General features: G+C 35.8%; 1 protein-coding gene across 3 annotated transcripts; it reads left to right on the plus strand.

Moving 5' to 3' along the window:
* The first annotated feature begins 3,803 nt into the window (after window positions 1-3,803).
* On the plus strand, window positions 3,804-114,810 carry cps1 (carbamoyl-phosphate synthase 1, mitochondrial). 3 transcript variants are annotated; one of them, XM_073912971.1, is made up of 39 exons: window positions 3,804-3,831; window positions 3,905-4,023; window positions 6,314-6,423; window positions 6,763-6,907; window positions 8,014-8,103; window positions 8,185-8,241; window positions 8,320-8,412; window positions 8,499-8,588; window positions 9,647-9,775; window positions 10,394-10,500; window positions 10,674-10,815; window positions 12,526-12,603; window positions 12,798-12,896; window positions 12,995-13,090; window positions 17,633-17,822; window positions 21,170-21,327; window positions 21,490-21,618; window positions 23,410-23,554; window positions 24,890-25,100; window positions 26,932-27,130; window positions 28,798-28,974; window positions 32,549-32,667; window positions 36,456-36,597; window positions 37,980-38,045; window positions 40,713-40,776; window positions 40,923-41,104; window positions 60,313-60,507; window positions 69,436-69,503; window positions 74,722-74,797; window positions 76,592-76,669; window positions 80,477-80,584; window positions 83,344-83,433; window positions 83,703-83,873; window positions 99,125-99,199; window positions 99,771-99,869; window positions 107,982-108,041; window positions 108,169-108,281; window positions 113,232-113,361; window positions 113,436-114,810. In XM_073912971.1, exons 2-39 carry the CDS (start codon window positions 3,931-3,933, stop codon window positions 113,586-113,588), a joined length of 4,527 nt encoding a protein of 1,508 aa, XP_073769072.1. In that variant the 5' UTR covers window positions 3,804-3,831; window positions 3,905-3,930; the 3' UTR covers window positions 113,589-114,810. The 3 variants fall into 3 exon arrangements, with proteins under 3 accessions (XP_073769072.1, XP_073769074.1, XP_073769073.1); XM_073912973.1 differs by lacking the exons at window positions 60,313-60,507; window positions 69,436-69,503; window positions 74,722-74,797; ... (8 more) ...; window positions 113,232-113,361; window positions 113,436-114,810 and adding an exon at window positions 55,206-55,430; XM_073912972.1 differs by lacking the exons at window positions 60,313-60,507; window positions 69,436-69,503; window positions 74,722-74,797; ... (8 more) ...; window positions 113,232-113,361; window positions 113,436-114,810 and adding an exon at window positions 55,206-55,430 and having other exon boundaries at window positions 3,804-4,023.
* The last annotated feature ends 29,369 nt before the right edge of the window (window positions 114,811-144,179 follow it).

Here is a 144,179-nt window from a genome sequence, read left to right on the forward strand (position 1 = left end):
TATGAGCAATAAAAGCTTCAACAATAATCCAAAAAAGTTGGATATATTGGCTAGACCAAAATATATGTGAAATAGTTTCATTAAAGCTTTCACAAAAACAGCATTCTAACTCAATATCAATTCAAAATTTTAGTTGATTTTTTTATTTGTAAGATAAACTTTATGAAGGAATTTAAATTATATTTCTTTAGCCTTATTTGTAATAAAAAATGTTGAGGTAATGACCATACTTGAGTCCAGTTAACATTATTAAAAATACTGTTCCAGTAAAAAAAAAAAACATGTGAGGTATAGATGTATTTTCCTTTAAGATTAAAGATCTAATTTTAGATTATTAGGCTTAAATCCAGAGTAACAGATAAAACCGACTGAGGTTCAGGTTTAGGAGGTCAAAGAGAAAGTTCTGATGTACATGCACTGCTAACTACATCACTGTTTTCTGTCGGGTGAAAACTGACACATATAATTTTTAAAGCGCCAAACATTTTGTTATTGCTTCTGGAAAAAAGTTTCAGAATATATAAATTCCTTCCTGATGCAATGACTTCTCAATTTAGAACATTTTCATGAAGCTACATCTTTTTCATCATTCATTGGTATTACTAGAACTTTCTATTCATTTTTTTTAATTTATGAAAAAAAAAAAATGGAACAGAAAATACTTTCTACTTACTAATTTGCGAAAACTTGTATTATACATGGTGTAGGGTCTTAAAAAGTCTTTAAAAATGTTAGGCTCAAAAACATCTTAAATTCACTAAAATAATGTCTTGTGGGTCTTAAATAATTTTGAACGACTTAATTTTCCTTTGCTTATGTAAAACATGATCTATTCAACACACATCCAATCACCAACAACACATCTCAATAAAACTGTTAACAAAACTGTATTCATAACAGATATTATAACAGTCTGTTGTGAGGAAATTTAGTTTTTAAACATTTTTTAAAAGTTTTGTTGTAAAAAATATCTAAAAAAGAATCAGTCATGATAGCATGTGTTTTTAGTTTACTGTAACTTAATAAGCTAAGTTATTGTTCTAATTTAATTTGATAAGTTATGCAAGTGGTTTTAAGTCAGTTTAACAAAATATAAGATCAACAAACTCATGAGGTTAATTTGATTCAGCTTAAAACTTAAGACAACCAGGATTTTTTTTTACAGTGTAGTTAGAATTAGTTTTTTAATGGGGCAAGTAATGGTTTTTCTGCTGGGCCATTAAAAATCCTTAAAGTTTAACCCTATATAAGTCTGAAATTTCATTTTTTGGGGTCTTAAAAAGTCTTAAATTGACTTGGTTATAGCCCTGATTATAGCACTCTTCTCATTTGCTGGTCTCTCTGGTCTTTGGATTAAACCGTCTGCCAAATAAATAATTTAATGTAATAAAACGACAACTAAACTACATGAGTTTCTCTATAAAAGTTCTGTAAATTATTTTTCATAAAAGTTGACCACTTATAATTTTAAGAAGGATGGATGGATGGACGGACGGACGGACGGGCGGGCGGGCGGGCGGGCGGGCGGACGGACGGACGGACGGACGGACAGACAGACAGACAGACAGACAGACAGACAGACAGACAGACAGACAGACAGACAGACAGATAGATAGATAGATAGATAGATAGATAGATAGATAGATAGATAGATAGATAGATAGATAGATAGATAGATAGATAGTGGGTTTTTGGTTTGATGCCATGAGACTAATTTTGAATTACTTTTGTATAATGTGTACAGATATTTTTTAAGTGTGTATAACCAATCAGATAAATTGTTAGTGGGACCAGTTCACACCAGTTCACGCATGAAAATTCTGTCAAACAGGCCTTGACCTAGTTTGTATTCAAGTTGTCACCGCAGATGACCTGCCATAGTTTTGACCAATCACCTCAGCATTTCACATGGCATGTTAGCTCAGAGGTCATTTAAGTCACACAGAGTTGATCCATATTGTTTTTTGCTGAATGGTGCTACACATTATGTGCTGTTTCTGACAGACTGCTGAATCCACTAGAGTGGCGGCCTTGGCTATGAGCTTTCCCAGCATGCTCAGCAAAGTCCTGCACTAACTTTAATCCTCTGATGGGGGCTCTCGCTATTGTCTGAAGAAGAGGAAAAGAGCAGGGATTTGCTCACTGTAGCGAAGTTGCGAATGCGAATGCATGGTCTGGGAGTGCTGTAGTTTCATCAGTCTGTATGCTTCTTCCTTAGAATGTTAGAGTTTACTTTTAAAAATACCAAATCAATAATTTATATTTTTATTTTAGTGCTGTGGCTTGCATGGCTATTAACATAAGTCACTAAAGATTAATGGTCTGAGCTGTTTATTGGTGTTTTGAACTATGATGTTATGTCGCCATATTGCATGTATTTTCTCTCCATCCTTTTTTTCTGTTCAAAGCACATTACATTGTTTTTATCCAATTTTCCCCCTCCCACAGTGACACACTATGATTGAAGTCTTCTCAAATTGCACTAGTAAACAGATTAACATATTAGATGTTACTAGTCTGTATACACAACTGAATATAACTTTAATTTTTTAGAAGTTAAACATAATATTTTAAACTTTGCCTAATGTTGTAATTTACATCTAGATAATGTCGATGATTCCATGTAGTTACCGCAATTAGACCTGTATAGCCAGCCTGCTGAAAGGGGTGGTTCTTTTTCTTAAAATATAGACATTTTTGCTGTTTTTTTGCCTAATTTAGTATTTAATTATGAGGTTTAAATAATTTTTAAACTTTTTTTTTTGCTGGATTAGCTTGTCGGATGATCATCAACCACACTTTTTAATGTACCAAAAAAACAAATACGAGAATAATAGGCTACTTTTTTCAAATCACATATCATAAGAAAAAAAGGATGATGTTCAAGTTTTAAATTAAAATCTAGCCTATTGTCTTTTATTGTCATGTTATGTCCTTTACAAACACAAACTGGGCAGCACATTTAACTTTCCTCAGTCACGCTGAAGCAACAGCCAAAAGAGGATTCTGCTTGGTCTTGAAGCCTTCATTCATTTATTCGTTTTCTTGTCGGCTTAGTCCCTTTATTAATCTGGGGTCACCACAGCGGAATGAACCGCCAACTTATCCAGCACATTTTTACGCAGCGAATGCCCATCTAACCGCAACCCATCTCTGGGAAACATCCACAAACACACATTCACTCACACACTACGGACAATTTAGCTTACCCAATTCACCTGTACCGCATGTCTTTGGACTGTGGAGGAAACCGGAGCACCCGGAGGAAACCCACGTGAATGCAGGGAGAACATGCAAACTCCACACAGAAACGCCAACTGAGCCGAGGATCGAACCAGCGACCTTCTTGCTGGGAGGCAACAGCACTACTGCGCCACTTATTCGCTCCCTTAAAGCCTTCTCCAATGCATATTTTCACAATTTATTAAGGCATAGCAGTCGAAATAGGACAAATTAGCTTGTGTAGGGGATAGATTCTGGACCTTTGTAAGTGAACCCCCTCTGGCTACGAGCCTAGCAATTGATTTTATTAATCAGCATCATCAGTGCTATATAGTTAAATTTAAAATCCTCTAATAAAACATTAGCTTAGCCTACATTAGTTGTTTTAGCATCATTAGAAGATTCATATTTCTAATTCGCTGTTTTACAAAGAGGCACAAACATGATTTGCAGATTTGAAACACTGATAATAATACTGTTGTGGAAGATCTTTAGCCATCGACGTCACACCGACCAATCAGAGCACAGCTCGCTGAGTAAGCGCTGAGCGTGTCAGGAGCTCTTTCTGTCAACAGATACTCAGTCAAACTTTACCCACGGCGTCAGCAGGTAAATAGCGGTGCGTGAAAAAATTGATACACTCTCTAAATTTGCATCTACATCTAGTCTCACATATTTTAAGGAGGATATAACAGTTCTGAAAAGAATATGTCAAAAATATTAACAATATGTGGAGTTGCCAAATCACTGAGGCTGGGATGGAGAAGCTGGAGATCATCGACGCGGCTGCTCAGCTTGAAGGTGTGTGTGTTATTTGGTTAAACGGTTTATTTTGCAGATTCAAGGTAAGAAAAATAAGGTTAATCATTTATTTATGTCAAATGACAATCAAATATTCTGGAAGTTGTATTTCAACTTGCAAAAATACTGTATGTTCATTTTATTCAGTGCGCCTTATGTGGCTATAACTACACTGTAAAAAAATAACCAATTAGTCATGACAGCATATGTTTTAAGTTGACTATAACTTATTAAACTAAGTTAATCATGTTTTAATTGAATTTAAAGTTATGCAAGCTGTTTTAAGTCAGTTTAACAAAATATAAGTTCAATGAACTCATAAGGTTAATTTGATTCATCTTAAAAATTTAAGGCAACCAGGATTTTTGCTACACTGTGGTTGAAGTCTACTCAAATTGCACTAGTAAACAGATTAACATATTAGATGTGATTAGTATACAACTTTGGATATAACATACATTTTTTAAAGGTTAAATCATCATTTTAAAGTTGGGGTTTTATCTAATGCTGTATTTTACATCTGGACAATGTGGACGCTTCCATGAACATTGTAATATGTGATTAGTTATATAAAGCGAGTAAACCAATTGCCTTAAAAGCAACAAGTTGACTTTTACAATAATAATGTAAATAAACCCACTGTAACTTGGAACTGTAAGTTAACTTAATTTTTTATAATTATGCAAGTTGTACTAACTTTTTAAAGTCACCTAATCCCTTTTTACAGTATTAGACAATTTTAGCACGTCTGTTTTCAAATAATTACTTAATTATCACAATATTACATACTTGGTGCTTTATTACATCGATAAAATCTGCAATTAGCCTGTATTGAATTTAGAAGACACACTGGAGTCTGGAAGAGCAAGTTAATTTTAGTTACTGTTATTTTGCTAGAAACAGAAAAGCAGGAGAAAAACAAATATAATAAAGATGAATTGAAAAAAAAGTTATTAGTTTTCTTTTATTTAAAAAAAAAAGTGAGTACATTTTGCATAATTATAAAAATTAAGTCAACTTACCAGTTCCAAGTTACAATGAGTTTACTTACATTCTTTTAGTAAAGTCTTTACTTGTTTGCTTTTATGGCATTTGGTTTACCTGCTTTAAATAATGAATCACTTTTTACAGTGTATAAATTCTTTTAATCATTTTCATCAGTAGGCTACTTATCTTTATTGATAAGAATGAAAGTATGAATATATAATAATCAATTCAAAATATTATTAATACTCTGGACGGAACCAAAGTCTTTGGCTGAACTGGCCCACTACTGCACAACTTTTTGTAATATTTTTAAATGTTGTACAAGTAGGCTAGCTGTTGTAAACTTTATTACTGTTTTAAATTTTCTAGTTTATACTAATAGCATATTACTTTAAAGTTAAATATTTCTTGTTAATGTTTCAGTTTCGAAAAGTAATTTTTGAAGTAAAGTACAGATTTTTATACCTACAGTGAAGTGGAAAATGCTAAAATGTTGATTGAGTAGAAAAGGCTAATTTTCTTTACGTGAACTTAACATACTTATTGTTTACTGTTTATATATATTTAAAAAGAAATGTGGTAAACATAACTTGACCATACTTTAAAATCTTGTTGCACAATGTAAATTAGACACCAAAAATGTGAGTCTACATACAGCATAATTCTAATAAGTAGTACTATGTGTGAAGAATGTGTGGGATGTGAGAGTGTGCAGTTTTATGTTGTAGGTCAAAACATTCAGCTAATGCTTAGTTTTGTTTACTACAGACATGATTATGCTCATAAATGTTGATTGAAAATGTGATTATGAAAAGAAAAATCACAAAAAAAAACAATAGCACATTGATCTTTCATGATTTAACAATTGACTCTGTTTCTTTGTGCACTACCAAACAAGATCATGTCCAGATGCACATTTATTTATTCTAAGCTATTCCCCCAAAGCCGACTTGTTAATATATAAACTTGAACATGTAACTTTTTTATAAAACTATATATAAGTTGTCTGTTCAAGACAAGAGTACACACAGCTACTGGAGAAGTCAAGTAGAATATCTAATCTCTAATATAACACTAAGTATACTGTAGGCTTTTCAAATTTTCTTATGTCAGTGTAACTAAAAAACTATGCATGTGTGTAATTGTAAGCATACTTCTGAGATCTACATAAAAAGCAGACTAAAAAGTATACTTACATGTATTTATCAGCATACTTATATATATTGAAAATGATGGGTTATGAAGTGTCACATTGCATCTAAAGAATACATCTGTTGCTTTTAAATTCATTCTACTGTTTTAGGCTCAGACTGCACACCTGGTGCTCGAAGATGGCACAAAGATGAAGGGCTACTCCTTTGGCCATGATCAGTCTGCAGCTGGAGAGCTGGTCTTCAACACAGGACTAGTTGGGTGAGAAGGCATCCTCTGAATATGGTCATGCATAAATATATTGTTTTGTCAGCAGTGAAAGTGCAGAGGTAACAACTTTCCAGATGACAAATCTTGAGACCAAATATTTCAGCTGGAACTCCTGCTAAGATTTTAAGCCAGTGCTTCAGACTAGCTTCAGTCTACCAGCCATTCTTGCAACGCTCTTGCAAATACAGTTTTTAAACTGAAATCTCTTCTCAAAATTTTAACGACTCCTAAAGCTTTAGTCTTTTAAATCAATATTTATAGTTCCACTCTGTTATTTTTTTGGTTACTATCATACAGGTATTAGCTTTAAGTGTTGTGTGTTATCTCCAGATACCCTGAAGCTCTTACAGACCCCAGTTACAGGGGGCAGATCCTGACCCTCACCTACCCTATCGTGGGAAACTATGGTGTCCCCAATACACAGGAGCTGGATGAGCTGGGACTCAAGAAAAATGTGGAGTCTGATCGGATTCAGGTAATCTATGTAGTTTAAAAAGTAAAAGCAATACTAAGATCATGTGTTGGATGCACAAACTAATGAAATACATGCCTTAAATACAATATTTTGATAGAAACCTCTTCCAAAAAAACAAACTTTTATGCTTATCAAAACTGAATGTACAGTTAAAGTCAGAATAATTAGCCCCCCTTTGAATTTGTTTTCTTTTTACATTTTTTTCCAAATGATGTTTAACAGAGCAAGGAAATGTGCACAGTATGCCTGATAATATTTTTTCTTCTGGAAAAAGTCTTATTAGTTTTATTTTGACTTGCGTAAAACCAGTTTTACATTTTTTTAAAAACCATTTTATGGTCAAAATGATTAGCCCCTTTAAGCAAATCCCCCCTCCCCCCGATTGTCTACAAAACAAACCATCGTTATACAATAACTTGTTTAATTACCTTAACCTGCCTAGTTAACCTAATTAACCTAGTTAAGCCTTTAAATGTCAGTTTAAGCTGTATAGAAGTGTCTTGAAAAATATCTAGTCAAATATTATTTACTGTCATCATGGCAAATATAAAATAAATCAATTACTAGAATTGAGTTATTAAAACTATTATGTTTAGAAATGTGTTGATGGGGGGGGGAGGGGAGGGGCTAATAATTAACTTTAACTGTATTTGATCAAAAGCAGTATAATATATAATGTATAGTAAGAATAATGTCATGTAGTGATTGTTATAAATTTAAAACAACCAGTTTCTATTTTAATATATTTCAAAATATTTTTACTCATGTGATGGTAAAGACATCTAAATTGTTCTAAAACTACTACTAAAAGACCTTGTAAAGTGCATCCCAGTTTTCTACATATACTGTATGATAATCTTTTTAACGCCATATCATTATTATCAATTGTATATTATCATTTCTTGATTTAATTTCTTAATAAGTTTTAATATTTCACAAAATATTTTACAAATTTGATACTGTATTTTGAGTTAAATAAATGTAGCTTTGCTGGTCATAAGATCGTGTAGAACATTACAACATTGAAAATATTCAAAACAGTTGATTGTGTATGTTTATCCCTTATCTCCAGTAATAATTTGTTTCAATATATTCGTTTTTGGAAGGTGTCAGGATTGCTGGTTCAGGATTATAGTGCTGAGTACAGCCACTGGAACTCTGTGAAATCCTTAGCACAGTGGCTTCAAGAGGAGAAGGTGTGTTTATCTTAATAAATGTTCCTAATTTCATTTACTTTTACAGTAAGTATTAAACAATTTGTTTTCTTGTGCCTGCAGGTGCCAGCACTTTTTGGCATAGATACCAGGATGCTGACAAAGATCATTAGAGATAAGGTTTGCATTGACACTACTTTTAAGTATGTACAATGTATCCTAAATGTATCATAAATGTATTAATTTGTTTCAAATAAGGGTACTGTTTTGGGGAAGATTGAATTTGATGGACAGCCAGTGGAGATCACAGACCCAAACCAGAGAAATCTTGTTTCTGAGGTCTCAACCAAGGTAACCAGCATACTTTATTATCAGCAGTGTTCATTGCTGTGCATTGCAGTTTCAGTGAGTGTTCACCCTCTTTCCCCTTGATTAAGGATATTCAAGTGTTTGGGAAAGGTAACCCCGTCAAAGTGGTTGCTGTTGACTGTGGAATCAAACACAACATTATAAGACTACTCGTCAAGGTAAGGCATTTTGGCTGTGACAAGGCCTTTCACGATAATTGATATATCAACTTTTTGCACATGGACTTGACCTCAGTCAGTTTTGGTGATGCAATATAAATTGTCCATACATAAAAACCAGTTCTAGAAACATTTAAGCTGATTGCACAACATCTCTATCTCTATTGGAGGTGTCAGTGTCAGTATGGTTAAAAAACACTGTAGTATTTATTATAAATTACTATAGTATATTTTTATGTGGGTGCCTGACAACTGAAAATAGATCTGGTAGCAGATATCACAGCCTCTGTTACTTTTTACCTTGCACTTTTTTGCTAACATTAATTAATATTTATTTAGGATACGCATTTTCACATTCTAATTCCAATGTCTAATTATTAAACTGTTAAAATGACTATAATTTAATTTAATTTTCTTAAGAATAAAATATGATGTGTTCTTTGGGAGATTGTACTTGCACTGTGATGATATTACAGGGTGGGCCATTTATATAGATGCACCTTAATAAAATGGGAATGGTTGGTGATATTACCGTCCTGTTTGTGGCACATTAGAATATGTGAGGGGGCTTGTTAATAACACATGAAAGAATAAAGTTATGTTAAAACCAAGCACACCATTGTTTTTCTTGTGAAATTCCCAATAAGTTTGATGTGTCACATGACCCTCTTCATATTGAAAAAACAAAAGATGGATCCCCGATGTCTGACTTCAAAATGGCCACCATGGTCACCACCCATCTTGAAAAGTTTGCCCCCTCACATATACTACTGTGCCATAAACAGGACGTAAATATCACCAACCATTCCCCTTTTATTAAGGTTTATCCATATAAATGGCCCGCCGTGTATATTGTCAGTCTGGCATTATAGAATGAGTGGCTTAAAATGGCCCTAAAATGACAATAATATATTTTATCGCAATATTTTTGGTGCATTATATCGTACAACAAAAATAGATATTGTGACAAGCCTAGCTGTAATCTTCTTCTTGCAATATTTTGAAGCAATAGACACTACAGCTTGTCATATTTCAAAATTATATTTGTTTCATCCTAGCGTGGAGCAGAGGTCCATTTAGTGCCGTGGGACCAAGACCTGATGAGTTTGGAGTATGATGGTCTCTTCATTTCCAATGGTCCAGGAGATCCTTCACTGGCAAAGACCCTGATTCAAAATGTTCGCAAGGTATGCGAGATAGATAGTATCATTCTGAACAACTGAACAATTTATTTGTATGCATTATTCCAAAATAAATAAATAATTAAAATTAAATAAATAACATTCAAATTTTTGTTTGACACTTGCATTTTGGGACACAGTTTTACTATTAACATGCAGGTTGTAAAATCTTGATTTTCAGGAAATCAATTGCCAGGCAATAAATAGACTTGGGTTTCGTTCAAATAAAAGATGTTTACTAAATTCTCATGCAGTAAAACAATAAACTCCGGTTTTGCTCCGTCTTTCTTTCTTTCACTTTCGCATGTCCTAATATAACTTAAAACAGTCCAACAAAAGAGTGAAGTAGGGGTGAAATCTGCGAATATACACAAATAAACATATCAAAATATGTAAAGTGTACATGTATTTGAGCACTATTTTATTCAATCAAATTATGGCTCTGGTTTTCCTGGAAATATGTCACATCATTAAAGTGAAGTGGATTACAGTAATTAAATAACTTCTTTACACTGAAAAACAAGCGAAAAGGAATTCAGCCACAAACTAATATGGATATTTTAAGATCAACAAATTGTCATATTATGCTCATAATTCACACCCTGTCATCATGTTGTCTTTCAGGTACTGGAAAGCGACCGTCCACAGCCAGTTTTTGGTATTTGTATGGGAAATCAAATTACAGCCCTTGCGGCTGGTGCTCAGTCTTATAAACTACCAATGGGAAACAGGTACAAGTTATTATTTGATATATTTTATTGTATATAAATCATAATGTTATAATTATGTGTCATATTTGACTTAATGTGGGAATCAAATGCAGTGCAGAATTACTATTGCTGAAGAAGAGAAAGCATATTTCTTTTGACACTAATTAAAAAGACTTTGTTCTCATTTGGTTCAGGGGCCAAAACCAGCCTGTTGTCAATGTGATGACAGGCCAGGCTTTCATCACAGCTCAGAATCATGGGTATGGCATAGACAGCGAGTCTCTTCCTCCAGGCTGGAGTCCTCTCTTCATCAATGCAAATGATGGAACCAATGAGGTCTGTGCCTCTCCTTTTAGCCGAAGAGGGGTGTTGCACTCGAAAAATAGTTACAATTCTGTCACTCACATTTATGTTTTAGTTTTTCCAATCTAGCACTTGTGAAAATGTGAATAATAGAAAGAAATGTAGTTTTGTGATCTTAAAACAGCAAAAATAGACTTGCAATTGTTGTATCACTTAAAATGGGTGGTGTTTAAAATTTAGTATCACTTGGTATAAGTGACACTGGTGGTCATTATGTGGTCACTTATTGCTGGTGCTTGCAATTGTGCACGTGTAATCCATCTAAAAGAGATTGAATATGATTTAATTACCTGAAATATTTAGTGCAAATTTTTTTTCTCCAATTTTTGATTAAAATAAGATGATAAGATGATAACAAACTACTAGACGCTGCCCATCCTGCTGGAATTGATATGTTTCCAGTCTTTGAATATGTGTGCATTCCTCTCAGTAACAAAATAACACAATTTTTACAAAAGCAATAAGAAAACAACATTACTGAAGACTTCTAATCACAGCGAAAGAGTTATGTTTGCAATTCCTTTGGCATTATTTTGATAGATGAGGTCATTAAGAGAGCACTCTTATGAAAAATAGATAGAGACTTTAGACTATTGTATATATCTTCAGTATAAGGGTGTGTGTGAGATCTGAAGAGTGAATGGCAACATCACGGTATCAAGACATTTGATCAGCCCATTAAATTACAAAGCACAAGAGAGGGCAAATTCTTCAGCACGATAGCAGTCCTTATACTTTACCCTCCACATTAAAGTTTGCAAAATTAAAGAAGGTTCTCCAGGATTGGCCAGTCTCGTCACCAGTCGTGAACATTATTGAGCATGGGGTAAGGCATTGAAAATTAATCCAAAAAATCTTGATGAACTTTTTTATTTGAGTTATTGCAGAGATGTATGGATGCAGTCCTTCAAGCTCATGGGAGTCATAGACAATTTTCGTTCTTTTTCTACTGCACCATGACTTTATATTTTATACAGTACATTATTTCTGTTAAGTGACAAGTCTTTTGTCTAAACAAAGTCAGACCTTACTGTCCTAATTGTATAATTAAATAATTAAAAATCAAGGCATGGTCATATTTTATTTTGGTAAAATAAACGTAATCTAGAGGCTCTAATCTTTGCCTTTCTTATAAGCCACTTCCGAGACCAAATGATCAACTAGAAGTCAAGTTATTATTTACTGTTCCTAAAACTTGGACAGCGACTTTTTTCAGGTAGTGTATAAGCATTTGTTTCATCTGTCATAGAACGAAAGAAGGTTGTCTTGTTTTTCTCTGAAAATGCTGAGCCTTTGATATAAAAATCAGCCTACAGGCTTTCATAGACTATTTGCAATGTATACACTGTAAGTTTTGTTACAAGCTGTTCACGCATTCTCTTAAGCAAAAGATTCATGCATGAACATTCTTACAAATAGCCCCTTTAACTATGACTGACTGCTGAAAACAAATGTAAAAGTGGCCAAAAAGTTTTTAATGAATGCCTTTATGTTTGTGCTTTATCTGTTTTTGAGTAACACAACTCAACATTGTGTTTGGCTACTTTGGCATTTGTCTAATTAGGCTGTATATAAATATATATTTATATATAAAAAAAATATATTTTTTTTTTGTAAAAACCTTTGTTTTTTCTTTTTTTATATGAATCTGGGTTAACACTGTTTTCTCTATTTCTCTTCCAGGGTATTATGCATAACACCAAGCCTGTGTTCACAGCACAGTTCCACCCTGAGGCCAAGGGAGGACCCACAGACACAGAGGTACCGCGGCACTGTCAGAGGATCCTGAAGAGTCTGATCTTTCTGTTTTTCATGGCTGAATGTCCTCTCTTGATCTTGTTGTGTTGAAACCTCCGTAGGGACTCGTACTTGGCTGCCCTGCACAGCGGGGTACTGATTATTTCATTAAAAACCAGCCAGTGTACTTGAGCACTTTCTCCAATTATCTTTTTTAGTTCCTGTTTGATGCTTTCATCTCTCTGATAAGGAAGGGGAGGGAGGGGAGCATCGCATCCGTGATGCCTAAGAAACCTGCTGTTCCTCCCAGAATCCAGGTGGGGGAGACAAACTACACAATTTGGAAGTCCTTTCTTCTATGTGGCATGTTTGTGTTTGAGTGCTTACACTTGTCAGTTGTTCTTGCTTTATAAAGGTATCCAAAGTACTGGTCTTGGGATCTGGAGGCCTGTCCATTGGTCAGGCTGGAGAGTTTGACTACTCTGGATCTCAGGCTGTCAAAGCTATGAGGGTGAGATGAGTTGATAATCTTTGCTGATTGAATCTCTTGACATAATTCAATCCGTTTTAGATGTTTCTGGCAAATAGTTTCTTTGATCATATCAGTCCATCCGAGTGCCATATTTGTACATTCATACTGCAACTCATTTTTAGCGTTTTGAATCATATATGAGATATTTTTCACAAATTCTCTTTCTTGGTCCATAAGATGGGAAAGTGTCCATCAAATGCACATTTCAGAATTTTGCTAGATGTAGTAGGTCAACAGAGCAGTTGTTTTTTCAACTCCTACATGAGTGCTGTGAATTCACACCTACAGTACTTGTATTGTCAAATACTGTTTTTCACATGTTATATAATAGAAATGTATACAATTTCTGATGCAGCCACAGTCTAGTTTGTGGTCAATGGACAGGCAGAAATACTTTATGTGAAAGCTCGTTGACTGTTAAATACTTAAATACTACTAAACTAGCTGGGACAATAGCAAAACAAACAAAAAAAAAAAAATCATACAGGGCAATCTTTTGGCTGTTTTATAGACAGTGCCATATGTAAATTATTATGTAAATATATGTAAATTTATATAATAATATATATATATATATATATATATATATATATATATATATATATATATATATATATATATATATATATATATATATATATATATATATATATATATATATTTAATAAAATTATTAAATTAAAGTAACTAAATTATTAATTTATTTAAATTATTAAATTACAATTATTAAATTAAAGTAATTAAATTATTAAAAATTGCGAAACATTTATAAAAACTTTGAATAACTGCTTTCTTATTGTATGTAGCTTCAAATTAAATGATTACTCCAGTCATTATTGCGTTTATTACTTTTACCATTAATAGTATTAATAATAATAATAATAATACTAATAATAATGATAATAATAATTATTATTATTACTATTAATATTAGAGTGATTTCTGAAGGATCATGTGACTAAAAACGGGGAAATGAAGCTGAAAATTCATCTTTAAAATAATAATAGATTATTAAAATAAATTATAAACTATATTTGAACAGTTTTTTATAATGCAATAACATTCACAGTTTGTATTGTATTTTTTATTAAATAAATGCAATTTTGGTGAGCAGAGAAACGCTTATTTTAAAACATTTAATAATCCTACTGAACCCAAACGTTTGATAGATAGATTTATAGTAGAATATATATAATTTAAAATTGTACTAATGTAATAAATACTTTTTTTATAAAACATTCCTAAGACAGACAAATGCTCACAATATAAATGACAAATTAAATAAAATAAAAATATGGAGAACTTGAGATCTAAACTAAATTATTTAAAGGATGGTATGCTCATAATAATTCATATATGGCATTATGTCTGTAATACTGTAATACAGTTGAAGTAAGAATTATTAGCCCCCCTGTTTATTTTCTCAACAATTTCTTTTTATCAAATAGAATATTTCAACACATTTCTAAACATAAAAGATTAAATAACTCATTTCTAATAACTGATTTATTTTATCTTTGATGACAGTAAATAATATTTGACTAGATATCTTTCAAGTCACTTCAATACAGCTTAAAGTGACATTTAAAGACTTAACTAGGTTAATAAAAACTGCTTTTAATCTAGCCAAAATAAAACAATTAAGACCTTCTCCAGAAGAAAAAAAAATTAGACATACTGTAATTTTCCTGCTCTGGTAAACATAATTTGGGAAACATTTTAAAAAAAAAAATATATATATATATTTTTAGGGGGGGGGGTGCTAATAATTCTGACTTTATTTGTTGTTATTTGTTGTTATTTTCTTTTGCCATATTTATTATTTTTGTATTTCTATTTATCTTTTAATATAACGGCATAATGTTGCAACTCTCCTAACTGCAAGTAATGCCGAATTCAGACTGCACGATTTTTAAAGTAATCGTGTCACAGATGTTTTCACACTGCATGACTATCTGGGGTAGCTTTTCGTTGCTGCTTTGTTTACACTATAAGATGAATCAGCGACAGGGGTTTTCACATTGCATTCCTTTAAAATAGGAAGAATTGCTGACAACTTTGTCCAAACTGTCTCACAAAAAAACACACGCAAGAAGTGACTTGGAAACAACATGAGGTCATGTAGTATATCTTTTGTTAATAACTAAATAATGAGAAAGAAGCTTTTAATGGGGTAGAAAATGTACTTATTATGCTTACCTGGCTTTAAAGGGAATAAGCAATTTCTCCTCAAAGTTTTTCTCTTTTCGAGCGGTTGTATCGATCAGATGACGTCAAACAGCGAGGGTGCTCTTGTTAAATTTACACTAGTTTTTCCTCCATTTCTTGGGTCCATATTAACTGAAAATAAACTCTTTAAACTTTTTCCCCAAACTCCGTTGGTCCTCAGATACCCATACCAGTGGATACTGCACTCTCATCAGCTGTACGTAATCGCTGTTGTTGTCAGAACTAGTTCATACAGCATGATTTGAATCGCCGACAGATCCAGATATTTAGCATGCCAAAAATCTTACTGGTATCTGCGACTTATCTGCGATTCTCTCTTTGATTACGCCTTTGATAGTTCACACTGTGTTATTGTCACTCACGTGAATGAGCACCGATTTGCTTGTGATTTCAGGCATTTGTCTGCGATTTCTCAAAGCTTGTCAGCTAGTCAAAATCAGGGCTAAAATTTGAACTCTAAAGTCTGAACTCGGCATAAATGCTCACTTTTTGCAACCTTTTTTCGGCAATCTAACACAATTTTGGTTGCCCTGAGAATCTCATCTCCAGCCACTATCAAATATGCATTTTTAAGAGTTATATCCTGTAATGTTACTATTTTTAAACATGCAGAGCTATAAAATCATATGTTGGGGCCACCTTCTGTTGAACTTGCAGTATTTTTATATGCTGAAGCTCTTGTAAAAATTATTTGGTAGTGTTTTTAAATGTTAATCAGGAGCCATATTGAATGCTATATTAACAAAGTCCATAGATATTTACTAGAGACATTAGATGTCGACTATGCTACTGTTGCCTATTGGAAGAAATGCGTCAATAGGGGAGCCATTTTAGTACAGGGTAGCACTCCTTTGAAATGAATGTGGGACCAAGGTGCAGGGGAGAACTGACCATCCAGAGCCATATATATATATACATATACATACACACACACACACATTTACGCATATATATAAGATCAGGAGTTTTCCCGGTGGTCAGAATGCAAATTTTTTTTGGAATTATGAAAATTATAATTTTACAACACTTTTCTTCATCGATGGATGAGTGATTGCACGGGCATTGTCGACAAAGAGCGTGTGTTTGTGTGCATGGAATTGTGTTATCCTCCCTCCCTGTTAAATTTTATTGATCTAAACCGTGTCCTGAAAACAACCCCCCCCCCCCATATCCATTTCACTTCTCATTCAGATATAGAGGGAATGATTCGTTTATGAATAAATCTCTGTTATGAACGACTCGTTAACTTGCAATGACTCAAAAACAGTTTCCGACACAGCAGCATCTTTTTGTCTCATTTAATTTACATTGTTTGCTTATTTTATTCAACAAAACTAGCATAAGGCTAGTATTTACTGTGAGTTGGTGCTACTTTTTCTAGCAAAAACTCACACTAACAACTTGCACTGTCAGTGCACTATACAAATGTGGTGGTGCTATTGACTCACGCTCAGGGGCCATATGCGATATCTAGTGTATTTATCTATGAACAAAGTCTATTTTAATGAAAATGATTTTATGATGCAACAATAACCTAATATACAGTAGCTTAATGCATTTGTTTATGTAAACTATATACATTTCAATTGTGATCAAAACTGTGATGTATTTTAATGTAAAAAAGCTACAAATATATTGGAATCAGACAATTTTTTTTTAAATAAAATTAATATCGACCAAAAAATCCCTTTGATGCATCTTACACACACACACACACACACACACACACACACACACACACACACACACACACACACACACACACACACACACACACACACACACACACACATGTTTGTTTTTGTGAAAAGTGGGGACATTACATAGGTTTCCATTCATTTTATACAGTCCAAACTGTATATTGTATTGCCCTCACCCCACCCCACCCCTAAACCCAACCATCACAGGAGACTGTGTGCAGCTTTACTCTCTGATTAAACTCATTCAGTGTGATTTATAAGCATTTTGAGAAATGAGGACGTCACCAATGTCCTCATATTTCACCTCCTTTTTGTAATACCTGTGTCATACCCATGTCATTATACAGATTTGTGTCCTGATATGTCACAAAAACACGTACACACACACACACACACACACACACACACACACACACACACACACGCACACATGCACACACACACGCACACACATACACAGAGTATCTCTAGGGTTGTACTTTTCCAGAGTCATGTTTTGTACCACAGTTTGAAAACCACTGACCTATTTGAAGCAAAAGTACAGGTGTTCTATCTCACAGCAGTATTTCTTGATTTGTGTTTCTGTCTGCAGGAGGAAAACCTGCAAACGGTGCTGATTAACCCTAACATTGCCTCAGTGCAGACTAATGAGGTTGGCACCAAGCAAGCAGACTCCGTGTACTTTCTGCCTGTCACTCCAGAGTTTGTGACACAGGTGATCAGTGTAGAGCGACCCGACGGTATCCTGCTCTCCATGGGAGGACAGACAGCTCTCAACTGCGGTGAGCATTCAAACTTTCCAAAATTCAATCGGGTCATATTTTGTTGCGAACAAAAATTCATCTTCGATGTAATGCAATGTCTTTAAATGGTTTAAAGTAAAAAAAAACATGTCTTCCGCATACAGGATGTTATCATTGCTTGTATCTGCCCTGGCTTTTTTCTTTTCATTTTTACAAAGCTCATTGTTCTGATAAGTTCAATGTGTTCTGATTGGTCAGCTATCCAGGCATTGTTATTGATCAAATACTTCAAGCATGTAATAAAAATGTTACAAACTTAGTACTTTATGAATTAAAAGCTGAGTTTGATCAAGAAAATGCAGCTAACTAAGCTGATTGATCCAGTTTATTAGCTTGACTTGAGCAGAACAAATTGGTAAGGTTTTATTGTGCATAATAAGTACTTTTTATATCAAAAACTACAGCTTCTCCTCAACATCCTCAATGGAAACATTACTATAACTATGCACTCTTTGCATATACATTTGAAATCTGTGTTGACAATCTTCCCACCGAAGGATGTGGATTTATAGGGGCCCTGTTGGAATGATGTGTTTTAGGAAGTCATGGATGATTTTCCACATTTTTTTATGTTACAGACTTATTCCAAAATGGATTACATTAATTTATTTCCTCAATTCTACTCACAATACCCCATAATGACAATGTGAAAAAAGAAATTGTGGCAAATTTATTAAAAATAAAAACCTTGAAAAATCACACATAAATCAGTATTCACAGTATTCAGTGTATTGGACATGATTTGAATAGGCATACACCTCGAGGCACAAGGCTGGAGGAGGTTACAGAAAAATTTCTGCTGCTCTGAAAGTTCCAATGAGTACAGTGACCTCCATCATCCGTAAGTGGAAGATGTTTGGAATCACCAGGACTCTTTCTAGAACTGGCCGGCCATCTAAGCTGAGTGATCGGAGGAGAAGGGCCTTAAGGCTGATTTATACTTCTGCGTCAAACACCGGCGTATGCTACGGCGCTGACGCATAGCCCTTCGCCGTGGCCGTCGCCGTCACCGACGTGCACCTCTCGCAAGCTCTGTGATTGGTCGGCTTGGTAGCGCTGACGAGTCAAGTCGAGGCGGGACCGAGAGCCGTGTGAATTGCGCGAACCCAATGTAGCGATTGTTTACAAGTGTGGAGTCCCGTGAAGGAGCTCCGGATGGAAAGTTTTGTTTTGTGTTTACCTCATAGTTAAAGTTGCTGCACGTCCGCCGGTTCAAAATAAGCGAGTTTGAGCCACTTGTACATCCCGGAAGTGTTTAGGAATAGCAAAAAAGCAGCGAAGAAACTCGACACAGAGGAACATTAACACCTCACTGCCAACTAGCGTTTCGGAAGTGTTAATGCAGACCAACAAAGACAGCGTGCAGAAGTATAAATGCACAGCCACGCGCGTTGCATGCTCCGTAGGTTACGCCGGTCACTTGACGCAGAAGTATAAATCAGGCTTTAGTCAGGGAGGTGATTAATAACCTGATGGTCACTCTGTCTGAGCTCCAGCGTTCTTCTGTGGAGAGAGGAGAACCTTACAGAAGGACAACCATCTGTGCAGCAATCCACCAATCAAGCCTGTATAGTAGAGTGGCCAGATGGAAGCCACTCCCCGCCTGGAATTTGCCATGAGTCTGATGAGACTAAAATTGAACTCTTTAGAGTGAATGTCAGGTGTTACATTTGGAGAAATCCAGGCATTGCTCATCACCAGGGTAATACCATCCCTACAGTGAAGCATGGTGGTGGCAGCATCATACTGTGGGGATGTTTTTCAGCATCAGGAACTGGAAGACTTGTCAGGATAGAGGGAAAGATTAATGCAGCAATGTACATAGACATCCTGCATGAAAACCTGCTTCAGAGTACTCTTGAGCTCAGACTGTGGCGACAGTTTATCTTCCAGCAGGTCAATGAACCAAAGCACACCGCCAAAATATCAATGGAGGGGTTTTACAACAACTCTGTGAATGTCCTTGAGTGGCCCAGCCATGATCCAGACCTAAATCCTTATGAATATCTCTGGAGTGATCTGAAAATGGCTGTTCACAGTTGTTTCTCATCCAACCTAATAGAGATTTGCAATTGAGAGGTACTGCAAAGAGGAAAAGGCAAAAATTTCCAAAGACAGGTGTGCCAAGCTTGTTGCATCATATTCAAAAAGACTTGAGGCTGTAACTGCTGCCAAAGGTGCATCAACAGAGATTTGAGCAAAGGCTGTGAATACTTTTGCACATTTGATTTTTACATTTTTTTATTTTTAATAAATTTGCAACAAATAAAAAAATATATATATATTTTTTCACATTGTTATTATGGGGTTTTGTGTGTAGAATTTTGAGGAAATAAATTCATTTAATCCATTTTGCAATAAGGCTGTTAAATAAAAACATGGAAAAAGTAAATCGCTATGAATACTTTCTGGATAAACCATAAGTTTAATCTTTGAGACTTTACAGATCTTATACATGCACAAACAGCTTGTAACATTCCAAAGACACAGTATAACATGAAATTGCAACACATGACCTCTTTAGCCCCATATAGAAATCTTATACATTGCATTAATGCAAATTACATACAGTTGAAGTCAAAATGCTATTCATCCTCCTTTTAAATTTTTTTCTTTTTCCAAATATTTCCCAAGTGGTGTTAAACAGAGCAGAGAAGGTTTCACAGTGTTTACTACAATATTTTTTCTTCTGGAAAAAGTCTTATTTGTTTTTTTTTTGTCTAGAATAAAAGCAGTTTATTTTTTTAAAACCAATTTATGGTCAATATTATTAGCCCCCTTATCCAATATTTTTCCCACTGTCTACTAAACAAACAATTATTATACAATGATTTGCTTAATTATCCTAACTTGTCTAAATAACCTAGTTAAGCCTTTAAATTGCACTTTGAGCTGAATACTAGTGTCTTGAAAAATATCTAGTTAAACATTATGTACTGTTATCATTGCAAAGATAAAAGAAATCTGTTAATAGAAATTAGTTTTTACAATTATGTTTAGAAATGTGTTGAAAAAATCTTCTCCACGTTAAACAGAAATTGTGGAAAAAAATATACAAGCGGGCTAATAATTCAGGAGGGCTAATAATTCTGACTTGAACGGTACATAACATTGAAGCTTATGTCTGCATTTTGCACACAAAATATATGTAATGCAACAAATATTTTAAAATGTTGCAAAAAAATTTAACCATTGGAATTGCAAATATATACATACTGCATATATTTAAATATATTAGTCATACCAAATGTCAGATTTCCTTATGGGATAACGCTGTAAAGAATGATTGATGATGTTTTATATGGCTGTGTGTGTGGGGGGTTCAGGCGTGGAGCTCTTTCAGAGTGGCGTCCTGGAGAAGTATGGAGTGAAGGTTTTGGGCACACCTGTGGAGTCCATCATGGCCACTGAGGACAGGCAGCTCTTTTCAGACAAACTAATGGAAATCAATGAAAAGATTGCACCCAGTTTCGCTGTTAAAACGGTATGAGAGATGTTTTGTGAAACTTGAGAGATGTCAAATGTTACCTCATTTGAATTTTATGAGAAACCTTTCAATGTGTGTTTTTTTTTTATCTTTGGACAATATTTGAATAGATATTTGTTGGTTGATGATGTACTCGTGATTGTTTTTTTTATCTGGAAGGTGGCAGATGCGTTGAAGGCAGCAGATGAGATTGGCTATCCTGTCATGCTGAGATCAGCTTATGCCCTGGGTGGGCTTGGCTCCGGCCTGTGTGCTAATAAAGAGAAGCTAGAGGACACCGCTCACAAGGTAAACACTGTAAAACATTACACAACATGATGGGATTAGAATGATCATGTGACACTGAAGACATTTTGTTTCATAGAGAAATCAAGTACAGGCATTCCTCATAAAATACAGTACTTATCAGCTGTATGTAAAGTGCCTCATATTGACCACAAAAAATGGGCTTGATTAAACAATTTGGAGTCTTTGAGTTCCATTTTGTTTTAATATCCCTGGGATAGAACTTCCTAAAGTTATTTACAAATTAAAATGAGAAATGTTTATTCATTATCACAAAGGTTTAAGAATTATAATCCAGAAGAATATTTAGGTATTGAATATCTGCTGTAAATGAAGTCACATTTGGTTTTTGACCATAAGGCCCCGTTTACACTAACACGTTTTAGTTTTAAATTGCATAAGTTTTGCTACAGTTACGCCATCTGTCCATACTACGCCAGAGTTTTTTTTGGGCCTCAAAAAACTGAGCGTTTTGGAAACACTGAAGAGGCCTTTTTCATTTGAAAATGTGGCTGCTCCATATCAGTGTAGATGGGGGAAAATGGAGACATCTGGAAATGGAGGCGGGGCTTCAGACATCTGATTGGGGCTTTTTTTCTCAATATTAAGTAGCCTAAACAAAGTTCAGTGTTGCATCCTGTTCTTGTAAGTTCAGACTTCGTAAGTTTGATATGGAAAACAAACTCCCGAGGACACGCCATCTTCAGAGGAAACAGTTTACTTTATAACATCATTCACATCACCTTCACTTTCTTAACAATAAAATGAAAACATCATATAAGGAACCGCCTATTTTCATGTTGATATTAGCAACTAAACAGAACCAAAAATGTTAAGGCGTCTTGTAGCTATATATAAATATGACTGTCATTTTAACTGTATGCATATTTATAACAAAACGCAGCCTATAACATACCCGCCTTTTTTCATTTTCATTGAAATTGCAGCTCTCATCACTCAGTGCATGCCAGAGTGTGTGTGTTGTCACGTTATGTGCGTTTTCAGCAGTGTAATGTGGAAACGCCAATGTGGACGTGGATCGTTTTCATTCTAAAATGCCATTTAAAAACTAAAACTTATTAGTGTAAACAAGGCCTTACTCTCATGCTACATTAAAATCCCTAAATCTCTGAAGATTAAGCTTGCATGACTTTAATAGTAAGGATGGTAAAATAATAGTTTGTTGAAAATCTAAAGGGATATTTGATCTTTGAGTTACATGCATTTTTAAATGTCACTTTTGGTATATAATGCAACAATGATTGCTAAAGCCAACAGATTTGACTCATAGTGCTACTAGTCTCAATGTACTGGGCTGCTCATACATGCTCTTGACATCCTTGATTGTGACAGATCATAATCAATCTTCAGAAGATTCATTAGTTTGTTCTGCATGTTATATTTTTAATAAATTGATTAAAAACATTTTTAATAAATGATTAAAAATATTGATCAAAACATGAGTAAATTTTAAGAAAATATTCCATTACTTTTCAAATGAATGGTTATGCTACTTGTTTTTTTTTTTCAAATGTATGAATTGCTTTACTTAAAGGACATTTTTTTGTCAGGTTTAACAGTTCCCATTAATAAACTCACATTTTTGCTACTTAGAGTCTCAATAAATGTCTTTTTTTCATTGGGTATGAAACTGAGATCTGAATGCTATCGTTTGTGCTAATAATTACATGCTTTTATCTCAAGAAGATCAAGGAAAATTGAATTCCTATTGATATAGCCGCTTTTGAAATGGTGTGGCATGATAAAAATAGACTAAGTTCATTCTGTTTGCAGGCCTTAGCTATGAGCAGCCAGATCCTGGTGGAAAAGTCTCTGCTGGGCTGGAAGGAAGTGGAATATGAAGTGGTGAGAGATATTGCTGATAACTGTGTCACAGTCTGCAATATGGAGAACTTTGACCCACTGGGCATCCACACAGGTATCATTTTATATGGAGAACACGCAATACCTGACAAAAGTCTTGTCGTTGATCCCAGTTAGAGCAACAAATTATAACTTGGCTTCTAGTTTATCATTTGGAAAAGTGGCATAAGGTAGATTTTTTCTTATCGAAGTTGATGTGCATCCTAATAATCACAAATACTTCAGAAGACCTATTGAAACCCACATGGACCCAAGATTCTTACAGAAATCAGTCAAGTTTAGTGAAGGAAAAATCACAGTTTGGGGTTACAGTACATTCAATATGTGGGTGTGCGAGAGATCTGCAGTGTGGATGGCAACATCATCAGCCTGAGCTATCAAGACATTTGTGCTGCGCATTACATTACAAACCAAAGGAGACGGCAAATTCTTCAGCATGATAGCGCTCCCTCTCATTAAATAATTAAAAATCAAGGCATAATTGTAATCTAGAAGCCTTTGCCTTTCTTATAAGCCATTTCTGATACCAAATGATCCACTAGAAGTTAAGTTATTATTTGTTGTTCCTAAAACTTTGATAGGCGACAAAACTTATGTCAGGTAGTGTCCTCTTTCATACAGGTCCGTTCGTTGCATTCCAAAATTATTTGTTATATAAGTTATAGTATAATAAAATATTTCAACATCACCAAATAAACATCTATTCATTTAGATTGTCTTACTATTAGATTAATTTAGATTTGTTATTGAAATATACTTTTTTGAATTATTTATTCATTCATCACTCCAAACAGAAATGCTAACTGATTCAGCCGAGGGTCGAACCAGCGATTCCTGCGCTGCCCTACTGTGATTTAATTCTTTATGTTAATAATAATAATAATAATAATAATAATAATAATAATAATAATAATAATAATAATAATATAAATAATAATAATAATAATAATAATAATAATAATAATAATAATAATAATGATAATAATAATAATGATGATGATAATAATAATAATAATAATAATAATAATAATTATTATTATTATTATTATTATTAATATTATTATTATTATTATAAATATTTTGTTACATATGTAACAAATAAAAATGTAAATACATTTCTTTATAACATTTTATTGTAATATAATACTCTGAGGATAGTTTTTTCCCCAAATGCAATTACCCATTTAAAAAAAACTTTAATAATTAATATTCTGTTTTTGTATTCATGTTAAACGGGACTCCCTTTCACTGTCTGGTTCATTCTAGTTTGACCTTGTATACACAAATCCATATACACTGCGTAAATTTAACCACTAGTAACATGACATGAGGACATGCATTGTAAATCCTCAAGAGCTTCAGCTAACAGCCCTTGTTGCTTAACCCAAAGGTGACTCCATTGTGGTTGCACCGAGTCAGACTCTGTCCAATGAGGAGTACCACATGCTGAGAGAGACCGCTATTAAGGTGGTGCGTCATCTGGGTATTGTGGGAGAGTGTAATATCCAGTACGCTCTGCACCCATCCTCCCTGGAGTACTGTATCATTGAGGTCAATGCTCGCCTTTCCAGAAGCTCAGCGCTGGCGTCCAAAGCCACAGGGTGAGTTCATCTTAATAGTAGTTAGGGTTTTTACAGGACTTTAAAATGTTTAAATAGTAAAAAATAAGGAAAATACTAAGGCTTTAGGGAAATGTGTTAAACTTTAATGGTGCTTCATCTTCTTAATTGCGAGATGTTAGAGTTGTCAAAAAGTATAGATTTTGGTAACAAGTGGTATTGAAATGTAAAAAATAAAAGGTACAAGCATTTCCCGCTTTCCTTTTAAGTGTTGTTGAGTGGATTTTTAAAGACTTCTGATTGGTCATTGTGTTCCCTACCTCAACAGAATTGTCTGTGATTGGCTACTATGATCATAGCTTCACAAACCACTTACACAGATACAGGAGTGTTTTAAAACAACTTTTACATTTGAAAACAAGTGACAAGTTTGAAAACTTTTACATTCGATACATTTGAAAGCCACCTCTATTAGTGGATCCGTCTGTGAGCTAATTTACAGTAAAAACAATCCACTGATGGATCAGCTGATAGAAATACTAGAAATATTTATAGGATAAACACATTTTTCAGCTGCACTTCAGCTGAAATGAACTCACTGCATTGTATATCAATTAATCTAAGACTGTATGCTACAGATTTAAAAGTCTGGGATGTGATTTTTTTCAAAAGATTTCCATCTATACGGACCTCAACGTGGCGACCCCTGTAATTTGTGTAAATCAGAAGTTTTTTTTTTTTTTTCATTTTGAGGGGAGAGGATTAGTCAAAATCAAAGGGAGAGAGAATCGTCATCATCATCAAAGCAGTCAACCTGATAATCTTTCCTTTTTTTTTTTATCCTCGGCTGAGCACATGCCCAAGAGTGTACATTTTTTGTCTTGTTTTGAGATTTACCTGCAAAACAGACGTTTCCTGGTGATCAGCCGAAGGTGTCAGTTTCACACCATCTTCAGGTTTGTGTTTTTCGTCACCAAAATATTGAGAAGTGACTGCAGCCAAAGTTGTCTATGCCGAGAGCCAGAGTCTAAAAACACCCACCCACCACCCTGTCTGTTCAGTGTGAAATCAGTCCATATCCTTTGTAAGCTTCGATGCCACACACTCTGTAAGAAGACGAACAAAATGTGTGGAATCAACAGAACAGATTTTGTTGTCTTATAAAAAGATTAGTGTGAAGAGGCAGAAATAGTTTGAATACCTTGTGGGGCAATTATTATTTCTTTCAGAAAATCCTTATGGAGGGATTTTTGGAGAGAATGGCTGTTTAAGTTGTGTTGTGGTCAAGTTTAATGATCTTTTGGCAAGTAGAACATTTAAGTAATTTTATTAAAGTAAATTAATTAAACTATTAGATCTTAAACTTAGTTCTCCATAGATTCTTCATGAGAGAGATGCAAAAAGATCACTAAATTATGTTTCATTTTATTTGTGAATGATCAGATGGCCACTGAGCACAGAAAATGCTAATGATAATATCACAAATTACATTTTAAAATATTCACAATTCGTCACAATCATGAACTCTGTGCTTCCAATTAATTGTCATAAACATAATTGCAATTAACAATTTAATTGATTTCTCTATATGATTCTTACTGTACAGTTGAACGATAATGGTATTATATTTTCCTTGGATGGAACAAAGAACCATCAATAGCAGCATTAATACAAAATATTTAATTTAAAGTAACTCATATAGAACATAGAAGATATAGAATATATATATGTTCTATTGTTTTTCCATTTTTTCCCCCTTATAGAAACAATTGAGATGTCATTTTGGAGACTTTTAACAAGTTTCCTTCAGTTTGAATACTATAGAAAATTGTATCTGTTGTAATATGGCTGCTTTCTGAATCTTTCTCATTAGCTACCCATTAGCATTCGTAGCTGCTAAACTAGCACTGGGCATCCCTCTGCCAGAGATAAAGAACGCTGTTTCGGAGCAGACCACTGCCTGCTTTGAGCCCAGTTTGGATTACATTGTCACCAAAATTCCTCGCTGGGATCTGGACCGCTTCCACGGAATGTCTCGAGAGATCGGCAGCGCCATGAAGAGTGTTGGAGAGGTGCAGACACTGACGATTTATTGCTCTAATTAAACCAATCGAGTAGTAACCAAGTTATTATTTGATTCTTCCTTGCTAATTTCACGAAAGTCTGTGTCATGGTTAAAGGGGTCACGGACTACCTTTTTAAAAAAATATATTATTTTGTACTGTTCTCTGACGTTCATTTATAAACTCAAGATTTGTTTGCATCCAAAAGCTAACTCAGAAGTAATTCCTTATTCTAAAATAATAGGCTTTTCTCATTAGAACCAACTGAATAGGCATGGTGGATTATAGGAAAGTAAACACTGGTATGTTTGGATAACAGTTTTACATATTTGAACATTAATAATTCTAATTCTACTGTGGTTTAAAAATGCGTAAATCGACAGTTGATGGCTTCTTCATTTTAATGGATAAAAGCATAAATGATATTGGCCATTCAAACGGGGCGCCAGCGCTTTGGATAAAAGCATAAATAATATCTGCCCTTTAAACGGGGCCATCGTCAAGGCTTCCCATTCACTTTTAATGGGTGACGTCAGGCATTGGCGAACTGCATTGTGGATCTGTCGGCGCTGCTTCAGGGTTGTTGCTTGCTGCAGAAGTTGGGAATTTATTAACTTTTCAAGCGCCAATGGATGCTTTTCAAGCGTCAGCCAATCAGATTGCTTTAATACACCAGCTCAGACAGTAGTCAATTGCGGACCAATTTCATTGGCTGATGCTGCAATGAGGATCCCGTTAGCCCCAACATCAGACACGCCATCGGTTAAGTGTTGATGCTGAAGCCCCATGTTAATGCACGGTAAAGCTAAAAGCTCAGTAAATAGTGAACAGTTATTATATAAAATAGTTACACTTGTTTGGCTCAACATAACTGTCAAATCCAAAATTTATTTGGCTCAGCATCAGTCATCTTTTTTTTTTTTTTTGTTCTAAAAAATTATCAAATTGTGCCTTGTTTGTAAATGAACCCACTCTAGAATTAAGTGAACAATAAAATAAAATAAAATAATGTAAAATAAAATAAAGTAAAATAAAATAAAGTAAAATAAATAAAATAAAATAAAATAAAATTAAATTAAATTAAATTAAATTAAATTAAATTAAATTAAATTAAATTAAATTAAATTAAATTAAATTAAATTAAATTAAATTAAATAGCAAAATAAAATAAAACAAAATAAAATAAAACAAAATAAAATAAAACAAAATAAACACAACCAAAATTTTACTGATGGTCTGTAAATTCAATAAAATAACTTCATATACTCTTTTCTGATGTTAAGGTTGTTTCTTAGTTTCTTTGTAGACTTGAATGAGCAGCTCTTAACCATTTCTTGTATTTACCCCCTACAGAGCTACAATAAACAGATCGTTATGTAGTAGCAGGCATTGATTCTCCCTGGAGGCTGAGTTTAGACACACTCTTACATAATAAAGTGGCACAATCTACATCATTTCGGCAGATTGGCTCCAATATAAGCTGTATTTAGACTAATGAGAAATTCTGATTACTGAACTTTACAGAAAGTTTTTATAGCACAGTCAACTCTCATATGTCAAAAGATCAAGGGCATTTTGAGTTTTCAGTTTGCGACCCCTTTAATTCAGTGCTGTTGATTTACAGTAATGGCAGAGCTTTCATCTACATCCCATAATTCTGCGTCTTTTATTTCCAGGTCATGGCAGTCGGCCGAAGCTTCGAGGAGAGCATCCAGAAGGCTTTGCGGATGTGCCATCCCTCAGTGGACGGCTTTGTACCACGTCTGCCTCTGAAAAAAGCCTGGGCAGAGCAGCAGGACCTGCAGCGAGAGCTTTCCATGCCTTCAAGTACTCGTATTTTCTCTCTTGCTCAGGTATGTGACCCAGATGTGCAGTACAGACAAGATGATAGATTCGGAATGTGCTCAACTCAATATAAATGTCATGTTTAATTCAGTCTCATGATTTATGAATCAATGAGACTGCAGTTTTTACACCATTCATAACACTTTGAGTGCAGTTTGGATAGTATGTTGATGCTACTTTTCAGAAGTTTAACATCGGTAATTCATTCATTCATTTTCTATTTGGCTCAGTCCCTTTATTGATCAGGGGTCACCATAGTGGAATGAACCGCTAACTTTTCCAGCATGTTTTACGCAGTGGATGCCCTTCCAGCTGCAACTCATCACTGGCAAACACCCATTACTCACATTTACACACATACACTACGAACAATTTAGCTTACCCAATTGACCTATAGTGCATGTCTGTGGATTTGTGGGGGAAACCGGAGCACCTGGAGGAAACCCATACAAACATGGAGAACATGCGAACTCCACCCAGAAACGCCAACTGACCCAGCCGAGGCTCGAATTTACCTTGTTGCTGTGAGGTGACAGCGCTTCCCACTGTGCCACTGCGCCACCTTAACTTTGGTAATTAATTAAAAAAATGTAATTAAGACCAGTGCTTACTTTGTAAATGAATAATTTCCGGAACAAAAGCAGGGAATAAATACGACGTCTGCCCTACAATTTCAGTTTTCCCAGAACATGATGCCACTAAATGGTTATAGTGAGAAAAAAAAAACATCAAATTTCTGAACAGTCTTTAATTATTTTGTGCAACATAACGTCATGGGTCAACCATGGATAAAAGAAAAAACAAATAAACATGTAGCTTCAAACATAAATCATACGAAACATCACTGTTGAGGTTACTAACACTACAGGCATTCAGTTCACTTCACTATTATGTGTCAAATGAAAATAACTCACTGTGTCTAATCTTCAAGAAGAGCCAACAGTTACCTCTTCTAGGCATGGGCCCGTAGAGGATTCAGAACAAAATATCATGGTTTTGCGTATTGTAAATTACTGCTCTAAATTAAGTTCTATTTCCTGTATGGGTAAAAAACAAAAACTTTTTCCGCCTTTGAACACAATATATTTTATTTTGTGAAAGATTTCTAATATTTTGGAGCAGTAAATGTGTCAGGCTAAATAATTCAAATGAATCATTGACTTCTGCTTTAGTTTCAAAAACACAGATGTCTTTACGATTTAAAACATCATCTTTGGATATCTTTTCTGGTTTTTGTTGTCCAAAAAAAAACAAAAAAATGTGAATAAAAAAATCTTACACATACCTTAAGAATGGTTATACAGAAAATGTTGGCGATTTTAAAACCTTGACTTATTCAAACCGCGATATGCCTTGAAAACTGTTATCGTCCCATGCCTAACCTCTTCCATTATGCTTTCTGGTTGACTTCACTCAATTTGCTTCTGTCTCTCGTTATCCTGATCCAGGGACACAGTTTTATCTTCTCAAGATCTCCTTTGATTAAGCTCAATATCAGATTTACTTGTGATAAAAAAAACAAAAAAAAACTGTCAATATGCTTGACTTCCTCTTTGGTATTTTGAAAATACAAATATTATTTTGGTAGGCCGCTATGGCATTATTTTTTTTTCACCGTTCACTGCGTACGAAACAATAATCACCAACCAATGAGAGTAATTATAAATGTAAGAAAGCTGATTGGTCGGAAGTGACTATCTTTATGTATGTGCATGCACACAATTCACACAGCTTTGCTGGCTGTTTGTCACTCGCTTTCATTCACATTCTCTCTTTCTCTTTCTCTTTCTCTTTCTCTCTCTCTCTCTCTTTCTCACTCTCTCTTTCTCTTTCTCTCTCTCTCTCTCTCTCTCTCTCTCTCTCTCTCTCTCTCTCTCTTACCCACACACATGCAGGTATTCATCACGCAAAAGTTAATTCCAGATCAATTAAAATCAATACCAGAACACAAAACACGAATTACTGACGATTACTGAAACAGGATCTGGCAAGACCTGGCTCAAATTAAGACCTCATTAAGACTTATGTATCAAAGATACGTTTGATTAATCAAAACTGACAGTGAAGAAATGTTCAGCCTTACAAAAGATTTCTTTCAATAAATGTTTTTTTTATTCATCAAAGATGTACCACAATTTATATAAAAACATATTAAGCAGCTCATGTGTTTTATTATGTCAAGAAATATTTTCTGTGAAAGGGAAACCTGAAGTAATGACTGCTGAAAACTCAGCTTTGTGATAAAATACAAATACTATACAATTATAAAATTGTATTTATTGAAATAGAAGGCTGTTGATATAAGCTGTAAAATGGTTGACAATATTTCTGTATTATTGCTCAAACAAATGCAGCCTTTGTAAGAACTTAAAAACAATGTTTAAACATTTTTCTAATCACAGATTTTTTGTAATACCATTCTGTAATTGTTAACAAATTTTATGCTTTTGGGGTTGTTTTACCTGGAAGAGATGCCTAAAACGTATATTATAGAGGCTAGTTGTTGATCAGATGCATTGTGGTTTTAGGTGAAGCTATTTAGATATAACAATTTTATGAAATTAAAATGTTTCAGGTCTGAATGGTCCTGAAATGCAAATAACAGGATAATGCATTATGAATTGTCCAAGGCCTAAAACATTTAGTGTAATATTTGGATCAGAACTGATTCTTGAAGGCCAAGAAAGCCTGCCCTAGGAAATAGAAACTGTACATTTTCTAAATAAGATTAATATGCTGTGGTATATTACGCATAGCATACGATTAGGTAAACCACAGCTTTAAAGATTGATTCTGGCTGGCCTTTATTTTGATTAGCCAGTCTTGCTACATTATGTTTTATTTATTATACAATAAAGTGAATAATTGACCCATTGTGGCTGCCAACCAATTTTCTAGCTTCCAATTCCTCTGCTGCTTCTCCTGTTTCAGCTTAGATCAATTATTTATTTGTTTTGTTAGTAACTGTGAGTGTAGTACTATGGTAATGTACAGTCAGCCGGTCATTATCTCAAAACAAACCCCTTCAGGATAACACAAAACCCTTCCACGTCTCTTGACAATGATTGGAAATGGTCTGCCTCAAGTGAAGAAAACCTGCTCCTTGTCAAAAAGTGTGTCATGCGGGTGTCAAATGAACGCACCGATGCTGGCAGATATATTAAGGAATAATAGGCTAAATCCTTTAAAGACACGAGACATCAATAACTCTCAAGGTTGGTCTTGCTGTTGTACGGCTGGAGTTGGATGTTAGTCTCCAGGCACATAATTGTATTCAGAGCAGGTTATGCCTCCTATTAAGCAGACAGGCTATTAAGTGCAGCTTCCTGATTGGCCAGGGGCCTTGACCCCCTCCACTGCGCTACAGCAACAACGAGTTACAGCTCGCTGGGCTCTGTTCTGTATTCAAGGGACACCGCAGGCTAACAGCCAACAATCAGAAGCCATTATTTCTCATTTAACAATGACCTAACAATTTCTTGTAGATCACGGTCATTTATTAGAAAAGCCTGTTTATGTTCGAGCCATTTATTGTAGCGTCCGCTGATTTTAGACATTGTGGGAATTGTTTTGTTTCTTAAGGCCCTACACAGTGGTGTGACCGTTGATCAGATCCATGACCTGACTGCCATAGACAAGTGGTTCCTGCACAAACTCAAGCACATTACTGAGATGGAGCAGCGTCTGGGTCAGTATAAAAGGTGAGAGAGTGTAATGGTCACATTCCGACACGTTTAGAGTATTAAAGGGATAGGTCACCCTAAACCGAAAGTTCAGACTTCGTTCACTCAAATTTTACTTGTTCTAAACCTGTTTGACCTGTGTTGAACACAAAAGAAGATGTTTTGAAGAAATATGGAAACCTGTAACCTATGTACTATGATCAGTGGATGCAGGTCAGGCTTTCAGCTTTTTCAAAATATATATATATTTTTATTGTCGAACAAAAGAAACAAATGTATGACGGTTTGGAACTTCTTGAGGGTGGTCAATTGTGACTCCATTTTAATTTTAGGGTGAACTCTTCTTTTAAGGGGACCTGTTACATTGCATTCACTTTTGCATGGGCTTTGAACACAGATGTGTGTTAACAATGTGTGTAAACCAGTGTTTCCGAACCCTGTTCCTGAAGGCACACCAGCAGTACATATTTCTCCCTTATCTGACCCTTTAACTTCAGGTTTTGGAGCCTCTTTTAATGTTCTGGTTACTTAATTTAGATGTGTTTGATCAGGGAGAGGTTAAAAATGTGTACCATTAATGTGCCTTTAGTAACAGGGTTGGGAAACACTGGTGTAAACAACCAGCTTATGATGGTAAAAAAATCAACCCATGGTAAATAATTGCTATTACAGATGCCAGTAATTAATCAAAGATGTATTGCTGATAATCCATTTAATCTGCCTAGCTTGAATAAACTTGTATATCATGAATATGCATTGTTTTGTGGTGCATGTGATTGATCATGGGAAATTTATAGAAATTTACATCCCAAGCCTGCTCTTTTAACATAGATTAGAAAAATCACTGCATTTAAGAAATGTACACGTATTGTGATACTAATGTTATTTTGTCAATAGCAGTAAGATTTCTTTTTAATGATTAAGGCTGACAAAAATAGTCAATGCCTCATTAAATTACTGAAATTATATATGCTGTACAATATGTAATATTATTTATTGTGTTTATTATTTTAAAATGGGCATTTATTGCTTTATGATAGTAATGTTTGAAAGCTTATAATTATCTTAAGTTTTTAAATAACAATTGTTACTTTTTTCTCTGAATTGTAAGGAATACTGTCAGAATGGGTAGCTTGTAACTTGAAATTGCTTGATACAAACTCACAGTTTTCAGGAGAGTCTGATTTGTGACATAAGTAAAAATACATTTTGGAATTTTTATTACCCATGACAGAAAACAAAATAGTAATGAGAATTTGATTTGTTTTTATATGCAAAATTTTGGTGTAAATGAGTAATTATTTCTTATTTAGCAGGGTCTTAATTCTGAGTGGTCACTTCTGATGAAGTGAAATATGTATATTGCAGTGAAATATGTGTGTCTAATGACTATGCAATTGTATAATTGGCTGGTTTTGAAATAAGCAATATCACACTCGTGGCAGTGCGATATGGCTCTATATCTGCACTGATGGGAGGTGTGTGTTGGCTTAAGGTCGCACTCCGAGTGCTTTAGGCATATTCGCACTATGTACAGTTGGCTTGAACTGGGTCGAATCACGCTTGTCCCCCCTGCTTCTCCCCCAATGGGCTGCACTCACATCGCATTTGGGCCGGAGCACGCTTACGTCATCGATGATGCGCTGTTCAGTAAGAAGCACTCTCGCTCAGCACAGTGGAGATTTCATTAGTTATATTGTTTTAGTCGTTATTACGCCGAAAATATTTCGCCGAACAGATCAGCCACTTTTGACGCTCATAAACAATCATAACGTTCTCGTGCTGCAGGAACTAGGAGGTTTGCTAAAGGTGCAGTTGTCGTGCAGTGAGAAGTTTGCATCTTTAATAATATACGACAGTTTGCGTTCATTGAACAGTAATTCATAAATCCATATGAAACAGTCCTTTAAAAGTCATATCTCGTCTTCAGTTTCAGCTCAGGCGTGCTTTACAATCACACTACAAACCAAAGTGCCCAAGGTGACTGCACTCTGGCACACATCTTCCAACCGGGCCAGGGCCGGCCAATTAAACCGTGGCTGAGCCTGATTTAGAGCACTCACACTTCTCAAACGATCTGGGTATGGGCACGGTTCGGATAGCATAGTGTGAGTGCTCCCTTTGTATCTCACCAGTGACAAACAGCCATATAAACAGCCATAGCGTACTGCTTTGAGTGTAATATTGGATTTATATAGCAGTTTGATGGCATAATCATATATATAAAAAGAAAATCAAACATTGAGAGTCTCAAAGCACCTCCTAGACCGTGTTTGGACACCCCTGGTCTGAATTGATGACAAAACAGCTGATTTTGCTCACAATTTAAGATTATAAGGCTGAACGACATGAATTGCCATCAGTCTACAGAGATTTCCCAGTATTTTTTTGTTGCAATTGGGAGATCAAAATAATTAACCCTTAAAAAGCCAAAGCAAAGCAAACACTTCCAGATTACAATAGTATAAATACACCACTACAACAAACAAGAGAGAGAGATCGACTTACCTGTTTTATAATGATCTGATCAGTTTTTCTCCCCTAAGGACTTATTATGCTTTCTCTGTTGCCATGTTGTGGTGGATCATCAACCGTCTTTGCTCTCCTTAGTACAACAGGCTGATGGCTGCCAACACACTGAATCTCCGAAATGATAAATATTTTAAAATAGGCACTATCCTTATAAATAAACTGCATAGTTGCAGTCTAATCAACTACATTTGTGACTAAAAAAGCCTCAAAAGTATATTCTGTTTTCCAACAGCTGCAATATTTGTCAAACTGTATTAAGTTGTTTAGTCCCTCTTTAGTCCTAGTGTGGACGGAGTAATGCACAAGGGTGAAAAGGCTGTTCGAGTGCTGGTGTTGCTTTAATATCTCACAGCTATCAGCCAACCAGATTCGAGAACAGACAGAATTGTTGTATAAAAAGGCATATTTACTTCAGGCATGTTTTAACAATTCAATTTGAAGGTAAATATAGATCTATAATGTAGGCAGTCAAAAACGAACAAAAAAACAAACCTCCTTATAGTACATCAAGGTCTTCGGAAGTAAAATAAATAGTTTGTGCAAGAAACTGAACATTATTTGTAATTCATAATTCACTTTAACTGGTGAACTGTCCCTTTAATTACTTGGCTACTTTCAGTCGAGTACTGACCTTTCTAAGCACAATATGGAGTAAAGTCTCACTTTTGGTGTGTGGGATGGTGTGGAGTGCTTGTCACTGTTTGTCCTTTGCTACTGTCTCACACTCCTGCTGATTTTAATGCTATTTGCCATGTTGATAAATGCACTGAGGGCTTCTTGCATACATTGCTAAAAAAATTAAAGAGTGGTATTTTTTTAAATCAACATAGATCAAAAAGTTAAACCGATGTTTTGATCACCTGAATTGCTTTATGCCCATGCACAGCTAATAAAGCATCAATATCAAGGAAAAAAAATAACAAGTTTTAATTCAGTTTCCCTTTGATCTTAGTTCAAATGTTGTTTATTGATGTGAAAACAAGTATTAAGCATTTTTAGCGAGGGTTTATTTTGGAGATTTTCTTTCCTTCCATGTACACTGAGACTTGAACTCTGTGATGATCAAAGGTCTATGGTTTGCTATTTATCTCAAAAACATTTTCCCTCTGATAATTTCACATGCATTTACAAAAAAAAAATGTTTTAAAAGCAGATCAGAAAGTTGTACATTCTGTAACCGAGCAGTTCAGAGCAACATTACATAGTTAAGATTCTGCTTAGTAATTTTTCAGGTCAGTGCATTGTGTTGAGTTTCTAAATGCTGTTTCCTTCAGTGCCACAGTGCCGAGAGATCTACTACTGAAGGCCAAGATGGATGGTTTCTCAGACCGTCAGGTTGGTCAGGCAATGGACATCTCAGAGGGAGAAGCTCGAGTGCTGAGGCTAAACCAGAACATCCGACCTTGGGTCAAACAGGTTTGTACTTATTGCCAGTAATATCTTTATGACTAAGGCTCCTTTCCACCTGGTATTAGGCTGAATTTTTATGTCAGTCCTATGACAAGTGGACAATGCTAAATCGAGGTAGACTGTTACAGTTACAAAACAGGTGATGTAAGTCATAAAGACTGATTTATACTTCTGCGTCAAGTGCACACATAAGCGCACAGCCTTGGCATGGTCGCAGACCCCTGGTGCTAAAATGTTAGTAAAATCAATACAATAAGAAAAAAATAATAGTTTACAAAATAGTTCTATTACTTTGTATACAAGTTACTTATTGAAAATGTGGGCGAGGCAGTGGCGCAGTAGGTAGTGCTGTCGCCTCACAGCAAGAAGGTCGCTGGGTTGCTGGTTCGAACCTCGGCTCAGTTGGCGTTTCTGTGTGGAGTTTGCATGTTCATTCTGCCTTTGCATGGGTTTCCTCCAGGTGCTCCGGTCACGGTCCAAAGACATGCGGTACAGGTGAATTGGGTTGGCTAAATTGTTCGTAGTGTATGAGTGTGTGTGTGAATGTGTGTCTGGATGTTTCCCAGAGATGGGGTGTGGCTGGAAGGGCATCCGCTGCATAAAAACTTGCTGGATAAGTTGGCGGTTCATTCCGCTGTGGCGACCCCAGATTAATAAAGGGACTAAGCCGTCAAGAAAATGAATGAATGAACTTATTGAAAATGTAGCCTTTGTTCATATAATTAAGCACATTTTTTATAAATAAGGCACATAATACTGATGATGTAAGTTCTAAAAACTGATTTATACTTGTGCGTCAAGCCACGCATGTGGTCCAGCTCAGCCTTCGAGCAGTCGCCAACCCCTCGCGCTGGCTGACGATTTTAATTTTAGAATTAAGCTTTCTGTAATCTTATTTTAAGTTCTTACCCTAAAAATATTATGTTTTTTTGGTAATATAACATACATTTGTGTACGAGATATAGAACACACAAAGATGCGTACCTTAGCTTGTTTGTTAAGGGATAGAACAAGTTTCTTTTAACACTGTGAAAATGTTGTTTTGAAAGACATGTCCAAGGTAAAGTTTTTTTTTTACTATCAGAAAGGTATGTTTTTAATAGGAGTTGTGGACGTTAAAATACTGTACATGTGGTCATTACTCTGAACTCTAATAGTTACTCTGAACTCTAATAGAATTAAATGAATGAAAGATACAAAGTTATTACTTATGAGAGACTAGTTTCAACATTTGTAAAAACAAAGTGGAAATGGTAGTGCGTCTTGGCCGAAAACATGTGATTGGACTACTGGAAATGCATGGTAATATCAGGTGGAAGCAGGACCTGAGATACAGCAGTCATAGTGACCTTTGCTACATGATAAATGGATCTTGTGCTCTTTTTCAGATCGATACACTTGCTGCTGAATACCCTGCAGCCACCAACTATTTATATTGCACTTACCATGGTCAGGTAAACCACTCTACTCAGACCATATGTTAGGTCTTTCATGTGTCAGGGAGTTTTTATTCTTGTCAGGCCATTTTTATTCTTTTCCAGCCTATCGTCCAGCTTTTTTGTCAGTGTAAAAGGAAAACTTTTTTTAGCCTGACTATTCATATCTACTGCCAATTTGCATGTATTACTTACAGTAAATGTACAATATTCAGTATTTAGCAAGCAAAAAAGTTGTAGTAGGAGTAATGTTTTGAAGACGAAATGATTGTTTTAAGTGCATTATAAGCTATTATAAAGTTTTAAAACATATATTTTTAAAATTATTTATCATCGTTTCAGTGCTTCCCACAGGTTTGAAATATCAAGCGGTGGTAGCCGGATTGAAACACACCTTTTACCCACAGCACATAAATAGTTAACTAAATGTGACAAATGGGTTGTTTCGGGTGGTTCAGAAGACCAAGCCCCCTACTGACGAAGGTCCAGTATTTGTCTCATACATTAGCTCATTTGTCCTATTTTGACTGTTTTGTCATCCCAAATTATCAAAATAACACATCAAAACGGCTTTAAAACCTAAAGTAAGAAGTGGAAGTAAAGTCAACTTTCACTGTAATGTTGTTCAAAAGAGAAAACATTTTACAGGTAACTTTTATTCTAAATCTTGGACCTTACTTGAAAGAAAAAAAAGACTAATAAAATGGCCACCAAAAATGGCCTATATTAAAGTTACTTATAATACTGATTAGGCTAATGATGTTATCTATGAACTTTTCAAATGTACTTTTTACAACAGAGACTAGAAAAATAGAAAAATTATGAAGCTCTACGTTATTATCATTGTTATACATTTTTTTTTTTATTCAAATGCACAAATTCCGACTGGGGAAAGTTGAACGTGCTGGTCAGTTTGTTATATGACTAATAACCGACAATAGGCCACAGTTTTTAATTAAAAAATTTAACAGATTTTGATATGTGATGTTATGAATTTGTAAAAATATTTAGCCTATTTATCATATTTTGTTATTCTAAGTCTTTAGAAAATGTTTTTGGTACATCAAAAAGTTTCACTGTCTAACAAACTAATCCAGCAAAAAACATATATTTTTAAATGTCACAGTATTTAAACCTCATAATAAAATGAGGTCGAATAACTGCAAAAAGTCCACTTTTTGAGAAAAAAAGAACCACCTCTTTCACCAGTCTGGCTATGGGCCCAGTGTAGAAATATTTTGCAGCCAGTTTAGATGTAATTTCTTTTTTCTTTTTTTCTTAGTTGTTCAAATTAAAGAATGAATTATTTAATGTCTCTCCCACTCTCGTGGCTGTGCGTTTAAAATTAACGACAGCATAGAAAACGAAAGCAAAACCAAATCCCAGACATTTTAGTAGATTTAGAAACTCCAGTCGGACGCAAAAAGTTGCAGGTCTCTGTGGCTCTGCAGAGCACATGAGACTGTCTGTGGGAGTGTTGACAGTTCTCGCGCTCACAGAACGAGCAGTATAGACCATTTTGAGGGATTTAAACAAAAACAATGGTCCCAACGCATTTCCTGTTTCACATTTGTATTTTCTAAAGCTTCCGAGAATCCAAAAAGGGCCACATATTGATAACTAATGCCATGGTTGCTGTTTCAACATTAAGCTATGATTAAATTGCCTCTTGTTACAGTTATGCAATAGTTTGATAACAAGCACGAAATGTTCATGGCCCAACGACATCACTATTTTGAAATGGTCTATAAAACAGGTAAAGGAGAGAAGATTTTCCACTACAAACATCGCTCGCGGATGTTTGTTTATATTGGGCAGATACGAAAAAAGTGTAAAAGGTTGATAATAATAGTTTAAAAAGGTGTCACTAAATATACTGGGGTGACCGTTAATATACCTGGGCGGCCCGCCCAAGTGAAGTCTACAGTTGAAGTCAGAATTATTAGCCCCCCTGTTTATTTTTCCCTAATTTCTCTTTAATGGAGAGAAGATTTTTTTCAACACATTTATAAACATAATAGTTTTAATAACTCATCTCTAATAACTGATTTATTTTATCCTTGCCATGATGACAATAAATAATATTTCACTAAATATTTTTTAAGACACCTCTATACAGCTTAAAGTGATATTTAAAGGCTTAACTAGGATAATTAGGTTAACTAGGCAGGTTAGGGTAATTAGGCAATTTATTGTATAACAATGGTTTGTTCTGCAGACTATTGAAAAAAAATATAGCTTAAAAAGGGATAATAATTTTGACCTTAAAATGGATTAAAAAAATACTGCTTTTATTCTAGCTAAAATAAATCAAATAAGACTTTCTCCAGAAAAAAAAAATATATATTATCAGACTTACCGGAAAATTTCCTTGCTCTGTTAAACATCATTTAGGAATTATAAAAAAAATTAAAAATAATAAATAAATAAATAAATAAATAAATAAATAAAATCAAAGGGGGGGGGGGGGGGGTTGTTAATTTTGACTTCAACTGTATGTGTGGGAAGCACTGAGTTTTATAATTCTATTTTAAAAAAAATTATTGGATAATAAAGTAGAAAAAAATAGTAATTGTGAGCTAATAAAAAATCTAAATAAAAAATACAAGTCAAAAATAAAATAAAAGATAAGCATAAGAATAAACCCAGTAATTATCCAATTTTTCTTTTTGTCCTTGTCGACAGGAGCATGATTTGGATTTTAAGGACCATGGCACCATGGTTGTTGGTTGCGGTCCATATCACATCGGTGAGCTGAAATCTATTTTTTTTAACCCTAATAATCCTGTGATTTTTCAATTCACACCAACCCGTTAATGTACTGTCTTCATTAGTTTTAATGAGCAATTAGTGCAGGAGTGTGTCAGGCTAGCGTTTGGCTTCTCTCCCCCACAGGCAGCAGTGTGGAGTTTGACTGGTGTGCCGTGTCAAGCATTCGTGCCCTCAGACAGATGGGCAAGCGTACAGTGGTGGTGAACCATAACCCGGAGACGGTCAGTACGGACTTTGATGAGTGTGACCGTCTGTACTTTGAGGAATTAACCCTGGAGCGCATCCTGGACATCACACAGCAGGAGGTGAGAGGTCAAAGCTCAGTCTGGGCATCTGGTGCGTTTACTTTAACTGAAAGGTGTTATTGACTTTCATGTTTGACAAGGGCATTGTTACCATGCGGTCAGATTTCTGAAAATTACATGTAAAATCTGTATTACAAGAATAAGGCTACATTTGATTTTATGATGTCTGTGTTAAAGTGTAATTGTCAGTAAAAATTATTATTAAGTATTCATAATCTTCAATGATCATAGTAGTTTTTTGAACGATGTGTGGAGCATGCCACTCATTTTGCAAAAAGAATTAGAATGACCTTGTGATTCAAGTTACGAAAGTAAAAAATATCCCTTTTTATTACAGATGCACCGATACCATTTTTTTAGAACTGATCCAATCATGATGCCAAAATTCTGAGTATCGATCGATACAGATCCGATCCCGATACTTTGCCGTTATTTTAAATGTTTTTTTTTTTTTTTTTTGACATAATACAGTTTCCATTGTTCTAGTGCTAAACTCAAATAATATATCTTCTTTAGTAAAAATAACAGACCTACCGGCCTATACATGACAGACGGCACAATCTAACTAAAAACATGATGCTTGTTGTAAACTAGGCTACATTACTTGAGCATTCGTTATGGCTAGTGCTGTCAATCGATTAAAAAAATACTAATTAATCACACCTTTTTTTGCAATTTATCACAATTAATTGCGATTAATCACATTTAAAAGACTGAAACTTGTAATTTTGGCTATTCAAATTTAAAACTGAGACAAAAAAACTTATTAGATTTAAAATATAATTGTTTATTAGAATTTTTGTTTAACTTGTAACACAGTTTTCTTCATGTAAACAACATATCCACAATAAACCTTCAAGATCCTGGCTTGACAGCCACATTTATTACCGAAATAGAAACACAAGCATGTTAGTGCCATTTGAATTTCAAATCAATCAATGCCAATAAACAAAAAAAAAATATTTCCATGTTGGATTCTAAGTGGACTGAAAAAAAGCCAAAATACAGGCACTGCAAATATAGAAATTGGAAAATTATAATAATATTAATAAAGTATTCAATACAAACAATTGTATTCATTAAAAAAGTTGTATTGCTGATAGTTGAGAACATTATTTATAAAGTAGAGACAATGTAGCTTAGTCCTCCTTTACATTGAGCCAGTTGCTAAGACAGTCCAGTCAATGTGGGGGGACAATGTGGCCCTTTTCTTTTAAATGATGTGAGCTGAGAGAGAGAACAGTCTCTCACAAGCAGGATTACTGGATCAGCATACGCATTTCGTTGCCTATTTTTGTTGCCACTGGTGCTGCGACAAGGACGTAAGAAGCATCAAGCGGTAAATTAAAGGCATCCACAGGTACGCATTGTCTGGACTTTGGTCACACCATCTCTAAACATTTAAACAACTTTGAAAGAAATGGACACACAAACAACGCGCGCAGCACAGCACAGCCTGAATGACTCACTTCAGATTCAACACGCATGATCCCGCTCATTAAATTTGATTAAAATAAGCTCTTTAACAGCCCGCGACATTATCTGGCATTTTCGCTAAGTACATTTACATGGACACCAAAACTCCGCTTTTAATATGATTAAGGTTTGAGGTTTTTCTTTCCTTTTGCCATGCGGTATCAAATTCCATTAAAACAAATGTCGGAGGATTAAAACTTAAACATACAAAATTAGATGAAACTCTGGAGGAAAAGCTGTATAGCCTGGCAATGCAACATTAGTTGTTTTATACTGAAACTTTCCTTCTAAAAGTGCTTCCTTCGTCATATCCATATTTCTTTGCATGTTAAACACACGTAGACCACAACAGACAAAAAAAAAAAAACTGCAAATATTTAACTTTAATATTATATATAATAATATTTCTAATTAATTGCATGCGTTAATGCACTAATTTTGACAGCACTAGGTATGACATTCATTTGTTGTGGCCCAGCTTATGTTTCCTTTTTAAATATTAAGATTTTTCTTTGTCGTTGGTAGGCTACGACTACTGACCCTAATCAAAACACAAATTAGTCTTTAAAAAAAAAGATTGATATAAATAAAATTACAGTGAAATATTCACAGTTTCATAGTAGCCTATATTAGGCTAAATAATTTTTGTTAATGACAATCCATATTGCGCCTGTCAGTTTCATTTTTATTAATTTAATCTACCACCTAGACCACAATGATCCAGGCTTTACAAACTTTTGATAGTACTGAATGTATTCCCCTCAGAAGAATCAAATCAGTTGGAAAATTGAGATAACAGAAACTTTTAATATTACAGAATAATTTTACAGAGAGGAGCACGTTGCGTCTGCGCAGCCGGTTCGTGAATGAAGCATTTGATGCTTCACTAAGACACAGCACGTAGCCCTCCGGTATCTGCTGACACTTTCAAAACAAAAATATGCAGTACCGAACCAATATCCGATCGGGATCAGTGTATCCGTACTTTTTATGTTTATTACATAAATATGACATAATTAGTGCCACACAAGCAGAAATGCTGTTTTCTTGAATATTAGCATGTGCATGTGATTACAAATGTTTTCTTAACAAAAATACTTTAAAACAAAGCTGGAGAAGACCAAATGATTGGCACCTCAATTAAAGTCTGCTGTGTTTCATTTCTGAATGAATCTGTTTTGATGAATCAAGTAAGCCAATGATTCAATGATCCATTCATAAAGATTGAATGAATCAGCCTTTTTAAATGATCTAAATTATCCCTTCCTGATAACTTTAAAATATTTTTCTTTTATTTATAGAAGGATGAGAGAGCTGGCTTTGATTATATGCGTCAGAGTTCAATACATATTGAGTCATTCCGCTTGTGCAGGGATTTTATAGGATATATTCATGTTTTTTTTAGCATTTTTTATATTTTTATTTAATATTATTTTTCAGACGTTATTGTCCAAACACATCTTTATATAAGTTCAGTATTGTTGCAGATGAAATATAACAGAGAAAACATAACTTATTAATTAACACCCATACAAACATCTTTACCAAAGCCTCTCTACTTAATGTTTGGTCTTGCGTGTCAATCTTATTTGTAGTTTATTTAGATTGTTTACCCGCATTTGTAGTTCTAATCAAATTCACGTCCAACGCGAAATGTATCAGTGGTTACAGTATGGATGCTTCTAGACTTAAACCATCCAGGAACCTTTGACATATTCTTTTTAACACACTATAATTTGGGACATACTAATTCTATTTTCAAATACTATTTCGAATGGATAGTATGCCAATTGGGACACAGCTAATGTTTCAGATTTTCATATTAGAAACATATTACATGTAATCTTTTAAATTTAAAAGTAAAAGTCAAAAATTGTAAATAATTTCAGTTAGCAAAAACAATAATGGTTTTGGTTTGGTGGACGGGAGCTATGGAGATTTTAACATTTCTGTAGGGTATAGTACATTTATGTAGTATGTGAAATGTTATGCCTAATTTGAAACAAATACAATCCCATCAATTTGGACCTGTTTCTGTTCACCCCTCTTCAATCCCACATAAGAATCCTGATCTTTTATCATGCTGCATGCTACATCTCCAAACTGTGAAAAAAAAGATTTTCTCCAATTTTGCTGGCTGCCTCATGAAAATAACCTGTTTAATACAATGTTCTAAACTCCTCATCTTGTGTCTGAAAGTATATAAGTCAATGTATTATACTATTTTATGCTTGCTGTGGAAAGAAATAGCAGCATCTGCTATAAAAACAGGCCATAATCTGTAGAGGGCGAACAATTCCTCATTTTCTTTTTTTGCTGCTCAATGCGTGACTGTAGACAAGAGACAACCGGTCCACTGGTCTTATGAATATCACAGCAGGACTAACTCCACAGCTGTTGCCATCAGCGTTAGACGGTTTATGCAACAGAGTTCTGTACAAACAAGATCATGTGTTTCCACTGCATACGGAGCCTTTAATGCTTGGGCTGGTATTTTAAAATCTCATCATATTTCTAGCACAACGGTGATGGCCCACATTTTTAACTGCACTGGTTCTTGAAATTGTTTTTCATTCATTTTCTCCATAGGCATTTCAAAATGAATCACAGCATTTGATTCTAAACATTTTTTTTGTTTTTGGAAAGTCTGAAAATAGACATTTTTTATATGTATTAGATCACTATTCGTGCATTAGATACTAGTATGTTTGCTAACAGAGCACCATAGTTTAAAATGTGTAACCATCAGTTTAACCAGGGGTGTCAAACTCATTTCAGCTCAGGAGCCACATGGAGGAAAATCTATTCCTTATTGGGCTGGACCAGTAAAATCATGGTATATATAACTTGAAACAACAACTTCGGATTGTTTTCTTTGATTTAATATGATCAACATAAAACATAAAGCTGGAGTGTGAGGACAACACGTTCTCACAGAAATTTGTACCTTTTTGATTTAGTTTTGCAATTAATAGAAGAAAACAATATAGATGTAAATTCTAATGGTGTTTCTAGTGCATCACAATGCTAATGTGAATAATTCTGCATTGATACATGCAAACAATATTTCAATATTTAAAATATTTAAAATATTTATATTTCAATATTTAAAATAATAGAAATAATAATTCATTTATTAATTTTCTTTTCGGCTTAGTCCCTTTATTTATCAGGGGTCGCCACAGCAGAATGAACCACCAACTTATCCAGCATATGTATTACGCAGCAGATGTCCTTCCAGCTGTAACCCAACACCGGGAAACACCCATACACTCTTACATTCACAAACACACCATGAACAATTTATCTTATTGAAATCACCTGTACCGCATGTCTTTGGACTGTGGGGGAAACCAGAGCAACTAGAGGAAACCCAAGCCAACACAGGGAGAACATGCAAACTCCACACAGATATGCCAACTGGCCCAGCTGAGGCGCGAACCAGCGACCTTCTTGCAGTGAGGTGATCATGCTCCCCACTGTGCCACCGTGCTGCCCAATTATAATTATAATTAAATAGCATACAGATTTGATTACATTCATACATTAGGTGTCAATATAATAAACCAGCAGCTGTATTCTGTTTCGTTCTTTATAATGTTTGTTATTTGCGTATGTGTTATTTTAATAGCAAAGATAAAAATAAATAATTACTGTGTTGTGGTTGTTATGATAGAAATAATTATTAATAATTGGAGGGAGACAGAGTTGCCAAAACAGCTTTTGCAGGAAGAATTAAGGAGTGCCAAATCACACCTTGAAACACAGACTTAAAACCACCTATTTAAAGCTACAATCAACATAAATGGCTCATAGAATGAGATCAAATAATGTGTTTTTTTGAAATCCAGCCCTTAGAAAATGTCCTTATTCAATATTCAAGACATGATGAGGTTATTTATACAAGATGTTGTTTTGGACTCCTGGTCAATTACTTAAAGAAAAAGTTGCTCCATAATGGTAGAATTGCAATTACATCCCAATGTATAACTTTTGCTTTTGCAATGAGCTATTTTTAAAGCTACAAGACAATGGTTTTTATCTAGAAAGACTTCTTTGAATGAGTTAATTGCACGTTCTCCTCTCCTCACGTTCACGTGGGTTTCCTCCGGGTGCTCCGCTTTCCCCCAACTCCAAAGACGTGCTATGGGTGAATTGGATAAGCTAAATTGTCTGTAGTGTATGTGTGCAAATGAGAGTGTACGGGTGTTTCCCGGGTTTGACATTAACTTTTTTGATCACCAGCTATGGTGGCTAGTAGTTTTTCAACATTACTAGCCACTCGGCATTTTCACTAGCCACAATTTTGTTGTTAGAAAAATATATATTTATATGCATAAATTTGACTTTGGCATGCCAAAATTGCATTGCAATTAGTTCTAGTTTCACAAGACTTAATTTCCGTCTCAACTCTAAGGATTTACTTATTTTTTTCCCTGGCCACACCAAAAATAACAAATAAATAATTTCTTAGCCACACATTTAAAATAATTAGAAAATTTTCAAAACAATCAAAATATTGCTGTATATGTACACCCTTTATTCAACAACAATTTTCTTTAAAAACAAACAAACAAACAATTGACACAAATAATTATTGTCATGTATCTAGTGTATGCACAGTAGTTTTCTGGCTAAAGGTCTCAGATCACCAGTTCACAAATGGCAAGTTAATCTCCTATTAAAGCAATGAAATTGTAAAGGGTGAAAATTAAACCATAAAAAATAAATAAATAAATAAATAAAAAAAAAAACTGTAAAAGAAAGCAGGTGAAAAACCTACTGTGTGCGGTAATGAAAGGATAATTACCCGCACACAGTTAATTATAGGCCCATTAATAATCTGTTCAAAGAATGGTTAAAGTGAAAGTGGCAACCTCTGCTGCTTACTCTTGAAAGCAGGCAACGCGAGTAGTGCTTTTCTGTCCAGGAAATGAAAGCTTTAGCGAAGGTTCTACCAGGAAGACTGAGATGTCATGTCATTCATAATAATTATCTCGTCAGCCTATAACAAGCAAGCAAGCCATGTATAAAAGCTCATCTAAACAATCTGTTTCGCTGTATTCAGGTGACGTTGCGGAAGTTTCGGTCACGGTGCGGAAGTTTGAACTGCCAACGTTGTTTACGTCTCACAAGTTTGTTCATTTCTCTGTTCGTGTTCACGTAACAGCTCAAAGTTGAAGGTTAACAGCTTCGTCAATCACTTCATTTTCGCTATTGATTGATTTCACCATTTCGCTTTCATTATCCGCCGATCGTACATTTAAACATCCTTGCATCGGGTTAATGTCACTAGTTTTAGCACTTCTAACGTTAGCTCCTACTCGCAAAAATATACCTCATAGCTGGAGACCAGAATGAACATGGAATTTCACCGAAAACAGCCAGGTTAAACACTCTCAATCTGCTTCATTGGGATTTCACGCCATCTTCGTCTGCCATTCCATCTCGGTATACTCTGTTTATTACCTTAAATCGTTACGTGTATGTCTGCATGAGGTAAGTCTAACTCTTGTTTCATTAGCGTCATATGAAGTCACTGAATTATGATATGCAAGTTAATGTCTGAAAGAGCACATATCTAACGTTATGGCCTCTCATCATTTCGTTCTAAATGTTTTCCTAGCTGGAATCCACATTTTATAAACAAGTCTTATACCATAAAACTAGAGCCGCGATGCAGACGCAGACAATTCGGTATCGGTTCAGCTTTAAATCAAAACCGATCATTGTCACGGTAGGATACTATGGTAGGAAGATGACCGAGAGCTTCTGTAAAACACTGCAACTTAAAACAGAAATTGATCATCATTTACCGTGCGAGTGTCTGCTGGGCAGTCCTTCGCTGACGCGGAGTTACAGGTAACTTGCAGCCTCCATGTCACTGCGATTGAGAAGTAAAATCCATTTCTCAGACTGTTGCCTTTGTTAACGTGACGTTTCTCTCCTCACGGCCATTAAAGAGCTTTACTTGTGAATCCATAACATAGCGAGTTTTCTCTGTGCTTATCATTGATCTGCCGTAATCGCCGCTAAACTTTATCAGTGTCACTCATTGGCAAACAGCGCCAGCCGTTAGAACCAATGACTGTAAAAAATATGGACGACGCGACAGCCCCTTTTGCCATTGAACGCCTTGAGGGCAAAACGCCTGCTTGACGGGCACAAACTGTCGCAAAAGACTGCTGAAATTGGAGCCAGACATGCGCAGAAGGACTGTCTGATGGAGCCAGAGGAGGAGCCGCGATAATGAGCGGAGTCGAGCTTCCAACCAAACGCTTTATGTAAAATCAACCACGCCCCCCGAACTTCTCACTCGACTGCCGGTGTCTGCACTATAACAAACGCTCACTGATGTAAATAGAAGCACTTACATTAAAAAAACACAATAATATACGGTTTAAAAACGGTGTGATGTAAGCTGTTAAACTTTAATAAAAGCAATACATGGTGGACTGCAGAAATAAACGATCTTTTATACACTAGCCTGAATATGAGCACAAATAATATATTCTCTTATTGTTATATTTGTTGTTGGTATTTGTTATCTTCATAGGGGTAGAAATAACACTTGTAAAATATGAACAATAACATATAAACAACACATACATTTTTAGAAAGGTTTTTATTTTTAATTAGCCATCAACAGAACCCAAAATATAGCCTACCATAACGATTTACCATGCGGGAACAATCGTGCGTTTAGAAGATAAATACAGCAAGATTACTAAATATCAACAGGATATTTACACATCCCAACCCTGCAATTTGTCAATTTGTGCAAAAAAACTTTGCACTATTAATACAACGTCTATCTGCTGTAACATCACTAGTATATTGTTTATTCATTTTCGCTTGAATTGTTTATTTATTTAATTTTTTTGCCTCCGTTTTCATTTGGTTTATTCGATGCCTTCATTATATCTGGCAACGAGGAATTTACATTCATTTTAATGTTAGCTGGAGTGTTCAAATAAAACGCCAACAGTAAATGATGTAAATAAATAATATCTAACATTTACAGCTCTATTAGGTTATATAAGATTCGATTTCAAGAACCTTATAATGATTTATAACAGCAAATTCAGTAGATCACTTAATAACATGCCAAAACTTAAAATGCAGAGACGTGCAAGTTCAAATAACCTTACAGGAGATCAACGTGGAGATTATTATTTAAACACAAAGAGAATTACTGCTAACGATCTCCTGTATACCCCGTACTTAAATGGGTTTATTTTATTGTGCAGTTTTATTGTCATTTTCGTATTTATTATTATTATTATTATTTAATACTTGTGCAATCGATACAGGTTTATTGTTATTTATTTTGTCCTTTATTTAAATAATTGCTATGCTGTTTGCATCTTTATTCAAAGGTTAAACTCAGTGATACACTTTGCGTTCACATAGTAGCATGCGTTTGTTGTTATATCAACAAAAATGGGTGTAATAACGTTAACAAATGTGAGGGTTTTATATAATGAAGATTCAATCGCGCCAGCTCCGGGCATCAGCGCATAACCTAGTCGCGGCATCGCGGGCTGATTCCGGCTCGCATGCGGCAGCGCCTGCTCGCTCGGCCGCCGCATCTCAATTGACTCAGGCTGGAATCGGGCAGTGAGTCCAGGCATCCGGAGTAGGTCCAGCAGAGGTAGTCAGTCTGAGGGGTAAGTCTCCGGCAGGCAAGAACTGGCCCCAGTGTATTTTGCTATCTGGGTGGCTAGGCGTGTATTAGCAAACTAATAAAGCCCGAAAAAAGCTCTGACCTTAGCGAATAAACAGTGTTCCACCAGATCATGTATGTCAGAAACTGTAGTTTACTGCTAAACTCATTTTGTCATAGTAAAATATCACAGAAATCGAGTAATAACACTTCAGTCTTCTGCCGAAGCTCAGACGCCGCGCTTTGAGAAACTGTCAATCACAGCTGTCAATCACGATGACACGCCCAGCATTAAATTACTGCTAAAAACAAACTGTTTACAAAAACGAGGATCTGCACCTATTTCAGCACAATAACCAGTGCCTTAATCGACCAGAACCATCTTTCGGGACATTTTATTGCAAGTGTAATTAATTTTTTTATTTGGGCTCAAGTCTCCTTCATTAACACGGAGGAGGCGGGCTTTATGACTTGTACTGCAGCCAGCCCCCAGGGGGCGATCTAACGGCCGAGACCTTCACTCAAACGCAGGCTTGCGGCACACTTGGTTAGAACCAATCGCAGCCCTTTCCGTCGAGGATAGCTTACGCGTTGAGCCATTATGGAAGATCGTTGGGGCCAAAACGTCTTTACAAACTCTTTATTTTATATAATTATGTATAAAAAAAAAAAAAAAAAAAAAAACGTGAATTCACTAGATAAAGCGAGCAGGACATTCACTTTCGTTTATTTGCTATGAATGCTAATGTTGCCATGTACATGCTCGTTTTTTCTTAGAGTACAGTTCCGACTGTTCGTATTAAATGACAACTCGTATTACGAATAACACTTACAAATATAAATCTATTTATACTTTCGTTGTGCTATGAATCCTGTATGGAAAGCATCATCAAAATACCCTGACGTACCATAGTATCGGGTTGAACCAAATCAATGGCATAATTGTAAACGAACCGTAAGACCAGTGCAAGTTCACTCCTTGAGCAAATATGCTGTTTCAATAAACCAAGACGTTACAGGTACATAGTTCAGCCTAACGTGAGTCCAATACATACATTTTAAGTTTCAAACATTTTCTTTCATTTCAAGTAATAATCATCATGTGTTGTCTTTGCAGCTACTGGTGGTGGTGGTCCAGTTGGGTTTTATGGCACTTCGCGTTACATGACATCTCGGATTACCAGTTTCTATGGTCCATCGGGTTCTATATAGCTAGGTCTATTGCGGCCTCTTTAACCATGGCATATCGTTGCCTTTCATCTGCACTTAATGTGATCCTTCATAGTAGCACTTTTTCATGGACATAATTGTTCAATATTGCAATTTTGGCATCATCACAATTTAACTTTCCCTACATAAGCATAATTCGATTAATTTATGTATCATTGTATATAATGTGATTTAGCGCTGTATCACTGTAATTGATCTTGATCCGTATGCAAGCACCTAAGCTCTCTAACCCTTATCTAATAAGTATGAAGGTAGGCTACAGGTGCCATACTTTCTATATGCTTTCAAGAGGTTCGCTGCTCTCGTTGTCATGTTCACTTACAGAAATATTGAGGTCTCCTAATGAATGAATTTATTTTCATGCTAAACGGCGTTCGCTATAAAGAAACTTGTCGCAATCATAACTCTAAAATGCAATATGATTATTTAAATAATGTGCACTTTTGGTTTGATTTTCACGCTGTGTGCTGTTCATACTCCGCTCGCGGCTCTCAAACGATCACTCTGTGCCACAATCTGAATATTATTTACAAATTTATTACCCGTTTTTCACAGCATATGCAGGTTCTGTTCACTAAAGTAGATCCACGCACGGCAATCATTAACTAGGGCGTGCACCCGCACAATCAGCAGCTCGCGTCACGTGTGATTCCTATAATTTGGAGGTGTCCATGTCGCTGAGCAACGTGTGTGAAACAATGAAAAGACTCGTGCAGCCGCCTTTGCTTCTCTCCTAAATTTGAAAATATGTTTGGCAGAATTGTAGAAATGCTGCATTAAGAGTCTTGGTGGTCAAATCGAGATCGCAATTTCTTCCCGATTAATTGAGCCCAACGGGGCTTTGTCTCGCACAGCAAGCCCAACGGAGCTCCGTCTCGCACTGCAAGTCCAACTGGGCTCCGTCTTGCAATCTCTTTGGCCGGCCCGTCGGGGCACTCTCAATGTCTTCGGCCCGTCGGGGCACTCTCAATGTCTTCGGCCCGTCGGGGCACTCTCAATGTCTTCGGCCCGTCGGGGCACTCTCAATGTCTTCGGCCCGTCGGGGCACTCTCAATGTCTTCAGCCCGTCGGGGCACTCTCAATGTCTTCGGCCAGTTGGGGCACTCTCAATGTCTTCAGCCCGTCGGGGCACACTCTCAATGTCTTCGGCTCGTCGGGGCACGCTCTCCCTCCTCTGCCCGTCGGGGCACGCTCTCCCTCCTCCGCCCATCGGGGCACACTCTCTCTCGATTTCTTTTGATCGATTGTGCAGCTCTAAATTATACCATACTGAAACTTTCATAACCTAAATCCCCAAGTTCTGTTTAGCTCAACGTACTGCTGTCTCTGCTATCTTATGTACAACAGCGTGTAGAATGTGACTGCAGAGCAAGCTAACCGATATTGCTATCACATTTCTAGAAGAACGAAAGCAATGTAATCGACCATATAAAAACATCAGCAGGACAGGCCTGCGCTACAACTTATCGACTATAAAAATCCCAACAAAGAAAATCTTAACTGTTGGGTGTTTTATTTTTGGGGGTAGTCATTGCCTATTATCCTCAAACAGGACCCAATCATAATTCAGGGGATTCAATATTTACTCAGATTTTCTAAACAGCTAGACATTAATTGTCGTAAATCACAATAGATTGTTAATTTCATGGGTTTCATACAGGGTAACCCCGATCAAACCTAACAGGGCTCCATCTCGCACCGCTAGTCCAACCGGGCTCCTTCTCGCACCGCAAGCCCAACGGGGCTCCTTCTCGCACCGCAAGCCCAACGGGGCTCCTTCTCGCTCCGCAAGCCCAACGGGGCTCCTTCTCGCACCGCAAGCCCAACGGGGCTCCTTCTCGCACCACAAGCCCAACGGGGCTCCTTCTCGCGCCGCAAGCCCAACGGGGCTCCTTCTCGCACCGCAAGCTCAATGGGGCTCCTTCTCACAATGTCTTCGGCCCGTCGTGGCACGCTCTAAATGTCTTCGGCCCGTCGGGGCACGCTCTGAGGGTCTACTCGCACTATGCCATTTGTACCGTGCCCAGGCCCGTTTCCGGATAGTTGGAGAAGTGTGAGTGTGCTGAATCGGCCTCAAGCACGGTTCACTTGGCCGGCCCTGGCCTGGTTGGAAGAGGTGTGAAACACGCCAAAGCCAGAAACTGAAAGCGAGACGTGACTTTTAAGGGACTGTTTCATATGGATTTATTATTCAATCTTACTGTTCAGTGAACGCAAACTGCAGAAGCTTATTAAATACGCAAACTTCTCACTGCACAACAGCTCTGCACCTTCAGCAGACCTCCTCATTCCTGCAGCAGCAGCACAAGAGCTTTATGATTGTTTCTGAGCGCCAAAAGTGGCGGATCTGTTCGGCAAAATATCTGACTGCGTGTCACCGCATCCCTAAGGACTGTTTGGTGAAATATTTGACTGCATGTCACTGCATATCAAAACGACTGACACGATATAACTAGAGATATCTCCTCTGTGCGGCTGAGTGAGAGCGCTTCTCACTGAACAGCGCAGCAGCGATGACGTAAGTGTGCCGAGGCCCGTTCGTGGCGTGAGTGCGGTCTATCAGGAGAGACGGGAAGGGGGTCAAGCGTGCTTGGCCCAGTTCAAGGCAACTGTACTTTGTGTGAGTACGGTCTGAATGTCTTCGACCCGTGGGGGAACACTCCGGATGTCTTCGGCCCGTCAGGGCATGCTCTCAATGTCTTCGGCCCGTCGGGGCAAGCTCTCCTTCCTCTACCCGTCGGGGCAATCTTTCTCTCCTCTGCTGGTCGAGTCAACCTCTCTCTCCTCTGCCGAAGGGTCTCTCTCTCTCTCTCTCTCCTCTGCCCGTCGGGGCACTCTCTCTCTCCTCTGCCCGTCGGGGCACTCTCTCTCTCCTCTGCCCGTTGGGGCTCTCTCTCTCTCTCTCTCCCCCCTCTGCCCATCGGGGCATGCTTTTTTCTGCCTGTTGGGGGGCTCTCTCTCTCCCTCTCCCTCCTTGGCATGTCGGGGCACGCGCTCTCTCCTCTGCCTGTCTGGGCACTCTCTCGTCTGCTTGTCAGGGAACGCTTTTTCTTTTCTGCCCATCGGGGCAATCTCTCTCTCTCTCCCTCCTCTGCTCGTCAGGGCACACTCTCTCTCTTATGCTCGTCAGGGCACACTCTCTCTTATGCTTGTCAGGGCACGCTCTCTCCTCTACCCAGCGGGGTATGCTCTCTTATCTTCATTAGGACTTCTAGCATCTACTAGCCTAATCGCGTGCTTCGTTTTATCTTCATGTTGGATCTCTTATATACCTCTCTGCCCGTCAGGGCACTATTTAATCTCCATTTTACCTTGCGCGATTTGCATGAATATACAATGTAAGATATCTCATCTATTGTCATTCTGTTTTAGGATTGCTACAAAACTGAACCCTACAGTTTTGCCTTTTTGGGGTTGGCTTCGCCCTGCCTTCATCTTCAGGCAGGATCTGCCAGCTCATCCAGAGTTCTGCACTATAGACGGGGCTTACGCCAAAGAACTTTATGAAAGGACCGTAACGAACTCTCATTCATGCAAACAATTCACAATAAATGTTCAAACGTTTATCTGCCTCCTAGAGTCTTTCTGGTAGAAATGAAAGCTTTAGCGAAGGTTCTACCAGGAAGACTGAGATGTCATGTCATTCATAATAATTATCTCGTCAGCCTATAACAAGCAAGCAAGCCATGTATAAAAGCTCATCTAAACAATCTGTTTCGCTGTATTCAGGTGACGTTGCGGAAGTTTCCCTCCATCCTCCCCATCACCACCACCACCAGGTTGGCCTCGTCTCCACTCAGGGGGTTGGCTTCGCCCTGCCTTCATCTTCAGGCAGGATCTGCCAGCTCATCCAGAGTTCTGCACTATAGACGGGGCTTACGCCAAAGAACTTTATGAAAGGACCGTAACGAACTCTCATTCATGCAAACAATTCACAATAAATGTTCAAACGTTTATCTGCCTCCTAGAGTCTTTCTGGTAGAACTGATTGCATTGGTTGCATTTCAAAGCACGGTTGCTTCGCAGTTACTTTGCTTAAAAAAAATGAATGAATGAATGAATGACTAAATGAATATTACTTTCCACCTGTTTCAGGCTTAAGTACTGTGTCTGAAAGAGATACGACGTGACAGCATAAGATTGTTGAAAAAAAAAAAAAAAAGACGATTTAAGGCTCTAGCCAGGTGACAGCACCAAGTTGTTGGTAAAATAAAGATTTCAGTCTATCTGGGTCACGGCACCAAAACTATTTTGAATTTGAAGAAAGTACAAATTTTGGGTATCTTCAAAGCAGAATCCTTTAATGAGAACTTGTTGTCGCCATGTCGTTCATTGAAAAAATCTCGACTACTGCAATGGGCAATGCTTATTAGTAAAAACAAAAACTCCCAACCCAAGCACATTCTGAAAACGTACCTCTATATACATTTCTGGAGTGCACCAAATACGTTCCAGGAGCTAAATTTTTTTTTTGCAGTTTTTGTTTTTGCGAATCCACCAGAAGCTTTTTGAGATCTCAAATTTCTCTCTCGAGTGTCATTCGCGCCTGCTGTTCTCACGTAATTCCACCAGAGGCTGCTGTCAACTGACTGTTTGACTGACTAAATGACTGACTGACTGACCAATCAACTGACCCATCCTCCTCCTTCCCTAAACCCAAGCAATAGTGTTTTCAAAAGCACAGATTGACCCGATCACCCACTTCCCTAAAACCAACTACAATTGTAAATAAAAATCCAGAAAAAGAAAAGCCCTCGCTTGATTTTTACCACGATTTTACCACATTCTCACTCTGTTATGTACTTGTTTATTTTATTTTTTGCTCCTATTTTGACTTATCCACTTTCTGGAATTGTTCTTTACTTAACTCAAACCCTGTCGTCGTGGTCAACTTCTCTCTGTGCCACCTACGTACATGGTGAGCTAATAGGACAAACTGGTAACAGCGGGAAAGCCTTCAATACAGAGGTAAGCGGTCAGCTGTAAGCGATAAAAGGAATGGCATCATACCGCTTCGTAAAGTTTGTTTTAAAAACTAATTGCAGCCATGCGTACTTCCGGCCACATAATTTGTGATCTCCAGAAATATATATAGGGCTACGTTTTTAGAGTGTAAAACGTTTTAAAACTCCATAATGTTCTGCTATACCATTCCTAAGGCATGTGTAAGATTTTTTTTTGCATTTGTTTTTTTTTAGAACAACAGTATCTCTAGCAGAAAAGAAATCTAAAGATGCCATTTTAAATTGTAAAGAAATCTTTGTTTTTGACAGCAGTCAAAGATTCATTTGAATTATGTAGCCTGACATGTTTACTGTTACAAAATATGTTAAATGTTTCTCAAAACAAAAAAATATATTGTGTTCAAATTTTTTAAAAAGAACATATTTAAGAGCAGTAATCACAATACTGTGAGACCGTTATATTTTTATCCAAGGTTATCATACTGTCAAAATCTCATACCGGCCCATGCCTATATGATACTGTATTTCTCACGTAGGCAGTCAGACCTGATTTGCCTAGACCTTATAATTTTTATTACTTTGGAGAAATGATACTGTCTGTTACATAATAACAATAAAACCTGATCCCTCAGAATGCATCTTACAATGTAAAAACTAATTATATATTTAACATCCTAGGGTTTAGTGGCCACATACTGTACATGGACAGCACATTTTAGCTCTTAAGTGGCTATTTAAAATACCTTGAATGTTTTTTTTATTTTGTTACAGACATACAGTGTCACCCTGCAACTGTTTTGCAACATATGAAATGTCCCAAACACTATTTATAACTGTCTAAAATGGGCAAAAAGTGTTGTTTTTACTCTCTGAAAGTCAAAACATGTTATATATGCAGGACAGTCAGGAAATGGCGTTTCATATAAATTCGAACCACAAGTTCACATATATGGACATCATTTTTCTCTAAAAGGACATCATGTCAAAAGGTGATACTTAGGCTTTATTCTAGTTAGGTTTCAATAAGCCCAAATAAAAAGGGAAATGTATGTAAAAAACACCTTGGGCCTTAAGAGGTTAAATAAATTTGCAATCTAACACAATAAAAGATAATTTTTCCTGTTTGTCTGCCTAGTGTTCAACCTAGGTGATGGAAATTCATCTTTTTAGTCAGTGAAAGTCAGAGGATTTGATATTTGGCTTAGAATGGGAACCTTGTTTTATGAAGATATCATTATCTCAAGAGATAAACCAGGAAATGCCTCTGAGCATATAAGCTAGCTCATTTCTGTCCCCCTGTATTGAGACAGAGCCACTTTGATGATGCAAAATCTGACCTCTCTAACAGCCATTGACTTTTCCATTAAGTCACATTATAAGCTAGTTAAAGTGGTGATTAACGCATGGGTTGATCAAGTGTTTGTTGTTTTGCTCAGAGGTTGTAATAAATTCCCGGGTGCTGTGTAGGGGTTTATTATCATCATGTTAGCGTGATCAGATCAGCCTGAAGAGAAGAGCAGAGATTGCTTATGAATGGCATACATGCGGTTGCCATAGGAATGTGATGAATAGGATTTGCCAGTGTAAAATAACGCCATGTCATGTCCCAAAAGCTTCTGGATCCAATATAATGAGAGAGAACACCAGTTGATGAAAGTCTACATTGAGCAATGCTTATAAAGAGAGAAAAAAAAATCACTGTGAATTCATGCAGTGAATGAGCAATGATGATAGTCATTTCTCTGTCAGACCGGCGCTTTGATTAAAACATTCTTTGGTTAAAACAAACTTTTTGTCATATTATTTGAAATTCATAAGCAGCAGAATTTTCAGCCTTTGATCTCGGACTGATGAAATCCATCGTATGTTAAATTGCAGAGTCAAAACTGTAATTATGAAATGTACCTGTCATCTGGCAGATGTATGTGGACTTTAAGTAATTGTTATGGTTTTAAAGGAATATTTTTGAGGTGGTTTACAAATGAATGCCTGTGGCTAATAAATCTGTCATGGTAGTTTTTTCTATGTTATTTAAGCATTTTTCTTTTAAAATACAAAAACAGTACAAAGTAAATCCACTGGTATAAACCAAGCGGCAACCTCCTGTTCTCCCTCATAAAACAAATGTGGAAATAATTAAAACTGCAATTCATCGAAATTCCGCTAGTCTTGGCTCCATAATTGAGTTCAAAAGTTCTTTTGAGCCCACTGTTAAAATGGCCAACTTTAAAGCAGGAAAAAAAGGTGTTTGCAGCCTAGTACAAAGAAGAATTTTGACTCATATAGCTGATATCAGGGCTCGAGGATATTCTGAGCTCAGGGCTGTCTAACAGGACAGCATGCCAAATATACTTTATTATCAATCATCAGCTAAGTGTTTTGAAACTGAGGCCACTTCAATGGTTTGTGAGCACAATTAAGTGCACATAGCATGCCATATCATCTTTCTAAAAATGATTTTTCCTTTGGTTTATTAGGGAAAGATGTTAATATTCAATTTGTATTGAACAATATTCTAATTTTGGGGAAATTTTATATTGATAAATGCAAGTGCTTTAAAACAAAACCACTATTTTTAGTTTTCCAAAAGGAATTTTGGTTATACTTTAAATCGTTAAAGCTGCTACAATCAAAATGTGGAAGAAGACTGTTTAGTTTATTGATAAAATGTAAATTAATAAGAGACCTGGTGTAAATGTTTTTCTTTTCCTTTTAGTTGTGTTTGTGTGTCTATTCTATGGTTTAAGTGTATCCTTTTGTATTACTATTTTATTGATTTTATTATTTGTGCTCTGTTCTATAAATGTAGGTGAAATTTTGCCCTATTGTAATTGTGTTATAATGCAAAAAAATAAATAAATAAATAAATCTGATAATTGTAAGAAAAAATTTCAAAAAGCAATTGACTGTGTAAAGTCACTTAAAACAAATATACAATGTATATGCCGAATTCAGCGGCTAGTCAGCCGGAATCAGATGAGGTGAAGTGACGGCGACCAGCGAGACCTAGCTGTCACTCAATTATGCTGTCACTTAATTATGCAGACCTAATATAACTTAATATAAATGAAACAGATAAAAAAAAGTTCACCCACTCACAGTTGTCATGAAGTAATCAAATAAACAGAAAAGAATGACTACAACTATAAAGTCTAATCTGTCTATTTGATGATTAGTCTAGTTTTGGCCTATTCTTAGACGTCTGTTAGATTTTCACTGACAGCCCAAGTTTAGCCTTGTTTTAGCCAATCTGTCTACGTTTAGATGTCTATTAGACACAAATTTTTTTTTCTGGGTAAGATCTGATTTCTTTAAAAATCAGTGATCTTTACTTCCTGTTAGATATACAATTAAAAGTGGGTTTTAGACAGGACAAAAAGCACTGCATTAAATTCCCTTTCTCCCTGTCTTTATAATATGACTTCATTTTACCCTAGTATTTTCAATGAAGTTTCTACACTCGCCTGCTGATCCTGACGGCTTTAGTGGTTACACGGTCTAAGTCTATTTAACTGAATGTATTGTAGTTACATTACAACATGGATGCTGTAAAAGCAACCCTGTGAAATTAAAAATAGTCATATTAAGCTTTCACCGGAAGCTTATCATTAGCTGAAAAACTCTAGCTGTGCATGTAGCCCATTGTTGACAAAAAATGTTTATTTATTTATTTTTTTCTGCTCTTTATTTTATATATGTTTTTTCCCCCCCTGTGCTTCTCTATTGTTCACTTTATGGTCACTTAGCATGCGGGTCAGACTTTTTTCCTCACTGTCTGTGTGGGCTGCTTCTTGACCAGAATAAACTGCAGTGTTGATCAGAATTCATGTGGATTGTCAGTTTTATAAAAGAAAGTTTCCATCCCTCCACAGGGCTGCACCGGCTGTATTGTATCTGTGGGTGGGCAGATCCCCAATAATCTGGCCATGCCCCTGCACCTGAACGGGGTGAAGATTCTAGGAACTAACCCTGCTCAAATTGATCGTGCTGAAGAAAGATCTGTATTCTCTTCCATACTGGATGATCTGGGTGTTGGCCAGGCACCGTGGAGGGCTCTCAGCTCACTGGTAAGCTAAGCACAGTTACACTTGCTAAACAATGAATGATACAAATTATTGTGACTACCGGAAACCTTAATAAATAGACTTATAAACTGTCCTCCCATACATTTAGCATCTAAAAGGGAGAATTCTATAAATGCAAATGCTTGTACATGCCTTTTTATAGTGTTCTTAAAGAGCCCATAATCTGCATTAAAAAGGTCATGTTTTGGGGGTCTTCAGCAACAGGCTGATATGCATGCAAGGTCAAAAACATTTCATTGTCTTATAATATGCATTTAATTCTGCCTAATTATTCCAACAACTCCCATATGATTTGTTTAGCGATTCATTTGTTCCCAAACCCCTCCATAGCGCAATGCTAATCTGTGATGATTTGTCCGATGACCCAGTCTGTTGCGATTGGTCGACTGCGTTCAGCGCAAGACAGAGAGAAGCGCCCACCACGGCTTATCAACATTGTTGAAACAGTCAGAGTGCAGAGTATATGTGCCCAATGCAGGAGTGCACTAAAGCAATGCAGTTAAGCATCAGCATATTGTTCTGTTCTTAACCATACATAAAAACAACGACACACATTTAGTATTAATCCACACAGTGGCGAAAGCTGATCTATTTTGAAACTGGACCACCACATGTGTGTCGGAACGGTGCTCAAAGCAATGACAAACAGCAGAGGCTCACAAACGCATGTAATTCCTTAAACAAAGCGGCACGGACCTAATTTTTAACGAAGTTTAAGGCCCCGTTTACACTGCCAGTTAAATGTGACCCAATTCCGATTTTTTGCTTATATGTGACACAGATCGGATATGTTCTACTGTATGACCGTGTAAACACGAAAAAAAATGCATGCATTCGGATATTAGGAGATCGGTTTCAGGCCTCCTTCAAATGTGGAAATAAATCAGATATAGATCGGATATGTGACAATGCGACTGTCATGTAAACAGGCAGATCCGATTTATTGAGGCATTTCGTTCTGTACCTCATTAAACTTGCGATAATGTGGTGCTTCTCCGTAGTTTAATGACAGAAGGAAGAGCGTGTGTGGAGATACCGACGCGATAAACAACATTAGAGAAAACACAGTGGAGGAAAGTGGTCAATCGCCACAATTTGCTCCCACAAGACCTGAGACCTCTCTCCTACCCACAAATTCCATTATAAATTTGGGCGAACTTCGTGTTGTAACTTTTGCTTTTTGTCGCTATTAATACACGCACTGCGGGCTTCACATAGAACAACTTTATTCTCTTCAACACCAGTGCGCAGCACTGCGCACACAGGCAAAAGCTACATCTTCAACTACACACACACACACACACACACACACACACACACACACACACACACACACACACACACACACACACACACACACACACACACACACACACATCAGGGCCATACCATTACATAAACTGTGTAGGGGTAAATCTGGACTGAACCATTCACTGCTTTTACTACACTTCGCATATTTCGCAAAGCTAAAACAAGACAATTTCTTCCATCGTGGCTAGTCCCAGATAGCAGGTAGTAATCGGCCCAAGCTCGAGCATCGGCGAGTGACTACCGCACTCAGCTCGGTCGCGTACATCCATTTGTGATGATTCCTGTTAACCATATCTGGCCCGAGTCTGTGTGTAGAGTCCGGGCCGCTTCTGGCAAGGACTCGGCTTGTTTAACTGATGACAACCGATTAAATTATTTTATCTAGTAATTTGTTAGCTCCACATTTAATGACAATTTGAGAAAATATCCATGGTACGACAAATTAATACGAATATTTTGTGTGGATGTTTAGACGCAAACAAAACTATTATTTATAAATGGATTATACATATCATCATGGCACAGATGCTAGAATCCGCCTTTGTGCATGCGCAACATCGTAAATTGTATAAACGCATGAATTGGATATGGGTCACAATTAAAACAACGTGTAAACAGACAGGCAAACAAATTAGATTTAGGCAACAAATCGGAATTGGGCATCAAGACCTGACAGTGTAAACGGGCCTTAGACGTGATATGAGAATATAAAGAGTTAACCAGAAACAGTACAAGCCGCATTGAGCGATTACAAGTAACAAAACACAATTGAAAACATATTTAAACTAGAGAAAACAAGGAGGCAGCCATTTCAATCACACTTAATTACACTTGTGAAAATAGAGGAAGAAACTGATCCTTGAACTGTGTACTGATAAAGTTCCTGTCAAGCTCTGACAAAGTCCCGTACATCAATAGTCTTTTCTAATTCTTTCTTTTAACGAACGGTCAATGAATTGCCATTGCAGGGTAGATTATTGCATTAATCACTGTGATCAGTCATGATTAGTCCCACACACACCTTGACTCTGCTAGCATTTGAAGGAAAAGGAGCGTTCATGTTTTACCGGATCCGGCACAGAACATATTTGGTATTGTTTTGGGTGGACGTCGATACGAACAGGCAAAAGATCCGCACGAACGGACAAATCTTTTATTAAAAAATCTAAATTTTTAAACAAAGTGCACTTTCAGATTTAAACCTCAGCTGGATGTTTTCATACACTTGAAGCTGTATTGCAAACTGCGTGGAAGGTAGTTGTCCAAAGCCCACAATAGAGGCTCTTTAAAAGTAGTTTTTCATTACCCAAGAAGATTTGTCATTAGCATACTGTAAGTCTTCAACAAATCTGGCCCTCTGTGGTTTATTTTAGTATAGATGGAGGACTGATTCTTAATTTTACATGCTTTTATTTTAACTTTGGGTTTTTTATTGATGGTTATCCATCAGAGATACAGTATAAAATATACAAATAATCAGTAAGACATTAACTGTTCCAATCTAGAAAACTAAATTAGCTGCCGTTTTCTGACAATCTGAATCAAACACATTTATAACTTCAAGCATCAACAATATTTCAAAACAAACAATATTTAGAAGAGAAACGCAAATAATCGACTATAGCATAATAATAAAATAAATAAAAGAAAGTGATTAAGAAAACTGCAGTTAAATATGTAAATAATGTGGTTTTAGTTTAACCCTGAATAATTTCATTCTCTTCTTTCATCTTTACGATGCACGTCACGTTCCAGGAAAAAAGTAATGGTAAGGAGGTCAGTTGAGTAGATGCAATTTTGCAGTAATAATGAATACCACCTGCTTCTCTTGCGCATTTTCTCATTTAATGAATCATTCATTGCTCCATTCATTCCCTGCTTTCAAGAAATCACCCATATAGTTACTGTACATTTCTGGACTCTTCACTTTTACAAATGCTGCGTTCACCCCAAATCCTCCAGAGATAGCAGAGTGCTTTTAAACAGCAAACATTAGAAGTGCAGAAACATGTTGACTGGAAGCATGCTCGCTCGTCCGTTAGCTACATCCAGCCTTCTTGCCGCGGGCCATGGAAGCGAAGAGCTGAAGTCGGTGTGATGAAGGGGGAGAGAAAGGGCATTCTGCCCCACGGCGCTGCCCACTCACCCTCCGCTGGTCTCGGTCTTGCTGCTGAGGGTACATCCAGCATTTTAATGGTCTCCCTGTTGTTAAAACAAGCCAGAAGAGCAGTAGAGATCAGCAGAATCTGTTGGGATTCTTCGGTTTGTTCAGTGTGCTGTTTCTGGCTAGATGGACAGTGTTCTGTTGCTTCCTTATGTCACACAGTATTTCTATGGATTCCTAACTCGGGGTGCATTTCTTAATCTACTTCTCTTACTGCATAACCACTATCTTATGCATTGTTGAAGGCGCTAATTAGCCACAACTTTTGATAAAGTGCATAGCACATCTGTCATGTAAAAAGGCTTGGAACTGTTGGTACTGACGTCAAAGCAGGTGATGCAGTGATAAATTTTGCTCAATCAAAAGGTTTGAGTTCAAAATATTGTCAGGTATAAAGTAAATAACAAATATGTGAGGACTGGAATCTTAGGACTGCTTTGGCACACTTATAATATTATCAATATTTGATTATAGATTTAATTGCATTAGTATTGTTCCTTTTTACAAGATGTAAATTAAGTCTCTAATGTCTCTAGAGTGTGTATGTGAAGTTTCAGCTTATAATACCACACAGATAACATTTTATAACTCTGCCCATTTTAGGCTTTGATCCTAATTGTGCCACTTTGGTCACTGTCACTTTAAATTCAAATGAGATTGTTCTCTCAGACCTCTTTTCAAAAGAGGGAGGAGCTTTAAATGTCAGCTAGAGGATGATACAGGAGTGGGTTTTCACTCCTGTCCCGTCCCACTCCCACAGAAAAAAAAAAAATGAATAAAAATCTTGTCCCGTCCCACTCCCAGGCCAAAGTTTAAAAAATAATCCTGTCCCATCCCGCTCCAGATAAAATGACTCCCACTCCCATTCCACTCGTGTTTAAAATGACTCCCGGTCCTGTACCGCTCCCATATATATGTTATATGCATCTTAAATATATGAAAACATTCAGTATGATTCTGGTTCATAGAGAAAGTTAGGCACATTCAAAAGTTAACAGCAGATATTCCAGTATTCATCAATCACCACCATACATGCACACTATAATTCTAGTTTCAATTCAATCTACTAATGTACTTTAAATGAAAACGCTGAACCTATGACGGTTGCGAGCACTTTTGTCTGTCAGACATGACTTAACACCCAATGGACAAAAATATGCTTGGCTGATTTTTTCCTGAATTTGCCTTGCAAGTGTGCCATTTCAGACAGCTCGTCCCTAAATCACTGGTGTACTTGACTAAGATTAAGCATATTTTACTAGCAGTGTATGGCGTGCTATCATGGTCACAGTTTTGTCTCATGAACTTTATTAATATTTTTGACTTCCTGACTAGTTCTGTTAATTTAATGGACATGTCATTACCTCTGATTGGCTCCCTCCAGCACTGATGGCTTCTGGGTCGTGTAGTTCTTTTTTTTATTTTCGATGCTTTGTAATTGGAGGAAAACTCGAAAAGGAAACTACAATATGACAGTGCATGTTGATGTCATGGTGATGTCATCTTTTTTTTTTGATTCCCACTCCTGTCTGCTCCCATTAACTATTTTATCCTGTACCATTCCAATGCTGTGATTAAAAGCAAAGATGACTCTTATCCCGGGGGAATCCAGTTACCCATGGGATTCCCCAAAAAAATATCATCCTCTAGTGTCAGCATCGTACCAGATTAAAAAATCAAAACTAACATCCTATGCTAATGAGGGAGAGATTATCACTAGTGAGTGGAGTTTTCCCTCTCTGATGACACCTACAAAGAATGTCAATCAAGTGTTTCTGCATATTTTTTTATAAAGTGTGATTATAAAAAAATAAATTAATACATTATTACCATTAGATGCTGGTAGGGCAGAGGGATATGGGTAAAAGAAACCTATCAGGATTTTCCTGAACAATATTGCAATTTCAATTGTAATCACGATTTTGACACACATTTTACAGTCTGAATCTGAAACATATTTGCAAAGAAAAACAATTAGATCTTTATCAAAGACCTGTAATGTGTCTCTAAAACAGACATAAAAAAAAAAAAAAAAAATCTCCTAGTAAAGGTGCAACAAATTGTCTCCCTAGACATATGGCAAAAAATAAATATAAATAGACTACTGTGTGTGCGCGCCGTCAAACTTAAGTAAGGCTTTGATGTTCTGCTTAACCACATATCCGGTAGTTGCGTGTACTTTTCTGTGTCCACAGATTTTTTTTGTTATGCATAAATCATAGACCTTTTTGTGACCTTGCCCTTGTAAAAGCTGTTCATGTATTGTGTTTTTTGCACGCACTAGTCCGTTTTTCCGATGGAGATGCATGCGCATATTGGGAGTGACGCACTTGCATATTCCAGGCGCACTGAGTTACCTTTTTAAGCTTTGTTCACTCCAGATGCGGAACGCACAGATAAATTGTGCTATTCCCGTGTAAATTGACGCATGAACATTTTGAGTTTGCTCGCTTCATTCACGCATCAAATACGCTTTATTCGTGAGTCAAATTCACTGAGCAATATCGCGGATTCGTGTCAAGGGCAGGGCATCTGTCTGCCTGGTGACTGTAGTTTCATTGCCAAACGACTATCATGGATTTTATTGAGAAAAAAACTGTTTTTATGTGCTTTATGAAGTCTGAAAAACAGCGTTGATTCATTTAGATCCGTGTTTGAATCCACTAGATTCGTTCAGAGGTGCATCCAGCTCTGTGAGCTCAGAAACTTAGCCTGGATGATGGAAGCATTCAGCGTTGCTTCTGACTGAGCTGAGCTCAGTTTGATGAACTGTTGTTGGTGTAGGCAGGAGGATTTTCCTCCGGGACACCAACAACAGGTGCTACGTCATAACTACGGCATAATCATGCCCCCACAAGAGCAAGCTCCTGATTGGTTAACGTGGCGTGAATGTCCACTGAAGTTCAGATTTTCAAACTCGAGCGTCTTTCACAAAACACGTGATATGCGCATCAATCGTGCAAAACACGCTCAACTTGCGCTGCTTCATTCGTGCGAATTGTGTCATTCGCGCCATCTAATTCGCACATATCGCACCGCAGAATGTCTGTTCGTGTCTTTGCATTGACTTAACATGTAAATCACTCGCGCTTGGTGCTTCTTCCGAGTTTGGTGTAAACGCAGCATTAGAATGCCGCACTGCGATTTACGTAACAAGAACTGATTGATTAGTTTCATACTTTGTATAAGATAAACACATTTCAGTAGAATAATTACTTCAGACAAACACAAATCACCCAGACACCCAGTGCTTTTCTATTTTCTCCATAAAGAAAACTTGTATAGGAACTGCAGCATTGTTCTATTAGTTTGCTCACACTTTCCACACGCTTTTAGACACGATATGTGACTGACAGGTGTTTCAAATTACCTGGTTCTGCGTACATCAGCTTTCCTGTATACAACGTAATCCCACACCACAGATGTTGAACTTTTTTGGGCACTAAGTCAAAGTCCCATTAAGACAAGTCATTTCACTTGGCGTCCAACTTTGAAACGCCTCTCGGGCAGTATGCTCGGCCATTCTGTTTGACTGAGGAAACATCAAATTCTCCAAAACTGCTTATGATTGAATTTCATATTAGGAATCACCCATAACATAAAACAACAACTGTCTCTTTAGTTTCATTTCTAAACATCTGAATCCCTCAAAATCTGCAGAAACGTCTGGTCTGAGCCCCTCTCCCAGAGTAATCTATAGCGATTGATGATTGGCTACTGTACTAGAAGGCAGGCTTTATTCTCAATATAACGATCGATGATTGCCTCCTGTACTCAAAGGCAGGCTTTTATTTGCCATATTGTCCTGTAGTAAAGTTTGTTGTTGTGGGAAGAAGAACACAGGGGCTGTTTCTCAATATGCGTTCTCCAGCGGTCTTGTGTCCTCGTGTTCTCGTGCAACGTCATCATCAGCTGCCTAAGTTCAGTTCCAATACTCAAGACCGCAAGTACGGAGAACGTGTGAAACTTCCCGGATGTGTTCTTGATAGAGGACACACTGATGCAGACTTCAGCACCAAACTCGCTCTGGAAGTCCCAGAAGTCATTGCGACTGGAGATGGGAAGAGCAGCATTTTATTTAGATTTATTATTAAAGTTCAGAGTTATAATTTATTTACCTCAGGACTTTCCCTAAATGAAACGGTGAAAGTAAACATTAACATGAACATCTTAATAAAGGAATAAACACATTAAGGGTGTTTGTTTGCTGAAATTCGTATTAAATTTGGTTTTATTTATATTGTGCAGGGTATATTTAAAATGCTTTTATGCAAAGTATATATTTTGAAGAGGGGAAAAACAATAAATCTTTGTATGAGTGCTGTAATGTTTAAATAATTTCCATTTAAAACCCTTGAAGGTCACGTGACCATCAGGAAGAACGCAGCATCTCATTTCTCAAAGGACGCGTTCTCTGCCCTCGCGGTCTCCTGAGTTCGTTCTTCCGAGGACACCTGGCAAGACCGGTCTCCACAAGAACGCAAGTCCATTCTTTGCGTTCTTGGAATTGAGAAACAGCCCTGGTCGGCGTTTCAATTGAGCAAAATATTTTATTATATTTAAATTGCACCACACTTGAAGCTTTGTGTGTGTGCTCTCACTCCTCCCCGGCTGCTCCTTTTGATCTTCTTAAGAAGGGTTTCTCTCCGGCCCAATCACTAGAATAAACAGGTGTTATTTATTATTTCTGATTGGCCTGCTGATTAGCCGCCGGGCTCTGAGCATGCTCACCCCCCTCATCGGGTTTTCGATCATGCTTACCTCTCCACATGTCTGTTACACTTTCCCCCATTCAAAAACGATACAAATGACATGTGTTGTGTATTCTATAGTCTTTGACCAAATCCTCCTGTGCTGAATTCATCATACCTGTTTATGCAGCTTATTCAGTCTCCTGTTCTTGTGCTCTGTTTAGGCACGTTGAGTTATGATTGGTTGAAACAACACACTGCAGGAGGAGTATTAGTCAGGACTGGAGGTAGAAAAAAATTGTGCTGTAAGACGATTTAGAAATAGTACATGTTCAAATCACGATTTCGATATGATTTTAATTAATCGCACTGCCCTAGAATCTGGTTATATACACAGACTGTTGCCCCAAAAGTTGCATCATAGGTCCCCTTTCTTACTTTATTATATTATTCTTCAATATAAATTGTATAGTTTAGCTCAAGTCCGACCATATATCTTACAATCATCTAAAAACAATTACACTTGCTGATAATTTAGGTTGGGAGTCATTTGATCTAATAGTTTTTCACTCTGTGAAGAAGTTCACAAAGTATTAAAAGCAAAGTAATTAAATGTGGTCAGTGGTAATTGTATAGCCCTTTGCCCATACCTGGGACACAAATGGAGAAAAAAGCACAAGATGTCTGACCTCATCTAATACACAGACTAGGTGATTTGATGTTGCTGATTGCTGTCTTTTTCAGGAAGATGCGGTTTCGTTTGCCAGTAATGTGGGCTACCCTTGCCTCCTGAGGCCATCCTACGTCCTAAGGTGAGTACAAGGGGAACAGTGAATTCAGGACATGTGTACAGTATGGATGACCAGTTTTACAATTGGTTTCCCATATGATGCCTTTATATGTCTGTTTGACAGAGCAAGATGTTTCTGGGCAGCTTGTTTAAAAGTCAAAACTACCATCTGAGACTTTAATAATTATTTTAAATTTATGTTTTTGCTTAAAAAGCTCGTTTTTTCCTATTTTACAAGATGTAAGATAAGTCTCTGGTGTCTCCAGAATGTATCTGTAAAGTTTCAACTCAAAATACTCATCAGATATCTCGCATATTATTGTTTCTTGTATATTGTTGTACTGACACTATGCAGATTTGGTGATTCCAGAATTATATAGCAATTTTACAGTCTTTATTACAAACATGCTCAGTTTTAAAAACAACTGATTTTTAAGGTGCAGCTGATCACAGAAATCACCGAGAATTGAACAGGGGCCTCATGTATCAACGCTGCGTACGCACAAAAACTTTGCGTACGCCAGGTTTCACGCTCAGAATCGCTCACGTTTGGATTTACTAACAATGAACTGAACGTGGGAATGTGCGCAACTTCACGGCAGCTTTCTGGCAGGCGTACGCACATTTTTTGTGCTTGTCTGTTTTATTTCCATTGGCGACTCCTAGAGGCAGTTGTGTTAAATTGCTCTCTACAAAGTGTCTGAGCCTTGCAATGGCAGCTGTATGAGACGGGTTCAGCAGGTATATAGGGTTTCCATACCATGCAGTTGACCAGCTAAACATTAAAGCACAATTTGCAGCGGTCGCCTGTTTTCCCATTGTAATCTGAGCGATCTACCGCACGCACATTGCTATAAAGACACTATCTGAAGATGAATTTGCATGCGTGAATCAGTAACATTTCCATTCAATATTATTATATCTGTAAAATGTTACAGCACTCTGAACAGTCTCAGTGGCGCGCTCGTAAGACACATGTGAACATGTTTTGACACGTTCGAGCATGAACTCGGCTCGAATCCAGCGTCTGATGAACTCTTTCTTCTTTTTTCCCCCCGCTACATATCAGATTTTGCCTACTATTTATCATGAGAAAGACTAGTAGGAATCATTAATAAGTTTGTGCATCATATTTTATTTGCACATTTATTGAATGGAAATGTTTCTGATTCACGCTTGCAAATTCATCTTCAGATAGTGTCTTAATAGCAATGTGCGTGCAGTAGATCGCTCAGATTACATTGGGAAAACAGGCGACTGCTGCAAATTGTGCTTTAATGTTTAGCTGGTCAACTGTATGGTATGGAAATCTTACATACCTATCTGAAGATGAATTTGCATGCGTGAATCAGAAACATTTCCATTCAATAAATGTGCAAATAAAATATGATGCTTATTGATATGAACTTATTAATGATTCCTACTTGTCTTTCTCGTGATAAATAGTTGACAAAATCTGATATGTAGCGGGGGAAAAAACAAGAAAGAGTTCATCAGACGCTGGATTCGAGCCGAGTTCATGCTCGAACGTATCAATTCCTGTTCACATGGGTCTTACGAGTAGCGCCACTGAGACTGTTAACCATCCTGCAACATTTTACAGATATAAACCACAATATTTCTTTTTTCAATGCACAGTGCGATGTTCAGACCCAACTGTGTTAACCGCATCAGCTAAACTCTCCCGCTCTATTTATTTCTTTTATTGTTAATTCCGGAGAACAAACTTGCAAATAACACCGCTTTTCTCCGGTCTACCTCTGAAAGCACCTCCAATTCACATTCTGTTCAAAGTTTCTCTTTTTGCTTGCTTTTGCCATTGCTTTTTCGTTGGGTTTTTCCATTAGCATAGTCATTAGCATATTCATACGGGGGAGGAGGCAGGGAGGGGTTTTGTGCTCGTGCATGTTGCGCTCAGTTTCACGTTCATTCAGATGTACAAAAGAATATGCGTGAGATTCGGCGTACGCAGTGTTTCATACATCTGAAATTTTTTCTGCGTACGCACATTTACAGCTTTGTGCGTACGCAATGTTTTAGTAAGATTTCCACGCAAGTCTTCGTACATGAGGCCCCAGATCTTTTAATCCCAGATTCTTAGACATTACTACAGAGACATGATAATACGCTTCTGTCAGTCAGTTCAGTGGGTGGGGAAAACTACATATATATATACATATATATATATATATATATATATACATATATATATATATATATATATATATATATATATATATATATATATATATATATATATATATATATATATATATATAATATATAAACATATATATACATATATACATATATATATATATATATATATGTATGTGCGCAGGCACTCACCGGCTGGTTCACATGCACACGTGTCAAGCAATTGAAGCAGAGCTTCAAGGTAAACAAACTGCGGTTTATCATAGGTATTTGATAAAAAATTTTTTACACAGTTGGCATTAATAATGAACATAGAAACGTCTGACTAAAATCTAGCAGCTAAATGTGTCTGGAAAAATATTAAAAGGCTTTTATTTTCATAAACGGCGTGGATGTGAATGTGTCTGATTGGCTGGAGTAGACGTCTCACATCAGCGCGTTATAAATGTGAGCGTGCTCTTTGCGGCAATTTTCCTTCTTCGTTCACATAGATGTTATGTTACAACTTCTCTTTCCAGAAAATTGCTGAAACGAATTGCCGGTAGATTTTTTGGAAAGGTCTGTTTGTGTGAAATGGGCTAATGACAGTTTAGAACAACACAAAATTAGTCAAATAATGGCAGTATTTTTGTTTTTGGTTCAGTTAATAATTAGAGATATATCCAATATTACTAAGTAGGTTACCCTGAACTAAACAAAAAACAATGTGACATAATCAACGGTTGATTTGTTAAGAGCAAAAAAAATAAAAATAAAAATCCACTTCAGACATTCTTAATGGTGGCCTGTAGAGATACCGGGTAAGATGCATCTCATTCACTTTCTAAGAAACACGACTTGACCAGCTAATTTCCACAAAACCAGACAGCGGGGTTCTAGATTGAATGCCTCAATGGGAAAATTAAACCAAGTCACCCAGTAATAGCTGTAAATTCTGCCTTTTAGCCATTACACATCTCACTCATAAAATCTCTTTCATCACTGGAGCACTTTTCTATTTGTCTTCATTAGATATTGAATTAAAGGCCACTGTCTACTTTAAGACCTATTACGTTTTTTTCTTTTTCTTACACTGAAATAAACTGACATGTTGAGGAAGTGGAAAGAACAGAAAGCACATTTTAATCTGATTTTATTGAAATTAGATTTGCAACACATGCAAGTAAAGCCAAATGAAAGCAAAACGCTTTAGCACATCCATTTATCTTTATCAAAATCTTTATATGGTACAAACAAACACCCACACACAGAACAGTACAGTCTCAGCAGTGAAAGTGATTTGCTTTTAGTTTTTAAGAAAATTCCAACTGCCAAAAAAAGATATATATATCTATATATATATATATTTTTTTACTTCTTTTATTTGTTTGAATATTTTTTGCTCTGTATGGTTCCATCCCTCTCTGTGTTTGGTGCAAGCTGTGGTTTGCCTAAACTCGTGCCTTAAGCTCAGACTCTCAGCAACTTCATCCCTGACAGAAACACTGCCTGTTCATCTGGACCATGGTGGAACAGTTATACTGGAGAGATGCACATACTGTAGGGCTGACTCAGTATTTCCCCCTCCTCTTTTTGTGTTCACTTTACTGTGTTAGTGAAATATATAGCTGACTGTTGATTCCATTGCACAATGGTAAGCAGCTGTCATCTGTGTTCATTTTATTTTATGTCCCACAAGTCGAAATGTATTTCTCTTAGAAATGTGTGGTTTGACATAATACACTTGCCATTAATGACCACATTGTTTGAAGTGTTTGCCTTTTGCAGTTTGATAAAGTGATCTACTCACCTTCCATCTGCTGGAAGTGTTCATAATAAATTCTGGGTTTTCAAGATAAAATCATAAATTTTAAATAGATCATTTATTCTGCATGTATAAATCTGTTTAATTATGCATTGTGAAAAAAGATGTACTGTAGTGCTGATGGCTTTACAGCTTAATCTGACTTGCCTTAAAGTTGTGGCACAAATTATTTACAATTTTAAGTGTTTGGAAAAGTGCATTGGTGATCAATTGTAAAAACAAACAAAAAAAATTAGAAGAGAGGAATTGTAAAGTGATGGGACACTGACAAGGACGTGCAGATTCAAATTGCAAGTTTATTAACAAGAATAGTCAGGCAAGCAAGGATCAGCACAGGGGAAAACAGATGTGGAGAGAAAATCCAGTCGTGGTCAGAAAACAGGTGGATAGTCAAAAGGCAGGCAGCTGACAGGAATAAACAATGGTTTATAATTGGTCTTGATGGCGAGACTACTCCAGAAATGACAGCCACTGTTTAAAGGTCTGTGGGCATTTGAGTTGTTGCTGTCAGGTGCGTTTGAATATCTTGTGTTCGTTTCAAACAGAATACAAAAAAAAAAAAAGTTATGTTTTCAACTATAGTGTTTTCATTTAAAAGTATTGTTCAAGCTTTATTTGGATATATTTCTTATGTCTGAAACAAGTATTCGCTAAAATTCCAGTGTTTTTTGACCTCATAAACTTTCGTAAAAGCTAGCATCTGGTCCAAGCTTCACCCCTGGAGACACGGCAGTCTATAGCGATCGACGATTGGCTCCTGTACAAGTAGGCGGGGCTTAATTTGCCATATTGATTGTTACACTTTTTCCCATTGAAAAACTATACCAGTGACATGTCTTGTGTATTCTATAGTCTTTGTTCATAATTAGTTTATGTTAGTAAATACCTTGACTAATGAAACCTTTTTGTAAAGTGAGACAGAATCATTGTTTGATGATTTGTCTATTTATTTTAAGACTTACTGTCAGTCATAGACATCTAGTGATACCACCAATGTGAGCTGCAGGGCTGATGCCTTTAGAATCACCCACAAAATCAGTAAAAAAAAAAAAAAAATCCCCTCTCTTAATATGAAAAAATTCATTGCTGATCGCCTAGAGGAGCAGCTGACCCAAATATAATTCTCTTGTCGGCTTTTTGCCTCTTTCTTTCTGCATATCTTCCTTTCTTTTCTATTTGACTCTACAACCATTGAAGCATGTTTTTTGTTTTATATTATTTCCTGATGGGTTCATTTAAGTGTCAACGTGATGAATGATGAGACTTTCTCCTTTTTCAGTGGCTCAGCTATGAATGTGGTTTACGGTGAGGATGAGATGAAACGTTTCCTGGAGGAAGCCACACAGGTTTCACAGGTGAGCTCTGAAGATTTAGCCATTTGGACCTTTGCCACAAAAAAAAAAAAAAAAAAAAAAAAAAAAAAAAAAACTTGAGTGAAGAGCTTTGGGTTTGTCATATGAATCAAGCAATGGATTAGGCAAGAATATGCACCAATTTTTGCTCATTAACTCACATGAATGCTCTTGAAATGATTCCTCAAATATATCCTGTGGAAATAAATACTCCAAAGCACTTACAATTTTTTAAAGGCAAACAAAGCACATTTGCAGCAGCTCCAGTTATCATGTATCTCAGGGCCAGTATTGATTTTCATCCTGTGTTCCTGTTGCCCCTTACAGTATTTTATTTAAGAAAGTTCAGTAGTTTCCAGCAAAATCACTTTATCATCATGTTTTCCATGAATGGGCCAATATTGAGTGCATAAGCCAAAATTGACAGTAATCTAGTTTTAACTTTATGTACAGTGCATCTGGAAATTATTCATAGTGCTTCACTTTTTGCACATTTTTATGTTACAGCCTTATTTCAAAATGGATTAAATGTATTTATTCCCTTAAAGTTCTTCACACAATACCCCATAATGACAATGTGAAAAAAGTTTTTTGAAATTGTTGCAAATTTATTACTAAAAAAACCTGAAAAATCACATGTATATCAGTATTCACAGCCTTTTCTCAATACTTTGCTGATGCAACTTTGGCAGCAATTACAGCCTTGAGTCTTTTTAAATATGATGCCACAAGCTTGGCACACCTGTTTTTGGGAATTTTTGCCCGTTCCTCTTTGGAGCACCTTTCAAGCTCTATCACGTTGGTTGGGAAGCGTCGGTTTACAGCCATTTCAAATCTCTCTAGAGATGTTTGATAGGATTTAGGTAAGGGCTCTGGCTGGGCTACTCTAGGACAGTCACCGAGTTGTTGTGAAGCCACTTTATTGATATTTTGCTGTGTGCTTTGGGTTATTGTCATGCTGGAAAATGAACCATCACCCCAGTCTGAGGTCAAGAGCACATTGGAACTTTTTTCTGTAATCTTCGCCAGCCATGTGCCTCGAGAAAATCCTGTCTCAGTGGTCTACAGACAATTCCTTTGACTTCATGCTTGGTTTGTGCTTTGACATGCACTGCCAAACCTGGGACCTTATATAGACAGGTGTATGCCTTTTCAAATCATGTCCAATCAACTAAGTTTACCACAGGTAAACTCCAATTAAGCTGCTGAAACATCTCAAGAATGATCAGTAGAAACGGAATGTACTTGAGCTCAATTTAGAGCTTCACAGCAAAGACTGTGAAAATGTGTGTGCATGTGATTTTCAGGCTTTTTAGTTTTATTAAATTTGCAGCAATTTCAAAAAAATCTTTTTTTACATTGTCATTATGGGGTATTGTGTGTAGAATTTTGATGAAATAAATTAATTTAATCCATTTTGGAAAAAGGCTGTAACATAAAAAATGTGGAAAAAGTGAAGTGATATGAATACTTTCCAGATGCACTGTACAGTAGTCAAACCTCTTGTTTGGCTGTCATAAGACTGAGAAACAGAATACAGTAAAACATTAGTTCTGCAAAACATTATATTTATGTTTGTTAAAGTAACAGGATGAGCCTGTTAGTCAGGCTTTAAGAGACGGTTAGATATTCAGCAAAGCACTTCAGAAACTCTATCCTTTTTAATTTACAGCTTAACAAGGGGGCTTAACTAGAATGAATCTTTGATTTAGATTTCAATGTAGTGCTTTTAGTGTCATTGCAGTATTCTTAGGAAACATTTCTTAGCCAGCATTTACAGCATTTTCTCTAAAACAGGATCATCCTGTGGTCATCACCAAATTCATCCGAGGTGCCAGAGAGGTGGAGGTTGATGCGGTGGCCAGGATGGGCAAGGTAAGAGAGATGCTAGAACTGTTTTTCAACAGTTATTGAACAGAAATCTGTCTAAAACTGAAAAGCGGAATGTGGAAAGTTTGATTTAACTTTGAAATAGTCTAAAATTGTTTTGCTAAATAAAAAAAAAATATAAAAAATCCATGTTGCTATTTGCTATATCGTGGATTTGATAGTGTAGAGGACGCAGTTTATTGCATGAGAGTTTTTAGAACATTATTCTATTCCACACACCCACACATAATAAAAATAAAATAAGAGATGGCTCAGGCTGCTTCCATCTGGAAAATTGCTTGCAATATGTTCTGGCTCTTTTGTTTCATCCATTATTTCTCACCTAATCTCTGTGCAGAGTACAATTAAAAGTATGAAGTCATGTTTATTTTGCATTTCACTGGGTATAATCTTAAATGTTGGCTGTTTTGCTTTGAACTACACTAATAGAAAAATGTGTTGTGACACAGAATTGCATTTAAGCCTTATGATTGGCTGAACTCTGAATCTGACTCTTCATACCCAACTGAAACTGTTTTAGAAATTGCTATCAAATATACAGTCATCTGCCACTTTATTAGGTACACCTTACTAGTACCAAGTTTTCCCCCTTTTGACATGAACTCAACAAGGTACTGGAAATATTCCTCAAAGATTTTGGTTCATATTGACTGGATAGCATCACAGTTGCTGCAGATTTGTCGGCTGCACATCCATGATGTGAATCTCCCGTTTTATCACATTCCTAAGGTGCTCTATTAGATTGAGATCTGGTAACTGAGGAGGCCATTTGAATACAGTGATCTCATTGTTATGTTCAAGAAACCAGTCTGATATGATTGGAGCTTTATGACATGGCGTGTTATCTTGCTGGAAGTAGCCATCAGAATATGGGTACATTGTGGTCATAAATGGATGGACATGGTCAGCAACAATACTCAGGTAGGTTGTGGTGTTTACACTATGCTCAATAGGTACTAATGGGCCAAAAGAGTGCCAAGAAAATACCCCCCACACCATTACACCACCACCAGCCTAAAACAGTGATACAAGGCAGGATGTTTTCATGTTGTTGACGCCAAATTCTGACGCTACCATCCAAATGTCACAGCAGAAATTGAGACTCATCAGACCAGGCCACGTTTTTCCAATCTTCTATTTTTTCAATTGTCCTCAGTTTCCTGTTCTTAGCTGACAGGAGTGGCACCTAGTGTAGTCTTCTGCTGCTGTAGCCCATCTGCTTCAAGATTGGATTTGTTGTGTGTTCAGAGATGCTCTTCTGCATACTTCGGTTGTAACAAGTGGTTATTTGAGTTACTGTTGTCTTTCTATCACCTCAAAACAGTCTGGCCCCAAAGTCATTTGGGCCCACATAAATGCTGCTCACTGGATAATTTCTCTTTTTCAAACCATTCTCTGTAAACCTAGAAAAGGTTGTGCGTGAAAATCCCAGTAGATCAGCAATTTCTGAAATACTCAGACAATCTCGTCTGGCACCAACAACAAACATGCCACTTTCAAAGTCATTGAATCACCTTTCTTCCCCATTCTGATGCTCGATTTGGACTGCAGCAGATCTTCTTGACCATGTCTACATGACAAAATGCATTGAGTTGCTGCCATGTGATTGGCTTATTATACAATAGGTTTGCGTTAACAAGCAGTTGGACAGGTGTACCTAATAAAGTGGCCAAACAAAAGCAAACAAAACAAAACTTAATCACTTAGAGAATTTACTTTTACAAACTAGTAATTACTTGATTAATTAATGATATTTCTTAGCTAAAACTTTAAATGGTTAATTTACCCAAAAATAAAAAAACAGTGCTCATGTACTGACCCTGAAATCCAAGCTATTCCCTTCTTTCTTTTTTTTGTCAAACAAAATAAAAAAAAGAATGACCTTGTTGCAATTGAGCATAATGGCAGTGAATAGCAACCAACATTAAGCTTTGAAAGTTTTTAAAATGTCAAAGGACTGTCATTTGCTGACAAACTTAAACATAATGTATAAAGTATACTGACAGTAAGCTTTTGTGCAAAACTGCATGCTCTAATGTTTGTAAAAAGTTACAAGCATGGCAGGTCACTTCGACCCATAGACTCGCACACACAAAAACACTCAAGCTGTGATAAGTCAAGGTAAACAGAAACGCTGTAGAACATACAATATGTACTTGCTTCTCTGAGGTAAAACCTGTTATGTTCATTGTAGCAGAAAGTTGTCATTCATCTGTCAACTGTCATTCTGACTTTCATCTGACAACTAGGGCTGAGGTGTAAAGCTACTCGACTCAGTAAAGAATCTACACTTACTTTTTAGAGAATTTTCGATCTGCTATTTTCATGATTTATCATAACAGTCTATGTGTTCTTTTTCTTTCTCATTTTAAACTTATACTACAGTGGTTTTTCAGTATGTGATGCTTACTGCACGGTTATTATGCACAAGTCCTGAAATTTATGGAATATCATTGTATTTTAAAAGTGTATTTCAGACATTTAAAAATACATCCTTTTAATATTGTTTTTGTTTGTTTGCTGATAAAAATCTTAGTTTTTGTTTATGTATTTTTCTATAACTATTATTGTTGTGGTCCGACTATATTCCATTCCATTTTATCCCTTTCAAGCTTATTGGCTGGCAGTCAGACTATACCTGTTCAATATGGCTATTGGCTAATATGTCAGGATAATCTAAATAATAGGAGCTTTGGCTTCAAAATGACCACTTCAAAAACTGGGTGTTTGTAAAATGACTTTCAAGCTATCAAATATAGGAGTGGGAGTTTTCGCAGCCACACAAACAGTTAGTAGCAAGATGATTTTCAAAATCTATTGTTGTTTTCTTAGAGGGTATGAAAGTCAAGCAAAATGATATTTGCGCTCAAACCATTTTATTAATGTTATTAGTATTAATGCGTAACAGTGACCTGTTTATTTATTTATTTTTCATTATGTCATGGAAATTCAGCCTTTTAGACAATAAAGGTCAGGAAATTTGATATTTCAACACAATCTCACAGTAATTTTTAACTTTGATTTAGTAGCTAATTCTTATGAATTCCTTTGATCTCATTCGTACAATTTTGTATGATTAGCTTATCACTAAGCCCACATGGAATCTGTGAGCGCAGAAATCCACACATTTCTGCAGATTTTTAGACAATCATTTATTCTATTTATTTAGTCTATTTATTTAGTTGTGTGTAAATGTGTGTACATTTTTTTGTTTTTATATTAATTTCAGTAATATTACTGACTAATATGAAAATTTTAATTTGATTGGTTTACAATACAGTTTGTAAAGTAATATCTTCTGTCTTTTAGTAGATATATTATATAAGAAACTTGCTTTGTTTGAATCTAACTGGATTTGCATTGTAAACAATAAAGTTAAAAAAGTATTTCATAAATTCAGTTTTTAGTTCTGATACTCCCAAAATCATTCGGCATAAATTCAAAGATTTTATTTAATTTTTTTACAAAATTCTTTGCAGAAATAGCAAAAAAAAAGTCAGGAGATTCTGTTCTGGCCCTACAGTGATGATTGGGGTGCCACATGTTCTTAAAAAAATAAAAAAAAAAACAATAAAAAAATAAAATAAAAAAAATTTATATATATATATATATATATATATATATATATATATATATATATATATATATATATATATATATATATATATATATATATATATATATTGTATAGCACTAGTGTTGTACGTGAGACAATGCATGATTTTCATGAAGCATATCTAAACAAGGGTTGCAGTAAATGACAGCTCTTTTTATGTACAATTGTGGTTCCAGGTTCTGGCTCATGCTATCACAGAGCATGTGGAGGATGCAGGAGTGCACTCAGGAGACGCCACACTCATGCTGCCCACCCAGACCATCAGCCAGGGGGCTCTGGAGAAGGTGCCAGCCTCATTTTCATTCACAAAAGCTTGCTGTGTCCATTCTGGTTTGCACCTTGTTCAGTCACACACGTCTATTTTTTGCCAGTCCACATTTTTCACAAGGCTCCTACAAATCACCTTCATTTAGTTTTTGAACACAAAAGAAGATATTTTGAAGAATGTTGGAAACCTGTAACCATTGACATCTATTGTATTTGTTTTTCTACTACAGAAGTGAATGGTTATGGGTTTTCAGCCTTCTTCTTCTTTAAATATCTTCTTTAGTGTTCAACAGAATAAAAAAAAATATATAAATGCTTATAAATAATGAGTAAATAGCTGAACTATCCCTTTAACAGTATCTATAAGGGAAAGGGCTAAAACCTCTTGGTTGTGTTTTTACATATACAGTGGTCCCTCATTTATCGTGGGGGTTACGTTGTAAAAATAGCCTGCAATAGGCCCTTCATTTTTTACTATTTTTATAGATGTTTTAAGGCTTTAAAACCCCAACTGCACACTTTATACACTTATCTCAGACAGGCATTGACATTTTCACACTTTTCTCTCTTGTTTAAACACTCTCAAAGTTTCCTGGAAAAATAGGCCAGAATTATAGAATGAAACCAAAGATCAAAACCTGTTGTCAGGCGCAAACATTCATTGCTATCAGCAAAAGGTTCATAAAGCTTTTTAGATTTTGTGCTGATTATGTAGCATCCAGCATAATGTTCTTTTTCCTGCAGTTACTGATACACAAAGCGAAAGAATCCATCCTTAAGAGGGTCGTACACTGGATGTGCACTCGCATGTTATTTAAAATGATATTATTAAGATGCTGCTCTGTGACATTGGCTGCATGCGAAACCACCTACTTCTCAGTAGGTACTGCATTTGAGTTTAAACAAACTACTCAGCTGTTAGAAAAGTACAATCTATATAGTATGAATGTGAGCAATATGAATGGAACTCGGATGTACTACATTCGTCGTTTTGTCATGAACACGTGACCTACCTGCATGAGTACCTTCACTCCCATTCATGAATTCTCTCGCATGGCATAATAGGATAGTGTCCATCCGATGCATAATTCAGAATCTTCGCCGGAAGTAGGTCTTCTGGGTACTTCTCGCATACTGATTTTCGAATTCGGACATACTGCTCGACTCGCATACTGATTGTAGCGTACTATATTGAAGTATGCGATTCAAATTCGGAGTAATAGCTGGGCACAGCATACCGCTGCCAACTTGCGGCAACAATGTACAAAGATTCAAAGCACATCGTGGCGTGGCGCATCCGGTGTGTCACCATTTTATGATGGTCTTGCTCCGGACAGTTACACTTTTTGCATCATTGTTGGAACTCACACTGCTAGCAATGGAAGATTTATTTTAATTTGGCAGGCTAAACACATTCTGTACTTTACAGAGACACAAGGGAGATTGATTAACAATGGTATACATCCAATCAGGACACAGAACACAATGCACTGTAAAAACAGATAAAAATAAAAAAAGCATGTCAAATTGCACAAAAAAATCCGTAACACTGCTAAACAGCAAACAGTGAGGGACATTATAGAGAGGGACCACTGTATACAAAGTAATTTAAGACTTTATTACATCATTTGCAGTGCTTCGCAGAAGGGGGGTGGAGCTTAAGATATATTTTAACGTGCTTTGCTCACTATGGCACTGGTCACAATGGCACATTTGTCAGTGAACAAAACTATCTTTAAAGGTTTATTGGTTATTGTTAAAACTCAACCTGACTTTATGCATATCAGTTTGTTTCTTCTTTATTTTTATTTTTATTTTTTTCATTTTTTTGCTGTTGACGGTGTACCAGGTTTTAATATCAGGTGTTTTTTTTTTAAACAAACACACTTATTTTTTTAGTTTAACAGGTTATTTACTGTCCTCATGAATAAACAATTCAACAGAACATTTCTGTAATGTTATGCACGTCCTCACAATCCTGGATTAACATCTACAGGTATGTTGATCCTGGAACATCATGTTTTTTAGAAAATGTAAACCATATCTATTCCCTACCCCTAAACCCAACCATAACTTTAAATTATTCCCAAAATCAGAGGATAACAATCAAGTAGAAGTGCATAAACCTAACTGTAAGCCTAAATTTACCATAAATTCCCACAAGGCCCTTAATTATGATTGGCTGATTGGGTTGTTGTTCCAGGATCAACATAGATTTTAATCCAGGAACATGTCCTACTTGGTGAAATCAAGTTGGCAGTATTGTAACAATGACAATCTCTGTGCTGGCACAAACACTGCAGTCTAAACAGAAACAAAATCTGCAGCTAGTCTAAAAAAATGCCAGTGTCATTTTTAATCTAAAGTTTTTTTTCTCTTCAGAATAGTGTGGTCTTGATTGTGTTTTATCACGAGCCGCAGATGTGACTTTTCATTCTCCTTCAAGCTGAATCAAAGGGGCCTGTCAAAAATAGTTTGTGCAGTCTGCTACTTAAAACACATCTGACAAAGCGTGTTTATTCCCTGCAAACTTACCAACAGCCTCTCAGAGGGCCAGCAGTCAGTCACAGGCTGCTCTTTTCATCCGCTCTCAGTTTATCAGAGTTGATACCAAACTTTTAGTACTTGGTATGTAGTTTCAAGCTATATATTTGATTGGTGTTTATCTGACAAGACATGCATTACTCAGACTATGATCTATGTGTTCTGCTTGTGCATATGTAAAGAGTTTGAGTTATTGCTTGTCATTTTTATAAATATATACATCTTATTTCAGGTGAAGACTGCGACTCAGAAAATTGCAAAGGCGTTTGAGATTTCGGGGCCATTTAACACTCAATTTTTAGTAAAAGGCAATGATGTAATGGTAAGTTATTGCTGCTCAGTTCTTCTTGAAAAATGTCTGTACTGTAAGTGAGAATGATATGATTTGATCATACATTTTTCATGGCAAGTAGACTAATAATATTTAGACACATTTCAGATCCAGAGTAATCGTTTTGCCATATTCATTCACTTTGTAAACATTTTTTTCCGTTGAAAAACATTACATATTAGTAAGGAATAAGTAAATCATTCAGCCCTATAGTTATAATACGTCTGCTGGTAACTCAGAATCATATGTCTCTGTTTCAGGTGATCGAGTGTAACCTGCGCGCCTCTCGATCCTTTCCTTTCGTTTCTAAAACTATCGGTGTGGACTTCATTGATGTGGCCACCAGGGTGATGGTGGGGGAGCGGATGGATGAGTCTCGTCTGCCCTCTCTCGAAAACCCAATCATTCCAGTGGATTTTGTTGGCATTAAGGTATGTGCATAAAGTATATACAAAAATTTATATATTTTTTAAACATATATCGAGAACAAGAGTACAAATATTAAATTAACAGGGTTACCACGCTTCTTGAAAAGACTTAAATTCATACATATGGAATTAAGGACTGGAAAGTACTTAAAAACAAACAGGCTCTTGAAAGTGCTTTAATTAAATTAGAAAATAAGTATGTTTATGGTGTTATTTAAGCAATTTTACTGTCCAAAACAGAACAAAAGAAAGATAAATTCTTAATTTAAAAATCCTAAAAGTCAATATTTTAGAATAATAATGATAAAAGAAATGCATATTATATCAACATTTTAGAAACCACAATTTAATATTTCCTGTATTTAATTAATAAATTTTATAAATTTTTTTTGAACATGACTGTTTAAAACTCTCTATTTTTAAAATGACACCATTACTGTGGCATAAAATAATTATGAATGTTATGGCAAATTACAGTAAAAAAAAAAACAATGGACAAAAACAATTAAAATATATTTTAAAACATAGATAGGATCAACTATACATACAATAAAATAAAAAAAATAAAAAACTGCCAACAAATAAAAGGCTAAATAATATTGTGACTTAAAAACTACAATTGTACAATCTGCATCACACAATACAGTCTATTTTGAGCTTTGTAAATGTAATGAATTAGCTCAAAGAGAATTAAAGATTCATTTGAGAGGGGGTTCAAAAAGAGAGACTTTAATTATGGCTATTGCTATCTGAAATAAAAGGCAATTTATGTTTAAGCAGGGTAGCAAGATCAACGTTTAAGACATGAGATTCATAAATATGAACAGGCACCTTTATACTAAATGAAACTTTGTTGACTAATCTAACACTTAACACAAACACACATTCATACAAGTGTAAAGAAAGTTAAATAAGAGTTTGAGAGAGTGTAAGGTAACACTTTATTTTGATGGTCCATTTACGTATTAGTAGTGTCTGCTTAATATCTATTAATACTGCTCTTCAACAGACATTTAACCGACTATAAGAAACTTTACAGATGTCAACTTACACTACCCCTAACCCCAACCCTATCAAAATAAAGTGTGACCGAGTGTAATAATGGAAAAACCTCGGATTTTGTAAGACCAAATCAAGCGAACCACAAATAATCAATTGAATCCTTCTATGTTCTCTTTAGGTTTACATTTAGTTTACACCAGTTCAGTTGTAGTCTGGAAGTGTTATTTGCGTTCCTTTTGTAATGTGAAGAACTCCCTCTGTTGAACGCGTGGTTAGCCGGTTGTCAGTTTTCTGTCCTCGCGAGGCTTGGAGTGGGGTATAGTCAGTCATTTTAAATTTTGAAGTGGCAAAATGGCTTGTCGTATTGACTACTGGTTTTGCAGAGCACTAAACTTAACTAGATTCTCGGCGGAAAAGAAAGAAAGAAAGGTATCAGAAATGGGAATGTCTGAGCTGTGCGAATAATCCATTTTGTCTGGGTCCCCATCTGCTCCCGGGAGTCCTCAAGCTTTTACAAGCTTTTATAAGGATGGTTTTGTACCCACCCTCCGGAGCTAAGTTGACCAATGAGAAGTTAACTCCCCCGAGGTGCATTTTATAGTCTTTGTTCCAAAGCGGGGGGGGATTTGCATAGGGATTCTTGGATTTGGATTACAACTGACCATCTAGTCTTTTCCTGGGTAGAAGTTGAGGTGTATTAATTGTTGAATAAAAGCAGAATAATTATGTGTCTGATTGGCCACAATTATTACATAAAGAAAAAGAATGAATTTGCTGGAACAAGGTGTTGGTCTATATTTGACAATAAAACATGGGTCCCAAATTATCTTGAACTGGTTAAATGAACTTCTAGACAGTCTTATTTTTTCCAACTTTAGGAAGAAGAGGGTATCACAGATTCACTGTGGTGGGTTTGGAGGTTTCTGATCCTTCCGCCTAAGCAATATTAGTCGTTTGGCCAGGAGCACAATAAAAGCTATGCACTATGGCATTTTAATGTAAATCTTAAGTGTAAGTGAAATGTTAAGTACTTTCATGGCGTTACATATGCTAATGGTGTGAATCACAATGGTGCTTGATTTGAATTAATGGTGCTTTAAAAAGTCTTGTTGTTTATAAAATAGTGGGAACACCAAAATTGCTAAATATTATTAGAGTTTAAGAATGACGGTTTTATATATTACATAGGTAGTTTTCAATCACATGGTTCTGGTGACGTGCAAAATTTAGATGGAGGGAAGTAAAAAAAAAAAAACGTAACGGGAGACAAGGAGGAAAGTCCCTATTTTTGCAATTTATACCACATTTTAAAGTAAATAAAAATAGAAAATAATCATATATGTTGACATGATCATGATCATGAAGAGAGCTGATCTTTCTACTGAACTAAAACATATTTGCCTGTCATTGAGGCGGTAGATACTGTATAATTACGTTACATGAAAATACTATAGTGTTTGGAAGTATGCTATAGATAATTACTTGAATTAAACTGCCATAGTCATTATATTATTGCTGTGGTATGACCCAACTGTAGTAATGAAGTTATTCAATTGACCTTATTCTTCAATGCGGAAGTGCGCTCATCTTTGCTATTGTTTTAGAACTTCCAATTGAGTTTCCAATGGGAGAAATGACTAGGAATAATAAAAGGCAGAAATGATCAAACTACTTGATCTACAAACAAGTGTTTGCATGATAATACAGACAAAGTAGAATAATATAATAAAATATAAAATATCAGAAAATATCAGTTTGCAACATCAAGCAGCAAAACGAGCTATTTTTAACATCTAAAAATAAATGGAAGTGAATGAGACCGTAAGTCTCGAGCCAAAGATTAAAATGGCTGCGCCCACTCATATGCGGTTTTCTACGCTATAATCCTAATGCACCACAGTTTACACTAACATTACAGTATTTATTACAGTTTATCAGTTTACTATGCTGCAGTATTCTGTAGCATTCATTAACAAAGAGTCATACACATTATACACTTTACTATGTGGTTCAAAAACATGTTTATTATAAGTTACTATAGTTTTTTCCCCATGCAGATATCTTCCAGACATCACGGAATAACAGATGAAAGCATACAAAAGCGTGGATGCATATTCTACATAATTCTTTATTTATTTTTGTAAGGGGGGAAAAATGCTCCACAATAATAACAGTTTAGTTTTGTCGCAGGGGTTACATGTACCATCAACAAATATTCACTACTGCTGTGCATATAGATGTTATGTTATGGTTGTTTATTCTGCCGAAACGCCAGTAAAGACTTGGATTATTGCAAAACAAGACACTGACTTCATTGCAGTGAATACATGGCAGAGTACGTCATTTATATTCTCCTGGATTTTGTATAAGTGTGGTGGTGTTTGCATCTGATTTTTATATACAACACATTAGCATATTTATATCTAAGTCTATATATAAACTTCATAAGTACTGTCAAACTAATTATCGTGTTCTAAAAAGGTTTTTACACATGGATGTATTGAAAAAAAATGTTTATTACATGCTGCCTTTTCTTCCATTTTTTAGCCAGTTTCTTGAACTAAAACTTTGGAAGTCTATAAAAGCTGTTCGGCATTTCATATTTTGGCTGATTTAAACAATTATAAACAACACAAAACTGAAATATTTTTTATGTAGTATTTATGTAGAAGAACCACTTCCTGCCCTCCATCTGAATTTCACACGTCATCCATGATGTCATGTGAAAACAACCTCTAAATATATTCTAAAACACATTCATTCTTAAGATGGAAAGCTTTTTCTTTAGCAGGCATTTTTCCAGTCTTCAGTGTCATGTGATTTTTTCTAAATAAATACTGAATTAATCAATATTTAAAGATTTTTTTTTGATGAATAAAATTCAAGTGAACATAATTTACTTAAAATAGAAACCGTTGTTATGTTCTAAAAATCTTTCCTTGCACTCTTTTGCTAAATTCCATGCATTTAATTCTTAATAAATATTTTTTTTTTTATTCTAATAAAACATAATGTTGCATTAATCATTTTTAGATAATAAAATATCAATATCATTTTCAAAAAGAATAGACCAATATTTTCAGTCTGTCCAAATGGAATAAGATGTTTAACACATTTGCAGACTATACTGCTGTAGATAATTTGTACTCCTGTTTGGCTTATTTGTCTTATCAAATAACTAGTTACTCTTTCCTGAGTGAGCCAGTTAATCGGCTTGTAAAGTGATTGATTGTACAATTAAATTACTGGAGTGTTAGAGCTGGTTTGTATCACAGGTTCAGGAGTCAGAGTTGTTACGTGAGTCTAAGACACTTGCCGCCTGAATGGTGTCTCTATTCTCCCAAAGTCATTTCCTGTGAAATGATCAAGGAGTTTCAGTGCAATAGCCGCAAAAGAGGAGCCAATCACAAGGGAATAATCCCCGTCTCCTGCCAATCTCAAAGTTTTAAATACCTCATTTAGTGCTGAGAAGAATTTTAAACAGCCAACTGGATGTTTCAGTTGAAGGGAAACGTATAGGGGATTTACACTCTCTTGCAAGATTAAAGATTCATTCACTCTCTCTTCTTCAAATGCATCTTCGTGATCTCTTTTTTTAAGTTTCCCAGAGGAAGGTAATGTCTTGAATAATACAAAAATTAACGTAATAACAGATTTCTGTTTCTAATAAATGCAATTCTTTTGCAAGTTTGTATTCATCAAAGAATTGAGACCAAAAAGTAAGTAGCACAACTGCTATCAATATGGATAAGGAATAATACTTATTTAGGAAGTCTGGATCACAGTCACAACATTTACATAGACATCAGTAATCTAATTATTTGACTTAATCTGAAAAAGGCAGTAATATGATTAAGGTGTTTACATGAGTTGCTTTTTAAATGTTCCTTTCATGATCCCATTTTACATGTTATTACACATAATTCGATTAACATCATTGCATCACCATGCTATCCACATTTCCTGTAATTTCAGGAATTTAATTTTACATTTTTTTACTTTAACTGCAGTTTGGCACTTTCACTTTTATTTAGGAACATTTCATGCATGCTCTCTGTGGCAAACGAGATATTGGATGCAAGTATGAACTGCTGGGAAAGTGTTTTGTTTTAACTAAATTTGATACTGCACACTGTATGGGAGACAAAAAAACCTCCGTATTTCACGCTGCAGGTGTCTGTGGTTCTTCACAGACTTGGTAAGTGCACAGAATAGTGTCAAACAGAAGTGTGTGTATAGACTATCCTGTCGCAAAATGCAGCGAAAATCCCACATGATGGTATTAGTTTGATTGCAGTGTTTACACGCTTGTCCATACTGTACATCACTTCTATAATACAACAAAAAGGCATACTTCAAATGTCTTAATTTAATTTTTGTTTAGTTCGATTATGACTTTAGTCGGATTAAGGTCATCAAAATAAATTAGAGTATTGTCTTAATCATATTAAGATTGAATTATTGGTGTCCATGTTAACATACTAAATATGATAACACAAGTTTTAAGTGTCATTTTTTTTATGAACTGGACAAAAACAACAACTGAAAGCTGAATTAGTACAGTAAGTTTTCCATTGATGTATACTTTGTTAGCTTATGAAAATATATTTCAGAGGTACAATTATTTGGAAATCTGAAATCGAAATAATGAGAAAATCACATTTAAAGTTGCCTAAATGAAGTACTTAGCAAAGAACATTACTAATTAAAAATGTAGTTTTGGTGTATTTACAGTAGGACATTTAGAAAATACAGTCACGGGACATGATGTTTACTTAATATTACAATAATTTTTGCTCCAGTTTCACAAATATAAAGTGACTCTTAAAACTACGGTAATGGCTGCTGTGCCATCACAAGCATTATTGTTTTTTTTAATATATTAATATGGAAAGTTATTATTTTTGATAAACTAATTGCAATTGGTGAGTACAAAAGAGCTTAAACATTTTTTAATATCATACACTGAACAGTAATACTCTCAGTGTTGGGGGGCAAGTTATTTTTTAAAGTAATGCATTACAATATTGAGTTACTCCTTAAAAAAGGTTACTTGCGTTAGTTACTTTTTGTAATAAGTATTGCGGTATTTTATTTTTGTCACTTTGACGTTACTTTTTATTACCTGGCTGAGGCTTTAACTCTTTCAGAACTATTTTTTTCGTTCTTTTTTTTTTAAATAGAGGAACTCTGCATTTAACAATGCACTGTATAACCTCCATTTACATAAAAATAATGTACACAAAAATATTTTAGGATACTAACTTCCTGACCCCAGAGTAATATATGCTGTATATACAGAGTATTGAAGGTTGAAAGCAATATGTTTTCTCCTTTTATACTATTTGTTATAAGTAAAATCACTATTCATTGAGACAATCCCTTTTCCTTTTCTTCTATGCATTCAAAATAATGAACACATTCTCTCATTGACTGCGTGATTTATTGCGACTACTTTTAATTCAGCAATTTATTTTTTGAAAGCTAATCAATTAAATTAAAAGAGTAAATTGCATTACATTTTCAAAACTGTAACTCAAATATTATTATTATTTTTTAAGTAATGCATTAACTTTACTTGTTACCTTGAAAAGTAATATTAATATGTTACTACACAACACTACTCTCCACCTTTTCAGCTTCTATCATCCAATCACATTGCAGTAACTGAGAGCAACTGGGCATGTGGATGTTGAGTTCAAGTCCTCTGTGGAAGGTTGCAATTTCTATACATTTTCAGTACAGTACAATCAATACAGAACTACCTAGTGGTTATTTCTTATGACCTGGTGTGCCATCATTAAATGTTCATCAGTGTTTTTGCTTTTTTAATATATGTAATGAATAGGGTTGGGTCTCGTTTGGGGTTATTTCGATACCGGTGCTAAATCGATACTTTTAAAATGGCACCGGTGCCAAAAAGGTGCTGGAACAGATACTTTTGAGCCACAAAAGTATGGTAGTTGACACGAGAAAATGACTGACACTGAAAAATATATTTTAATAATTTTACTTGAACAATTTAATTACATTTTGAGGTATACATCAATTCATATTTTATTTATTTGATTAGAATTGCATATATATTTATTTTTACCATTTTTTTGTTAGCATAAATGCAAAATTTGCATTTTGCAATTAACATTACATCAGCTTACTACTAACCTGTGGAAAGGCTGTCATAAAAATCAGGAAACACCTTTTTTTCAAGGGTTTGGGCTTGTAACTACCTTAACGTGGATGTCAGTAGTCTAATTATTTAAGGTGTGTACACGAGTTGCTTTTTAAATGTTCCATTTATGATCCTGTTTTACATGTTATAACACATAGATTGAGTAATGTCATTGTGTCACCACGCTATCCACATTTCCTCTGGAGTTTCATGTTATTTCAAGTGTTTCAGTTAAAATTTTTCAACTTTAACTGCAGTTCAGCACTTTCACTTTCTTTCAGCAACTTATTGTTCATGGCCCCGTAACAAACAAAGGTTTTGGATGACAATATGAAGTAAGGAGTTTTAATGTAATTTAATACCGCATGCTAAATGGAAAGAAAAAAACCTCCACATTTCGTTACGCGGGTGTCTGTGTTTTTTTAAAGGTAATGAAAAATTGCTGTTTATATGGTAGACTCTCAATCAGAGTATTGTCTTAGACACATTAAAATTGGAACATTGATTTCCATGTAAACGTACCCAGTGAAAGTGGCAACAAGAACAAACGCCTAACATCATCTACGGTGTCTGTATTTCATTATAAGTTGTTAAGAATTAAATATTTAGAGATGGTGTGACACAACATGTACCTATGTGTGCTTTTGATGTACCCCTTGATGCTTCTAACGTCCCTGTCGCAGCACTAGTGGCACCGAAATTCATATGCTGATTTGGTCTGGTGCATACAGTTGAAGCCAGAATTATTTGCCCCCCTAAATTATTAGCCTCCTTGTTTATTTTTCCCCCAATTTCTGTTTAATGAAGAGAAGATTTTTTTTTCAACACATTTCTAAACATAATAGTTTAAATAACTGATTTCAAATAACTGATTTATTTTATCTTTACCTTGATGAGAGTACATAATATTTTACTAGATATTTTTCAAGACACTTCTATACAGTTTAAAGTGACATTTAAAGGCTTAACTAGGTTAATTAGGTTAACTAGGCAGGTTAGGGTAATTAGGCAAGTTATTATATAACGATGGTTTATTCTGTTGACTATCCAAATAAATAAATAAATAAATAAAATAAAAATAGCTTAAATGGGCTAATAATTTTGACCTTGAAATGGATAAAAAAAAATTAACAACTGCTTTTATTCTAGCCAAAAAAAAAAAAACAAATAAGACTTTCTCTATAAGAAAAAAATATATATTATCAGACATACTGTGAAAATGTCCTTACTCTGTTAAATATCATTTGGGAAACATTTAAAAAAGAAGAAAAAAAAAAATCAAAGGGGACTAATAATTTTGACTTCAACTGTGGGTATGGCACCGGGTTTCAGTACCCAACTCTATTAATGAAGCTTCTGTGAACTGAACTGTTATATATTCTATTGTTAACACACAAAAAATAACATTTTGTAGTTGCAAATTAAATAGTTATTTAGTAAATGACAAAAAAATAGGTCAGTTAATTCAAGTCGCGCTCAAAACTTTTTTTTTTTTTTGTGGAGTGTTTATGTGCTTTAAACTTATAAATACAATCTTTTCTGACATGACTTGAATGCCACAAAGGTCAAGATGATCAAGTTCAAACTGAGCATCAAATGGGGAAAAAAAAAAAGTTGATTTAAGTTCCTTTGAAGATGCCATGGTTGTTGGTGCCAGACAAACTGCTCTGAGCATTTCAGAAACTATTGATCTTCTGGCATTTTCATGCACAACCATCTCTGGGGTTTAAAGAGAATGGAAAGTATCAAGTGAGCAGAAGTTCTGTGGGCGAAAATATGAGTCCACACTGATAAATTGTCATGTTTCATGTTTCCTCTTTTGTCAAGCTGGGCTTCATCTCAGAAATACAGCTCTGCCTTGCCTAACAAGTCCCCAATGTGAAGTCTTTACTGCTTTCCTCAGATGAAGGTCGGCGTGTAAGAGTTGTTCAAAGTGCATGGACACACTTTGCCTTTGTGCTTCATGAAAGTGCTCATTATCCTTGTTTGAGAACCTCTGCTTCTCAAATTAAGCAGAGTTTTTTGGGAAACACGTCTGCCGAGATAAACTCTCTCTCTCAAAAAAAAAAAAAAAACTAATACTGATTTTTCTCACTGGTGTTATGTGATACACTTGTCAGTGTACAATATTTGCAATTTCCTTCTGTAATGTATTCAGCGACCCATCGGGATCTGGAAGGCCTGGTTTCCATGCCAACTGCTGGCCTTTAAAGGAAGCTCTATAAATTGGTAATAGGGAAGACCACTCTTTGCTACTTGCTCTGGGATTCTCCTCGCAGGGTAGTCTGGATCCTTGGGGGGTTCAGTAGTAAATAATACATCTGCTGTGACGATGAACTCTCTCTGGAACCGTGCCCGGTGTGGAATAAAAGTAGTAGTAGTAGTAGTGGTAGAAAACTAGAAGTGTCCTTCACCTCCACGGTTCAGCATGGCAGAGATGCACGCTGGGATTTCTGCCACATTAACAGCCAACAATGCATCAATAACACAGAGAATCAAAGCTGCTTGTGTTTATTCCCACCGGTGCGGCTTCCTCTCGCATTTACATGCGTAAGTGAGGCTGGCTTATCCAGGGCTGATTAGATGGCTTCAAGGATGAGTTCCTGCATCAGAGGCCGAGGTGGTGTGCTAATCTGCGTCCCGTGTCCCCTGTGCTGGTAATGGGAGCTGTCTGCCTTTAATTGGAGGGATAAGGACGTCACTTCTCACCGGGCAATCAGCTCATAGCGTCACTCGAAAACTGCTTGAATGGAAGTCAATCTGCTCCCCTGTTGGTTCTGTCCGAAACATGTTCTGTATGCTAATACTCAGTACAACCAAAAACAGAAAGTCTTTCCCTTTACAAATGAAGTTTGCATAAAGCTGGGGTGTCCAAACTTGGTCCTGGAGGGTCAGTGTCCTGCATATTTTAGTTCCAACCCCAATTAAACGCACCTAAACCAGCTAATCAAGCTCTTTCTATGTTCACTAGAGCAGTGGTTCTCAAACTTTTTTCACCAAGTACCACCTTAGAAAAAAATTGTCTCTCCAAGTACCACCTTACGACGCTATTTTTTAACCAGTATTAAAAATAGCGTTGTGGGCCTAATTAAGCAGCTACAGGTGTGCACAGTTTAAAAACGATGCAGATTAATTCCTATTATTAAGAATATGTGTTATTGTCAGTCACTTTAAACATTTTAAATAGTCTGAACATTAACTGTGCTTGCAGGTAAAAAAAAAAAAAAAAAAAAAACGTTTTAGTTAAAATGTGCTTTTAAAGGTTCATAAAAAATGGCGCTGTTCTTAAAAAGTAAAAAGAAAACTGCTGCACTTAAATTTAAAGTATTCATAATAGCCTATTCATCAAAAGCTGGAAATGTTGCTTGGACCTCATAAATATAGGCTATATGTCATATTCATACACTTTTAGACAAATCTTGAAATGTTAAATGTACATATGACAGGGTTCATACAGGCACAGCCTAATGAAAATCAATTCCAGCACCTTTTTTTTTTTCAAGACTGACATGCTATGTATTGAAGACCTGAAATGTATTCTCAGCAACCCATAAAACATTGCATAGGAATAGATACACATAAAAAACATTAATAATAATAATAATAATAATAATAATATTTATTAATCATATATTAATAATATAATAAACCTGCACTTAATGCTTGTGAAATCTTTTTTGTACTCAAGGAAAAATACTATTACACTGCTAAAATAACACAAATTTTAGTAAATAATACTAATATTAGGTAAAAGTACAAAGTACTCTTTTAAAAAGTACTAGTTGGTTACTTTTGAAAAAAAAATAATCTGATTTTCATTATGAAATCACTTTTTTTTAAAAGTGTAAAAAGGTGTAAACCTGATTGAATGGTTTAATTGCTTAAATCTCAAAGCTACATGTATAGGAATTTGCACTAACAAAGGAAGTATGGTCGATTTTTCATTTCATGACAATTAATCTTTTTTCAATAGCACTGGCAAAACTACCACATAAACTTTAAGGCCATAGAGACACTTTTTGCCCATTTTTAAACAATATTTTCAAGCTTTGAAAGGTTTAATTAAAGTATATGGTAAAAATATTTAAATTTAGCCTTTTATTTACATATTTTACACTATTTTTCTTTACAATATGGCAAATCTGTTTCTTAAATAGCTGTACATCACATGTAGATTTTATTTTACACTTGATCTTAATCTAAAATACAAAAAAAAAAAATAATACAAGTACACGGTCAGTAAAAAAAAATAAATAAATGACTTCATTTTACTTGAAGTATTTGAAATATGACAACACTACATTTATCAAAGCAGTGCTTTAAGAGCCTTATTGTTAATTTTGATAAATAAACAATACGTAACAACGAATGTTTTGACCTGTAATGCTTTAAGACAGATCATAATACAGCTAAATGTATAAATCACACAAATACCTCATCCAGAAACATTTCCAGCATAATTCTTTTGTCGTAAAGAAATAAGTTCCACCTTTGCTAAAAGTAAGTTTCACTTCACAATACAGCCAAATAAGAAGACCATTTGCATTGTCATCGATCATGCATCAATCTAATTCTAAATACTTGATAACTTTGAATACTTTTGACTAAATTTAGTCAAGGAATAAAGATAAATAATGTCTACTTTAATAGTGGAGAGATCGCGATTGTATTCAATCTGAGCACACATGCGATCATGAGAGGACTTGCAGTTCATTTGAAAAAAAAAAAAGCCTATTTAGGAGCTCGCATATCTGTTTTAGCGATTTGCGTACATGAATGCGCTCTCTCGTGTTAAAATAAAGCACTCGCCACATTTGCAGAAATGAGTAATTGCGCAATACCAGTCTATGCGCAATACCTGCATTCCCGCGCCGCCATTCAGAATGTATTTAGAGGATTGACAGGTCAGAGGCGAGTCGACTGGCTGTCGGAGAGCGAAACGTGTATGTAGATCATCAAAAAGGCAGGAAATATGTCCGCAGTTTAATTACTCTGCTAGACATCTCTATAGTGAAAACATCCGAGAAGCATTATTCCAACAAAACATTTGTTTTTAAGTTGTTTTCTCTGTCTCTGCAACACAGAAAGCCTTTGTCCCGCCCTTACGTTTCACGCGACTAGAAAAGGTCGACTGTGATTGGCTACTTTTCATGTCTGTCAAATCACCTTCAGAATCAATGCTTAAACTTCGGAAACTGATTTTCAGCAGCTTATGTCACAAAGCACTAAAATAAACATTCTAAGCACAGCGTTGTGATCGTACGCTTCACCAAGCAGACAATGCTGATCACATCGATGTTATATTACGCATCAAAGGATTAAAAGTGTTAATTGTTTCTTTCATTATTTGGCGATTCCTCCGCGTACCACTAGGAGGAAGCCCGCGTACCACAGTTTGAGAACCACTGCACTAGAGACTTTCAGGTAGATGTGTTGTAGGAAGTTGGAGCTAAACTATGCTGGACAACAACACTCCAGGACAGAGGTTGGACACCCCTGGCTTAAAGCACATCACTAAAAATAAAATAAAAATTACAAGTCGCTAAATAGCAGAAGCTTTAAATTGTAAGATTGTCTAAACTCTTCTTTAAAAAAAAGGTTGAGCTAGAAGCTGATTCAACTTTCTAATCTGATTCAATTATTTATGCTAAGCTAAGCTGAAAGTGCTCACGACAGACCCGCTAATCAGCTGAATGGATTTATAAATGGTTAAACTCAACTGTTTAACTCTAGGAGCCAAAACAAAACTGAGATCTACTTTAATGGAATAGTCACCCAAAATGATATATACTGACCATTTACTCACCCCCAGGTGGTTCCAAACCTGTGTGAGGATATTTTGAGGAATGAAAATCAGTAGCCACCGACATTTATAGGCAGTGGTTTAGGTCCCTAACATTATTAAAAATATCTAGTTTTGTGTTCAATAGATTGTTTTGTATTCCCCAAATTATGAATGTATAACAGCATGATTCGTTTGGTTAAAATTACTGCATGTTGTGAGTTTGTGTTTCCTCCTGCTCATGTTTTGGCCTGTGGGTGGCAGTGGTGTAGCAGGTTTCTTGTTTTCTCACATGAGAAGTTTTCCTTTGATTGGTGAGAGTCACCCTAGCCTGTCGAATGCCCCTGCAACCATTAACCTTCTATTAAAAATGGACACATTAGACTTTTATTAAGCTTGTAAACATTTTCTTGCTTTCTTATTCCAGGATTTGTGGTAAACACTGAGAGATAATACTTCACAGATAAGTGTAAAGGAAAAAACCTTTCCTTTCCTAACTACTTAAACAATTAGTCAATTTTTTCACAATCTTCCGTGTTCATTTATTTGACAAGTAACTTTGTATTGTAGGATAACACATTTTTAACATTCAAGCACATCAAGGTACATTTTTACACCTATTAATAAATTCAGTTGACGTTTTGCCTTCCCATTATTTTAAAGTAATGTTTTCCAAGTGATCTTTAACAAACCATGGAAATTTTCACAGTATTCCTATAAAACAAAAATAATTTCTCTAATGATTTTATAATAAGTTATTTCTTATAGTTTGTCTTGAATAAAAGCATTTTTTTTATTTAAAAAAAACATTTTAAGGTCAGCATTATTAGCCTCCCTCAAAAGTATTTATATTTTTTGATTGTCTACACAACAAACCAGTTGTAAAATAACTTGACTAATCTAACTTTCCTAGTTAAACATAACCTAGTTGCCTTTAAATTACACTTTTATCTGAATACAATGATCTTGCAAAATAACTAGCAAAATATTATGCACTCACTATCACCATGGAACAGACAAAAAAAGTAGTTATTTGAAAATAGTTAAGCTATTATTTTTAAAAACGTAAAAAAAAATTATGTGTTTGAAGACTCGTGCTTTATGTCATACTTAAAACAAAAACAAAAGGCAAAACTAAACAAGTTAAATATTACCTTTATATGAGCGTGACTGAAAACTACTTTGTGTCAATGTGTTATATCTGTTTCCTGGTACTGGCCGACTGTTTGTAAATTCAAAACTGAATGTACACTCAATTTCAGATTAATAATAGCCTATGCATAGCTGAGGACTTCCTATATAATTTTTTTTTTTTTAAATCGCTATTGAAAACAAAAGTCTAATATAATCAACATTGGACATTTTGATAGTTTTTCTTTTGAAGTCTGAATTATTATTATTAATTAATTAATTACTAATTATTAATCCCCCTGTTTATTTTTTCCCCAATTTCTGTTTAATGGAAAGAGATTTTTTTAAACACATTTCTAAACAGAATAATTTTAATAACTCATTTCTAATAACTGATTTATTTTATCTTTGCCCTGATGACAGTAAATAATATTTTACTAGATGTTTTTCAAGACACTTCTATACTGCTTAAAGTGACATTTAAAGGCTTAACTAGGTTAATTAAGTTAGGCAGGTTAGGGTAATTAGGCAAGTTATTATATAACAATGATTTGTTCTGTAGACTATCGAAAAAAAAATTCTTGAATAGGCTAATAATTTTGACCTTAAAATGTTTTTAAAAAAATTAAAACTGCTTTTATTCTTGCCAAAATAAAACAAATAAGACTTTCTCCCGAAGAAAAAAATATTATCAGACATACTGTGAAAGTTTCCTTGCTTTGTTAAACATCATTTAGGAAATATAAAAAAATTAAATAAAATTTAAAAAGGGGGCTAATAATTCTGACTTCAACTCTAGCTTTTTAATCGCAGTGTGTATGCCATTGAGGAACAGGACTGCTGTTTGGAAATAAAATGAAGAATTAAATAATTAATTTAAGAATTGAATCATTAAAATGTATATAAATAAATCACAATTTAAATGGACAAATAAATAGACAGATTTAAATGTGTTTATTTGAATTGTGTTTTAAAACGGCATTAATAAAGCAATAAATAAATGCATTGAAAAACAACTTTTATGTATAAATAAATTGTCAATTTTATAAATGTTTATTTAATTCATGTTTTGAAACGCTGAATAATCAAACAATAAAAAACGTATATTTATGGATTATTTAAAAGCTTTGTTTTTTATTTACTATTACTACTACTATTATTTGCTAGGCTCCAATGTTTTCATGGCCTCGGCTGAGAGAAGCAGACCCTGTCCTGCGCTGCGAGATGGCCTCTACTGGAGAGGTACAGTATAGAGCTGCTTCAGACACATTGATTGACCGTTTTATCCATCACAATAGTCTCCAGCTTATATTGTTATCAGTTTACCGGGAAGCGGCTTCAGCATCAGGGAATAAATGCTCACTGGTTGTAGTCTCTTTAGTTCCTTGTACATGTAGTTTTTGTGTCCCTGCTACAAATTCAGCATGGAGGATTTTTCTGTTACCTGCTCTCCTTGGCAACGGGAAAACCATAGAAACCAGACAATAAAGCAGGAGGAGCGTTTCTTATTTTTTTAGCTTTAGAGCAGGAAGTACAATATCTCCATCCCAGATTTTATGATGGCCCCATTCTGTCCTTTTTTCATAATTGTAATATCGCACCAGTCTACCTTCATTCAGAAACATCTTTAATATGTCTGATTTATTTCACCTTGGCTTTGAATATTGCGCTAATGGAGATGAATGAATAATTTATCCTGGAGTTTCTGCATGCTGCAATGAATATTTGCTTGTGATGGTACGGATCAAGATAGTTCTTCCTAGCTCCTGTGTATTTTTTTTTTTCCCTCAGCGCTTTCTTTTGCTCTCTGCAGGTGGCTTGCTTTGGACCGAACATATACTCTGCCTTCCTGAAGGCCATGCTTTCTACAGGATTCAAGCTTCCCCAGAAGGGGATTCTCATTGGGATACAAGTATGGAGGAAACTTTGTTTCTTTTCTTACCTTCAGGGTTGAATATTTAAGAGACTGTCTGCATTCCTCTCTGATTTACTGAGTAGAACAGGAACATTTCTGGCTGTAATTTCCTCATATGATAAAAGTTTAAAACCTTATAATATTTTAAAGGAAACATTTCTTGAAAATATTTAGTGCACATTTATTAGATCAAATGTAATGCTGGAAACAGTCATCAGAAACATATTAATCAATTAAATTCAGTTGCAAAGTTGGTGAATAAGGGAAATTATACTTTATACTAACCAGAGACAGGCGAGGCAGTGGCGCAGTAGGTAGTGCTGTCGCCTCACAGCAAGAAGGTTGCTGGGTCGCTGGTTCGAACGTCTGCTCAGTTGACATTTCTGTGTGTAGTTTGCATGTTCTCCCTGCCTTCGCGTGGGTTTCCTCCGGGTGCTCCGGTTTCCCCCCACAGTCCAAAGACATGTGGTACAGGTGAATTGGGTAGGCTAAATTGTCCGTAGTGTATGAGTGTGTGTGTGGGTGAATGTGTGTGTGGATGTTTCCCAGAGATGGGTTGTGGCTGGAAGGCCATCCGCTGCGTAAAAACTTGCTGGATAAGTTAGCGGTTTATTCCGCTGTGGCGACCCTGGATTAATAAAGGGACTAAGCCGACAAGAAAATGAAAGAATGAATAAATGATAGTAACCAGAGACCAAAATGTAAAAAGTCTGAAAACAAAGTATGCTATCTGATTAAAGTCTGGTTGCTTATCCAAGTTTTAGGAACAACAAAAAATAACTTGACTTCTAGTTGATCATTTGGTATCAGAAGTGGCTTATATGAAAGGCAAATACCTTTAGATTACGCTTATTTTACCAGAGTAAAATATGATCATGCCTTGATTTTTAATTCTTTAATTAGGACAGTAAGATTTGTCTTTGCTGAGACAAAAGTCTTGTCACTTAACATAAATAATGTACAGTATAGAATATAAAGCCATGGTGCAGTGGAAAATTAATTAATATTGTGTATGACTCCCATAAGCTTAGATGACTGCATTCAAACATCTCTGCAATGACTGAAATAACTTATTAATAAAGTCATCTAGAATGCCAAAGAAAGCACTCTTGCAGGACTCCCAGATTTTATCAAGATAATTTGGATTTATCTTCAACGCCTCCTCCATCTTACCAATAATGTTCATGTCGGGTGACTGGGCTGGCTAATACTGGAACACCTTCAACTTCTTTTTTTCAGGAACTTTAATATGGAGGCTGAAGTATGAGAAGGAGTGCTATCCTGCTGAAAAAGTTGCCCTCTACTGTTGTTTGCAATGAAATAGGCTGCACAAATGTCTTGCTACCTCAGGCTGTCAATCTTGCCATCTACTCTGCAGATCTCTTGCATGCCCTATACTGAACGTAACCCCAAACCATGATTTTTCCTTCACCAAACTTGACTAATTTCTATTAGAATCTTGAGTCCATGCCAGTTCCAATAGGTCTTCTGCAGTATTTGCGATAATTGGAATGAAGTTCAACAATTGATTTATAGGAAAATCTTTCCAAATGATCAACTAGAAGTCAAATTATTATTCTTTTGCTCTTATAACTAGGATTGAAAACAAGACTTTAGTCAGGTAGTGTAAAATAACAATATGTTTTAAAATTTTTTTTAAACATTTGCCTCCCTCATCTATCCTCCTCCTCCACCCTCATCTTCCACACTTACTACTGATGACTTTGCTATATTCTTTAGCACTAAAACTGCAAAAATCAGTGCTCAATTTGCTGCACTTACAATAAACACGCAAGATACACCACCAACACCACACACACTCACCTCTTTTTCTCAGCTCTCTGAGTCTGAGGTGACCAAACTGGTGCTATCTAGCCATGCAACCACCTGTCCGCTTGATCCCATTCCCTCTCATCTCTTGCAAGCCATTTCTCCTGCAGTCATACCAACACTGACTCACATAATTAACACATCTCTTGACTCTGGTTTATTCCCCACTACATTTAAGCAGGCTAGGGTAACCCCATTGCTAAAGAAACCTAACCTGGATCAAACGCTGCTTGAAAACTACAAACCGGTATCCCTGCTTCCATTCATGGCCAAGATTCTGGAGAAATTCTTGTTCAATCAAGTCCTGGACTTTCTTACTCAAAACAACCTCATGGACAACAAGCAATCCGGCTGTAAGAAAAGCCACTAAACTGAGACTGCCCTGCTCTCGGTCGTGGAGGATCTCAGACTGGCTAAAGCAGACTCTAAATCATCCATCTTGCTGGATTTGTCAGCTGCTTTTGACACTGTAAACTACCAGATCCTGCTATCTACGCTTGAGTCACTGGGCGTTGCAGGCACTGTTATTCAGTGGTTCTGATCTTACCTCTCAGACAGGTCATTCAGGGTGTCTTGGAGGGAAGAGGTGTCCAATCTACAGCATCTAAACACTGGGGTACCACAAGGTCCTGTTCTTGGGCCACTTCTCTTCTCCATCTACACGACATCTTTAGGATCAGTCATACAGAAACATGGATTGTCCTACCACTGCTATCCCGATGATACCCAGCTATACCTCTCTTTTCACCCTGATGATCCCTCGGTTCCAGCTCGCATCTCAGCCTGCCTGTCAGACATTTCACACTGGATGAAAGATCATCATCTTCAGCTTAACCTTACGAAAATGGAAATGCTTGAAGTTTCTGCCAACCCGACTCTACATCATAACTTTTCAATCCAGATGGATGGGGCAACCATTACTGCATCCAAAAAGGTTAAAAGCCTTGGAGTAACAATTGATGACCAACTAAACTTCTCTGACCACATTTCTAGAACTGCTCGATCTTGCAGATTCGCGCTCTGGAACATCAGAAAGGTCTAACCCTTCCTATCTGAACATGCAGCTAAACTCCTTGTTCAAGCTCTTGTTCTCTCCAGGCTGGATTACTGTAACTCTCTACTAGCCGGGCTTCCAGCTAACTCTATCAAACCTCTTCAGCTGCTTCAGAACGCAGAAGCACGAGTGGTCTTTAATGAACCTAAAAGAGCACATGTCACTCCGCTACTCATCCGTTTGCACTGGCTGCCAGTTGCTGCTCGCATCAAATTCAAAGATGTTTGCTTACAAAGCGACTTCTGGCTTTGCTCCTTCTTCTGCAGATTTATGTGCCCTCCAGAAACTTGCCTTCTTTGAATAAAAGTCGCTTCGTGGTTCCATCCCAAAGAGGGAAGAAATCACTTTCCTGAACTCTCGCATTCAATCTGCCCAGTTGGTGGAATGAACTCCCTAACTGCATCAGAACGGTAGAGTCACTCGCTGTCTTCAGGAAACGACTAAAAACTCAACTAACCTCTCTGGCTCCAACGCTAACTGTACTACAAAAATAAAAAAATAAATAAATAAAATAAATTACTAATGATTTGCTTCTCACACTTTACATACCTGAAACTTGCCTGCAACACTAATTCATTGTTGCTCTTATAGTAGTGTAAATTACTTCCTTGTCCTCATTTGTAAGTCGCTTTGGATAAAAGTGTCTGCTAAATGACCAAATGTCAATGTAAATACACTTTTAAATATCTTTTGTCAAAACAGAGCTGAACGCGTTATTAGGGTTCAACCCACATTCATATAAGATGTTTGAAACCAAGTGCTTTTTTAACAGTTTATATACTTTTTATTTTATTACTTTAGAAAGTTCAGTCTGCTTTTTCTATAGAATGGAAGGTAACAGGATCTTTGCTCCGTGCAATATTACGAAATCCCTGTATCCACAGTATACCACGCCGAAAACGCATTGCATATTTGATAGCATGCCTTGAAGTCTTTACATTTCTCTTACTTGGGTGGAAGAGTTTGATTGAAATTTAAACTGCACAATTACTGTGGTTATCTCAAATAACTGCAGCTAGATCAAATAACCATGATCAGGCGATTAATCATTCTTGACAGTCCTAAATGATCACAGTCAGCTTATAATGCATATAATGTCTGTATTCACAGTTCTGCTTGGAGCTGATCCAAGCTATTTCCTCATTAAATGCCAAGCCACATAAGCAGCTCTAGTATTGATTATTCTATGTAAATGAATGGTGAAAAAAAATAATAATTGTTGCAGAGCAAGTGCTATTATAGAGAAACCATGCTTCTTTCTAATGTTTTAAACAATTTTTGTATTCATTTATGTTTTCAATATATTTATTTTATGGTGGCTCAGTGATTAGAACTATCACCTTACAGCAAGAAGGTCGCTGGTTCGAGTCCCAGTTGGACCAGTTGGCATTTCTGTGTGGAGTTTGCATGTTCTCCTAGGTTGCACGATTGCCTGGGTTTCCTTTGGATTCTCTGGCTTTTACGCACAGTCCAAAGACATGTGCTATAAATGAACTGAGTGCAACAAAATTGGCCATAGTGTATGAGTGTATGTGTAATTATGAGAGTTTGTGGGTGTTTCCCATTACTGGGTTGAGGCTGGAAGGGCATACACTGCATAAAACATATGCCGGAATAGTTGCTGGTTCATTCCGCTGTGGTGACCCTTTGATAAATAAGGAACTAAGCCGGAGAAAAATTTATGAATGTATTTATTTTTTGTTATTTATTTCTTTTTAATATTTTTCAATGTTTTCTTGTTTTGTTCATTTTTAATTCTGCTAAATGTTTATCATTCATTTGACAATTTAGTCTTACTTTTTAGTTTTAATGCATGGCTAATTTGTGACTGCTCAAGATGAATTAATTGCCACAATAGTGTAATTACCCTTTCATCACACACTGTTAAAAATGCTGGGTTAACATAAAATAGTTAACAATGTTTTTAGTTATTTGAATATAAAACAATTCAACTGTCGTAAACAAAACAAAAAAACTGTGTTGTTGTAGCTCAATTTAAATAGTTAAAACAAGCAGCAAAATCATTTTTTTTTTTGAGTGCAATTTATCATGTAAAATATACAGTGGGTGAAAAAAAGTAATGAACAAGTTATTGTTTTTTCCAGGGAATAATATTTGTAAAGGAGCTTTTAAATTAGAGTCAGGTGATTCTACAGCTTGGTTTTCTTTCTCTGAAACCATTTGAGAGTTTCCTTGGCTGTGTTTTGGATCATTGTCTTGCTTAAATGTCCACCTTGGTTTCACCTTCATCATCCTGATAATGTGGATGTTGGACTGAAGCAGCTAGCATTATTTTACAATGACAAAGGGCCAGGGGTGGATTTAGTGATTAAGGGGCCCTAAGCAATTCCAGCCATGAGGCCCTTTTGTAACTTTTTTTTATCATTATTATTTTCTGGGTGACGCAGTGGTACAGGTAGGTAGTCCTTACAGCTGGTTTGAGCCTCGACTGGGTCAGTTGGTGTTTCCGTGTGGAGTTTGCATGTTCTCACCGCGTTCGCATGGGTTTCCTCCGGGTGCTCCGGTTTCCCCCACAGTCCAAAGACACGTGGTATAGGTGAATTGGGTAGGCTAAATTGTACATAGTGTATGAGTGTGAATGAGTGTGTTCTTCAGAGATTAGTTGCGGCTGGAAGGGCATCCTCTGCGTAGAATATGTGCTGGATAAGTTGGCGGTTCATTCCGCTGTATTGACCCCAGATAATAAACAAACTAAGCTGAAAAGAAAATTAAAGAATGAATGTATTATTTTCTTATATCATTCAATCTTTTTTCTACATTTTATCTTAATGCAAATTAATAATAACACGTAAAGCACTATGTAAATATGTAAAAACTATGTATTTGATTTCTTCAAATGAATTCACAACTAAAAATAATAAACGAACGCTTTCTTAAAACTGCTGGACAGGTCCATGATTGAAGGTGGGGGACACATTTGCACAGATCTAATAATTACTTTCAACATAAACTTTTTAGAGCCTCACCGTAGCAAAATATGATATGAAAATACGCAAACAATGTTATACATAATTTATAGGTATCATTTATACTTCTTGGTATTCATTTGGGGGCCCTCAGATTTCCCGGGATTTCCTCAGCAGAGCATTGCTGAATAACTGCTGAGAGATTTCATCTGTTGTCTGGGCTTTCACTGTCTGTTTACACCTCTCTTTCTTCATGTGTTCAATACTTTTTTCCTGTGTCATTTAATTTTTTTACACATAACTTAATTTCCAAACCAATTAATTTTGTTTTCTTTGCTTATTTAGATTTATTTGGTTGTTACCAACATCCGGTAAAAAATTTCAAGCCAACAGCACCTTTAGAAATATGTTTTTTGAGAAAAAAATTTCCCCCACTGTATAAACAGAGCACACAGTTTTTAAAACAGAAAGTTTTACATTTCTAAAAGGATAAAACTCCTCTCAGTTTTCCATAGGCACAATGTTTTTGTGGTTCATCTTCTTTGGGTGTAACTGTGTGATGTTCACACATAATTTAAAGCCTTGACAATGACACTGGAATTCAGAGGCTTTGTTTTATGCTTTGCTGTAATATCATTGTCAACATGCCCTCTTTCATTTCCTCCTGTGCTCTCTCATATGTTTACGATTCATGGCCACTCTCGGCGTGGAAATCAAACATCTTGTCAGGGTCATTGACGATGCTCAGACAGCATTGTGTTCTAATGGAGTCTCGGGTACAAACGCAAGCATGAAATTCCCATTCGAAACAAAAGCCAGGTTTTTGTAGATGCTACCTGCCTGATGGCTGTACCTGGGGACAGCAGATCTGACATGCTTTTTAAAGCCTGATTACCAGTCCGTGGTTAAGTCTCCGTGAACACAGAGCTGTGTTATTGATCTGGAAGTGCTTAGAGGAAGACTTTTCTTCTAGAAATAGTCTCCAGCTCCGTGTCTGTCCACACAAACTGACTGACCTTTTGGCTTGATCTGTTATTTCTAGCAATTTTGTTTTCAGCTTTGTCATTTTTGTTATTTGTTCCAAGCATAATATACAATGGGGAAATTAATATTGAACACGTCACCATTTTTCAGAAAACATATTTCTAAAGGTGCTGTTGACCTGATTTTTTCCCCCAGGTGTCGGTGATAACCAAAGCAATCCATATATGCAAAGAAAACAAATCTAATTCATTTAGAAATTAAGTCATGGGTAATAAAATGAAATGACACTGAAAAAGTATTGAGCACATGAAGAAAGGGAGCTGTAGAAAGGCAGTGAAAGCCCAGACAGCAGCTAAAATCCCTCAGTAGTTCTTTATCAACCCTCTGCTCTGTCATTGTAAATTAATATCAGCTGCTTCAGTGCAACATTTACATTACCAGGAGGATGAAGATGAAACCAGGCTGAACATTTAAGCAAGACAATGATCCAAAACACAGCCAAGGAATGGTTTCAGAGAAAGAAAACCAAGCTGTAGAATGGCCCAGCCAATCACCTGACTTGAATCCATTAGAAAATACAAAATCAAGAGCAGATTTGATAGACGAGACCCACAGAACCATCAAGATTTTTACACTTGAAGTCAGTGAAATAAAATTACACCACAGCAATTTATATGACTTCTTACTCCATTTGAGAGGCGTCTTTAAGCTGCCGTCACCAAAAAAATGTATTTTATATAAAGTGTTAAATACGTTTCAGTAATTCAGCACTTCTCCTTATGTTATTTCATTATTATTACACAAAACTAATTTTACAGCTTTTTTGTTTGGTTTTATTTGTATGTTTGTAATGTTTGGGTTTTTACCAAAATCTGGTTCAATTCTATGTTTACAACTCCTTTAGAAATATTATTTCCAGGAAAAAAACATGACATTTTAAGCGACAAAAATGGTCTTAGGTTTCTGGTTCTAGTTTTGGTTTAATTCAATAATGTAAATGTCCCTAAGCCTATACATAATCATATTACAGTCCCGAACTAATAAAAATAAGCATATTCGCATCCATTAAAGGGGTAAAGTTATTCCATAAAAAATTTACTGAGTCTCTTTATTACATGTACTAGTGGTACAGTATTTTATTTTAGCAAGTTTCATGAAATAAGGGTGAGAGCATAGCAAATTCTGCTTTAGTGATGCAAGACTTCTAAAAATAGTTTCCTATTTGCCGTCCTTCCACTCAAACCACAGGAACTTTTACCTTTCATCCTATTTTTTACTTGCTTTCTTACTTTTATTTTGTGGTTTTGTTTTTAGCATTCATTCAGGCCCAACTTTCTGTCCACTGCTCATCAGCTTCATGAGGAGGGCTTTAAGGTGAGTCGTTTCCATACACATTTGGGTTTGATTAACAGTTTGGTTTTAGCAAATCATCTGGTTGACACTCTTTCTTTGCTGAATAATGTGCTGGATTAATAAAGAATGAATCTGTTTCTGTATTTAGCTGTATGCCACAGAGGGAACATCAGCTTGGCTCAATGCTAATGATGTTCCAACAATCCCGGTTGCCTGGCCGAGCGTTGAAACCAATACCACACACTTACCCAGCATCAGCAGGCAAGTGCTTTAGTAATTTTTCTATTTCAGTATTTTTGTTAGATGCATCAATTGATTAAATGTTTCAATTAAAATCACCTATGAAATTAAAATGAAATCTTTATGAAAAGAAATATAAAAATAAAAGTGATTGATTATTTGTATTTCCCCCCACACTATAAGCTAAGTGTTTTTTTTAAAGGTTACATTTTTGACAAAAAAAAAAAAAAAAGGATTTTCAATATTTTCAACATATGTACATAGATTACCATAACTCAGTTGCTAGGAAGCATGGTTTTTGAATTGACAAGATATATTGTCAGTATCAATTTGGGTCTTGCATGTGTTTTAATCTGTTAAAGTAAAATATTAAAATATGAAATGCTATTTTAAACTGCAAAATTGTCATTCAGTCTAGATACTGATTTTATATTTAAAATATTCTTTATATACTAACGGAAACCATGATCTTATGTGTTTTCACACCTGCCTTATTTAGTTTGGTTCAATTGCACTTGAGTTTATTTTTCCTCTTGGTGTGGTTTGTTTGGGCTGGTGTGCATGTAGCAATCGCACTCAAATGTGCACAAAAGCGGACCAAAAAAGCAGACCATGACCTCTTTGAAGAGGTGGTCTCGGTACGCTTTCAAACGAACCCATAAACAGTTCATTTATGGTAAAAACATGATCCAAACTATAACAGTTCAAAAAGTACCACACCTTTTTGGACTAATCCAGCTGCTGTAGTCTAATGCGCTGTGCATCACAGAATTTGAAGGGAAAATATTTGTTGTCATCGCTTTACCAACAGTTTTAAACAAAGAGAGAGAGAGGGGAAAACATTACCTGATGGATCGTTGGTAATATTTCCGGAAGATGACCTTGTCGCAGTTTAGCTAAATTAATTCACGCCCCTCCTGAAGTGACTTGTGATTTGGCTTCGTCATATGCAATGCATTAAAACAGCCGCAGCTGTGCTTCATTCTCGAAATGTATAGTTTGGCTAAAGTGATGTATACAAACTAAGTAGTATACTTATATGACCAGCGATACAATCAGCCAGCACAGTCGTCCCTCCATAGTGAAAAATGACATTTGTTGTCTGCCAGTTTGTTTACTTGCGGGAGTTCCATTGGCATTTTCCCGCATGTTAATTCTAATCAATCGAAAAGCAGTTTAGGGAATACGTCTAAAAACATCTGGCCAGTAAGTAAAGTGGATTGTCACATGACTGCGTATGTATTTATTCATTCATTTTCTTTTCGGCTTAGTCCCTTTATTAATCCGGGTTTGCCTCAGCGGAATGAACCGCCAACTTATCCAGCACATGTTCACTCAGGGGATGCCCTTCCAGCTGCAACTCATCCCTGGGAAACATCCATACACACTCATACACACACACTATGGACAATTTAGCCTACTCAATTCACCTATACCGCATGTCTTTGGACTGTGGGGGAAACCGGAGAACCCGGAGGAAACCCACGCAAACACGGGGAGAACATACAAACTCCACACAGAAACGCCAACTGACCTTCTTGCTGTGAGGTGACAGCACTACCTACTGCGCCTCCACGTCGCCCATGACTGCATTTTGGTTCTTTTCAACTGGTTGCGACTAAAGCAATGGACCCTTTTCATATGCCTGTTATGATGCCTTTAACGGTCATCAGCATCTTAAATCCTTGAAAGTTTTGAATATTTAGATTAAAAAAAAAAAAAAAAAACGTCTGAATATTTATATGCATTTATAAATGTATTATATCATCTTTGCTTTAAATGGCGAAAAAAGTATTACCACTTCTGGGAGGGGTTTCTAATGCAGCGTCTATAGGACAGGACAGGACTGTAAATTTAATGTTATTTTCCCTTCTGGCTGCCATTATCAGTCTCACAGAATTTTTTCTTTATAACTTTATAAATAATTTTTTTTCTTTATAACATCATTGTGAAGCTTTTCCTTTATTACTTGAGCAAATAAGATTGTAATATATATATATATGTATATACATACGTACAATTGTTGTATTCTTCCATTCACTGCACTTAAGTTTTCCCAAAAATGACAACGTCCGCTACTGAGAAACCCGGAAATGTGAAAAGGGTCTAAAAGGGTTAAAAGGAGCCAAAAGCAGAAGAAAAACGCTACATTGTTTCATTTGTTGCCCATGGTCCCGACCAAATGAACCGAACCACAGATGTAAAAGCACCCTTAGTTACAGAGTGGTTCTCTTAAGGATCACATAACACTAGCTTTGATTGCAGTGGCATTCGTTGCAGCATTCTTTTAACAACTTTTTGCAATGCCACAAAGTTTATTTTCATTAAAACTTTGTACTGATAATGGGAGCACTGTCAATATCATTTAGAAATATTGTCAACTCATGTATAAAATGATTGCTGGGCAAAGATTAATCACATCCAGAATAAATCTTTTATACGTTTTATATCTAAATATAAATAATATAAACTTTTAACTTGTAATTCATTTGTGATGTGACACATTTTGCTCAGCACTAATAAAAGTTTTTTTTTTCTTTCTAACAGTTTTTGAATTTATTTATTTATAACTATTTAATATTTATCAACAAAGCTGTTATCATGAGAACCAAGAAGTCAAGCCTATCAACAGAGAATTGGAGATCAGTTCAGTTGTCACTTATTTTAGCATTCTGCTCTGTTGTAGCACAAAGACACTGCACGCTGAGATGCTTTAAGAGTGTTTGCCCTCAAGGGTTGCTGTAGAAGGACCACTTTGGTGTAGTAAGATATGTTTACTAAATTCAGATCACAGATGTAGCTGATCACATTCATAACTAATTACTCCAAGCTCAAAAATACAACTTCACATGCATTATTTGAGACTTGTGTTCACAGATTACCATTTGCTGTTGAGCTTTTCTATTTTTGATGCTAGTATAAAGGCGTACATACTAAATATTGACTAAAGCACTTGTGGAAATTTTTTTTTTTTATTATATACACACAAGCATGGGAATTTAGGTTTGTTTTCGTAGCATAATTAAAGCTGGTTTATTTTAGATTGCCTCATGGAGGCCAAATTTTTGTAATGAATCACTTTTGCTTTATCAGGGTATCTTCAAAAGTATTGAAAGCTGATGAATCAGTTTAGAGAAATTTAAGGGCCTTAAAAGGAAATCAAAAGTCTTAAATTCTAGTTTACAAGAAATTCAATTTTGTACAAAATCAAGAAGGATAGATTTTTCATTTTTGTATGTTAAAGTTTGCCTGTATCTAATTTGCGAATATTTTGAATATATTAATAAAATCCTGCTATATTTGACAGTTGTTGCTAGATCAAATACGGTTACGGCCAGAAGTTAATGCAAATTGTATATTATATTATTTATTAAATTTCCCATTAATTGTATTTTATTAATGTCTACCCCCCCCCCCCCCAACCCTAAACCCAACCATCACAGTACTGTAAAAATATGAATTATTGTTATACAGTGTCATAAAAATGCTGCTATATTGATATGCATTTCGCAGCTGGCCGTGTATCCTATCTAGGCTTTACCAGATTTGACACGATGCTGCTTTGTTTACTGCAGTAACCAAGGAAACACCCTTATTTCTGCTGTTCTAAAGGCGCCACCTGCTGCATTACATGTTTAATCAGTATATGAATAATGTTTTAGATTAGGAATCTTTTCTTACAAACAGTATTTAGTAAATACACTCACTGGCCACTTTATTAGGTACACCTGTCCAACTGCTTGTTAACGCAAATTTCTAGTCAGACAATCACATGGCACCAACTTCATGCATTTAGCCATGTAGACATGGTCAAGACGATCTGCTGCAGTTCAAACCGAGCATCAGAATGGGAAAGGAAGGTGATTTAAGTGACTTTAAAAAGTGGCATGATTGTTGGTGCCAGATGGGCTGGTCTGAGTATTTCAGAAACTGTTAATTTATTGGGATTTTTACGCACAACCATCTGTAGGGTTTACAGAGAATGGTCTGAAAAAGAGAAAATATCCAGTGAGTGGCAGTACTGTGGCCGCAAATGCCTTGTTAATGCCAGAGGAAAATAGCCAGACTGGTTCGAGCTGATAGAAAGGAAACAGTAACTCAAAACAGCCACTTGTTACAACTTAGGTATGCAGAAGAGCGTCTCTTAATGCACAACACATCGAACCTTGAAGCGGATGGGCTACATCAGCAGAAGACCACTCCAGGTTCCACTCCTGCCAGCCTGTCAGGAAACTGAGGCTACAATTCACACAGGCTCACCAAAATTGGACAATTAAAGATTGGAAATACGTTGCCTGGTCTGATGAGTTTCAATTTCTGCTGCAACATTTGGATGGTAGGGTCACAATTTGGCATCAACAACATAAATGCTTGGATCCCAATTGGTACCAATTGAGCAGTGTGTCAACACCACAGCCAACCAAAGTATTGTTGCTAACCATGTCCATCCCTTTATAACCACAGTGTACTTATCGTCTGATGGCTACTTTCAGCAGGATAACACGCCATGTCAAAAGTACAAATCATGTCAGACTGGTTTGTTGAACATGACAATGAGTTCACTGAACTAAAATGGCCTCCACAGTCACCAGAACTCAATCCAATAGAGCACCTTTGAGATGTGGTAAATTGGGCCATTCGCATCATGGATGTGCAGCCGACGAATCTTCAGCAACTGAATGATGCTATCATGTCAATGTGGACCAAAATCTCTTGAGGAATATTTCCCGTACCTTGTTGAATCTTGTACGATTAAGGCAGTTCTGAAGGCAAAAGTGGGTCCAATCCGGTATTAGAAAGTTGTACCTAATAAAGTGGCTTGTGAGTGTATACTTTAGATTAAAATGTCGCCAAGGTTACTGGTTGAAACCTAAAGTGGCGATGATGTTTTAAATTATATGGAAAGATTCTTAAAGATTATTGAATTTCACTCTCTGATTCCTGTATATACCCTTTTTATGCTTTAAATAGACTTATCAGTGAAGGACACATTGACCTTGTGGTCAATTTGCCAAATAACAACAGCAAGTTCCTCAAAGACAACTTCCAGATCCGTAGAATGGCAGTGGATTACGGAGTACCTCTTATCACAAACTTCCAGGTCAGACTTTTCTCTTAAATGCATCACGGCTCATTTTTGTTCTTGCATTAAAGGTGTTTTTCTCTTTTCTACAGGTAGTAAAGCTGTTTGCAGAAGCTATCAGGTATTCAAGTGAGTTAGACGCCACCAGCCTGTTCCACTACCGCCAACGCGAGCCCAGACTGTCAGAGAGCTGCACTGCGTGGTTAACTTCTAATCTGGAAAACAGGCAGGAGACTCAAAGTTAAAAGTTACCTGAGGTGCTGTTATCCATCAGGGGCAGGTTGAACAGATACAAGCGCTTTTACAACCATGAATCTCACTTGACAGGCTTTTTCTGCAGGCCCACTCAAGACACTAGTTCAAATTTCAAGATCTACACTTTGTAGCAACTTTTCTATATATTATATAGTTCTAGCATTTCTATCATTTTTGCATTTTAATGTTTGTGAAAATATCTCTTCTGGCCATTAAGGTGGATTAGTTGGTTGGCCTTTTATGTTTCAGTTTAGTTTGAAGCAATCTTGAGTTTTAGGTAACGTGAAGGCAGCCTGACTTTAATCACTCTTTGTGGACGTGGTATTATGGAGCAGTTAAGCTACCTTTATGTTACCTAAAACCTGTATTGGTGTAAACTTAGTGAAAGTGAAGCAGTCAGTAAAGTTGACATTATTTTGTAAATTGGTTTCTACTTTGATGAAATATATATTACCAACTGGGTTAAATTAGGCTTTGCAGTCCTCGTGTTCAGTTTATTACTTCCGTTGTATCTATTCAGCTGAGTGAACAGATCCAATCCCGTGACGTCAGACACAGCGATATTCAAAGATGGTGGTGCCCTAGCTCTAAAAACTATAGTAAAACATGCCCTTTTCTACAAAATGCTTACATTAATCAAGTTTGTTTAATATTTTTTATTAAAGTAGAAATCAACTTACAAAATATTGTAAACTTGACTGACTGCTTTACTTTCACTTTAACTGGCTAACCTGCTAATCTGGCTTCATGGTACAGGCCTCAACTCAATAAGGGTGAATTAATCTGATAAACACTCAAAAACAATATTTGCTGCTTGCTCAAACTATCTATTTAAAATGAGCTGAATCAACACAATTCTTTAGACAACTTAATTGTTTTATGGTTAGTCCACTTAAATTAAAAACAGTTAGGTTAACTTAATCAAAATGAAAGATTGTGTTGAACATTTGTTTACAATGAAAAAATGCAGTAAAAAAACAATAACAATAACAAAACAATGATATTACTGTAATTCAAAATAACATTTCTGTTTTCATAGATTTTAAAATGTAACTTATTTCTGTGATTCAAAGATGTATTTTCAGTAACCATTTCTACAGTTTTCAGTGTCACATGATCCTTGATTAATGCTTTAAAGATTTTTATTATTATCGATTTTAAAAACAGTTGTACTGCTTAATTTTTTGTATCCAATAAAGGACCCAAAATATGTATGCTCTGTCTAAGCTTTTTTAATACATTATTTAAAAATATTATAGATCAAAGTTAAATGAATAGTAGCTGAGTTTGGAGAATATCTACACCTTTTTTGTAACCTTAAAAATATCTAATTAACTTTCATTGTCACACTTTGGGCCCGTTAGTACTAACCGAGCATTGTGTCAATGCCACAGCCTATACCTGAGTATTTAATGCTGCCCATGTCCACCCCTTTATGACCACAGTGAACTCATCTTCTGATGCCTACTTCCAGCAGGATAACACGCCATGTCATAAAGCATAAAGCAACTGCGTGATGCTATCATGTCAATATGGGCCAAAATCTCAGAGGAATATTTCCAGTACCTTGTTGAATCTTTGCCACAAAGGATTAAGGCAGTTATGAAGGCAAAAGCAGGTCCAACCAGGTACTAGAAAGGTGTACCTAATAAAGTAGCCGGTGAGTGTAATATTGAAGTTTTTTTGTTTAAATACACATTAAAATGTACTTAATTAAAATTAAATCAGTCTCTGACCCAAAAAAAATATTAATTGCGTTGTTAAAAACATTTACTGCTTCGTTTTTTCTTAGGGAGAATTATTATTATACTGAACATGAATTTACTTTTATTATTTATTGAATAATTCTTTTAACATCTTAATATAAATTATTCAAATGTTTGCACCCGTGTGTGTTATACCATATACCAAAATAATACAAACACATTTTAGTTAGAAAACATTGCTAATTTATCTAAATTTCTGCAACCTGCTACAGTTATTAACACACTTGCATGTATTTATAAATATTTGTCCACTTCTCTTCAAATTTTACATTATCAGAGCCTTTCCTTAACGCTAAAATGAAAAAAAAGCTGAAGCTAGCTGTCATAAATCATGTCCATACTACTACTTTGTTTAAAATCTAGTGGGCTGAGAGTAGTTTGTGAGTGGGTTGAGACAAAGTTAAAGCTTTCCGCCTGTTTTTAACACTCAGCACTGTCTGTTCAATGTACCAAAGAGAGCGAGAATCTGCTGCTGTCAGCACACAATAGCAGATATGCGTATGATTACACAAAAAGAAAATGATTTCTGCGAATTTGTCCGTGTTTGTGCCCGTCTTGCCAAAGTGAAAAGTCTAGACTTCATTCCTCAATAAATATTAATAAACATCCCAGGAAGTTATTTTACGCTAGAGCAGATCCTCAAGAACAGGTCATTTATAATTAACATGTTTAGTGAGATGGAGTATCCAATAAAAGGGGCAAAATATTGATGCTCTTTCATATTCTTTCATATTTTCCTTCTTACTAGAAACACACACACACACAAATGGAAGATATCACGCTCAAATTACAAAGATAAATTAGTGGATGTAAAGGAATTTACAGCAGCCTCTTAATCAACGAAAAGCTAACGCTACAATATCCACTTACACTAACCTCAAACTAATGTCATTCACGAGAGAAGCGTTTGAATCTTCTTGGAAGATTCCTCATTCAGCTTTATTAGCCTGCCAGTAATAGTAATAGAAATATCAAGCAGTTGGCCATTACTCTGAAAGAGCATTATGTTTAGTGCTTTAAACATCACTTAAATGCTGTGCTAATTGCAGAAAAGCTAATATTATGAGCAAACAGCCCACCAGAGTGTTGCACATTATCTAGTGGTCTAGATATTGATGCCACAATTAAATCCCAGCACATCAGTGTTTGTGTGGGAGTTAAGTAGGATTCGTGTCACAGATCATAATGATGAGAGACTGCAGAAAGGAAGTAACTAAACTGGAAAAGGGGGAGTAAAGGAATAAAGAGCAAGAAGTCCTTTAAAAGTACTATAGACAATATAATTGTCTATAATTGACTTTGTTATTCAGCCTAAAGAACTAATTCTTAATATCACAAACCTCTGTCAACATTTTTTAATAAAAGTCATTATTTAAAGATTATGGGCTCTATTTTAACTTTCTAGGTGCAAATTCTGAAGTGCAGGGCGCAAAAGCATTAACAATTTATGCGAATCCACTTTTGGTATTTTAATGACAGAAAAATCCGTTTTGAACCGCGGCGCATGGGCTAACAGGGTTGAGCTTATTCTCTTAATGAGTTATGGGTGTGTTTTCAGAATAAACCAATCAGAGTCTCATCTCCCATTCCCTTTAAGAGTCAGTTGTACCGCACCATGGCGCATTTGCTATTTACATAGAGGACTTTGTAAGTGGAAAAACTAAGCGCTTCGTTATCGAGTAAACAGTTAAACAGACCATCTGCAGTGCTAAATGAGAGAACGAGTCTCCTCTTATCGTCTTTACTTTCACTTTCTCTCTTTCGTGAATACTGCAATGTTTTGTACGCACTGACATCCATCAGTCTACATAATTAATTTGATTTGTTAAGCGCAAACATTTGTTTCAAAACTATTTCTAAATTCAGTTCCAAATTCCAGCAAACAAATAAATGAACAGTAATAACAAAGTGTGGTCAAAAAATTGAGTTATATCCAAATGCACATGCCATATGGTCCAAAACCTGACGGATGAACAAATCTAAGCTTGTCTTTAATAAAACAAATATAAATATGCATATAATACTGCTACTAATAATAATAACAACATTAAATAAAGCAAATTGTCCTGAATAAACTGAAAAAAGCCCCTTGAGATGAAGAAGGCTTGAAGGTAGTGGTTTTTACATTTCTGTAGAAAATAATCTTTTTAAAAAAAAAATTTAATCCTTTAATTTTTTTTCATTTGTAAAGATATTTGTGTACTGCTGTACATCTTGCATGTTTTAAGCAATGTGTAAGCGAGGCACACAACTAACGCGCTCTGCGCTGGACTTTAGACCTACTCTCAGCTGGTCAATTGCACAGTCTATTTTAGTTCCTCAAAATAGCAATGTGCCAACAATGCGCTTTAACACACTTCTTTTCTAGAACAAAACACCCATGAGTCCACAAAGTGGCACAAATTGATTTACTATTTAAACAACATGGCGGAAAACGAGAAAATAAGGGTAGCGATTGGCTAAAAATAGCAACACGTCGTGGAAACATGTCTTGCGCCGGGTGTATGATTAGGCCCTATGACTTAAGCATCTTATTTTAACTTAGTTTCTGCGGTTTCTTTTTTTCTGTCATTCACAGTTCAATGTGCGCTGTACTGCGCATGATGAGAAACAACAAGGCAATATGTTTACCTATTATAGGCTACTATAGTATATAATTATTTTGTTTACTTTTTTACATATAATATTGCATTCATTTGCATAAATATTTTACAGCTTATAAAATGAATGCCTCAGTGTGGTGCGGAGGTAACATGCAAAAATCATAATTGGATTTGTTTGTAGGCTATTTAAAAATAGATTTTTTATAAGAAACTGTAATTTTCTAAATGGAAAGAAGTTGGTTTGTTGGTTGCATATGCTGTATTTTTTAATATAATATAATTTTATATATTATATATATATAATATAATATTATTTTTTTAAATGCTGCATTCCATAGCCTTCCCCAGCCTTACACATGCTCAACATGTCTGTTGTAAGGCTACGGGCTACAGAGCCCTGATGACATGCAGACAAAATCACAGGCACAATTTTAGAAAAGTTCTCACTAAGCTACACATTAAGACTTCTATTAAATTTTTTTTTAAAATCTATTCGAATTGAATTTCCTACCTGTATGCGTTCTTTTGTTCAGGCATAAATGCCATTAATTAATTTAAGTTTGTAAATTAATTCTTTTCTTCCATAGATTTGGTCGGACTAATCGAGAATCAGAATCAGTTTTATTGCCAAGTGTGCTTCACACACACAAGGAATTTGTTTTGGCTAGAGAACCTTCCAGTGTACATAAAGTGACAAGTGACAACACAAAATAAATATGGAAAAAAAAAATACAATAAACATTACACAGGGGTTCAATTAGTCAAAAAAAAAAAAAAAAAATTACAAATTTCTGGATGTTGAGTTGTATGTTGATTTGTTATAATACAGTTATATAAGGTTATAAGGTGCTGTGTACAAATGTGAATGGAGAAAGTATCGCATTGTATATTAATATAAGGTGCTGTGTACAAGTGCGTATGAGAAAGTATTGCGCTTGTTTATTAGGAAACTTTTCCTGTGTCTGGCTGTTTTTGTGCCTGGTGCTCTAAAGCGCCGACCAGACGGTAACAGTTCGAACAGGTAGTGTGCTGAGTGCAAAACATTCAAATAACATCAACAACAAACTGAACAAACAGTACTTGCCAAATTACAGTGAGTTTAGATTTCCGCCATAACAATCGCAATAAGGAACACTGCACCCTACGCAATATGACAGAAACATTTAAATACTCTAGCCATTAATTTAAAGATCAGCCACTTCACTCTCAATGAAATGAGGTTATAATCTAATTAATACATATTAAACCAATTTAACATATTTAAAAATACACAGGCTAAGTACTGATGTTTTTGTTTTGCACTTTGAAAACTTGAATTTTCAAACCGCTTGCTAGTTATTTTGTTTTATTATCTTGGTCTGAGGTCATGTCAATAAAAAAATGGCATGTAAAATGATGTTCAAACTCAAGTTTGTAGCATTTAACACTGAATAAAGCACATAATCGGTACCTGAGGTCCTTATTGACTTTGTAGTTTATGCTATTGATTTGTCTCATCGTGAAAACAGAAATAGTTTCTAGATATTTTTTCATGCCGCAGTCACAGATGGTAAGGACAAAAACAACTTTTACCATAAATATTATAATACATTTTTATATGTTGTCAAATTATTTTGATTATAATTAAGGCAGATTTTTGACCAAGCTTTTTCAGCTGCACAAAAAACCACTCATATTTTACCAGGGCAAACTACTATCAACAAGCTACTGTATATGTATAATTGGGAGACTTTGGAGCTATTTCTTAAATGGACATTCTTATGGGTTCAGGAGTGATCCATTTAAGCAGTTACAGGTTGAGTGTCATTATATCAGTGTGAATCGCAGGTCTGGTGCACCAGCAGGCAGATGGCACCTTATGCCAGCCAGATGAGGGGGCACCCATGTGGCAGCGACAGAGCTCATATTTAAGCCATTTCGTATTGGCTAATGGCCATTCATTTACAGCAGGGCATGTTAAGGCATTATGCTGAATATGCCCATTTTGACCCTAATGCTATTTTGCAGCTGTTGAATCAAAACAGCTCAGTGCTTTATCTGCACAAATGGATGATAAATGGATGAAAACCTGGAGTTATTTTACCTTGAAGTAGAATATATTGTTAAAACAAACAGCCTAATGCAGGTTGTGTGACGTCTGAACATGCAGCCGAGCCAACAGGTGCTATTGGTGTTATCAGGACAAGATCAAATTTATTTTATGTTTGGGTCTGAATTTAAGGGACATTTGCAGAAATTGTGTATGTGGAACGTATTTAAACATGGCAAAATGTGTTAAATAAATCCAAGAGTATACAAAATAAATTAGTAAAGAAGGATGGGAAGAACAATGAGTGCTCTTTCATTTTTGCAAATTAATTTTCATTACAAAGCAACGGTTTATTTCTGAAATAAAAATACAGTATAAGCCATCTGGACACTGTACTATTTTATATCTACAGGTTATTTGACATTCTGAAACATCTTGATATTGTGAGGATGGATTTTGCCCAGACTTAAATGTAACGTAATAAAACAAAAACTCTGGGATGTGAAAAAAAATAAGGCCAGGATAGACTTCGCCACATTCTTCTGAACTTTCCTTCCCCTCTGTTATTGATAAATAGACAGGTGTGACTGGTAACAAGGTTTTGTTCAATATTTTTGACATCTTTTGATTAAATCCCAACATATGAGTGAATATTTAAGTCACTGGTTAACTTTAACAAAATAATCATTCATTGCTCTCATAGGATATTTAATAAGAAAGAGAAATGTATCAGCGTCGCAAGTCTGTATCCAGACCGGCCCGTAAAAGAGCTCTCAAGCTCAAATTGATGTAAAATTGTAAAATTGATTAAAAAAAAAGTTAAATTTGCACCTCCATCTAGATTCTAAGATTTATCTTTGAGTAATTGATGTAGTGCATTTACTCCTGAATTAGCTTTCATTGTTTGATTTTGTAATTGGCATGATACACTTTCATCTGGAAAATAAAGTGTTAAGTTTTGATGCATTGTGAATTCTCCTGAAATCTTTTATATCCAGTAGATTATGTGGAGGCTGGTGCTACGTTTATTTGTTTACATGATATTCAAACAAATTGCACAAGACTGTTTGGAGCAGTCAGCACTTCAGCTCAGAGACTTTCCGATTTCTGGTTATTACTGGTTTAGCAAGCTGTACGAAAATTACTTAATTAACTACACTTACTGTAGTACGAGTGAGCTGGAGGCAACCTGACTAATCGGGTATTAGTTAACCCTGCATCTGACTAACTTCAGAATGTCGAGATCCTGTCTGTGAGAAACACGTAAACCCCAGGGTGTGAAAACTCTGTGCAGCATTGGGTTCCTAGGAAAAGTATAACTGAAGATTGTCAGATTGTCAACTGTCAGATTGAATTTGGAGTTGAAAACAAATATAAATAATATTTAATAATAAACAACACAATTGGCTTACAGGCTTACACGCATTTAACCTTCAACCATAACGGAATCTTACATTGTAATAGTTATATTAATTATTAATGAATTGTTTAATAAAAATGTTACAGTTACTGTACACCGGTGGTAATTTATACTTAAAGAACAGTCTATAACCATGATAACACAGCTAATGTGGCTGTGTGGCCTTGTATTGTAACAGAAATGTAACAGTTTATAATACATTTCTAAAGGTTAATATTCATGCATTATAATCAGCATAATACAACATTCACTGTGGGTATCATTGTAATTGGTTTCAGAATCATTCTATAAAGATCAGTGATTTTTAACATTGCATAAAAACGTTGAATAAATAAAAAAAATACAAAATAAATGCAGGTACTGTACTGTATTTTGCGATTCACTTATTTCCCTCTTCAGTTCATTTACAGTAAATAATTGAATTATGGGACCTGTATCTCTGCTCTGTCAACTTTCAATGATGAAAATTGAACTTTTATTAACATTTTAGTAGTTTGAAACAACATATTGTAATACAAGTAATAGAGAGATAATTAAGTCTGTAAAATAACAGAAAACACAGACTCATATCACTTTTATAAACCCTTTTTATGTTTCCTTATCATAGAAGAAAGATCATGGTACCATAATACTTTTATTAATGAAAAAAACAGCTAAACTTTTTTTAATCTTTTAATTTTTTATAATATACATTATAATATATATGTATATATTTATACACCATACCTGTCAACCCTCCCGTTTTTCCCGGGATTCTCCCGTAGTAGTATACAGTTCTATCCCGCTATCATCCCGTAAAGGTATTTTCCCGTATTTCCCCCGTATTTTCAGTCTTTCTCTGAACAGCCGAGTCTCCCTATACGCAACCCATACCGCCGAACCACCAGGGGTCGCCCCTTGGTCTTAAACGTGAGTCTGTTCTGTGCTTTCGCTTTGTTTAGAAATGAAAACACTTATGAATAAATAATAAAAACGGCGCGATTCCCTTTCCTTTTGATTACAGGTCCCGTCGCCCATCCTATATAATCCTCAAAACAGTCATATAATGGTGCCTGACTGTCAGCTGACGTGCTCCATAGTGATAAACAGGTGCTGTTTCCCAAACGGATTCTGTACATGTGATTTGAAGCGGAGAGAAAGTCTGGCTTTTGGGTGCGTTTAAACAGACATACACACAATTAATAATAATAACATATAAAGATGTCGATCTTGGTGGGGTTTTTTTCCCAAACACAACTGATTTTGTCTTAAATGAGCATAAAAAGTTAGGAAAGCAGTCGAATGCTTTCATTATAACGTTAGATGTGTGCATTTTTAAAGTGACACCTCTTATTTAATGTAATAAAAAAATCTTAATAAATAACAGATCCATTCGTTGCTCTTTAATCAGAATGTGTCAGTTATACAGTGAAGAAACGTCTAATGAGATTGATAGCTTGATTCTATTTAATTATAATAGCTATTAAATTTAATAAGCTGAACTGTTTGATAATGTATTTGCTGCTAATGTATATTTTTATTTTTACTTTGTTGATAATCATTTTAAAACACTTTACTGACCATTTAGCTGTTTCTTTACAATGAAACAACTCCAAATGAACAGGGGGGAATCCCTTATTATGGTGGGCATATTCCTTATTTTCACATCCCAATGTTGACAGGTATGATGTACACACACACACACACACACACACACACACACACACACACACACACACACACACACTGGGGCTAATAGCCGTGCGCTATTCTGCAAATAACAGCACTCGTACAGCCTCTTCACTCTGTATTGAAGACACTGTATTACTCCGCCCACATACAGCGACAAGCAGAGAACACACTACAGTTTGACAAATATTGCTGCTGTTGGACAACTGAATATATTTTTTTGAATTTTTCAAACAAGAATGTAGTTATTTAGATTGCAAGTATGCAGTTTATTTATAAGGATACTTCCTATTTTAAACATTTAAAAATTCTGAGATTCAGTTCATCGGCCACCATCAACCTGTCTGAGCAGAGCAAAGAAAGTGACGGTTGACGCTCACTCAGAAAGCATAATAAGCCCTTAGAGGTAGAAAAACTCAACATTTTCTCAACGTAAGTTTCAAACTACAGCTGAACAAATCATTATAAAGCAGATAAGTGACATTGTAAGTCGATCTCTCTCTTTTGTATGTTGTAGTGCTGAATTTATGCCACAGAAACGGGTAATGTTTGCTTTGCTTTGGCTTTTTCAGGGTTAATTATTGTGATATCCTGGTTGCAACAGATAAATACTGGGAAATCTCTGTAGACTGATGACATTTCATTCCGTTCAGAATTATTACCTTAAAATTTGAGAAAAATGTTTGTTTTGTCATAAATTTAAACACTAAGCTAGAAAATCATTAAAATACTTTATCCATAAAATGATGTTTGTGAAGTAACAACATTTTCTGCTGTTCTGACTGTTGCAGATGTGAATGAGTTAATTAGAAAGTAGTTCCTCAAACAAAAGGTTTTTGAGAGTGTTTGAGTTTATTCTATTCACACACACACACACACACACACACACACACACACACACACACACACACACACACACACACACACACACACACACACACACACACAATTATGCCGTCGAACTGTTGTATAAATGCAATATCACACTTGTTTCAGTGCAATATAATGAATATTATTGGCACTGGAGGGGGGCACTTGACCTGTATAAACCATGTCTCAAAAAAAAAAAAAAAAATCCAAGCATTTCATCAAAATACCTCCAACTTTAATTATATTTTGTAATTAAATGGCAAATAGATGATGTTCAATGATATGTATACATTTCCCATCTCACCTGATTTATATCACATTGTTAAACAATGATAACCCAAATATTGACAGAAAGCTTCAATTTTATTACTTGCAAACTAATTTAGTATGCACAGAAATAAAGCAACGTTTACATATCGGAGTCATTAAGTGCCAGACAGTAATTTGCCAGACAGTGCGATGGGTGCGTATTGCGTCTTCTTGGCTCAGTACCATGTCTTCAACCACTCAACTCGAATGTTATCATTCGATTGAATGGGCTTTATCAGTGGATATCAGTTGATCGATATGAGTCAGTAGGATCCTTCTGCGCCTACTAGTAGGCTTAGATGGCTGTAGACGGCTTAGATCATCCATCCACATGGTTAATCAGATATGCTAATAAAGAACACTCCAGATCCAGATCTGTTTTTACATTACTGTGACTGCTGGATTTGGGGTAGAGGTAGACATTAATAAAATACAATTAATAGGACATTCAATAGTATAAATAATGCTCTTATGAATAATCTGCTATAATAATAAGAAAGACTCCAGATCCAGATCTGCTTTTACATTACTGCGACGGTTGGGTTTATGGTTGGGGTAGATGTTAATAAAATACAATTAATAAAAAATGTAATAAATTGTATTAATAATTCTTGTTCACTTCCAGTCGCAGTTGTTTGTGATTTATAGCTGATTAACCATGTGGATGGATCTTCTGAGCCTACTAGTAGGCACAGAAGGCCCCTACTAGCCCATATCTATCAGCTGATAACCACTGAAAATGGCCATTCAATCAAGTGATAACATTCAAATCGGCTGTTTCGACAGTGGTGATATTTTTAACAGTGCAGGCAGTGCGCGTACAACCACTCCCCGTCAGATGACATACTGATCCAGTGTGATCAATTTTCGCCAGTAAGTAATCCAATCAACCTTTTGTCCAGTTTTTAGTCGGAAATTCACAAAGAAAACGTGAAGCACTGTAGCATTCAGTTCTCGTAAACCTTTGATCAAACTCTTATCTTCATTCGAAGACATCAAGCCTTACACAGCTAAAAATAAATACATCATCATTACCTCATTGCCAGGAAAATAAAATAAAAGGATTATTCTAATGCACAGATTGCGCTGTTATTCCTGTATGAAATTAAGTAATTCTTATTCCTGTAGTATGATAAGCAGTCTTATTTTATATGGTGTAATTTTAAGTAACAAAAAAATGTCTATAATTAACTATAACATTAACCTGGTTTGGAACAAGTGAGTAACAAGTTCTGCAGAATTCAATTGTTCTATTTAAGTCTACATCTATGAATGTTAACAAATTGAAGCTTACTGTGGTTCTTGCCATCATTTCCAGTATGAAACTGGAGTTTGATTGACTTGTACGATGAATGCTCATATATAGTGAGGAAACAGGCAGTGCATTTTTTATTCAGTCATTAGTGCAGGTTTAGACTTTCTGGAGCTCCGCCTCAGGCTAGTTCCTCATGCGCTCTGGGTTAGAGAACACAGCAGCCACACAGTTGATTCCCCAAAGAATTAAATCAGCCAAATTTACCTAACGCACAAAGTGCTCTGTTTACCTTGTAAAGAGTTTGTCGGGGTCTTGTTGTGTTCTTTTAGCAAATGGAGGTTAATTTGTTTTAGTCAAGGGCTCTGATTAAGTTCTTTACAGATGGCAGCACTGCATTGATAGCACCCTTTTCGCCCCCCTACAAACCTGTCTACATCCATTAAAACTAAAGGACGGGACAAAGCGTGTTGTCGTTTACAGCCCGTAAGGAATCGTCTCCAGCCTCAAAAAACAAGCTGAACTCAAACTCTCTCAGCCTGAACCTAATAGGCTTATCCAATTTCAATACATCCCAGAGAAAACTCCCGGCATTAGTCAGAATTTGTCTATAAAAGAGCCCGCCAGAGAATAATATGCTAATAAGCCTCTCTCACGTTTCCAGACTCAGAGTGTAGTTATTATTTTTATTAGAGTGCATGCTTAAATATTACACAAGTCAATATTCTAAACATATTCTTTTTTTTAGCACATTGCGGTAATTCGCTATTAATTTTCTATATAAAATCATTAATAAAGTGATCATTACTATTTTTTTTCTGAAATGACTGGAGTAACTGGAAGTTTTATATGTGGAGCACTAGTAATCACTTTCTTTTAAAATTAACCAAAACTAAGATAAAAACAAAATTACAAATAAAACATTTTAAAATTAAGCTAATTAGTAAAATTACTTAAAGTTACAATGCTACAGAAACTGCTAAATTAATCATTGGACATGAAATGCTCACTGCGGATGCGAAAAAGGTGCTGTATGCAAGTTTTTGACTCTTCTAAAGCATTAAAATATCATAATATATTTGCAGATATTTGAGAAACATGCTCAGTGAGCATTCTTGTTTATCTGAAAAAACTGTTCTAAAATCAGTTATTCTACTTTGGAAATGTGCATTTCGTGCCAATCTTTGTCTTTGTTTTAGTCATTCAACCTGCCCAATGCCAGTATAGCCAATTATATTTCAGCCCCCCGGGTTGCTTTGCTGTGATTTGTTCAGTAATGAGGGCTCTCAATGCATGCGTCCACAACCAAAAATGTGTCCTTTGGTGGACAGTAACAGCCTCCAAATGAGACGCAGATTCAGAGTTCTGCATGAGGTGTTTATTAATTAGCAAATAATGTAAATACCACAAACATAAACATTAGGTGAGCAGTTTACATTGTAACTTGTGTCCTAACAACATGCTACATGAGTAGATTTGCATTGATAAGAAATTGGGATGTTTGCACCAGATGGAACCACAGAAATTTAAATACAGCCATTTGGAAGTACAGAATAGTGCACTTACTGTAATACAACAAAATTGTAAAGTTCTTTAACGCTCTTTAAAGCTCTTTAACGTTATTAAATGTAGATGCTGAATCACTAAAATTATGTTTTGAACTATGTGTACAATACCTACAGTAGTTCAACCACTGGGTGTCAAATTTACATACTGCACTTTTAACTGCTAAAAGTTCAAATTAGTTGGGAGACCATCAGCAAACGTTTGGTCCTCCAGTGCCATCATTACTCCAGGCTGATTGTACTCTCAGTGAAATATTTTAAAAAATCGTCAGAATTTTAATTAGCTTTTTTAGCGGTAAAGTATCTTCAAACATGACCCCTACTTAATAAGAATTTACAAGGACATACAGTATAAGGACATAACTAACCTGGAAGTGTCAGAAAATAGATGAAGACTGAATAATAATTAGGAAAAGGTTTTAAACTTTCAGGGTAGGAGATGGAGAGACCCAGCATTTCCTCTTGTAACACTGTTTGAAGAACTTTTCTTGCAAAATCTGGCCGCAAGTTAGCTTAGGGAGTTCATTTTATCTTGAAACTTCAGTCTTGCTCATTGTTTGTGATGATATCCTCAAAACTCACTCTCAAAATATCTGGTCTTTGAAACATTTCACAATTTTTAGTTTTTATTTTATGACATTTCACATTGTGATTTTTGTTAAGTGTTTTAGTATTCTTCTTTACCTTTAAAAAGTGGAATAATAAGACTACATGCTGCTGTTCTGGGAAAATGGTGGCACCATTTTTGGTATGTAAAGTTTTGGTATGTAAAGACTAAAAATGAAAGAGAATTACATCATCAAAATAATGTAATCTACAAAAAAGAGAAGAAGTGATTATAAAGGTGCTGCTGTATGTACATTTTTAACTCATCTAAAGCTTAAAATATCGTAATATTCATTCATTTTCTTTTCAGCTTAGTCCCTTTATTAATCTGGGGTCGCCACAGCGATATGAACCGCCAAATTATCCAGCATATGTTTTACAAAGCAAATGCCCTTCCAGCTGCAAAACATTACTGGGAAACACCCATACACACACTCATTAACACATACACTACGGACAATTTAGTCTACCCAATTCACCTAGACTTGTGGGGGAAACCGGAGCACCCAGAGGAAGCCCATGCAACACGGGGAGAACATGCAAACTCCACACAGAAGTGGCAACTGACCCAGCAGGAGCTTAAACCAGCAACCTTTTGGTTCTGGCTGTGTGGCCATTGTGCTACCAACTGCGCCACCATTCTGCCCAATATCACAATAGGTTTACAATCAGCGATGGATTGGCCATCTGGCAATTCTGGCAAATGCCAGAAGAGCCAGACCATTTTTTAAATGTGGGCCGGTCAATTTTTTTTATTTAAATATTTTTTTTTATGTATCGTTTTTACAGTACATGCAGGCAGCTTTTATCCAAGATGTGAATATGATAATGATGATAACGGTAATAATAATAATAAATTTTAAGCATTTGGCCCAATCGGCAATGGCCAGCTGGTTTCTAGATGGGCCGACCCAATCCAACCTAATCAGAGGTTATGTGGACATAATCAAAATCTGGCTAGAATGTCAAACAAACAGTAAGTGCAACACAAGCTAATTTCTGTGTATAGTTTTCATGTTCTCCATGTGTTGAAGTGGCTTTTCTCCGCGAGCGCCAGTTTGCCCCACAGTCCAAAGACGTGTTATAAGGGAATTGGGTAAGCTAAACTTGTGTAAATGTGTGTATGAGTTATTCCCAAAACATTTGCTGGATAAGTTGGTGGTTCATTTTGCTGTGGTGACCCTAGATTGATAAAGGGACTAAGCCGAAAAGAAAATGAATGTATGTATAAATTTGACAAATGTTTTTTTTTTTTTGTTCCACTCACACATGTTTAAAAATCTATTAAATATGTTAGTGCTTATATTACTTCACCATTTGTACACCAATAGTGAATGTGCATGTCTGTTGGTGGGGCTGTGTCGGTGTAGGAATGTGGGCTGGTGTGGCTATAGTGGCAGGGCAAAATTTTTGTCCCAGTCTGCCCATGTTTACAGTTATTTAAGAAACATGCTAGTGAACACTTTTTACATACAAAAAACAATGCTAGAGGGGGCAACGCAGTGGCGCAGTGGGTAGCACGTTCGCCTCACAGCAAGAAGGTCACTGGGTCGCTGGTTCGATCCTTGGCTCAGTTGGTGTTTTTGTGTGGAGTTTGCATGTTCTCCCTGCGTTCGCGTGGGTATCCTCCGGGTACTCCGGTTTCCCCCACAGTGCAAAGACACTGTGGGGTGAATAGGGTAGGCTAAATTGCCCATAGTGTATGTGTGGATGTTTCCCAGAGATGGGTTGCGGCTGGAAGGGCATCCGCTGTGTAAAAACTTGCTGGATAAGTTGGCGGTTCATTCCGCTGTGGCGACCCTAGATTAATAAAGGGACTAAGCCGACAAGAAAATGAATGAATGAAACAATGCTAGAGTCAGTTATTCTCCTTTGAAAATCTATGTTTTGTGTCTGAATGTCTGTATAAATTATGAAGACTAAGAATAAAGATTAAATTTAAAAACTAAGACATACATTTCGACACGGACCACACATTTTAAAATAACTGACTTTAGCATTCATTTTCAGATGAAAAGAAAAAGTCCATTTAACATCATTTAGTTTCTCAAAAAATTGCAAACATAGCAAAAAAAAAAAAAAAAATCTTTTTTTTTTTCTATCTGTAGTGAGGATTTCTCTTTAATGGGTACACTTTAATTGTGCAGCTTCTACGTTATTTCAGAATTCTAGTGCACTTTTAATAATTTTTTCTCAAGTCACAGTTGAATTACAATTCCTTTCTGGGCACAGAATAAATAAATTACTTCCACTTCCCTTACATGACTTATTAATGATTACATACAATACAAAAAAAAAACAATAGTTATAAAGTATGATGGAGTTTGGAATAGGCTAACTGGCACAACGATTGTTTTTCAGCCACCGTTAAACCCCCAGTGAAAGTTTAATGTGCCTCTTTGAATTTTATAAGTTTCTTGAACAGAAACAAGATGAAAGGTTGCTCAAAGGTAAGCTCCGTCAGAAACAGTAGGCAAGTACAGAAACTTTATTAAAATTACTGCTTTAAAATGAATGTCCATGAACTGATAAAAAAATATGAATTTACTACATTTTTAAGACACCTGTTTGCAAACAATTTAAAGTTGAATTTAAACAGAGCTGCGCACGCAGTGGGTAACACCTTGGCAAGAAAGTCGCTGGTTCAGTTGTAATATAGGTGACGTGGTGGCTCAGTAGGTAGTGCTTTTGCCTCACAGCAAGAAAGTCACTGGTTTGAGCCTCGACTGGGTCAGTTGGCATTTTTGTGTGCAGTTTGCATGTTCTCCCCGTGTTCGCGCGTGTTTCCTCCGGGTGCTCTGGTTTCCCCCACAAGTCCAAAAACATGTGCTATAGGTGAATTGGGTAAGCTAAATTGTCCGTAGTGTATGTGTGTGAATGAGTGTGTGTGGATATTTCCCAGGGATGGGTTGCAGATAAAAGGGTAAAACAGATGCTGGATAAGTTGGCGGTTCATTTCACTGTAGCGATTAATAAAAAGATTAAGCCCCAAAGAAAACGAATGAATTAATTTAAAAAATATATATATTTAGTAATGTTCAACTTAATCTGTTTCTTTAAAAAATAGCCCATTTAAATTGTTTGCAACCACTTATCTTAAAAATTGTAAATCCAATGAATATTTTTAGTGTACTTTAAAGACATGGCACTTAACATTGGAATTTATTGCAGTGCTTCTTGTCCTGATATCCACTCATATTCTATCTCAGACAGTGATTGACTTTAAACCAATCAGATCTTAAACATGGTGGGTTTATAGTGGTATGACAGTCCACCAGAAACACCTGAGCTGGCTTTCTCAAAAATTAAAGCCCCTATGCATACACATTAGCCACTTTAGGTACATCTTACTAGTACTAGTACCAGGTTGCCTTCAGAACTGTCTTTATCATTCGTGGCATAGATTCAACAAGATACAGGACAATTTATTAGAGATTTTGGTCCATATTGACATGATAGACATCCATGATGTGAATCTCCGGTTCCACCACATCCCAAAGGTGCTCTATTGGATTGAGTTCTGGTGACTGTGGAGGCCATTTAAATACAGTGAACTCATTGTCATGTTCAAGAAACCAGTCTGAGATGATTCGAGCTCTATGACATTGCACGGCTGTTTAGAAATTTGCGTTAACGAGCAGTTGGACAGGTGTACCTAATTAAGTGGCCAGTAAGTGTATATACCACATTGGCCAATTGTACTCATAAATAAACATTATGATCAGAATACAGATTTGCAGAATCATTAAACACACAGTAGTTCAAAAAAGCAATGGAACAATACAGTGGAAGACGGCCATATGCAACAAATAAGACGAGCTTTCACTCACATAAATGTTATATGGCCTCTGGCTGTTGTTCAGCAGCTAAAGCGTCTCAGAACGGGTGTACAGAGTAATGACTTGCAGACCCTGAGGGGCACTTGGCACATCGTTGCTGACAACAGTGTCAAAATGGATCCTTAACCCTCTTCATATTATTACCACTCCAAAATGAAAAGCGATAGAGGAGAGAAAAGCCGCCGAACATAATTACCGCGACACATTACGGCAGCGTGTGATGTTTTTTTCCACCACGCCAAGCCTCTCAGAGGATCCCGGCTTGCCTTGAGATTCGGTTTTGCGGGGAGAACTTTTAATTATACATGAATGAGTTTTAGCACTGATTCTTCAGCGAGGACCTCCGAGATTAGAGCTCTGTATGCCGAGCTTCCAGGGGTCATGATTAGCTAGTCACACAAGGCTGAACGTCTGATTGAATTTAGCTGGCAAAATTAAATGTTGAAATTTGATAGGGTGGAGATTACTGTATAAGAAAACTACACGAGGCCATCAGGAGAGCACTGTTACTTTTAAGGGAATAGGATCAGAGTTGCTTGTAACCCTCAGAGGCCCCGGTTGTGTATTATATTTTGAAAAAGAAGTGCGGCATTGATTAGAATGATATTAGATTGTTGTTGATCCCACTGTACTGTGGTTCACGTCTAAGTTAAAAGTTGTTTAATGAGATGGAGAGTGCATTTCGACAATCGAGACAAGTCTCAGAAGGAATGAAAGATGTTGTGTAAAATGTGCTAGTATGGCTATCAGTACAGCCTCAAGATATTGCTATGAGAAGCCTGAGATTAATAAGAGACGGGCTCTGTTGGCTATATACTGTATGTGTGTGTGTGTGTGATTAAATGTGGTCTAGGTGCTTATGGAGATGTAGACGGTGCCTCAGGATGGAGATTGCGATGTCATTCATCTGCATATGCCAGAGGCAAGAAGGATATATAAATATATTTAATCTCTATTTGACATTCTGTGGAATTTGCCCCGCTTAAGGTAATTTGGATCATAGATGGGCCATGTAACTCAAATATTTCTATTGAAGTCATGTCACTTTGTATTCATTAATTCATAGTTTCGTTTCATTTTTTTCTCTTTCTATTATCTTGGCAGGCTATTATTTTTTATATATTATATGTGTGTGTTTGTGTGTGAGCAAAACAAATTAAAATATATTTGCATTAAGTACACAAGACCTGACAGTGGATGAAATTCAAGCCCAGCTGCGTGGAGATTTATTATACTTTATAGATTATTTTAAATAAAACCATAATAATTTTATCTCTTGGGTGAAAAAAGGAGCAGGGTAAAGTTACATAATTACAGTGTACAAAACATTCTTTAAAAAAATTCTTTATTACAAAAAAAAATGTACAGATGACAATATTATCAAAAATAAATAAATAAATAAAATAAAATAAATCCACAATGACCATTGCAAAAAATATGATTTTTTATCTTGTTTCTAGTCCAGATTTCTAAAAATTCTTAAATCAAGAAGCATTTTCTAGACAAGGAAAGCATATTCCTTGTTTTAAAAAAATAATGACAAAATAAAGTGAGTTTTTCCTTAAAACAAGCAAAATAATCTGCCACTTTTGCAATTTTAACGACGGAAAAAATTGATTTGCACCGCAGCGCATGGTCTAGCAGGGTTGAGCTTATTCTCTTGATGATTTATAGGTGTGTTTTGAGAATAAACCAATCAGAGTCTCATCTCCCATTCCAACACAATCTCACAGCAATTCGTAACTTTTTCATTTAGTGGCTAATTCGTATGAATTCGTACGATCTAATTCGTACAATTTAGTACGATTTGCTTATCCCCCAATGACGGTTGGGGTTAGGGGTGGGGTCAGGTGCCACGCCTCCTTTTTAAAATCGTACCATTTCGTACGACTGAACTCTGAACTCAACAATTACCCACTAAACTGGCAAAACGTAAAATACCTATGTTTTCTCATGAGATCAGGCTGCCCATTCCCTTTAAGAGTCAGTTGCATCATGCCATAGTGCATTCGCTCTTTACATGGCTGACTTTGTAAGTGGAAAAAATGAGCGCTTCACTAGCAAGAAAACAGAGCATCTGCAGCGCGAGAATGAGTCTCCTCATTATTTACTTTCAGTTTTACTCTCTTCCATGGATAAGAAAACTTGTTGTTTGCACAGACATCCATCAGCTTACCTAAATAATTTAGTTTGTTAAGCGCAAAGAAAAGTTTCAAAACTATTTCTAAATTCAGCTCTAATTTCCAGCAAACGAATAAATGAACAATGATAACGAAGTGTGAGTTATTGCTATATGGTCGAAATCCTGACAGGTGGGCAAATTTAAGCTTGTTTTTTAATAAAACTAATAGTCTGCTAAATGACTAAATGTAAATGTAAATATGCATAATAATACTGCTACTTATCATAACATTATACAAAAGCAAGCTGTCATAAATAAACTGAAAAAGCCCCTCGAGATAAAGAAGGCATGAAAGTAGTGGCTTTATATTTATGTAAAAAATTATCTTTTTTGTAATATTTTAATCCTTTAATTCGTTTTTATTTGTAATTTTATATTTGTGTATTGCTGTACATCCTGTTTGTATTACGCAATGTTTAAGCGCACAACTAACGAGCTGGACTAGACCTGCTCTCAGCTTGTCTATTGAACAGTCTCTTTTTAGTTCCTCAAAATAGCTACGCGCCAGCAATGCACCTCAACACGCCTCCTTTTTTAGACCAGAACGCCTATGGACGCACATACGAGTGCAAATGCATTTGCTATTTAAACAGCGTGGTGCAAAACGTCAAAACGACTCTTGCGTCGAGCTGAAACTAGCAAACAATAATTGCGTCCCACCTTGCGCCGGGTGTATGATAGGGCCCTATGGTTGTTTTTCAATTCCAAGAACGCAGAGTACAAACACAGACCGTGACCTGTGGTGGAATGAGATGCTGCATTCTTCCTGATGGTCACATGACCTTTACATGTTTTTTAACAGAAAACTATTTAATTATTACAGCATTCATACGATGATTTATTGTTGTTCCCCTTTTCACAATATATACTACTGATAAAGGCCTGGGCGAGGCAGTGGCGCAGTAGGTAGTGCTGTCGCCTCACAGCAAGAAGGTCTCTGGGTCGCTGGTTCGAACCTCGGCTCAGTTGGCAGTTGTCTAAAGTGAGTTCGGTGCTCAAGTCTGCATCGGTGCATCCTTAATATTAAGTATACATCCAGGAACTTTTTTATGCGTCCTCTGTTCTTGCGGTCTTGAGTTTTGAAACTAAACACTGCAGGTGATGATGATGTTACAAGAAAACACAAGGATGCAAGATCGCTGAAGAATGCATATTAAGAAACAGCTTCCTAAGCAGGGGTGAGTTGGAGGTGGTTGGAGCTAAACTATGCATAGTTGCGGCTCTCCAGGAATTGAGTTTAAGACCATTGATATAAACTAAACTAAAACTGCTGTCGTGCCAGTAAAAAAAAAGAAGAAAAAAAAACATCACACATCTTGCGCATATTAAGTTCTGGGGCTTTGTTTATAAAATGTTGCACAGAAACCAGTCTAAATTTGTTCTAAGCTATTTTACAAAAGAATCAATTCAGAATGAATGTAAACCTCTGCAAATGCCTCTTCAGATGTGGCATCTATTAATAGCAAATCATTTAAAAATTGTGCGCAGCTGACTGCTGTCAAATCTCCAACTTGTAAACGCCCCTTAATTAATAACATTACCATATAAAGGAGCACATGCCAATATTCAAATGCGAAATGCAAAAGTTTCTTTTTTCTGTTGAGCACAAAAGAGGATATTTCGAAGAAGGCTGAAACCTGTAACCACAAACTTTCATAGTTTTAGTTTCTCCTTTAAGGAAATAAATGGTTAGAGGCTTTCAGCAAAAAAAAAAAAAAAAAAAAACTCATAAAGGTTTGGAAATAAATAGTGATTATTCATTCACTTTCATTCGGCTTAGTTCCTTTTTCAGAGGTCACAGCGGAATGAACTGCCAACTATTCCAGCTTGTTTCGTGCAGCAGATGCCCTTCCAGCTGCAACCTAGAATTGGGAAACACCCATACACACTCTCACACACACACAGACACACACACACACATACTCATACAATATTAACAATTTAGTTTTTTCAATTCACTTATACAGCACATGCCCCTGCGTGGGTTTTCTCCAGGTGCTCCGGTTTTCCCCACAGTTCAAGCACTGGGAGAACATGCAAACTCCACACAGAAATGACAAAGGGCCCAACTGGGACTCGAACCAGCAACATTCTTGCTCTTAGGTGACAGTACTAGCCACTGAGACACATTACCTTCTAAATAGTTATTAATAATGAGTAAATGTTAAGTTTTTGGGTGAACTAGCCCTTTGAGTGATCTTTATATCTACACTGCTTTATGTAATAAACACTTAGGTGAAGAGAGCCTTTTAGAACATTTATGTCTCCTATGACCAAGCCAATAAACAAAATAAGACTCGACAAAATTGAACAAAACTTAAAATACAATGTTCAATTTAAGGGATGTTGTGTTTTGTGTTCTCAGCTTTCCGAGGTGCAACAGCCTGAAATCAGTGGTTTAGCACTGCTTGAGAAAAGACTGAAAGGAAAAAAAAAGCAAGTGAAATTACTATAATTGCATCTCTCTTTTTTTGCCTCCTTCAGTACGGATGAGTGAAGCTCGTGATGCCCCCCTTACCGCCTCACCACAGGTGGGAGCAAATTGAGCTGAAGCTCATTAAGGAGAATGTGGTGATGATGGTGATCTAACCTTCAGCCGCCTCTGTGGATCTCAGGCAGCTAGGAGTCTCTGTCCCTGTGCAGACCTAAAACTATATCACAACATTTTATACTATTTACAGTAATAACAAAATCAGTGACGATAATTCATTTTTATAAAGGAAAAAAATATTTTTAAGCCAAATATCGGATCTTGTGAGGTAAAACAATGCCAGAGTAAATTGCATTTCATTTTGCTGTAGCGAGCCCTGATAAAACAGGGACTAAGCCGAAGGTGAGTGAATGAACACACAAGATGAAATATTCATACCAATGCCAAGCTTTAAATAAACTCCAGATATTGATCACAGTAGTACAGACTAATCAAACATCTTTTTTAATGTTTTTTAAGCCTCCCTGTTTTTGTTTTTGTGTTTGTTTTTTTAAGAAATAAGTATATTTATAATGCAACTTAATTATACTTTTTACAAAATTATCCTGAAGAATTAAGAATGGGAGTTGTTTTTTTTTATAAACTTTAATTATAAACAACTTTAATTTAAACAACTTTAATCTACTTCAAATGTTGGCTATTGTTTACTGAAAGGAAGTGAATTTGGACAAACAAAATAATCTGTCAATGGGGTAAGCTAATTATCTTATATCAAAGCGAAGACAAGATAATTTTTATTGTTTTAAGGGAAAACTCATAATTTAAATAATTTAAAACAAAATTAAGTGAGAATTATTTCTGAAAAAAAGATTATAATAAATACTACTACTACTACAACTACTACTACTACTAACTACTACTACTAATAATAATAATACTAATAGCAATAACAACATTATACAATTGCAAATTGTCATGAATAATCTGAAAAAGCCCCCTGAGGTGGCCTTTAATTTTTCATATTTAAAGATATTTGTGTATTGTTGTACATTCTATGTGTATTAGGCAATGTGTAAGCATTGGGACCCCCATAGGCAAATAACTAGTACATACTGCACTGGACTTTGGACCAGGGTTTAGTTGATCAATGGTGCAGTATGTTTCAGTTTTTTAAAAAAGCAACATGCCAACAATGCACCCTAACACACCTCCTTTATAGACCAGCACACCTATGAGTCCACAAAGTAGTGCAAATGGAGTTACTATTTAAACAATGTGGCAAACAATCTGAACATGACAGTTGCGCTGTTCTTAAAATAGCAACAAATCACGCCATCTTGCACCTTATTGCGCCAGGCATGGCCCAATGTATCAAAACCTTCCCAATTCACCGCTGCATTGTGATTCTTTTTGTCTTGTTTCTAGTCCAAATATCTAAATACTCTTAAATCAAAAAGCATTATGAAGACAATAATATTTTTCGTCTTGTTTTCAGAAATAAAATGCCAAAATTAGAGTTTTTTTTTTTTTTTTTTAAACAAGCAAAATAATCTGCCAATCTCATGTCAAAACAAAAAAAAAATATATATTATTTTGCTAATTTTTGGAAAAACTCACTTGATTTTGCCATAATATTTCTTAAAGCAAGACTTTTTTTTTTATTTTTAGCTTTTCAAGAGATTTAAAAGACATTATTAAATGTAATAGTTTTTAATTTATAAAAAATCATATAATTATTTTTAGATATTTAAACTAGAAAAAAGACAAAATCTTTGTAGACTAAACTAAAAATGCTGTATTATGCATGCCTGCATGTTATCTTGTAAAAAAAAACTACACACCTCGTGCATATCAAGTCCTGGGGCATTGTTTATAAAATGCTTTACAGAAACCGGTCTAAATTTGTTTTAAGAAAACAAAAAAAAAAAGGTAAAAAAAAAAAGTAACAATATAGTAGCCAACATTTGAAAAGGATCGAAAGTCAAGAATAGGTGTTGTTTAATCATTTTAGGACAACTTTAATCCACTTCAATTATTGACTGAATTGTTGCTACTATTTACTGAAAGGAAGTGGAATTGGACAAAAGCAAAACAATCTGTCAATGGGTAAGCTAATCATCTTATGTCAAAGCGAAAAGAAGATTTTTTTGCTTGTTTTAAGAAAAAACTCACTTAATTTTACGTGTTATTTCTAAAAACAAGACACTTTATCTTTATTTGTTTAGAAAATGCTTCTTGATTTAAGAATTCTTAGATGTTTGGACTAGAAAACAAGACGATAACAACTGCCAAAAAAGAAATACTTTCTAAATACTGTATTTTTGCAGTGGAGTATAAGTATGTCAGTAACTGTATGTCAAATCAAAATCAAATCACTTTTATTGTCACATCATCAGCAGCACATGTGCTATGATGAGTGAATAGCTTAGGTGCTGCCTCCAGACAGCGCAAAATAAAAACAACATACAATAGCATACTCCCAAAAAACAGGATAATGTACAAGATAGGAAAAGTGATTTCGTTACAAGTATGTTAATTATCTGTTTACAAACATACAAATCTGTATTGCACAAGTGCATGTACATTTATTCATTGCACAAACCAGTTTTGTTGTCACACTGATCAAACCACTTCCATATAGCGGATTGCAGATTGTAGACTTTATCATTAATTTCACAGGAGGACTAATTCTTATTGTGGGGAGATTTTTTACCCATATCGTAAATGGTAAGATATTGTCCAGCCCTACTCAGCCATACTAAATAATGCACGGCACCTTTCTGGGCTGAAGGAGGCCTGCTGTGGGCTGAAGAAAGGGAAAAATGGCCTGTTAATTGACATTGGTTTCTCATGCTGTGCTAATGAATTATCCATGGGGCAGGACTGAGGCGCAGCGCGGGCCGCCTGTGAGCTTTGTGCTTCAACTGAGGTTAACTGAGAAAATGATGGCCTTCTGATTTATCAGCCATTATGTTCCTGGATTCGGAACGAGAGAGATGTCAAATTTCTTTAGGGAAAAGACACATTATGCTTTGCGTGTTCATCTCATGATAGTGCCATGATGGTTGACATTGCTTTGAAAAAAGCCCTCAGGTCATTCATTCGCTTGCATGGGCTAAATCTGCAATAACCGTTTTTTTCTCTCTTCTTTTTTCTTTCCCCTATACCTTTTGATATATAAATGTTATAAATGATAATAAAATTAAAATTGTTATAATAAAAATATAAAAACATTTATTTTTGGCTGATTTTTTAAACAATGTTCAGTAAAAGCTACACAATTTTTTTTCCAGTAGTTTTTTTTACTACCCTTTATTATTCTATTTTTTGTTTTTCATTATTCTTTGTGGCATTGTCTTAAAAAAATACTACAATCCTAAATGTTGAAACATGAAATGTAATTTCAAAAAATATCCTACTCCAGTATTTCAGTTTAGATTTTCAAACTGTATCATTATGTTATATTATATTACTAATTTATTCATTTTCTTTTTGGCTTAGTCTCTTTATTAATCTGGGGTCACCACAGCAGAATGAACCTTCCTTCCAGCTGCAACCCACCACAGGGAAACCCATACACACTTCTCACACTCATACACTACAGTCAATTTTAGCATACCTAATTGACCTGTACCATGTCTTTGGACTTGTGGGGGAAATCGGAGCACCCGGAGGAAACCCACGTGAACACGGAGAGAACATGCAAACTCCACACAGAAACGCCAACTGACCCAGCCGAGGCTCAAACCAGTGACTTTCTTGCTGTGAGGCGACAGCACTACCTACTGAGCCACCACGTCACCTATATTATATTATATTATATTATATTATATTATATTATATTATATTATATTATATTATATTATATTATATTATATTATATTATATTGTATTATATTATATTATATTATATTATATTATATTATATTATTCTTAGGCCTGTTTTTTGCTGTGGTTCATAACCTTTTTCACTTCGGGGGCCCACTTATTTCTCTGACCAATTTTTGTAGGCCCACCTGTATGACATTTTCTCTAAAATGTTATTATGAAATGCTCATTTAAACTTTTATTTATTAACAAATAAGTAAATAAATAAATAATAATAGCATTCGTTTTCTTTTTGGTTTTTCTTATAGCTATGTTCAAGAGAACTACAGGTCAACAGGGAGATTGCTGGTTGCTGATTGGAAGACCAGTTTCTGCTTTAAACTGGACTGACTGAATATCTACTATTAAATATATCAAACATATACAGACAAATGTAAAATACAGTAAGTATTTACAGAGTTTGCAGCTGGATATTATTGGGAGATCGCTGACACGAACAGCTCCGCCAGAGCGCATCTGAAGCTTATATGCAGATTTATTTTACATTGTATGGCAGAAACACCATTGAGACTCACTAGATTCGCTTGTATGCATCCGCTATAAAACACTCATAGGACAATAATTTTACAACTATGTGAATGTATTGAGTAGTTTATACAAAAATACACAAAGAGAGACTTTCATTTTCACTTCACGCAAAGTTTGTGAATGAACAAACTGATGTGTAGTTGCAGATGCAATCATGAGGCTGTTTTTGTGCCGAGTTTGAAGTAATCATTCAGAGAACAGGCGATTCGATCATTTTAATATAGCTTATTAATAAAACTGTAGTATAATATTGAGAGTTATTTTAATTCTCACAGCCCACCTGTAGGATCGCTGAGGCCTACTGGTTGTGAATCCCTGTTCTAAAATGTGTGTGGCACATATAACAATTAGTAGTGTGAACAGTGGTCCAACATGTAGTCAATAATGTAACATGATGTGAGGAAAAACATGTTATATATTTTTATGTTATGTAATAACGCAACATCATGCTTACTCAGGAGCCACTGTCATACTTGGAGCAAAACTTTCCACAGCCTTTTCTTCAATCTAGATTCACAGTCACTGTAAAACATTGTAAAATGGACAGAAATCATTTAATATTGAGTTGGAAAGGTTTTAATTTTTTTAATCCTTTTAGTGGTTGCTTCATTCATTATTATTATTTTTGTATTTGATACAGTACGTATCCATCTACAGTTTATCAAATGCATTTATAATCAGATCAACTAATCAGTTTAAAATCTGATCAACTGCTCAAAGTAAGAACTGAATCTGAATTTAATATGACCACTTTACCCTTCAAAGTGTTTCAGATGAATAACGTGCTGTTCATATTATCATAAATAGGAGCAATCAGTCTTGAAAGAGAACGTCAAGCATTTTATCCTGTGCAATATAACCCACAATAGATACTGATGTAGACAAACAAGCCAGAGACAGCTGTATGTGAGCGTCTTTAAATCACTGTAGAGCCACACAAACACAAAGCTCTTATTGTAAATGAATGGCGCTCACAGCTTGGTTTCATTCCTGTCCGCTTTCTAATTCACTTCTTATTCTCTCTGCGCTCTTATCTCAAATGACTGCTCAAAATTACAGTCTCTTCTGAAGAATTTAAAACCCTAATTAGTCACACCTTGTCTCAGAAAACCAGAAATGTTACTCAACAATTTCCCTCTCATATTTTCTGTGAAGACTCATGAAAAAAAGCCAAAATGAGCCATTTTGCATTCTTTTAACAAACTGCCTGTAGTATTACATCCCTTGTTTTATTAAAATATGAATAATTAGACATGATTAAAAGAGAAGTGATTAGTATTCCATCAGCAGCGTGGCTAAGCTCACATTTGCGCTTATAGTTTTCAACAATGCACAGGATCTTGAAGAGAAAACAGACTTCCTGTTTGGATTAAAAACATCGCCGGTAGTGGATAAATTCAGTATATGCTATTAACGATGCATAGGGTGTTAAACCACTGTGTAAAAAGAGATTAGTTGACTTTTCTTAAAGGGGATCTATTAAAAGATGTAAACTGGTGCATAATAGATGCAGTGTGTATGTGAAGGTTCAGCTTGAAATACCCCACAAATAATGTTTTACAACTTTATTTGAACTGCCCCTTTTAGGCTTTAATAAAAATTGTGGCATTTTGGTGACCGTCGCTAAATTCAAATAAGAATGTGGTCTTTTTCACAAGAGGGCGGAGCTACAAATGCCTGTGTGTCAGCATATCGGCAGGTTTATAAACTATGCTAATGAGAGAGAGATTGTCACTCAAGGCTTTCCTCCTCTGACGATACATACAAAGGGAGAATGTCAAATTGTTTCTGCTGATTATAAAAACAATAATATTAATAAGTTTTTACAATTAGCAGCTGGTAATATTCACAGATTGTTGCACAAAGTTTAAACTCTTTATACGATAATAGGTTTCTTTTAAAAAGTGAGTAAATTTGCTTTTAAAGCGATTAGGTAAGTTTAATTAAAGTGAGTAAATCAATTGCTATAAAATTATTGTAGTAAAGTTCGTTGTTGTGGGAAGAAGAAGCGAGGGTCAGCGGGACAGGTAAGCAAAACATACTATTTTTATCATACTATTTAAAAAAAAACAATTTTTTTTAAATGCCACAACAAGTGTAGCAGTATGTGTGTGTGTGTGTTTGTCGGTGTCCTCTTCTCCCGACTGCTCCTCCCGTTCTCCTTAAGAAGGGAGTCTCTCCGGCCCAATCACTAGAAAGACAGGTGTTATTTAATATTTCTGATTGACCTGCTCATTAGCCGCCGGGCTCAGTGCATGCTCTCCCCCTTCATTGGGTGTTCGATCATGCTCACCTCTCCACAATTATTAAGTAACGATGTGAAAATATATAACAAATTAAGTTAACTTAAACAGTTACAATGGGTTTACTCATGTTTAAGTAAAGACAGCTTGTCACTTTTAAGTCAACAGGTTTACTCACTTTAAAGTCATTAAAGATAAATCACATTTACAGTGCTTCAAAAGTTCACACTTAGATAATGCTTGAATATGATAGCAGGTTTGGCATGCTGTCCTGGGAGAGAACCCTGAGCTCATCAGGCATATCTTGAGAGCCCCACAGTTTGTTTTTTAACCTATATTTTGGTTAATATGGCAGTTCTATAAGAATCAATTTAGTATTTGTTAAGTGCCTGTGACTGTTATTACAATTCGCTTATGTACATATTTTTAGACCGGAGTATAAAACCCACGCGAGCATGGGGACAACTTGCAACTCCGGGCAGAGAGTGCAGACTGGCTCAATTAGAACTTGAACGTTTGGCTCACCTGCGGCAGGGCAGCAGCGCCAGCAACTGAGCCGCTGTGTCGCCCGATCTTAGAGTTGAGGAGAAGGGAAGGATAGGGGGGAAGTAGGAGGGAATAATCAGATAGGCTAGCTAATGATTAGCAATAAGGACTAGCAGTAGTCGATTATATCACATGCTCCTCTTGAAATTACTTTACATAAACTTTACATACAGTTGAGGTCAAAATTAATAGCCCACTGAATTATTAGCCCCCCTGTTTATTTTTTCCCCAATTTCAGTTTAACAGAGAGAAGATGTTCTAAAACATAAAAGTTTTAATAACTCGATTCTAATAACTGATTTATTTTATCTTTGCCATGATGACAGTAAATAATATTTTACTAGATATTTTTCAAGACACTTCTATACCGCTTAAAGTGACATTAAAAGGCTTAACTAGGGTAATTAGGTAAACTAGGCAGGTTAGGGTAATTAGGCAAGTTATTGTATAACAACGGTTTGTTCTGTAGACTATTGAAATTAAATATAGCTTAAAGGAGCTAATCATTTTGACCCTAAAAATGGGTTTTAAAATAATTTAAATTGCTTTTATTCTAGCTGAAATAAAACTAATAAGACTTTCTCCAGAAGAAAAAAACATTATCAGACATCTGTTATCTGTTAAACATCATTTAAGAAATATCTAAAACAGAAAAAAATAATAATTAAAAAAAAAAAAAATATATATATATATATATATATATATATATATATATATATATATATATATATATATATATATATATATATATATATATATATATATATATATATATATCAAAGGGGAGCTGATAATTTTGACTTCAACTGTATATGCATGGTGAACTAACAAATTTT

This window comes from Danio rerio, chromosome 9 (assembly GCF_049306965.1).
Source record: "Danio rerio strain Tuebingen ecotype United States chromosome 9, GRCz12tu, whole genome shotgun sequence".
NCBI classification, from domain to species: domain Eukaryota; kingdom Metazoa; phylum Chordata; class Actinopteri; order Cypriniformes; family Danionidae; genus Danio; species Danio rerio.

Coding starts and splice junctions, on each gene's coding strand:
- cps1 (XM_073912971.1), top strand. CDS start 3,931: ATGTCAAAAATATTAACAATATGTGGAGTTGCCAAATCACTGAGGCTG. Junction 38,046..40,712: donor ATTGCACTTACCATGGTCAG/GTAAACCACTCT, acceptor CCTTGTCGACAG/GAGCATGATTTGGATTTTAA. Junction 83,434..83,702: donor TAAAAGGCAATGATGTAATG/GTAAGTTATTGC, acceptor TCTCTGTTTCAG/GTGATCGAGTGTAACCTGCG.